Below are 144,179 nucleotides of genomic sequence, written 5' to 3'. Positions count from 1 at the left end.
GATACAAAATAAAATAAGCTATTCATTAGTTAGGTATATCTGTTTTCTAATCTGGTATCTCTTTGAATCAGACATTAAACAAATAACCATGTGCTTAAATTTAAACAGGGAGTGCCTTGTAATTAGTATATGCTGGATTAGGAAGTATTAGCTAATTTAATCTGGACTTTAAATAAAATTTCAATAATTCACAGCAAAATATTCCATTTCTTCACAAAATAAATGACTCTCAAAACCCACTTAAGACTTAAGAGCAAAAGATCACATCGAATCTGCTCCGAACGCAAGACTATTATACGGATGGTAGACATGAATATGAATCCTAAATAATATTTATTCTTTTGTAAGAAATATTTTTTGTCAAAAACCTAGAAATGAAAGCTGCAACGTAAGCAAGCAGCCATCTCATCTTCCACGGAAGCAAATTGTTCAAGGATCGGCACACATGGGAAGATTCAATAACCTCAAACAAAACATAGTAAACATCTTTTTTATAGATACATCTTGCGAGACTTTGAAAATGAAGAATTGCTATCTTCCTTTCATTTCATGAATGATCTTTATATATCGTTAAGTACTTCTGCACTTGTTAAATCTTTGTTGATAGAAATAAGACTCCAAAGAGAAAATAGATGAACGAAGATAAGACAAAAATCACATCTTAAAAACTAGTAAATATAATCTCGAATTTAATATTAGCGAAAACTTTTACAGTTAGACTTTTGAATCTTTAAAAAATTAATACATTATGCTGGATTAGGGGAATTTTCAATGTAGTACTTAGAGTCCCTCTTAAAAGAATAGCTGTCATAAACAAGGATTTATTCTTCTCAAAATAAAATTCAGCTTAATAATTTGTTAAAAAAAAATTAAGTATCGTTTTTTTACAAAATTAGTTTAGTGGCATTTCTAGGCCTTTTTCATAATACGAATGAAATCTATAAATTAAATTAGTTTCATCGCATAAAATAAGAATTCTTTATAAAAAAGTTTTAAATAATCAGGTATATTTTTCACTATTGGTCTTATTATGAATTTCCAGTTTTAAAAATTATTCTCCATTTATAATACTGTTTGCACTTTTTTAATTTGGAAAGTCATTTATTAATTTAATTTAATATTTTCTCAATATTAAGTTAATGTCTTTTTAAAAAAAAAAGCATACTGTTTTCATTTTGAGGAAGAAACCTTAATCACAGACTTTCACGTCAAATCGTGTTTCAGTTTAAGAATTGAAATTAAAAAATCTAGAAAGCAAATAATTTTTTCGTCAGCAGAAAATTGTATAAAATTCCTCACGAACAATCAAAAACTAACTGAGTCTTCAATTCTACATATTTATAATAATATGATAGTTCTAAACTTCTTTAGTTTACTTTTTCTATTTATTATTACTTTTTTATCTTTTAAAAATTAAGAATGAATAATTTAATCAAATTTTTAAGAAAATTTCAAATTTCATCATATATTGTAAGTGTATAGGCACATACATAACAAACGAAATACCAAATTTAATATTTTTATGAATAGCTAATACAGCAATTATAAATTTCTGTAAGAAAGCTTATAATTTTCTATTACTTATTCTTTATCTTAATTATTTACATGAATAAATTAAATCATTTGAATAAAAACATCAGATAGAATCGTATTTCGCAAGAAATGCAAACGATAATTTATTTACTGATAATAAAAAGCAATAAAATTAAAAAAATAATCTCAAGGAGAATTTAATTTTCTATTTCATAATTGAGAATTATATTTATTTTTCGTTGAATAATGTTCCAAATGTATTACTAATTAAAGTAGAATGCATTAATTATGACGAAATCCAAATCTGCAAGACTAAGTAATTTCTCGAAGTTTCTCGAAAGGGAACATCAAAAGCTTATTTCATGTTCTGGGATTAATATTTCGCAAATTTCGAGAATTATAAGTTCAACATTTTCGAAATAGTTAAAAATCAACTGGAAAGTTACGTCAAATCTAAGAAGCTTATTTAATTAGATATATTTTGAATTGTGTAAAACTTTAAGTAAGTTTAATAGTCTCGAAAATTCAGATATATTTCGACATATTCTAGCAACTTACGTAAGTATTAATTCAAATTCTATTATTATTTTTTATTTGTTTTTTCATGCGTAGTGAAATAAATTTATTAAAAAAGCACTTATGAGTGAAATGTTTTGTAACCGTATAAAAAGAAGTTATGATTTTAAAAATTATCAGATTTCAGTTTAAAAAAATCTCTCAAAGCAGTTACAAATGTTATTTTCAATAAATAGATGTCATGTCGGCAATGTATGCCATAACAAAAAACATGAAAGAGATTATAAATAATTTTTAAAAATATGTTTATAGTACTTCTTTTAAGAGTTTTATTTTTAATCAGCCAAAACTAAAGTACTATGAAATTTTCACATGCTTGAAGAAATTAACAAGATTTTAAAATTAAATTCTGTTCGCTATTAAATTTCAAAAATATCGACTAAGATAATTTTAGAGATGAAAAATTCGCGAACTATGAGCTCTTACCCCAGTAACACACATACATTGTGCAATATTGTAAGATATTAAAGATATTCGCAATATTGTATAATATTGTTGAACATTGAATAATAAAATATCTAGTATAATACAATATTGTTCTACATATTGTACGATATGTAGAACAATATTTTGGATCCTGGATACCTCCGAAAAAGTTGTAGCGACATGAAAAGTTTAATAAATCTTTTTCATATATACATAAAGTGAATCAAGAACTCATCTACATTGAAAATATTTAATTGATTTTTTTTAATTTTTCACCTTTATCAATGATCAATTTCATTTCTCTATTTAGTTTTGGGATGCAAACATTCTAAGGATTTCGGGATGAAAAAGAATAATTCCTTCATAGAATACTTATAAAGGGTGTCCCAAAATGAACGCAAGATTTGAATTTGCCACCATCCGTGCAGTAAAGTGTTGGCAACCGCATTAAAAAACCATTTGGCAGCTGATAGTTTATGGTTAGTACAAATAGAGCATTACACAATAGAACAACGTGTTAATGCAAGATATGAATTAAATAAAAAACATTTTTTTTCTTTAAATTGTTATATTTTTATTGAATCATATAGGATAAGGCTATGCATGGAATAACACATAGATCAAATGGCCTCCACGGCTTTGCTGGCACATACGAAATCTTTTGCCGAAATTTTCGATGACACATTTTGCATAAATGTGACTGAATTTCGTTCATACGGCGTTGAATTTCATTCTTCAATGAATGTGCTTGTGGGCTTGTTGGCATAGACCTTTGACTTCACACAGCCCCATAAAAAGAAATCCAATAGTGGTAAATAGCACGATCTAGGGTCCCAAATATCAAATTTTAGAAATATGGCCGCTAGACTTTTATTGTTTTTGAAATATTGTTCAACAATGAAAATACGTCGTTCTATAGCTTAACGTTCTATTTTTACGAATCATAAACTATCAGCTGTTCAAATGTTTTTTTAATACGGTTTCCAACACTTTACTGCATGAATAATGATAAATTCAAATCTTAGGTTAATTTTGGAACACCCTTTACTTTCAATAAAGAGTAATTCTTTGCCATTAGGGAAGTGTAGCATTGCTATGTTTACATAATTATACTCTTAACTCATTATCATAATAGAATTAATTAATAATAAACTACTCCAAACAAATTGACGTTTCTTAGTTTTCTCTGTTTTTTTGAATTCTAAAATTGTCAAAGCTACTATATTATATCATCTTATCTTTCAAAGAACTAAGCCTACTTTTTAAGTAAAAAAAGAAGAATTTAATCTCCAATATTCCAACTCTTTTCACGCCTACTCAAACTTTTTTTTTTCGAAAAAACGTAACTCTCTTTTTACATCTAGTTGACTCGGATCGAAGCAAATAGCATTAATCCGTGACTTGGAAGCTCCCTGAAGAGACCAGGATTGCTTTTCTGTCCGAAATAGGAAGATTTGAAACTAAATTTTCCTTAACGTGGAACCCCACAAAATGATCATTATACAGGCTTCTTTCTTCCAGGCGAAAGTCGATTTATTCTCGAGAAAGAAGCGTCTTAATTTGATCGATCTCAGTCCCTGTCACTGAAAAGGGTCCTCTTATTTTTAATGCTGGCAACAAAGCAAGTAATAGAAGGAAGAAAAAATAGTTTCACTCTTTGCAAATCGGCTCTACTATCAGGAATGTACTAAATATAGTTAATCGAAATCTTAAAAGTACCGATCTAGTTGCTTTTTTTCATCGCTGGTTTTCTATCTTTTTAAATCTCGTAACCCAAGCAAGTGGAATAGTAAACTAATCGTAACAACTTTTCAAACGAATCTTTCCCGGAAAAACTTGAGATGCCGGGACGAGTTAAAAGGAAAAAGATCCCTTTCCTGTTACAAAGAGGATAATTGTAATTCTGTATATTGACTACATTTGCCGTTCTTTTATTCAGATTGTACTTTTATATTCACTGGTGCATGTATTGAATACTCTGAAATGAAAAAAAACTGTCTGCGGGCTCTCCTTTATTTGAGTATCAATTAGGGAAACCATATAAACACTGATTTTCGTTATGGGAAAATAAAAAGTTTTTGATTAACTTCGCTTGTGAAGCAAACCCTATTAGCTCAAGAGATTGGGAAATATTCCCATGATGCTATTCGATATTCTGAATGTCAGCCAAAGTCGTTAAGATATTGTAACAATGTTATTATTCATTTCGTGCTATTAGAGAATTTGGTCAACTGATGATCTTCAATCAACTAATCTCATTTTTTAAAGCACTGGTGGTAATCAAAAATTAGCTTGTGTGATCCTGCACATAAAAAAAAAGAGTGTACAATTCAAAAATCTATAAAAAGCAAATTTCTTTCTTATTAACTTTGGCATCAATTGATTTAACCAGTTAACTTTTTTTACGAATATGCTCGTCATGGAAAAAGAACGTTTTGAGTTATGACGAGTTTATACGTCAGGAGTAATAAGTAGTGACGATTTGCAGTTTGAATTACAATTTTAGTAAAAACTCAAATATATTTGTAAATTTTAAGATTTTTAAAATATTTTGAGGCTAACTCGAAATCAAAGAAACAAATAAAATACTATTATGCTTTGTACCATGCTTTGCTCAGTACCATTTTCTAACAGCAAATTATAATAATAAATAAATTTTTTATGTTTCTTTTCGTTTATATGCAAAAATTAATCATATAATATTATTTATAATGCTATTATTATTATGTTTATTTAAAATTATGCAATTATGTTAGTTTAAGTAAATAAATAAATGTTATTATTTAAATAAAAATAATAAAAGTCATTTCAGTACAACATAATTTTATATGACACAAACTCTGTTTTTGACGAGTATACTCATCATCGCTAAATTTTTGAGACACAATTTAGATACGCATTTTCTGAAACTGGTTAATTAACTGGTTTTATTAACAATTAACTGGTTAATATTTCGTTTTGGTGCATATTATTTTAAAACAATGTACACAACTTGTGTTAAACTAAATAAACAAATAAGGCATTTCAAACTTCCTTTAACTTCTGAAGCATTAAATGTTTTTAATTACAGAAATGAAACCATGAAAAGCTGTCTCAAATAAATTTCCCATCTTTTCTCTATTATAAAAGAGAGGAAACTTATTGAAAAAGAGTTTTTATTCATTTATTTGCTAAGTTATATTTTCATCTTTTATCAAACCATTCATCTTAATAAAAATATATTAAACATATCTTATTGACACCTTTTTCCTTTCTATTTTATTAACTTAAAAATTGAAAGCAATTGATGAAAGGAAAAAATATTCGCTTATCTAAAGAAATAATTACTCTTTTCTCTTTCGTAAATTATTATAAATTTTAAATATATTTAAACGATATATTTTAATTTTTCTTTACTGTTTAGTTTAAATGGCTTTAAAAATAGATACTGTGCATCGAAATGAAAATAATCATTAATTTTTTATTAGCAAGTATAATAAAAGAAAAATTTATTAAGTTAATTTGTATCATCTGGGAAATCAAAGTTTGCAAGAAATGTGGTACATGTTAAATTTTTGTATAGGAAATATATGCATAAGCCTACGGATTTAATGAGAAATTCAGGTAAAGAATTATTCATTTTTCTGGCTAAATGCCATATTAAAAATAAAATAATCAAAAAATTCTTAAGTAAATAACATTTAATATTACAAGAACATGTAATATTATCACTATCAAGTAATTTTTACATTGGAATTATCTCGGTTTTAAATAAGAATCCAACATCAGTTTTAAACAAGAATTTTATCAATGTTTGTTGAGATTTAGTTTTATTAATGCCAAAAAAAAAAACCTTTGACAAATTTCCCAAAACTTGTCTTTAAAATGTTACGCAAAAGGTTTTTAAAAATATTTCGAAAGATTATCCAATAAAATTCAGGATATATTTTTTGTTGTTGTTGTTGGGCAGGGAGGGTTAATGGATGAAAGCATTTTACAGTTATCTTTTGCTTTCAACATTTTCTTCAAAAGGTTTTTATCAGGAAAAAACACATACAAAAAATATTCAGGAGTATAAAGAATGAATGATAATCTTATTAGTGTATATATTTTTAGAAACTAAGAATTTTCTTTTCACGCCTCACAAAAAAAAAAAAAAAATAAGCGAAAACGGTTTGGATTATTTAGCCAAAAAAAATTGTAAAATCTATCTTTAATTCTACATGAATTGAAGCAATCAATGTTATACATAGTAAAATAATACCTGTGCATGAAAATCATAAAATCAAAAACTTTGAATAGTTTATTAGATTAGAGCTCTTCAACATTATCACAGTATATCTTTTTTCTTTTTTTTTTTTATTGACATGATTAGTTCATATTCTTAACATCATCTTTTTCCACTAATACAGTTTTCTTTTTCTAATGACTCCATTTTTTTATAAATTCTTTGACATACAACATGATTCAAATATATTAGAATAGTATATATAATAAAAATTTCCTTTCTCAATCATATTTGTAATAGATAGAATTTCTTTGACTTTATATGTGATACGTTAATGTATAATGTGCTTTATTAACGCTTTATTAACCTCCAACAAGTAGCTCAAAACTGTAATCATTAAGTAAGGAATTTTTAAAATCAAGAAAAGTAAGTCATTTTTTTAAGTAAACAAATTCGAAATGGGGTTAAAAATGTTAATTTTAAATTTAAAAATAAAACTAAAATCTAAAAATTCGAAATGGGGTTAAAATGTTAATTTTAAATTTAAAAATAAAACTAAAGCCTAAAAATTTGAAATGAGGTTAAAAATGTTAATTTTAAGTTTAAAAATAAAACTAAAATTTAAAAATGTTCTATCAAAAAATATTTTATCACGATTCTTACCACAAATGCGTTTAGAAAATATTGTTTTTCGGTTTTTACTTTTGTTTTCGATGTTACAATTGTTTTCGATGTCTCTACAACACAGTCAAGTAACAAACTAAAATCATGTACTTGAAGAAATCATTCAAGAATATTTCCGAATTTTTGCAGAATGTCTTTAAGATTTATAATTTAAAAATTTTATTCGCAGGTAAAAAAGTTCCTTAATATTTTAGAACAAAAAGTTTTCCTACTTTTGTAACAAACCATCTTTTCTTAAATTAGTATTTGTTAATTTAATAACTTAAAAAGTTATCATTACATTTGCACTTTTAATAGCTACACATTTTCAATAATATATTTTTATTTCTTGTAAAATTAGAATGAACGAACATAAACTATAAGTTCTTATTTTTTTTCTTTGGTAAGAATATAAATTCCCTAAGGAATTTTAAGGATAAAAAAAATAAGGCAGTCGTTTCCTAATACTCATATTATTTATTTTTATAGCTATTTTATTTTTTAATTTAAATGTATACACTACAAAGAATATTATATTTAACAACTGCATCCTTTTTATTTTGAAAGGAGTAACGTATAGTACTTCATTGTTCCATTAAAATGTAATTTAATTATAAAAAATTATCGCTAAAATTCTAATTATTTTAAATTGTTGAAATTATAATCAATAATTGCTCAATTTTTTAATTCAAATATAATTAATTTAGAACTAATTCAAATTTTAATACAGAACTAATTTAATCAATAAATTAATTCTAATCATTCTAACTAAAATGCAGATTCAAAGGAACATTATAAAGAGAAATTTTAATTAATTGAAGCGACTATGATTAAAAATCAAAAGGATGAAGAGAAATCTAAAAATATTCTCTTATCGAAAAATTCCACTTTTATTAAAATTAAATTACTGTTAAATTAAATTATAATTAAAATTAAACTCGAATTTTATTAAATTTCTTTTTTTAATCTTAACATTTTATTTATTCTATTCATATTTCAATTTTCCATTCAAAATTAATGCAAATTTTTTGAATATGCTTACAGATCAAAAAGGCAAAGAAAAAATTAGAAAAGCACTTTCATTGAGTTCAAGAAAATTATAGATATTTCAACTTTCGTTTTAAACTAAATCTAATCATTTCGTTAATTCTATTCCGATCTCAACTTTCGATTAAAACTAAATGAAACTTTTCTTAATAATTTTAGTCATTCTAATTAAGATGTTTACGTAAAGAATTCTAACAAAGTGAAATTTTAATTAATTAAAACAAATATGCTTAAAGATCAAAGAGGCAAAGAAAAACTAACAAAAGCACTTCTATTGAATTCAAGAAAATTATCGATATTTCAATTTTTGTTTTAAACTACATCTAATCACTTTATTAATTCTATTCTTATTTCAACTTTACATTCAAACTGAATCCAATTTTTTTAAATAAATTCTAACTATTCTATTTAACTGAATCTAAAAGAATCTGAAAAAAAATCTTAACTAATTAAATCGAATATTCAAAAAAAAATAGAGTGAAGAACATCGATTCAAACTCAGTCCAATTTTTTTTAATAATTCTAACTATTCTGTTAAATTTAGCCTGAAAAAATATCTGAATATAGACAAATCTTTGCTAACTAAAACAAATATTCACAAAATTAGAGCGAAGAACAAAGATTCAAACTCAATCCAACATTTTTTAAATAATTCTAACTATTCTATTAAATTATCTGAAAGAATTTGAAAAATAAAAACAAATCTTAACTAAATAAAACAAATATTTACTAAGCTAAAGCGAAGAACAACTTACAAAGACTCTCATGGTGAGATCGTATCCGGTTTAACTTTCTATTGAGAAAAGGTGGAACAATTTTTTCCTGTGCTTTGCCAGCATTTTATACGTTGTGTCCATCTTATCAAAATCTCTCATCCGCTCTCAAAATATAAAAGCGGATGTACCTACCTCTTGGTATTCTACTATTCGAGGAATAGATACCGCAGACTTCTGTTGTATTCTAGCATATTCGAAGATATTTTAAGCCACAGGTGACAGGAAATCAGTGACAGGACAAAAAACGATAGTAAACAAAGCAGTTAAAACCATTTTCCTGAAAAAAATTTATTTATGTAATGATCAAACGGAAATACAGTCACAGATTTCCTACACAACAACTATACAATTTAATTATTTGATATTTTCAATATCCTTGCTGTTCTTACGTAATGTAATTTGCTTTCAAGTTCAAAAGCACTCTCTTTTAAATAAAATTATGAAACAGCTACTTCAAAGGATGCGAATGGAATCAAGAAATTCGTTTGTTTGGAGTATATATTTAGTTTTGTTAGAGTCAGAAAGATTTGTGTTTGAGAGTTTGGAAAATTTTTGATGTTTCAGATTTTGCTTCATCAGAATAAAAAAATTCCCTTTGAAATCCACCAGGTTTGCACACGTACATATAAGCAAGGTGATTGAAAAATTTAATAACTAGACTATGATATTTGTTCTGTAGTTCACACACTGAAGTCTTAGATATATATAAATATTTAGGGTAAGACTTAATGCAAACAAATACTTAATTAAAAGGAATTATCAATTTTCATCGCTTTGCTATAAATATAGAGAAAAAAATTAGCTATGTATACAAATGATTTTTGCTATTCGTTTTTTCTTTTGATATTGTACAAAATATTTATATGTATTTTCAATTGTTTTATTGATTTTCTTGCGCATTGGCACTAGCTTTTAAACATTATATTATACCCATTCTCGAATTATTATGTATATTCACACTTATGCTATCTATAGAAATATTAAAGACTTCCGTATATGCTTGTTATTTCTACAGTAATTAAAAAAAGTCAATAATAAGAGAGTTAGAGTAAACGAACTCGCCCTTTGAATCAAGTATTAGTTTAGCTTCATTTATAATTAGCGCATCCTATAACTTAATTTCAAAATTCCTGATTAGATCTAAATCGGTGTATTAATCTAATAAAGGCTATTCACCTAAAGATAACAGAATTTTTTTATTCTGATATATTTTACGGCCACCGGGTGGCCACGGTGGCCTGGTGCTAATGTCTCGGCTTCGGACCAGGAGGGTTCCTGGTTCGAGACCCGATTCCACCAAAGCTCCGTCGTGTAAGGGGGTCTGTTGCACGTTAAATCCGTCCTGACCAAACGTCCTCCCGCTGGTGTGGTGTGGTGTGAAGAGGGGGGTGCCAGCTCAGGTGTCGTCCTCGTCATCTGACCGCGGTTCAAAATTACGAGGTCCGTCCCAAAATAGCCCTAGTGTTGCTTCAAACGGGACGTTAATATAACCAAACTAAACTTAAGCCGTCCCAAAATAGCCCTAGTGTTGCTTCAAACGGGACGTTAATATAACTAAACTAAACTTAAGCATTCTGGTACTTCAGAAATAAAAAAACTTAAAATATTATATAACTCATATTCCATCAAAACGGGTTAAATTTAAACACACTTGTGAACGCGTATTATACGTGATTAAATTTATACATAAATTTTATTGCTTTTTTAATATAACGAGTAAAATAATTACACAAGGAGAAACTTGCTTATATAGATCATACGGTTTGAAACAAATTATTCTTATATGAATTCCGTGCGTTTTTACAGTTTATTTATTTAAGGCTTCTTTTATTACTTATGTAATGATATAAATAACAATTATTTTAACTGTAAAATCATATTTGAGCTGCCAAATCCAATCGCTAAATAAAATATCTTCTTTTTTCTCACCCTTACATGCTTTCTAAATAAAATTACTTTGTAAATTACTAAATGCTTAAAGCAATTTTTCCGTGTCGAACTATACGTGTGCACTAGCACAAAATAGCCTACAATGTTGCTATAATATTCTCATGATGTTTAAAGCATTCAGAATATTAGACATCGTGGAAATATTGTATATTATGTAATAATAAAGAGCATATGAATTGCTACCATTTAAAGACTTCATCTAATATATGATATATTAACAGATATCTCCTTTAAAAATCAGTAATTTAGTTTTTGCTTGTTTCAAACATTTGAATTATTTGCATAACAGAGTTTTCAAAAATATTTTTAATTCCATTACGAATTTGAAGCAGCACGGTGGAAGGCACTCATATGATAAATCATTTAAAATTTCAAGAATATTAAAAATTATATCATTTGAAGCTGTTTCCTCTTTCTACAAAGTTGGAAATCCCAGATTTAATAAATCTCACTGACTTCTCAAATTCCAAGTCATTTTAGACGACCGAAAACTAAAACATAGTTTTCAGCAACACGGTGATTGTCAAAATTTATTTATCAGCGGCTCCATTTTATTCAGTATGACGTAGTTTCCCCACCTTCAAAAAAAAAAAAAAAGTAAATTACTCTCTTTTGCTCGGATTCGTTATCGATTTTGTTATTTTGCCGAAACTGCTTCTACATGGTGTTGGGTCGTCGCACCTTTTCATCTTTCGTAAACCAATGGTCGCTCCACCTTTTTGATTTAAGATGGGGATCCTTTGTTTACTTTTGTTAGAGGGCGACAAATATTTCTTTCTGTTGCTAATTAATTAAGCGTTCGAGAATGCATGCTTTGAATAAAAATATTAGCACGCACAGGAAAAGTAATGTCGGATGAATGTTGTGTTAGCAGTTTTGCAGGTAATTGTGTTCAATTTTTCTGTGCCGAAAGACTTTGGTAATTAGTTTCGTAATTAATTTCGCTTAGAAAAATCGAGGAATGAAAGAATATACTATTTTTGCGCTCTATAAAACGAATTGGGAAAACACGAATCACTGGAAAGGCTTTATTTCGTTTATTCAAAGAAAAACCTGTTTGCGAGAGCAATTTAGATTTTCAAAGATAATTCATTATTTCAAAAAGTGTTATGAAATATTAGATATCTCTATATTAGATACTGGATGTATTAAAGGGATTGTTTTCGGTAAAGAAAATAATTCATTGGCAGCTCAGTTTTAAGTTGCAGCAGAATTAGATAGTCCCAATAAAATTTATCTCAGGATAAATGAGATATGGAAGCACGCAGTTAATAAAGAAATTTCAATTAGTAAGGGAAAAATAAAATGGGGAAATGAAGAATTGCTATATATTTCTCAAAACTTTATTTTCTTTGGATTTGATAATTTACAGGAAGAATAAGATTTAGACAAAGTAAATTTATTTCCAAGTAAGAATATAAATGCGCATCATGCATCACAAATAGGCAGCAATCGGCATTTAAAGATTTAGATTTCCTAAATATTACTTTTTTTTTACTATTAGAAATACAAAATGTTAACAAAATTCAATGCATTTAACAAATCATAATAGAAAAACAGAAGCAAGAATTTTCATCGGTATTCAATTAGTGTTGGTGCCCTGAACTAAAAACAATATTGCGTTTTTTAAAAATATTTCTTCAAAAAACTTAGAGAAAACTCTTTATAGGCCCAGACAAAGTGTGTTTTAAAAAACACAATAACTTTAACTTTGCCCCCCCCCATCCTCGAAAAAAGAGGATGAAATGCTTCCGGTATGGTGGTTGGATCTCGCCACCCTGGAGGGTGCACAAAAAAGGAGGGGGGATGTGACTCCCCCCATCGATGACGGGACGCACTTCTTTCGGGAAGGGTTGTACCTTGGCCGGTGATGGCCCTTAGGACTCAACCAGAGTTCCGCCATTGCTGTTGCGGCGGTCCGGTCATTCAGTTTTCTTTATCCGTGTACCAATGGGAGGGGCGGAAAGTCAGTAATATGACTTACCTTTGGTCCACCTCCACCATGAGGATGAGGTTGGGAAGCTGAGGATGGAAAGCTTCCAGTATGGTGGTTGGTTCTCGTCATCCTGATAGATACAGAAATTACAGGGGTCGGCTACCTCCTATAGATGACGCGATATACTTCCCGCCGGAAGAGTTATACGTGTTCGGTGATGGCCCTTAAGACTCAACTTCTTCTTCAGAGTTCCTGTTGTGACGGTCCGGTCAATCAGATTTAATCCAAAGGGATTAATTGAGCGCGGCGTAATAGACATTGTGATTAACTTTGCCACAAATCTTTGCCATCTTATCATCAAAATCAACTATAAAACCATAAATAATTAGCATTACAGAGTTCAATTAAAGAAATGATTTACAGGCTAAATTAAAAACAGAAAGAAATACAATAAATATCATGCGGCTATTTAAATAAAAACATATTTGCCGAAACAAACCTCTATTTACAACTATTCGCAAAAGTAAACAATACTTTGTACACGGACCAGCTTGTATCGTGGAAATGATACAATAAGTATGTCGCATAGAATAAGATTTTCTCTAGTTTTATATTAAAAGAGTAGATGCGGGTGTTAATATTATTATACAAACAGTAATGGAAAACATAGTAATAAAGGTTTGATTTTTAAAAACAAATTCAGCCAATTCTACATATTTTTTCTTTTCCGGAAAATTTTTTTAAAATCTTTTTATCAATGGTAGTAATTATGTTCATTTGTCCCTGAAATGCTCAAATGTGGGGGTTTTTTGCCACCATTTTATTAAATTCAGATTTCTTCCTTTTTTTAATCGAAATAGTCTTTCAAAGAATCCTATTAATTTAAATACTGCAGTTATATGAGGGGCAACATAGAATTTAAATTGTTGATTAAATTAGTTACTTTTTAAGCACTTAAATTTGTTAATAACGCCTTGTTATTGTTTATTCTATTGCTTATTACAACATTGAAAGAAAAAAAACTTCCGTAATGACAATGAAAATATAACGCATCTGAATATTCGACGTGATTACATTTCTAATTAATCGCAAATAAAGCATTTGAACACAAAAAGTGCAATTTTGAAAAGATTTTCAAACTTCTTTAATACCATTAAAGAAAATATTGAAGACGGTAAGACGGGATTTTTTTTATTCGTTCACACGAACGATTCTTTCGAATTTGTTTATAAACATAGTTGATTCATTTTTATTTATTTATTTATTTTTTGTTCCAGTAATTTTCTTAATTCTTTCTAATTGAACACGTTGCCACTCCGTTTGTTTTTATTTTCAAGAAAATAAAATTAGATTAATTAAAGTAACTGTTGAAAACAATCGGCTGTTTGTTACTGTTTTCGTCAGAGTGCGGTAAAATGTATACATATTTACATTTTTTTTTTTAATTGCTCGAATTTGTACTTGTTTTCTGAAGTTTATATTAGTTAATTTTTTTTTTCATTTTATCTTTGTTGTCTCTCGATAATAAATCATTTGAATATATTTAGCAACAAACTGTAAAATTGGAAAAGAAAAACTACAATATGTTAATATTTGTAAAATAAAAAAAAAATCAATAAATATTAAAAAATTCGATCAGGAAAAAAAATCACAAGGGAAAAATTCAATACCAAAAATGAAATGTAGCTGCTCAAAATTTATTTCTGTGTTAAAAATATCCATTAAATTTTAGACAATCATATAAAACATTTATTTGATTAATTTTGATACCATTTTAACAGCCTGATTTCAACCTGTATGGTACTACGTTTGTGTCTGAGGTGAGGGGAGATGAAGATACGATTTTTTTCTTTATTTACAAATCAATCGAGCATTATTTAAATGGTTTGTATACAAAGTAGTGATCCATTTGGTGTATTACTTCTTTTACAATACTGTTACGAACCTGCGATGCTGCTTTCCAGCATAGTCGGTTCCATAGGAGGTCCTAGAGCTTGGCGACAAATTTGGCGACCATTTGGCGACTTGGCAACGAATTTGGCGACTTTGGCGCCAAAATAGATTATACCCGAAGCATCGAGAATTTTCCCGATCCGTCCAGTAGGAACGGAGATACGCCTCGAACGTTCCTGATTGGTTGACAGGCTTCTAGCCCCGCCTCCTGAGACCTATAAAAGGAAGCACCCGCAGCTGCCAGGTAGTCGTGGACCAGTGGAGTCGAAGAGTAGTCGGAATCGACAGAAAGAATTGGCCTTCCAGAGATTAGCGGAGCAGCGACGGAGTCAAGTGAGTGCTGAATTAAGTTGTGCCCTACGGTCTGCATTAGAGTCTGTTGTGTGCTGTTGTCTGCAGGTCTCGTCGGCTGAAGATAATTCTGTGCTGTATATAGTTGTCGTCTTTGTGCTGCCCTGTGTGTCTTCGTGTAAATAAACGTCGTTGTTTTATTTTCTACTGCCGCCTGGTGATTGAGTGTTCTCCACACCATATAACCCCCCCCCCCTATCCAAACGAACCCCGGAAATTTCGTAACAATACATTAACTTTTTTGTGATAATTTATATTTCATCCTAATTTTCTTATCATAATGCATTTAAATTAAGTACTTTTCTAATCAGTTTGGATCATTTGAAAAACTAGTAATTATGACAAGCTCTTTTCAATGCACCATTTTAGTAAATTAGGTTCAATAGTAAAGTCATCTGTGATAAAGTCATCTGTGATACTAGAATTTTCTCTTTTTTTCTTTCTTAGTTTATTATTTTATCAAACGCATATTCTTTCTTTCTCTCTGAAATAATAAGTCAATAAAAGTAAACCTCTATATGATATAACTCTAAGCATACTTTTCACACATAATTGAGGAATATATTGATAAACAAATATCCATAACGAATATAAAAGAGAAAAGAATTGTGACATCAGTTTAAGTTTTTAAAATCATAAGAAAATATGCAAAGTTTCTACAAGAAAAAATGTCTTAATTTTTTATTTAAATTCATCTGCAATAAAAGTTTAAATTGAAAATTTCTCGTATTTTTGAATAAGTAAATACAAAAATTGGGAAAAAATATGTTGAAGGGAAAAGTTAAAGTTTCTGCTAATAATATTACCTACAATTTAACAAAATTACTTTTAAAGAATTCGCAAGCAGTAGATGAAATAAAGCTATATAAATATTTTATTCAGTTCAAAGTTTATTGAATGCTGTTTGAATTACGTTGAAATGATAATCAACTGAAATTTTGATTATAGAGGACACAATAGTCACAAATGATACACTTCTTTAAATGAAAACAGTAATGTTTTTCTTAGAAATATAGTTTAATTTAATAATTCTTTTAACAATTTCAATAAATTACTACTTGAAAATGCATAAATATATAGATAAGAAAAACTATTCAAATAATATATTTTACAATTTATTTAAAACTTGCAGCCCAACTTTATTAAATTCGTTTAAACTGGTAAAATATTTAAATATCTCCAGTTACAAACTACGCAATATTCAAAGTTCTGTTTCATTTTCGAGGATTATATGTGTATTTTCAATTTAATATAATACTAGATATAAAGTAAATACATGCTATATATAAAGGCTTTGAATATTTGATATATGATATATAATGGAATTATTTGAATTATATTCAAATGGGGGTTTTTTTCCCCTTACAAACGTAACAAAATTATTAACAAACTTTTTCTTCGCATAACCATTTATTTACCTCTTTGTTTATGATGGTAATTATACTTTTATATAAAACATAGAAATGACAAAAAAAAGCTCAGATTAAATTTTATGCTATGGCTACTGCATTGTTTATTCCCCTTGCCTTGAATTCCAAATCAAAACAAATCCAAGAGATGGGGGAAAGTGGAAGGGGGGGCAGGAGCTTCTGAGGATAAGGACCCGAGGGCAGAAGTCTGACTTTAATTCATATGAAGTTATCACTCACTTGCTCAACCCCTTTTTACAAGGGGCTCTTTCAGACACCTCACAGATAGAACACAGGGTAAAGAACAACCACGACTCGAACCCGGAAAGCCCAAATCACGGAGAAGACGCTCTACCCCAGGCCAGGAAGCCGACATGGCTTCCGTATTGCAAAGATAACAATAAAGAGTAAAATTCTAGGCAAAAGAAATGATATTGCTGGGATTTAAAAAAACCATCAGAAATGGTCTCCTCTAAACATTCTCGAGTATAAATAAAGATAATAAAAATCTCTCATAAAGATATAAAAAAGCTTCCAATAAAGTCTTAATCTCCCCCCTTTCGCTTAAAATTGTGGACCTTAGGTAAAATAATGAATGCCTTGCTTAACACTCTTGAGAACTAGTTAAAAATATAGATCTTTGATGTTTTGCTGAATCAATTGTGCGAATATGTATTTTGGAAGCCTTTTTTCAAATCCATTGAAACCACAATATGACTGGGAACTACAGTTGTAGTCATAATATCACACATAGAATTTCCTTTATTTAAGTCAATGCATTTATGAATTATCGCACTTGCATTTATGAATTATCGCACTTTTTGCATGCATGCAAAAAGTGACTGATAAACGATCAACTCTTCCACAGATTTCGTTCAAAATTTGATAAGAATATATACTTTAGATGTTACTTTTGTGTACCAAATTTTACGTATATAGCTCTGTACATTCTATAATTATCTAGCTCACTTATACTCGTACAGTAAGAAACAGACTTCATTTTAATGTATTTCGTTCAAAATTTGACAGAAATCTAAAAATTTGGTCCAAAATATATATAAATGCATTTTTCGAATGCGAGAAGTTCTGAAATGTGAAAATTCGTCAAATCTCAAGACTGAATTTTTTAAAGAACACAATATTTTCTCTTTATACATTTCTTATATGAGAAAGTAACAAAGGCTTTATTGAGAAAAATACTTATTTAAAAATATTATAAAAGAGTCGAATACCAGATAGATTATCCTTAATTACGTCCCTCTTCTATAATAATTCTTATTCATCGGTTCAGCATATCAATATAAATTTAGCAAATAGCTCATTGGGTGTACCATTCCTCAATCAGCAGTTTTTTAAATATTGAATGTTCAGTGATTAACGTAAAGGTACAGGCAGGCATTTGATTTCAGTCATGCAAGCCAACTTAATCAAGTGTTGTTCTCATTTTCCAACGACTCATTCAAAATTGAGTTTTCGATGATTTTGCCATGATGACTCACTGCTGCCAACTAAATTAAATAATTTTAACAATTTATTTCTTCAATGTTATAAGCCTTCAGTTAACAACGTTTCGGTATCCTAGTTAAATTATCAGTGCCGGAAAGTGTACAACTAAAATAATTTAAAATTTTTCCTGATTGTAATACAACTATATGTAAAAAGATGGATACTTTTACAAATATATATAGTCTGAACTGATGAATGAGATGTGCCACAAGTGCTTTTCAGAACTGGGAGGTCACTATCTAATTTTTCATCAAACAAAAGTCAATAAAGATATGTTAATTAAAACTCAAGCTAGTTTTTGGTGTTTTTCTATATCTTCTGAATAATTCTTGCCCAAAAATAATTTTTACACTCTTAAAATTAAAAAAATTACCTCTTTAGAGATTCAAATTTAATTTCGATACAGTCTTTCCTTCTAAATTTAATATTTTTTTTTTTTTTTGTTGATACATCAACTGTAACAATCGTTTATATTGTTATGATGAAATTCAAAGCATTTCATTGTTCCATCAAGCCATTCAATTCCAATATTACATTCCCAATATAATGATTAAAAAAATCCCTGTGGGAATGATTTTTCTAAATTTTTCTAGCATACTTTCTAATAAACTTGTCATGCCAGAGAACGCTTTGTATGACACTGGCGTACAATAGTTAAAAAATATTAACTTTTGGCGAGAATTTCCTTTTTTTACTAAATCCACCCTGTTATCTTTAATGGCGAATTTTTTGGCGATTAATCACTGGCATGCAGTTAATATTATCCGAAAATCGAATTTGTGATTTGACACGTTTTTTTTTTCAATCGATTAAAATTGAAATTTGACACTATATTTTTAGTCACAAAATCTCATACCACATTTGATATATTTAAATCACTATATGTGTGAGTTATCGCTTTTTACCTGTTTCTGAAAGTACAAACAGACAAGCAGTCAGCGCGTTTTTATGTTTGAATCAAAATTTTATAGGTCTACACTTTAAATGTTAAATCCATTTATTTCATTTTATCAATCTAGTTCTCTTCGTTTTACAGTTATCATATCACAGTTATCGTTTTACAGTTATCATATCACAGTTATTGTTTTACATTTATCATATTAACAGTTATCATATCACAGTTATCGTTTTACAGTTATCATATCACAGTTATTATATTCAAACAGCCAGACAAACGGACTTCCTCTAAACAGATTTTATTCAAAATTTGATAGATGTGTGCAAATTTGGTGTAAAGACAGTTTACCAAATTTCAACTGTCTAGCTGAAGCGTTTTTGAAATATTTTTGTCACAGTTAGACAGACATACGGACTGAGTTTTTGAGGAAAAACTCTGGAAAAATCTAAAACATCAAGACTCGAATTCGAATTTTTCGACGATTATCATACTTTCTCTATATTACGTATACGAGAAAATAAAAATGTGTTCTCAGAAGATTAACTCTAATATAGGATTTTCATTTCCATGTCTATTTCACATCGTTAATTCACATGCGAAATATTTTGCCGAAGATTGAAACTCTGAAATTCATATTTTTCAGTCTTTACAAATAAGAGCGTGAAATTTTAAATATATCCATTCCATATGAATGCTAGGAATGCAACCATATGAATACTATAATCTAGTAGCTAAAGGGCTAAGGATGTGCTAGGTACAAGAAAAATCAAACATTCAAATGCTTCAGGTTTCAACAGGAAACCATCGCGATCATACTTAAAATAACTGTTTCGAAAGCAACGTTATAAATTTTGAGAAAAGAATTTAAAGGGTCAAACAGAACAGAGAGTGGATGAATTGGAATCTCGAAAACCTTCAAATCTATTCATTTCAAAATATACAGCTTTTAACGGAATCAGTCTTGAATGTACGTCTTTTTATTACTGAAAAGGTTAACTTATAAACTGGAAAGAAAAGATCCAACCTTCGAAGTAAAATATTCTTTGATTTTTTTTACCAAAGCAATCCTTTCATTTCATTTCCTGAAAACTTTTTATAAAAGAAAACACATACTTTTCATATCCTAGAAACACATTCTTTACATTTAGCTAAGAAATAAATCATTCATATTTTAAGAAAATATTTCATTGGAATCCGTTTTACAAAAATTGTCATTCTTTCTACAAAAGAATGGCCATTTCTTTCTTCCATATAAATGTTGTATTTTCCAGACATAACTGCAACTGCGAAAGATCAATAACTGGTCGTTTCAGTAATGGCCTTCCGTTTAGTTGCCACCGTCAGACTTTTATGAATATTAGTCAAAAGAACACCATTTGAGCCATTTGTCTATCAAAAAGGATGGATGAAATTGCTCAACATCGGTAGCATGAAAATTCGAGAATTCACGCTTTGTTTAAGTAATTTACAATTTGTTCTAGCTTTTGTTTTATCACAGTAGCATTTATTCTTTTGAAATATCTGTCACCTTGTAATGAAATGGCTTTTAAGAAAATGAGAAGTTAAAAGATTTTTCAAGTGAAAAAGAAAATTATGAAAAGTGGGGCATACATTTCAAAAAGATAACATTTTATTGTTTTGTTTTGAATCAAAATTTTTAAAACGACTCGACATTTCCTTTAATAAATTGCTATTCTTGTAAATGGTGTTATGTTTGAAATATTTTTAGTTCTTAGCTAACAATCGTGCTGGGTTTAAGTTTTAGGCAAATAGAGTACTTGTCCGAAAGCTTTTTAACAATAAAATGGGCTTAATTATAATTTCAGCCAATTTGCATCACACAGCCCATCAGCGGCCTTCTTCTTCTTGTGTAAAACCGACCACTCCTCGTCCACTGAACCTAACAGTATCGACAGGATTTGTTGTGGCCGACTACTATCTTTAGCATTGTCCATCCTTACATTGACCGATTCATCAAACTGACATGCTCTTCGAGGTAATTGGCTCCAAGCCACAAAGTGGTCAATTACTGACCTTCCTCCTCATCTTCGCATTCGCCTATCTTCCGAATAAACAAGGAACAGGCCATCACTAAAGGAAAATCTCCTCGAAATTCTAAATATTTCTCCAAATTCTCGTTTCACAACAACAGAAATCCGAACACTTTCAAACAGTTGGTAAAAAAACTGATAATTTTTGACACCATGTCCTTCAGAGTTTTAAGATTACCTGGTACCATGAGTACTGTACTTAAGTCATTTTCAACTTTCAGATTCTTCCTTAGTTCTGAAATTTCTATGCATTCCTTTAAATAGTGGTAAACAGTATTGATTCCTCCACAAATGCATTATTTCCCTGCATTCTTCCAAATCTTTGGAAATATGCCGGAAATCTCCCATGCCCTGATATAATTTGGATTACCAGTGGATGGTATCTTCTTATTTTTATTTCTGATTTAGGAATAAAATCGTAAGTTACTCTTCCTTTTTTGGACATATATCAGCTGTCAAACCATTGCAGCTTTATTTGTTCTCTTAATTTCAATTTTAAGACACAATTTGATTTGGTGACAATTATATTAACACTCTCTTTCTGTACCGCCAACTTTGCATATTGATCCGCCTTTTCATTACCATATATCCCAGTATGAGACTTTATCCAACTCAACTCTATCCACTTCTTAATTTTTACACTTTCTATCTTTTTTTTATCTTCCACATTTCCCAATTGCGATTGTGAGATGATTGTATGGCTTGTAGGACTGACAGAGAATCTGAAAAAATTGAGCACTTCTGTCCGTCCTCCACCCTTTCATAATATTCAACGGCCCTCTTTAGAGCTTGCACTTCTTCCTGGAAACTTGTGGCATGGTTCGATAATTTCATAAGACTTTTTCATAAACCTATCTACAATATTGGAAACAAATGAAATATTTTGCTTCTGAAGGTATCTAATCCATCGAAGTCATTATACAAATCAAATTTTTACTTCAATAGTTATCTAATCCACCAAATTCATTATACTAATAGAAGCACTATTTCTCTTTATTCAAGAATCATTGATTCTTGGATTTGCTTAGAAATGCAAACTAGGCGAGATTTGAGCCACCAGGATAATGTAAGTGTTACAAAATTTCTTATGTTTCAAATTTGCTTGTAGCGCATGACAAGTTTCTTAGATAATATGCATGCATTCAATAATAAATAAAAAATGATAAAATCATGATTCCTTTATGATAACATGGTAGAAAATGTGTAAATTATTTTGCATTACTAGACGAAAGTCAAATGTTCTAAGCTAAAAAAATTGTATATATGCCAAAATACTTAAATCTATACAATTTTCTTTATTTTCATTTAAAAATTAATTATTTTCTGCCCATTAAAATTCAGCATTAAAAGCACTTAGATTTCCAAATTTCTCGGAATTCCCATATTTTTCACAATCTAATAGCTATAACTTTAACCGTAACCTAAACAATGCTTTAACTTTAGTTCCAGTTCGGGTAGTCCGATAAGGAAAGTTTCCTTTTTAAGCTGTTAAAAGATTATCCTTTTTAATTCTCTTTTTGTTTTGGTACTTTTATCGACACAAAATCATCGTTTTCTTGCCAATAATCGTGGTTGACTCGGACTCGTTGAAAAATATATTAGAAAATTAAATTTTTCTGTTTAATCCTCTAGATTTAAAATAACTAATATTTTTCATCATGACTGCATTTCCTTCAAGATTTTACAATACAATACTGATTATCTAATATTATGTACTTTATATGTGTTTTGGCTAGCATGTTACTGTAAATCAAAACTCGCAATAATTTAGAAGTGAAAAAAATGGCGCTGTTCAGAAAAATCCAATATATACTTCCAAGAGCGACTTCGACCCATTGCTGAAAAATCTCAGTTTCCTATTTATTTATAGGCACTTAGTTTTTATATAGAAAAAAATCATTGATTTATTTACTCATAGATCCTTTCAAAAAGATTTTTTTTCTTTAAGAGTAGAAAATATCGTCCTTTGAAAATCGAACATTTTTTTTCCCTGTAGTACACCTGTGTATAATAGCTCATTCGGCCATTCATTTTTAATAGTCAGTCTATTTTTATCATTGCCATTCTTCATGAAATTCATAGGGGGAAAAAGCATGAATCAAAAATGACGTTTTAATAGGATTCGGAGATTTTTGTCGTTTTATCTGAGTTAACTGGCATGATTTTTCATTTCATGACGGGCTTCACTTTTTTATCTCCTCGCAAACGAACGAATGAGCATCGATTTCTGCACACAAAACGAAAGTGCTTGGGGGGTTGCGTGTGCGTGCGCGCGTGTGTGTGTGTTTGCGTGCGTGTGTGTACGTGTTTGTGTGTACATGCGTGCGTGTGTGTGAGAGAGAGAGAGAGAATACACTATAACGAAATGAGGTATGTAATAAAATTTAATATAAACTCTCGATATCAAAATTGCTGATAGGTTTCAACAAAATCTATCTAAAAGATTCAAAGCATATATTCGATTCACTTCATTGAGCAATAAAGTCAAATACGAAACACGTCATGGAAAGTAGAGGGTAGATACTCCCGCGGGTCAATTTTTGTATGTTAAAGGAAAAGGCATGCTGTAGATAACTAAATTGCAATTACGTAAATACTGTCATTTTCATTCCGTTAACTAATATAGCATGACTCGATCCCTCAGAAGATTTAGGAATGCGCCTTTATTGTTTCCATTGTATAAGGAAAGAGATGAATTCTTGGAATGCTAAGAATTATCAACATCTGTATTATATGATGACGGTAAAAGCATCTAACAGCTTAACCAAATAATAATTAAAAAGGAGTTAAACTGCAACGATTCTTTACATGGAAATAAATACATGAGTATTTTTAGAACTTTAACATAATATTGCTACGAATCCTTGATGCGGCTTCCCAGCATAGTGGGTTCCATAGGAAATCCCAGAGCTTGGCGACAAATTTGGCGACTTGGCGACGAATTTGGCAACTTTGGCACCAAAATAGATTATACCTGAAACATCGAGAATTTTCCCGATCCGTCCAGTAGGAATGGAGTTACGCCTCGAACGTTCCTGATTGGCTGAGAGGCTTCTAGCCCCGCTTCCTCAGACCTATAAAAGGAAGCACCCGCAGCTGCCGGGCAGCGGTGAATTGAGGAGAGGTCGGAAGTGAAAGAGCAGAGTAGAGTGAACCAGAGTCGTCGTGGTGAATTGAGTAGTCGTGAACCAGATAGGAGTGGTGAATTCAGTAGTCGTGAACAGACGGTGAGTCGAGTCATGAACGGACGGTGAAGGGAGTCGAAGAGTAGTCGGAAGCGACGGTGAAGAACTAGTCTTCCAGGGACTAGCGGAGCACGACGGAGTAAAGCTGCTGTGTATACTGTTGTATGCTGCACGTCTCGGCTGAAGTTAATAGTCTTCTGTGCTGTATATAGTTGTCGTCTTTGTGCTGTCCTGTGTGTCTTCGTGTAAATAAACGTCGTTGTTTCATTTTCTACTGCCGCCTGGTGATTGAGCGTTCTTCACACCATATAACCACCACTATCCAAACGAACCCCGGAAATTTCGTAACAATATTCTCATTGAGCAACAAAATAAATCGGCAACTAGTGTGATTTTTTTTATTGTAGCTTCGTTCTTATACGTCTTTCGAAGTTCCAATAAAGATTAAAATTAATCGACTCCTGGAATATTCAGAGTCGTTAACATCTACATTATTTGGTGACAAGATTTAAGAAATTTTATGTATCCGAATTTTGGTATGTTGAGCAATTTGAAATTCGGGAGGCGGTTTCAGAATTGTGGATATACAATTCGTTCAATTTAATGGACAAATCATGAGACGAAATATTGATAACAATAGCCGTTGTCGGAGATGTAAATTAATAAATTATATCCATGCCTCAGAGTAGCCCTAACACCATGGATCGACACCCATTAAAATTAGTGCTATGGTATTTGTTCCATAATTATCTATCGCTTTAATCCCTTAGCTGTAATATTAGGTTCGTCTGTCTGAGTTCAAAATAATTCTTATACTACTCTTTCAATCATAGTGGTTATTTCCTGAACCACTTATATCTAAGTATTTAATGCATAATGTTTCAGTTCTTAAGCCGTTTATTTTGAATTATTTATTATTGTTATAATTCATTATTTTAAATTTACTCGTTATTTATTTTAATTCTAATAATTAAATTTCCTTTAAAGAATTCAAAATTTGATATTAAAGAAGAAATGTTGATAAATTCTATATGATGAAAAATATTTCATATAATTTATTAAAATACTTTAAAAAAAGTACTAAATATGTACCATCACTCAAAAATTAACAAAAACATTTTTGTCAAATTCTAAATATTATTATGTTGAAGATATTTTTAAGTGTAAAACTAATGATTCCTTCAAATATAAGATAAATATTTAATTTTTGTGCAGCTAGAGAATTCGTATGCATAAAAAAGCATCAAGGAGATTCATCAGGAATTCTTAACATCTAGTTTTATATTTTAGAGATATGTCTGGTTTTGTATTTGTCAAGTTTTTCCTTTTGTACTCTTCAATATATATTGACTAGATGAAGCAAAATCTCGCTGTGTTACATAATGGGAATGTGACACAAGTTTTTAAAGTTGATCCTTGATATGCATAACTATTTATGCATTCATTATTTTAATTCAGTATTAATTTCATTATTTTAATTTATTCTCTTGATAAAGCTTTATTCGAATTTTATTCAAGGATACAGATCTTATTTTAATATTTTCTATACGATATTTTTATGGAATCATAAATATGCATGAATAAATATGCATATATGGAATCATAAAATATGCATGACTTAATATCACATTTCATGTAAAATAATTAGAAAACGATACAAAAAAAAGAAAGATCGCAAGAATAATCTATATTATCTTAATGTATTGATAAAAAAGGACGATATTGAAATAAAATTTTCTCGCTAAAAAAAAAAACTCTAAAATTGAAAGCAAAGATCTATCTCGCAGCATCTTTAATAAATATTATCCGATTAAAATGCTACAACTAACTAAAAGATTGCAATACTAATGTAATGATATCTCTTAATACAATTTAAATCCTAATTTATTTCATTTTTTTCCGCTTAAGTTAGCTTATCCTACATTTTTAAATTTTCTCTTATTTTCTGATCCAAATCTTATTTTTTTATTTAATTAATTCTAATATGTGTTTTGGAAAATTGATAATTATGTAATTCTCACAGTAATAAAAATCCTTAACGCCCATGGTATTTCTTCCAAAGATACCTAAGATTCCCTTTCCTGACTCGATACATGTCAAAGAAATCCCTATACAGATCTCTCAGTTTCTTTCTAACTCTTTTCCACCTGTATCCTCCCATACTTTTTCTCTTGAGAACGGATCCCCGTGTGAAAATCATGCCCTCCCGTGGAAAATAAATTGAAGTTAAATCCAAAATTGTTTTCTTGTTGGCTTGACATTTCGAAAAATATGTTGCATGTATATGTTATTTTTAAAAGTTGTTTTAATTTTATGCTTTTTATTTTTTATACAATAGGTGTTTCGGAAACAGTCACAATCAACAGGTATTTTTCGGGAAAATATATACATATAATTGAGAAGAATTATGGAGGATTCTAATTGATAGTGGTTTCTAGATTTATATAGAGAAATGAGGCAGCTGTTATTTTCGCTCAAGGACGCTTTCATCCTCGAAACAGGATTCATTGCGGTGATTTTTCTTCGAGAATTGTTGCGCAACTTGCATCATTTTTCTCTGATAGGATGATAGAATGCTGAGCATCATATTCCTTGAAACATGGAATCCATTTATATCTCTGTTGCGGTCGACGATTCCAAAGAATCGGCGTTCTTATCTTTCAGGATAAAAACCATAAATTAATGCGTATCAGCAATTTCATAACTTTGAAAAATGATCAATTATCTTTGATTGACACACTGTACCTATATTTACATTTAATGAGTCAAATAAGATTTGTATGGATATTTTTCATTTTATTTTGATTGTAAAAATTTTATGTTTTGACTTTAGAACTCAGGGAACAAATAAGCGAAACCAAACAATGTATATATATATATATATATATATATATATATATATATATATTCCTCTTTATTATTTGCAAAGATAGAAATACGAAACACAATTCTTTTGCATTCATTGCAAAATATAATAAAAATAAATGTGTTAACATAAAAGGTGATTGAATTAATATTATTTGCATTTTGCTTAACTAAGCAATTCAACAAAAGGTTAGATGAATGAAAATGTAACTCTTACATGTACAAAAAAACAGTTAAATAATTACATTTTAATCAATAATGCCTTTATATTAAAAGGAGTAAAGACTGAAACAGAATCAAGAAAAGCATCATAGTTATACAAATATTGCAGTTCGAAGAAGCACAGATCAAATTAATTGAATCTTTTAGAATACCAAATTAGATTGAAGGGAAAAAAATTTGGAAAACTTTTTTAATAAAAGCATCATAGTATCCAAGCATTATTTATTGTTATGGTTCAAGTAGGGCTAGTAAAACAGTAGAGTTATTTGTAAGCTTTTATTATTTGTAATAAAGATGATGATCAAAAAAATGGCGAAGAAAATTACAATGAAACTCAATGGATTTGAATAATGATTTATTCAATAAATCTTTTTTTTTTCGAACACTGATTTCTCGAGTTCAACGAACCTTTAACCTATGACAGCTATGGGCAAATTAATATGAATGAGGCAATATAAGTTTTATTTCTACCCATATAAATTATGTTCATAAGTAGAAAGAGTAATAAAAGTACCCCTATTGCACTTAAAATTATTTTTATAACTATATTTACTTTGCTTGTTTACGTTCTATGCCCAATTTATTAAAGATGGAATAAAATTACATTCAAGTTTGTGCCATCGAAAGTAAACATCGATAAAATTTGTAAACATTTTATCTAAAAAGTTTTAACTAAAATCTTTGCCTGCCATTTTATTACATATCACTAATATCTTTTAAACAAAGTATGCAAAGGTAAAGTATTCAATCGTCGAAAAGCTCTTCTAAAAATTCGGTTGAATTTATTTTTTAAAATTTCCCTGTTAGGAAAGAAAAAATTTCCGCAATTTTTCTTGTTTGTTTGTTATTTGAAATTACACTGTGAATACACTTGTTAGATAACAAAACGAGCTAGATGAATTAAATTTAGTAGAAGTTTTTAAATCGAAATTATAGATTTCTATCAAAGTTCGGGGGAAATGATTCCGAGAGAAGAAGGTCTATTTGTCTATCTACATGCTCATGAATTTTACTCAAAAATACAATGGGTTAGATGGGTGAAATGCGGCGTGTTTTTTCTTATAGACAATGAAATTACTGATCTTTATGAAATTCTCTTACTAATTTATCAATTGGGTATCAATCGATCCCACCATACATATGAGAAAATGATAAATTAAAAGCACAAAAAGCTAGATAACTGAAATGTGTTATATGATCTATAAACCTTTTACAAAAAAAAATTTTACAAATTGTATATAAATCTAAAACAATATATTTTATTCTTGTTTGATACAGTAGGTAATAAAAAAGTACTGTTAAATACATTTGATTATGTTCACTATATACCGAAATTGAATGCAAGACGCACTATTTTGTCCTAAAGTCTTAGAGAAAAAATTCCCGCTGGATGTAACGGAAATAAAAGTCAAATATATATACATCAAGCTGTGAGTATGTGTGTGTGCGTTTGAGTGTAAGCGTTTGTGTGCGTGCGTGCGTGCGTGCGTGCGTGCGTGTGCATATATGTGTATGTCGGCTGTCTGCAGGACAAATGGGAGTAGAGCTGTCAAATTATACATTTAGAATTATACATACACAGATACATTTTAAAAGTTGAGAATTCGTCCTTCGAAATATTTTTTTTTATTTTAATTTATTAAAAACTAAGAGAATTTTTGATAGTTTTTCAAAATTATTATAGCACAAATTAAATTTGTACATCAACAAGCATTGCTTTACCAGATATTTAATCATGAATTATTTTTTTTATTGTTGTAAGGTTTTCCTTGTTATCAGCTCCATTTATATAAGAAATCAGAAAATGAATTTACATTACCACAAAAGACAATGTGAAATTTGAAAAATATTATTTAAACATTTAGGTTTTCAATGACACTATTACGTCATGGGACTCGATTTCATTAAACAAATTCTTTCTTTATTAACGAAATCATAAACAAAAAGTTATGCATATGAGATTTAATGAAATTAAACACATCCAATATTCCCAGCGAACCAGGTGATCGATAACGAATGCTATAAGAAAGTCGATAAAGAATATATTCTTTAATTTTCTAAGCATATTAAAGAACATTGCCTTTCAAGTGAGGTATAAAGTATATCCAGTACTTTTTTTAATATAACTTTAGTCCACCAGATGTTTTTATTACCGATTATTTATTACATTGTTTATGTAATCCAAAAACTTTCTAATCAACTTTATCTTATTCTTATATCCGTATTCATCTCATTCATGTAAACATGATTAAATACAACGCAGCAAAGGATGCCCCCTCCCCAAACCATTTAATCTCATGCATTCTACCTTTTCCATCATTTTTCTCCCGTCTCAGATATTTCCTCCATCAGGGAATTGTTGATGTTTTTTTGCAGATTACGCAAGGGTCAGAGTAGCCTCGAAAAAAACATCAGCAATTCCGGGCGGAAAACATGGAAAGGTAGGGAGATATTAGATAAACATCCATCTCTGTTCATCAAAAAGGCTATGAGGATGCTGATGTTTTCTTGCTGATAATGTTTTCCGATTTCCCGTTAGTCAGCATGGAAGTGGCAACGAGTAAAAGGGCAGGATTTCCGACAGAACGAAGTTTCGAGACGGGCAGCCTTCCGGGATTTCGATGTCGGACCGGCGGAGACAGAACGTGGAGATAAGAGCTAAGATTGTTGGAGAAAATTAAGTGAATTATTTATTTGTCTTCCAATTATTCCATTTTCTATGAAAAGCCATTGTACGAGAACGTGTGTCATACAGGAAAGCAGCAAAAAAGTATTTTAAACACTCCGCTGAACAGCTTGTGAGATTGAAAATATGCTTTTGCCCAGTTTTGGTGTGTTTATGTATGTAAAGGCTGACATTTATATTATTTATCCTTTCAAATGTTCACTCATTTTCTGATGTGCTAGAGTTCAAAAGTTTTGTACAGAATATTTCATTTTTTTAAGGTTGTTCATATTGTTTTTTTTCTGGGGGGGAGGCAGCTGTTTTAAATTGTGTTGTATGTAAAAATTTATAATTTTATATACAATTATGAGTTGATTTTATACCCGAGTCAAATTCGTACGTATATGTGAAAATTGGAAACATTCAACAAAATTAAAGTTTCAATTCAATTTTTTTCCATTTCAAGTTTGACTTTTCAATTTCAACTTTTCCAAAACATTAACCAAGGCTGGAAAAAAAGGTCAGGAGAAACATTAACATTATTCTCTAGGTAAGTATGCGTTTGGGGGGGGGGATAGGTCTGTCCATGTATGCTATCCAATTTAATTTTTGCTTTTAATTTTTTAATTTTTGTTTTTCCGATTTAATTTGTCTTTTTAATTTTTGCTTGCTTAAAAAGAATACATACGACATATGTCAACATGATATTCTATTTTTTTTTTCGATGCTTTTCAGCAAATGTTTATTAATATAGTGCTAGTTTAGTTATATTAACGTCCCGTTGTGAAGCAACACTAGGGCTATTTTGGGACGGACCTCGTACTTTTGAACCGCGGTCACATGACAAGGACGACACCTGAGCTGGCACCCCCCTCTCCACACCGCACCACGCCAGCGGGAAGACGTTTGGTCAGACGTATTTAACGTGCAACAGGCCTCTTACACGACGGTTATTCGATGGAATCTGGTCACGAACGTGAAACCCTACGACTCACAAGCTGAGACCTTACTACCAGGCCACCGCGGCCTTAATACAGTGCCAAAAATAGTACTTGAACTAATACAGAAAATATATGAATATAGTTTACAGGAATGCCAATGGTATGGAAGTGAAACGAATTGAATGATAGGTCCAAATATAGAAAAAGACAATGATTCTCTCAATTATTTTTTATTATAAAAATAGGGGATGTTCATTAAATCATAAAAAAATGCTTTGGTATTTATAATAATTTCCCAAAATTAACAGAACTGATGGATGATCAACTACTAAGAAAAGACTTTTGTTATCCATTTTTAAATTTGTGAAAATTTGGAACATATCATAGTGTACAGCTATCCTGGTGTTTGTCAGCATACAGTGGAGCCTCAGTGAACGAGAATAATTCGCTCTCGAATCTTGCTCTTAATGCCAAATTATTGTTAAATGAAAAAGAATCTCATATTAATCCATATGAAATGTGATAATGCATTCAATTAGAAAAAAAAACTTTAAGAAATTTATAAAAATGTAATTTATTATTTATAATGCATGCTTTTTTAGTCAAGAAAATTGTCTAAAGACATTTGTTTTTGACTACACTTCAAAATTTGATACACAGAATAATCGCTAAATGAATTTGTAGCACGCATAGCTACTCCCTTATTAGGCTGATGCTTCTTAACATAAAATGCAATATTTCCCCACAATCTCGTTTATTTGACTGGAAGGTTGTTGCAATGCCATGCCTATTATTTGTTCCTCTCTTGATCAAATCTTCTCCGCAGCTTTTTATTGTGAAACACAATGGAGCTGTATAAGCTCTTTGGCAGTTCTGACTATATTCTTTAATCCTAGAATCTTACCCAGAGACACTATCTCGTCGATTAAGGCTTCATAGGCACTTGTTCAAACCTCTCGGAGTTTCGTTCGACAACGCGATCCGGCCAAATTTCTTCCATGCAGATATAAAATTTTCGTCGAACAAGCCTTCAACACAAATTTTGTATAAGTCAATCTAGCTTGCAATGCTACTGCATCTCCTCGTCACTAGTTCTGCGAAACATCAGTCATTAAGCGGGTAACTTTTTGGACTGTTTTCCTCATGTGAATCACTTAGTATGCGAAGAACTCGTTAGACGAGAATTTCCTGTATTTGCACGATAATTTTTATTCTAACTGGAGAGAATATTCTCTCATAATTTTCTCAAATATTAATACAACACATTTCGCCCCAAAAAACAATGTGGATTTTGGGTATTTTTATCTCCATGGATTTGGTCTAAAATTTTATTCAGATTTGCAATGCCAGTGACAAAACCTCCTCTTAAATGCAGAATCTTTTTAATGAATGGAATAGTTTATCTATCTTTATTTCGTATAGGAAAAGTATAAAAATACGCAATAAATAAATAATTTTCTTCTTGTATTATAAATGTTTTGTACAAGGTAACGACTTTTGCTAACATTTCTTCAGGTAGAAAGACAAATAAGTGCTAATCCTACTACTTAATTTTCGGACAAAGGAGATTACTTCTATCTTTTTTCATCTTTGTATCGTCTTAATACAAAACAAAATAGAATGCATCTAAGAAATGGCACTTGTTTTCTATGTTGTGAGCGCAAGTGTATATTTAATGCTAAGATAGAAACAAAAAAGTCAGTTCCCAGTTCTAATAAAAGTTTTCGTAGTTTTATATTTCTGAATTGAGATTTCCAGTGCTGTCTATCAAGTATTCCATTTTTGTTTGAAACAAAACCGTAGATATAAGCCGTATAGGTATTTCATTATTAGTACTTTTTTTTTCTGAAATTCAGATACCTAAACTTATTTTGCAAAGGTAAGGATTTATTTTTCCTGCTCTAAGAATATACAAAGAACTATGCCAGCCTTAACAAGCATTTCAAAAACAAAATAAAGAAGAAGATTTTTAGTTATTACGTGAGATATATCAGTTGTTTAAAATAACTTATAAAACTTAAACTTCAAACAAAATTTTTCAGTCCAAGAATACTTCAGTCCAAGAACTTCATATTTAAAAAAAATCAAGCCTCATTATTTAACTGAGACATCGAATATATGAATTCAAAAGTAAGCATTTTTCAAAATGTACGTTAAATCTTCTTTTAGAAACTATATCCTGATACAGAAAAAAATGCACTGAAAAATCTTTATAAAAACATAAAGAAAAATGTATAAATAAGATGTTTATTTTTCTGGATATTTTTTCTACTTTAGATGAAGTTAAGAATTTTACAAAAAGCTTTGTCTATTTTTGAGCACTGAAAAACCATTATATGACTGTGATTAAAATTTTCTTCTATGTTTGTTCGCACTTCATTTGCATGAAGGGTGATTCAATTTCCTGCAAATAATTACCTTAATTAACAAAGGATGAAAAAAAATTTTAGCATCTGGTAATAAAAATAAAAGATAAATCTCATCTTGGTTAGACCTTTTGGCATAAAGAATTACTGAAAACTGCTAGATATTAAATCAATTTTATCCAATTCTTTTGAATATGAAATAAAAATTATATTCATAGTAGTCAATTATTTTAGGTTTTATGAGCCTAGGTACATTATTCTGTTCGTGCTTGAGTTTGCCTTCTCTAAATAAATCGAAATACATTAATACATTAATACTTTAATTAATTAAGTCACCAATAATTAGGCTTTTAATGCCGGCGTCCTGGCATAAGGGTAACGCGTCTCCCCCTTGATCTAGGCGTCTTGGGTTCGAGTCCCGGTTTGGGCATGGTTGTTCTTCCTCTGTTCTATCTGTGAGATGTGTGAATGTGCCCCCTTGTAAAAAGGGGTTGTGTAAGCGAATGTGATGCGTGAGTAGCTAAGTCGTACTCTTGGCCCTACTTGGCGATACTAACAAAACAAGAAACGCTCCCCCACCGACTTAAATAGCTGTCTTCGTAACAACGAGATTGTCCATGACAAGTGCCATAAGAAACAACAACAACAGGCTTTTAATAATTGTATAGCTTCAAATTTTAAAGGGAAATTGTTTTTTTTTTTTTTTCCTTTATATTTCTTAATTTTGTTTTGGAGGTATTTTGATATCATTCTATTCTAATATCATCTAAGGAATGTGTTGCATAGAAGTATTAAAAAAGATTGAATAATATTGTTTTGGCATAGTAAACAATACCTACGATGCATACAAACTTTGTGGATTATTGCAAATCATAAAAAATAACTAAATACTTAGAATTACAAATAAATCACATTTATGTATTTAATTTCAATCCGTAGCACTTTTATAGTATTGCACAATTAATGCAATCCCTAGCAATGTGCATTTAAAATATCTTTGAGAATTTTTACATATGAAAAGATGGTAATGCATTTTATTATATACCTATATAATTAGCTCTAATTTAAACAAGTAATGCGTAAAAACGCATATAACAAACAATGTGAGAGACCTTCCGCATCAGCGGTAAACGTAGTGAATGATTCTGCTCGTTTTCGGACTATAGAAAAAAATTCCATAGTATTAAAGATTATTTTCTTTGAATACACCACATGGAATTTTGATTAAGCATTTAAAACTAGGTTCTGTCAAAATATTTTAATTGCTTTTGAGTGCTTTTAAATTACATGCAGGATTAATTATGCGGAGTAATGCACTGCTTTGCTATAGACTTAAATATTATCTACTATGAGCATTTTTTTCTTTTTTATCATTACACAACTCAATTATAAAAAAAATTAAGAGTTATCAAAAAATTCGTTAAAAATCACATGCTTTACAGTTTGGAACCGATGCCATGCAAACTTTAAACTCATTAATTCATCAACAACATTAACTCATCAGTGAATAGACGCTCTTATAACTATTTAACAAACAAACTCATCATTTATAAATAGACAAACTCATCACCAACAAGCATAGAAACTCATCACCAACAAGCATAGAAACTCATCACTAACAAGCAAACAAATTGTTATAAGAAAACTCAACACTAACTAGCAGATGAACTCGTCACTGACTAATAGAATAACTTCCTCCATCTGAAGTGTGACAGCACTTTTTTTTTTTTTTTTTTGTTTTTTTTTTTTGTTTCGGATGTCCGACCGTTTGCCTTTGCTTTGATGATAACATTTAGCAAATGCATTTTCTTTTAAAATTCTTCTCTCTTCCCTTTAGAACTGATATGCTGAGTCTGGTATATTAAATGTAAGATATTTTTTCGAATCAAAACCAGATTCCTCTGTCACTTATTCAATGCAGAACAAAGATGTTCTGTCTGAAGATAAAGACAATCTATTTCATAGATTTTTGTATTTGAAATTTATAAATTTATATGATGCATAAGAGATTTAAAAAAATTATATTAAAAGAACAATTATGTTTATGATTAAGAATATTTCAAATTAACTTCATAGATTTTATAATAATTCTCAATTCAAATATATTCATCTCATGACTTTTTAATATATTTGCCCAGTATAAAGCATTTCGTTTTTAGCTCATTTGCATTGTAAAATGGAAGATAAAAGCATTTTAAAACTCCCGTTGAATGATTGAATAACAAATTTGACTGAAATCTTTATTTCCCTATCACGACTATGTACTAATTTCATTTATCTAACTTTTTATGTTTTTGTGTCATCACATTCACACGAACAAGAAGACAAATCGACGGTAGACTTTTTTTTTGTTTTTTGGTACTTTTCCGTTAGCCGGGCACTAATGTCGCCAATTGTGAATCGAACGCGAATTTGGCGTAAGAAATTTGGCGGAATTCTACATTATTTGCCGATTTTTCGCTTGTGCCCGGCTAACGGATTGTGAACCAAACTCGAATTTAGCGTAAGAAAGTTGGCAGAATTCTACATTATTATCCACATATCGAATATAACTCAATCCATTTCGAAATTATCGTGTTCAAATGTACGGACAAAGAGACATATACTAAAAGAACTTCGTCCAGCATTGAATAGATATCTGTAATTTTAGTGATAAGATCTTATATCGAATTTTATTGATTTTGGTTTTTTAGCGTCATGTTCACAGACTGACATAATTCCAAAACGTCCTTTTCGCACATAGGATTTCCTTAAAGTAGATATTCATCCATCTGCTTTCTTCACTTATAATGAACTCTTCTCTGAATACTCCGTATACCAAAAAATAGAAATTCAGATTCTCATAAACTGTTGAAAAAAACTGTTGAAGTGTCATGTAATATTTTTCAGTTATAAATAATAACAGTGAGGTATAAAAATTGAATTCTTCATAGAAAATTACAAAATTATGAAAATTTGTTCACATTGTTCGTAATTTTGATGCAACATATTTTTATTTGATTACAAGATATCTAGTTTTACTTAAAATTTAATTTTCGATAATTACAGGGACCTTGCTATTAATTTCCACTGGCTAATTAACTAATTCTTGTTTAAAGTGGTAAAGATTTTTTTCTTCTCTTATATGTAAAAGAAAATAAAAGTCTTATGTTTTTATTTTCGCCATCTATGAACAATAAGCAGAAATAGAGATAATTGCTAATTTGTTTTGAAACAAATAATAACAATTTCAAAAGAATTTTGTAGTATAAATTTGCATATAATATTATAAAAAACATTTTTACATCAAAATATTAATTTAATTTATTAAAAGTATTTAAGATATTAGATAAATGTTTCTTAGGGATACAATGGACATGAAGCCAAAATTTCTCATTTTCTGAAATATTGTTTTGAAATTTTCATATAAATTTTATTACATCAATCTAGTGCTGTAAAAAAACTTTTCACCACAATTCATTGACAATTTTTTTATTCTTTGGTTAAAAGAATGAAAAAAATTATTAAAATATTATATCAACTTACTCCAGGAGTATAAAAACAAAATGAACATAAATCTGTTTTTTTTCCAGATTTTTAAGATACATATTTAAATTCGGCACAATATTTAGCATGCTTAATTTTGTTGAAAACCCAATTTTTACTTCAAAATTTGAATTATTTGATTTGTTGAAAAAAAAATTATTATTGTTTTAATATTTCTCGAGGTCTTCAATAAAAAAATTCTAAAATTAATAAATGATTTATTTATGCAAAATTATGCTATTACATGTTTATACAGTATAAGAGAAAAGTTCTAGGGTTGAAACTTAAAATATGATGCGCATGGAGTATTTTAAAACTCCTGAATTTGGAGGAAAACGAAACTGTGTCATACTGCAGCTGTCTAAATGTAAAGAAGTGGAAGTGGCATGCTTTTCTCATTTAAAAAAAAGCTCTAATACTGAGCAAACGAATAAAGATATCAAAATAATTCTTTCAGCAAACGATTATTCGCAATTTAACTATTCATAAAAGAACAAAATAAAAAAAATCATAATTTTAATCTATTCTTCACATTTTCATCCTCTATTTTACCCCTAATGAATTAATTATTTTTCACTTCTTAATAGAATTGAGTTATTTTTGAATTAAATTAAAATACTGATAATTCTTTCAAAATATTACTGAAACAATTTTATTATTTTAGGCTATATTTGTTTTAAAATATTTTCCTTCTTTTTTTTTATTTCTATCTACAAAACTGGATAAACTTAATTTAAACTTAATTTTTGAGTTCATTAATCAAATACAAACTTTAAATTGTTTATATTTCCCTACCTTATAAACAATATTTTCAAATTTGTGGTAATCAAATAAATATTTAAAATCATTAATAAACTTTCAATAACAGACCAAACATCTTTCCTAATTCAGCATCTCTTATATTGAAATTTAAATAAGGAACTTATTTTTCTTAATGATATCACAGCTTCACAAGAATAAAGTTAAAAATAGCTTGAATTTTGAAAGTAAATATTTGACTTTCATAATATTAAATTATGCTTCTAGTGAAAACCAAAAAGTACTAAGCATCAAATCATTTTAAAACAACTTTCTCTTTATAAAAAAAAACTGTATCTTAAAATTATATTTATGTATAATGATTTAGCATGATTAAAACTGGGGATGATAAGTTATCATCATCATTATCAAATTATTCACGCCTAAAAGTAAAAGAATTGGTGATGATCCATATGTTTATTCTTGATGTTTTAAAATGTCACTTCTGAAACAGAACAAACAGCGCATATCAATATATATGCACTATATATTATATATTGATGACAAAATATTTTTTTCAAGTAAAAACAATTTACAGCAACAAGAGCACATGAAGTTGCTATTATTTTTTTTTTCTTGTCGCTTTTAGAAGTATACCTACGATATAATTAAAAAGTTGTAAAATCAAGTGAGATTTTGCTTTTAAAGTAATTTTTTTTATTATTCTCTGGATAAAAGCTTGATATTAAGAAAAGTATTTAAAGTTAATTTTCAATTAATTTTAATTTTTAATATGATGTTATTGTAGCTGAAAACCAATTTCAAAATACACATTTTGACCTATAGGTAATATCGCATATAAATTATAGAAAACAATTATAAAATGCCTTTTTTGAAGGAAAAAAATATTTTATATATTCTGAAAAACGGTTTATTGAAGTTCTTTCAATTTTAAATAGCAACTTTTCCACACTTAAAAACAATATGTAATAGAGAACATGAGTTATAAATACTATAAAATGAGAGTTAATTATCAGTAATTCAATTTTTACATTCATTCTTTGAGTTGCTCTTTGTACAAATGGAGGCACAATAGCCTAGTGATAAGTTTTTGGTTTCGACACAGAGAGTTCGAAATACGATTCCACAAAGAAACCTTCCATATAGACGGGCATTATCAACCTGTCAAACCTGACGTCAAATGCCAAACTTTCTTCCGTAGGCATGGTTTGGTAAGATAGAGAAGGGAAACTCAACTCCAATATCGTTTTCGTCTGCTGATACCAGATAACCAGAAGATCCAGATCTTGCATAAAAGCACTAGTACTGCTTTAAAATATCTCTATTATAGCTAAACTAAATTTTTGCTTCGATACAGAGAGAAAAAATAAGAAGATTAAGCTAAAATATGTTTTAAATTGATTAATAAATCGTAATATTTTCAAATTTATATTGTTTTGTTAAAACCAATGAAAGAGTTCTCCCCTCGAATTTTTCATGTACTTACTCAATATAACCCGCTTTAAGCTTAGCTTCGCAATATAGTGAACGCAGTCCAATATCCCGTTTGAATATCTTGACAGATATGATCCAAAACTAAACGTTGCAATTTTTTTGTAAAGATCATGCACTAAAATTGATGTGTCGTGTTTATATCTTGTATATTTTTTTGTATACTTTTACGTAATTGTGTTCATATACACATAAATATATAGCCAATAAATCATAACTTTTGGCGGATTTGATTCAAAATTTTAAATAAATCAGAGGTTTTGATTTTAAAACATCATGCCCAATTTCAAACATCTAGCTGATTTAGTTTTTGAATTATCGTGTTCATATTCACTCCGATCAATAGAGGGCACTTCTACAAATTTTCTCTCCAAAATGTAACATATATCTACAATCTTTATATACAAATCGCATGTCAAAATTCATCCATCTAGTTTGTTCGTTTTTAATTTAAGATGCATTCATATAAGGCCAATCACTGCGGTACTGTAGAAAGTCACGCTTATCTGAGGAAGATCACGTGATCCTAATGAGACAGTGGCAAATAGTTAACTCACTTTTGTCCCATTAGGATCACGTGCTCTTCCGGAGGTTTGCTATTGTCTCGACAACGTAGATTTTTTCTTTAGATTGTAGAAAATTTTTCCATTTTTTTCATCCATTTGTGTTTTTATGTTTTTTAACCGCATATTAAAACAACACAGGCACAATAGTCAAAAAACAACTGTTGCTCGCAATATTTCGCCTCGTATGAATACATCTTTATCATATTCACGTAAAAGCAGATAGATAAATATAACCCGACCAATTTTTTTTCTCAGATTCAAGAAGACATGGAGATATGTCTAAAGTTTAAAGGTTTTTTTTTTTTTTTTTTTTTTTTTTTTGAAAATTGTAAATTTTTTCTTTAGATTGTAGATCTTTTTTTCACCCATTATGTTTTTATGTTTTATAAACAGGAAAATTAAAACATACAAATACAGCATTATATCAAATTCTTATAAACAAGCACATTTTTATTCCAAATTTTATGAAAATCTTCAAAATGTTTCGGTAACAGCATATATGTTTATATATATATGTAGAGATTTAAGTAGTGGCCATTACCATTCCATTGTTATACCGAACGCATCCATATTTCAATTTAGTTTTATTGTATTGTAATAGATGGCACTATGGGTTCTACTAATCCAAAGTGCTAAGTCACATGACCATAAGTTTTAGTTAAAAGCAAGCTATTGGCATTGGCTCGAAGAGAAAAAAGGAAAGGATCTCCGGTAACGATGAGTGTTTAATAATCTTATGCTACGGCGGCAGTTAGTTTTGCTATGTGGAGACTTCTTGTTAGGCTTCTCCCTTTGGTGCCATCTAAATATTTTAACTTCTAACTTTAATGTAATTAACCTTTCCTGTCTTAATTGTTAATGTCCTGTTAATTTTGTTTACTTTAAATAAAGTAACTGTTTTTCTTTATACGTTACTTCTTTTACTTAATCAGTACCCTAGACACTGATCCAAAAGGGATTGAATGGGCATTTTGTCCCAGCCAGTCCTATATATATATGTGTGTGTGTGTGTGTGTGTGTGTGTGTGTGTGTGTGTGTGTGTGTGTGTGTGTGTGTGTGTGTGTGTGTGTGTGTGTGTGTGTGTGTGTAATGTGAAAAACTATAACTAACTATAATTGAAACTATTAAATTATATTAAACTATAACTAAACTATAATTGAAATCTCTTAATTAATTCAATATTTATTCTTGTGTTTTGATATTTATATTTCATTATTTTTCAGTTTCCTGTTACCTTATCGACGACCTCCTTCTTTCGCCATGGTAATTTATGCCTCTAGTCATAATTATTTTACAGGATGACATGAACTTCCTATAAATTAAGTACAAATATTACGTCTCGAGCCTTTATGTAAACATTAAAAATGCGCCATTTCCATCGTCGTGAAATTATCTTTCGCATACCTTTATTAAAAAAAAATCTGTTTGGTTGGCTGAATCAATTTTTCAGTTATGCCGAAACTGCATTAGTGAGATTGAAAATATTTTCTTATATCAAGTTATGAGAAATGGGATCAATAAAATTTGCTTGTTGGAGAGCATACTTTTTACTCCGAAATATTCAACGCACGTTTGTGAGTTTTTTTCTTCTTCTTTTACCTCGCATTCTTTTAAATTGAAGAGATTGCTACATAATTCAATTCTCAGGATTTCTGAGCATTTTCTTCTTTTTTCGTCGATCCCTTCTTTTAATTAAGTCAGCTGGATCATTGTTTTCTCGGACAGAAGTTATCGTATACATGCATTTCTTTTTTTAAATTACTTTCCTTACCTTTGAGCTCATTATACAAAATCTTGAAAACAAAAGTTTTGAGTTTCCTTTTCTCATATTCATTAGAATATTTTTCTTTCAGTATTAACATTTAAAAAATGCTATGTTGTGAGCCTGTCTACCAGTCATTTCGTTTATGCGATGCCAAAATATTAAAAAATAAAAAAAGTAATTATCGTTTGCAGTTAATATTATGTTATTATAAAAACTAATCTTTTTTTTCGTTCACTTTATTCATATGTTTATTATTATCGCTCAATTAGAAAGGTTGTTCTAGAGCCATAACTACAGCACAGTGCCAGAGTACTGCCCCAGGTTCCTTAGATTATTATTAGAAGAAAAATTTTTCGTCAAATTTTGAAACATAGGTAAAAATAAATGCGTCTACCTAACTTCCTGGTAAAAAAAAAAGCATTTATTATAAATGATAAATCATATTATTATAAATTTGTTTGAGGATTATTTTTTTTCGGAATGGAATGCATTATCCTATTTTACATTGAATGTATGCCGGCGTTCTTGCCTAGGAGTAGCGTGTCTTCCCGTCATTCGGGCATCCTGGTTCGGTCTTGGTTGTGTTCTGTCTGTGAGGTGCATGAAAGAGCCTCTCCCCCTCCTGTAAAAAGCAATTGTGCGAGCGAGTGTGTAAGTGTCATCTTCATACGAGCTAGAAGTCAGACTTCTGCCCTCGGTTGCTCAAGGTCATTTACACTCAGAAGTTACTGCTCAAACTCGGCTTAAAATCGCTGACTTCGTCAGTGGGCTTGTCTATGGCAAGTGCAGTAAGTAACAACACCGTTGAATCTATGGAAAAAAATTATTTCGTTGAACGAAGGTTTCGTATTACAAGAAAAATTTGGAAATGCATTATGCTCGGTAAGCGAGGTTACATATATGTCCCTCTTTTTGTAGAATGCATCGCTCTATAAGGATACAGAATATAAGAAGAAAGTTATCAAGTATGATGTTTCCTCTGAAATTACCAGAAGAATTAATTTATTAAAAATTTTATTCGAATAATACTATAAAACCTAAGCGATACTTTTGTTTCAACAAATTCAAGCGTACAATCTTTACAATTTAAATGAAAACGAAAAATTCAATTTGAAAAAACATCGCAAACTATCACAAGCTTCTAGGCCTTTGCCTATTTAGCTTATTTATTAATCCAGCCCTAACTGCATACATTCGGAGCAAATATTTCAACAAATACATCATGAAAGTTAATTTCCAAATTGAAATAATAATTTATTATAGATTAATCAAATTTGAATTCTAAAAGCAAAAAATATTCAAATACCAATTCAGTGTATGTATATTTGAAAATATTTATAAACCTTAAAACGAAAGAAATTTTCGAGAGAAACGAAACAATATTATTTACAAATACAAATTCAAATCATAAAAATCCTATAAAATAATTAGAATAGTTAAGCTTTTATATTTATATAACTGCAAAGCTTAGAATAGACTGATATTGCTTACAGTGACCCGTACTGACATTTGCTCCACGCTCAGATGGATAATTGCATAGATGTATATTGCATTCCAATAAATAATGAACCAGCCTACAAATGCTATTTCTGACATTTTGAATTTGATATCACTACTCATGATTTCCACTAAATAGAATTTGCTTTCCATTCTAAAAGCTTTTCGTAAACGATCGCGAGAATATTGTTTTACGCATGATTTCAGCTGCACAATAGGGCTTGTAGTATTAGGAATATCGAAGGAAACGTTTTAAGATGTCGTTCAATGACGAAGTACTGCCTTCGAAATCGAATACTGTTTAATATAGTGAAAGTAATGGGAATTTATGGCTCGGTTGTAGAAAAGGCTTTAAAACGCATATATGATAGATTTAAGACTAGAAATTGAACCAAAAGACTTTGAGTATTTGGAAAGGGGTCACATTATTAGCATTTGACATGATATTGAGCTGCAATTCTGGCATTTTATAAATCGTACTTCGCTGTAAATAGATAAGGGATAGAAAATTCCATAAAGTTGGAATTTCGGAGCATTTTAGAGAGAAATTTCTCTAAAGCTATGTATTCCGATTTCGAATTCAAATAGCCAGATTCATACGGTTGGAAAGATAGTTTTTTCTATTAAATTCAAATATTATAATAAATTTGAAGAAGTAAATCACTGGTTAAAATTTTCAGTAAGTAAAACTATCTTCAAATAAAAACTTTTTTTAAGAAATAGCTAAAGATATAAGTCGGTGCAATAACGGTCCCCTAATAGAAAGGTTCAGATTTCGGAGACGGAAAATTCTATCTGACTGTAATTCAAAATCTCTAGGTCCATCCCAAAATAGCCATTGTGTTGCTTCCAAATGGGACGCTGATTTAACTGAGCTGAACTGAACAAATTTAATTTTATAATCCATTGCACAGTATATAAAAATGTAACACATAGCATAACATAAAACAAAGAACAATTCATCAAGAGACAGTGAGGTTACAAGAATCAATTCTATTGAAAGAATGGTAACAGATAATTAATGCAATGATCAACAACTGTCAAATTAACTAACCTTATTCCCAAAAATATTGCTTTTATTTTTAAAAAAAATGTATCTTAGGAACCACATTCTTCAGTTTGTACTTATTCATAAAAAATTAGAAATGAAATATTTTGAAAAAACATTGAACTAAAATTAATAAGAATAATACTTTAAATATCATTATTTTAGAAAATCAATCTTGGGAAAACTTCGGGCGTTTATTGAAGCATCTTCTTGAAAAACTGTCAATGGAGTGGTCTAAAAAATAGAAGATACTGAAGAAAGATTTTTAGAATATATTTTAGAAGAAGATTTTTAGAAAATATTGATAGTAAAATTTTCATAAGTTAATCAGTTTCAGTCTCAAAAGAGTGAAGAGTCTTTTTTTTTTTAATTTAAAATACTCACCTTTTGCGACTGACTTTATCTCAAGAATACTTTATTAATTATGTCTCATAACAACAAGAAACTGTATAAAAATTTAAAATTCGTAATTAATCAAAACATTTATTGACACAAACCACTTAAGTTTTAACTTTATTTCATTTGAATCATTTTTCTTATTAGAATTATTATTACTATTCTTGGGTCCCACTTAAAGTGGATATCCTGAAGAGGCGAACTAGAGTAGATATTTGCCTTAAGCAATACAGAAATAATAAAATAATGTTAGAGATGTTCTAAAAAGTCACAACAAAATCTTTTTACTTTTGCTTTTATAGGAAATATTATGTTTCTTATTTATTTTGTTTCATGTAGACATGTGCTACAAATTATTTTTTTCTAGATTTAGTTTTATTAGTTTAGTTTTATTCTTAATTAGTTAGTTATTTTCTACTATAGATGCTCATATCAACAGCAATAGCAGTCAGATTTTGATAGTGGAAAATTTATTTAAAATACTTTTATACGTATCTAAAATGACGCTAAGCATTTTCATTTAGCTTTCAGTTTATGATTTATCTTTACTTGCATCAGATAAGCCTTCGTTTTCTTTCATAAATTCCATCGCTTTTTTTGGCATTAGTCTTTCAAACATATTTGAAATTCCCTAGAGTCAGTCAAAAAAAAAAAACACGATATTTTTTTCACTCTAAAACTTGCATCATTATTCTGCCGTCAAAAATTTACAGAGAGACAGCTAACTTTTTTTTAAAGTAATGTGACGCTTGCAATTATAGTTTTGAAAACTTGTGAGGTTATGAATTTTAAATGAAAATGCAACCATCTTTTATTAGCGCTTTTTTTTAAGAAGACGATATTTTTTTCTCTCCTGTTGCTGAAAAAGAGCTTAAGAATACATTTTTGATGGTATTTTTGTTTATTCTATACTTTTTAGATATAAAAATCCCAAAAATTCCTGCATTCATTGCTTAAACAAAAATTAGTAAATGATACATCTTAAGAACACATTTTATCATGTGAGAACATGATGTTGTTTTCGTTAGGGGGATTTAAAGCTTGAAATAGCGTAGGCAATGAATAAAATATAAGCGGCAATTTTCATCATCATCCTTTAATCACATATAATTTTTACCTCTTTTACCAGCATTGCTTTATATTATGTATGCTTCTTTAACAGCAGATGCGTGTTTAAAAAGTTGACTTGCTTTTTCCAGTATTGCCTTATTATTACGTATGCTTCTTTGACAACAGATGCGTTTTTAAAAGGCCGATAGAGAAATCTCGTGATTGTTTCAAACCGGTTTAAACTGGTTAATGACTTAAATTAATTAATACAGATGTTTCATTACTTGTATGTTATGGGCAAAAATAATAATTATAAATGCAAAATTAAAATTTGAAGGCAGTATTTTCATACAACCTCAAAATAAAGTGTTTGAAGGAAATTAAATACTCCTTTTAAATGTATATTAAATCTTCCGATGCCAAATGAACAAAAAGAAAAGTAACACTTCACTTGTACTTAGCCTTCCAGAAAATACTTTTTTTTTTTTTTTTTTTGCAAAAACCAGTTGTAAATTGCTTAAATTGCATTTCACAATGAAAACTCAAATAACTCATTAAAGCATGTCTGTTTTCAGCAACCTTAACAAGAACTATAATAGTCTTAATTTAAAAATTACAACGGCTTAAATTCATGTTCTTTTTACGGCCGTATTAATTTTGAAAAGAGGGCGAATCATAAAACGAATTATATTAAATTTTTTCTTCTAAAATAGACTATGTTCTTGAAAACATTGACAGTTTGGAAGTTTGTCTGTAATGAAACCTTTTAGTTTTGCATTTCTACATTCTAAGCACTAAAACAGTAATCCTCACAAACAATATTTATTACAAACTTATTTCTTCAAAAAATTTGTTCCGGCCTGCTGATCAATTTCATGCAGACTATCTGAAGTTTGTATTACTTTCATGGAATAATGAAATTACAATAAAAAAATTTTGACAACTTTTTAATATCTCCAGTAAAATATTCTGAACAGAATTTTCTATATTACATCACTGAAAGATCACATTACCATATTCTTCCTCCTCTGTTTTGCTCCAGTTGTTCGTTCAGTGAGCTTATTAAAATACTTCTTTAAACTTCAAGAAAAGGTCAAATAACTTTTAGAATAGGGAACTAATGAACCCTCAACAATGGCGAAGGAATTTTTTTCCGTTAAAATAAAAAAGAATACTTTTTACTTTCAAAAAATCAAAGCTTAATAAAGTATTTTATATCCCTTTCCAAAATGTTGTTTCGTTAAACTAGAAACTTTCTTAACTTTTAAGCAAGAATATATATTCTACATAACTTCTTTTCTTCCACTTAAAAAAAAAAAATAGCTTTTTTTTTATTATTCGCTGGTTTATGCGAAGAAGAATTCTTTTATGAACCAACAATGTAGCTTCGAAACTTTATCCACAGAGCAAGTTTTGATAACCTTATCATTATATGTTCTCTGAATATGCATCGTGAACGCTTTACGATCTCAGTGTTTAAATATCTACAGAATTCTCTCATGAATATTCATCTCTGTGGGAAGGGCTGAGGCTTTCCATCTATTACATGAAACCAAACTTTTGTGGGAGACTTGAACAAGCACGAAAACAGTTTTAGTAATGAACCTTCTCACCCTCTCACCGTTGCTTGTGAATACATTGTTCGAAACAATAAATAGCGTGTGACATATCAATTTTCTTTGTATTCTTTCTCAGATTCTGCGTGCAGCTGGTTTATTAGAACTTCAATAAGTTATTCTCATTATTTGAAGAGTTTCTCATATTTGCGTATGAACTCTAATGCAAAAATGAGAAATATGAAAATTTTATATGTAAAATAATTTATTGGAAATAGTATATTATTCATATGTATGGTATATTGTTCTATAAGATGCTTAGTCATTGTTGTATAGTAATTATTTCAAGGCAGATAAAACGTAAATAAAAGTTAAAATCTTTCACTAAAACTGATTTTCTTCCTTTATGAGTCCATTGCATGTTTACTAACTAGTCTTAGATCAATTATTTTTGGTCTTCTAAAACTATTCTGATTTTTTCAGCATTACTTTTCAGGAATTAAAATATCCGAATCTCCAAATTATATAACAACTTTTTTATTATTTCTTTTTTCACGCAGTCTCTTTTTTATTATGGTTTGTTATTGTTAAGCAACTAGAGTTTATTTTGCTTAGTGTTATCTCGTGTCATTACTGGATTATATAATGTTTTATATAATACTACGGATTTCAATAATTTCTGTCCTTGAAAAACTTTGTTCATAAAAATTTTTATTTGGCATAAATAAAAATCTTACCATTAATTTATTTCAACTTTTTGTTTGGATCAATTTTTTTCCCTTATCTTTAAAACATTTTTATTAAAGTCTTCCAACACTTTCATGAACTCTTGGAATTACCTTTTCAAAATAATGAAAACTCAGTTATGTGTTTAGAGGCTGCAATAAAATTTTTAAAGTTTCATTAATTCAGAAGTTAAAATATATTCCCTTTTTAAAATAAATAAATAAACTGGAAAATCTTTGAAAGAACTAATAAAATATTATATTTATTCTGACAATAGAACTGAAATACTCTCCGACAATTCAACGACAGCAGTTTCGTAAATGAAATTTCTTCTATCTGTTAATATTTTGGCTCTAATATCTACTGAGAATTTGAATTTTTTAATCGCTAATTCAATAAATTTTGTGAAATAACAAAACTATAAACATTGCAAAGTTCCGCAGTGAACTACTTTTAAATAGTTCAAACCGGGTGATAAATTTAAATTTACTGACTATTACTACTTATTTAATTTCAAGCGAAATAGTTTGGTTTATATCTTCGATTTAAATTTCATTTTATAAAAATTTATTCACTTTTTAGATATTATATAATTTTTATGACTCGTCAGTCTTCTATCTGATGTACTACTATAGTAAAAATTTAAAAAAAAACAGAATTTAGCCTAACTTAAAAAAAAGGGTAACATTATTTTGCTATAATAATCTCAACCATCTGAATTCTTCATTGCGTTATCACAATAACAAAATTGCAATTTTTTTTAATACAAATAACAGTCACTTCAATAAGATAATTTTTCTCATGTTGCTGCATTTTACTTTATTGTCAATCTTTTTTTTTATTTATTAGAATTGCAAATCTAATGGGAGAATTGCTTATCTTAATACTTTATCCTTTTTTTTTTTTTCTTTTTGTTGAACCGGATCATTTTTGTACAATTATGACCGATTCCTCTTTCTGAATTGCCTACGTTCTCCAAATATATAAACTGCAATTTTTTTCTTCCTATTCACGTATTAAATAACATATTTAAAATATTAGATAATTTTTCACCTCTCGAAATTAGATAAAAACCAGATTCCAGCCAATTTTTCTCTTCTCCTTATCACAAAAACATGTTTACAATTTCAAAACATCAAATAATGATAATAAACATTTTTTAGTATATTTGTGATGCCTCAAACAGAAATATGACTCAGAAATGAATTAGAAATGTTTTTTTTTTTAAATTTTACATTCAAAACATTTCAAAATATTTTATTTCATTACTTTCTACTACTTTACCATTTCAATCTTTTCTTTTTCATTATTTTCCTTTTCATTCATAACTAAAATTCTACTTAAGAATTTAATTGCACTTTTTATTTCAAAATTTTAAACAATCTTTTATCATGTGAGAACATGATGTTGTTTTGGCTTGAGGTTTTTGAAGCCTCAAAATGCATAGGCAACCAATTGTTGAAACCTCAAAATACGTAATCAACAAATTGGCGATTTATTTATTGGCGAAAATATTGCAGCACACAATTGATTTTGACATCCTACTGAAGTTCAAAAAAAATCGTTTTAATGACACTAATGTTTTGATCTATAGATTAAATTTCTATTTTTAATGAATTTTTTAAAGAAATATATAATTAAAGTATATTTTTCAACAATTAATTTCGCAAAAAATAAAAATAAAATTTAATCTGCATGAGCATCGCAAAAAATTAAAACTTGTTGCCATCACCATAAAAATTTATTAACTTGTTGCCATCACCATAAAAATTTATTAACTTGTTGCCATCACATTTACTAAAGCTCTGATTAAAAAATAAGTTAATTATTACTGCAAATTAAATCAAGAAAAATGTAATTTTCAGCACGTGATTGTATGAAATGAAATAAATAGAAAATGTGATATCTGATAGAAATGCGATGACAAATTGGCGATTTAGAGACATCAGTTTTTCGTTTTTAGGGTTATTAGAAAATAATGCAGAAGGTTGTCACATTTGATGATTTATTGCCAACTGAAGTTACAGCTTGATTTCCAAATTATTCATTCTCTGAATTCTTACAAATTGTCTTAATTAATTTAAGTCATTTACCAGTTTAAACCAGTTTGATACGATAACGAGACTGTCAGATTGATAATGCGTCAATATTTAAAAAAATGATAAATTTTTTTTCATCTCAAATTCGGTCGAGCTCAAATTTTGTTTGCCAGCTAAAAAAATTGAAAATAAAAGTTTAAAAAAAATTATCATTATATATATATAGAGAGAGAAGGATAGAGACCGATAGAGAAGTCTCGTGATTGTTTCAAACCTGTTTAAACTGGTTAATGACTTAAATTAATTAAGACAAATAATGACTTAAAAAATAATAATGTCCTCACATGATAACTTGAAATTTACGATAGTAGATTTCATTTTTTTATTTTTTATTTATGCATCGACTAGTTTTTTTTTTTTTTTTAATATATATAGAAAAGTTTTTAAACCATTCATTTTGCACACATTAATGAATCCTTGAAATATGCAGATGATCTTAATAAAAGATTAAGCTGATTTTTCAGTTTAGCATAATCCATACAATGGATAATTAAGGTTAATGAAATTTCCAATAATTTCCAGCTGCCGAAGATAGTACAACGCATGACACAATTCATTCACAATTCAATTATCTTAAAACACAATGTGCAAATGAGTAATTAATCACTTAATTAAATTTAAACAATAAAACGGTATTTCGCTCTAGCATATTTAGTTGAATTTTGCTCGATCTCATCCGAGTCATCGGAATTTTCGATCAAAAGCTAAGTCTTTCTTCTTTTCGTTTCCGTACTTTGAACCACTTAATGTGAGTCCAACAATTATTAGGGTTCCATTTTTACTCCATCCTTAACTCCGATGGCATTAGAAATCCTTTTCATAGCAAGACCCAAAATACCATTCCCACCTTTTCTGAATCTGAATGCCTGACTGGAGAACAAATTCCAAATGCCTACTGCTCCTTCAAATTCCTTCCGCTCCTCCAAATTCGATAAGAACGGGATCCAGTAGTTTCGAATAATTCTATACATTCATTAGAGCCATTTAAAAATTAAGGAAAATTAAACTAAATATCCCACCTTCGATGTATGCAGATTGAGATGTGTATATGCTACAAAATAAAAGTAGAATTTCTGTTTTTCTATAGTTGTCCCACGATAGCAATGAACTTGAAACTTTTAAGAAATTTAAAAATCAGAATAGTTTAACAGAGGATTTGATGTAACAATTAAATGTGCTTGATATTTAAATGACAGCAATAAGAACCATTATTACGCATTGTATTTAAAATTAATTTTGAAAAACTTGTAAGGTAATTAAATAACAGTCGCTAAAAAATAATTATTTGAACGATGAAATGGTATTTAAATCGTTGCTATAGTCATGAAAGACTGAACAAAACATAATTTTTGCTATTTAATAAAATATCTTAATTTTGAATTAATTCATTTTGAAACTTTAAAATAGCTCAGCAAGAAATAATTCCCAAAGTGGGAATTATTATACCATTATTTATATTATTTTTATATCATAATTTATTATACCATGCCACTAATATTAGTTGTTTAGAAAAAATGCTTGAAACATAGAATGCTTGAAATGATTGAAACATAGATACATGTATTTTCTACCTTACATTATAGATTTATATTATAGACATGTATTTTCTACCTTATATTATAGATTAACTTATAAAACAATTCTCTTATAAATAATACAGTTTAATTTCAAACAAAATTACCACATTCAGATTTGATTACTATAAAATATTAATTTACTGAAATTTTAGTACAGTTAATATTTACATTAATGATTTGCATTCATTTGAAAGATTTCCTAGGCAAATACCAAGTTATAAGCCATGTGGTTATTTTGGAATTGATCTCACAATTTCAAACCGTGGATAGATTATGAGCTATACCTAATATATCAATCTTAAAACTTTAATATTCAACCAACAAAAGCACATTTGGTAGATTTAATGGTTCATTAGGACTACATAATAAATGTTAGTGGAATGGAATCTCCACTTGTCTTCCAAAACTAAGTCTTCGTTCTTCTTAAAATAGCTACATTTTGCCAAATTTTTGCCTGAAAATTATTATCCCTGAATTGGCATAGTAAATTATGTTCTTATCAAAATAAATTTCTTCTCAGAACATTAAAAAAAAATTATTCTTCGAATGATATTATGTTATTATTTATTTATTTTATTATAATAATATGTTGTTATTATTAGGGTTTTTTTTTTATTATTACTTTTAGTTCCCGGAATATTTTATTTTCTTTTTTCAGCGACTTCCAACTATGATAATCAGAAGGAAGTTCAAGGTGATAGTTTAAATTATTTTAGCTGAAACTGTGTTCAAAACGTAAAACCTATCAAATTTTATTCTCTTAAGGCAAATTTTATTGCTTATATTATCTGCAAAAGCTTATTGTATCATTTAAGCTTTCACTGATTTTAAAATCAAATGTTCAGCAAGGAGATTAGTTTGTTTGTGTTTGTTTAAAAATTAAGGATAAAGTGAAGAATAGTGTGCCCCCGAGTAGTGTGCCAATATGACAACCCATCTGAACGCTTTTCTAGCAACATTAATGCTGTTTTGTTTACTACTTTTTGTATTGGTTGAGTTGTACATGAACTACAACTATATTATTAAAAATGTTAAATTAAAAATTTTTTTAAACAATATCGATTAAAGATTTTAATTTTGTTCTTTATTATAATTAAAAGTTTATTAAATAAAGAAAGTTAAGCTTATAATTAAAAGCTATTTTCTTCTTTCTTTTTTTTAATGTGAATGCGAACAGAAAATATTTATTCTTTTGCAGTTTTTAATTGTCAGTATGCGCTTTAAAAAATCGTCTGCATTCTCACTTTAAAAGACAGCTGCAATGGAATTCTTCGTAGTCCTCGTATTTCTTTTCATGTTCTAACGGTTGGTTCCCTTCTTAAGTTGTTATGTCGGCAGTATTTCGAACCTGTAGAATGAATGAAGGGTGAGTTAAATATGTATATATACGTATATATATATTTTTTACGAGTTGATGAAGTTAGGAAAGGATGCTTGTTTTAAATTTTGTATTGAGAATGGTTTGATATCGAACCGGCAGAATGGATGAAGGGTGAGTGGAATATATTTTTTTACAAGTTGATGAAATTGGGAAACGGATGTTTGTTTGAAATTTTGTATGGAGAATGCCCCGATTGCTTCTTTCTCCGTTCTTTCTTTTCTTTTGGTTATGTACTGTTTCTGTTATCCACACAGTCCTTATGTTCAATGTGCTACCGAAGCTACTAGGTTCCCGCTCCCGCTGCTAGCGAAGCCGTAGGATATTTTTTTAAGTTAAAAAATTCTGCCCGGTGCCGAAGGCATCTGTAGAAGGCACCGGGCAGTCTGAAAAAAAAAATACTTATCAGTAAAAAGTTCTAACTATATGGTAAAATGGTAACCGTAACTGTTCCGCTGAAATATTTGTTTATTTTCTCCGCCATCTTTATTGGCGACCAAAATTAATTCTTGATTGAATTCCTTGAAACTAAAATTTCAATTTCTGCACTTTCTCATAAGGTAAGTATGAAAACACAAGTTACTTGTAAATGCATGATATAAAATACGTGTAAGTATATAAAGTTTCTAATAAATTATAATCCTAAATAATACCACCAAACTTAGACAGCAATTTTCTTCTATGCATAAACAGCATATTGTTTGCATTTTAAAAATTGACTTGAATGTAGTAAACCATATCAATCTGAAATATTCCGTTAAAACTTTTTGAGAAACTATATTTCATAAAATTCTGTATTATTTATCAAAATACATTTAATTATTATATATTTAATTTTATTATACATTTAATTATTATATATTTAATTTTATTATACATTTAATTATTATATATTTAATTTTATTATACATTTAATTATTATATATTTAATTTTATTATAAGGTCTTATATTTTAATTCATTATGTATTAATATGGTTTCGGTATTTTTTTAAGCTGAAAAAATTAATTTCTAACCAACGAATTCTTCTATTGTGTGGAAATTGAGATTTTACGTTTCATATAAACCAGAGCACTTTTTTGCAGGATTATAATAAATTGTTTCTGATTGTCTCGCCCAAATGAATCTAATATTTAACATATGCTTTCACTAATATTTGAGGACATTTTATTTTCTCGTATGCGTAGATAGAGGAATTATTGTAATCGCCAAAATATTCGAATTCGAGATTTTGACGAATCTCCCTGTTTTAGAGCTCCCTGAGTTGGAAAATATCCATCTGCGTATCTGTGACAAAGATAAATCAAAATCGCTTTGAGCTAGACGGATAAAATTCGGCGTATGGTCTTTACACCAAATTTGTAGATTTCTTTCAAATATTGAGCAAAATCCATTCAGAGGAAGTTTGTCTGTCTGGCTATTCGAATATAAGTTAATACGATAATTACAAAACGAATTGAGCTAAATAGATAAAATTAGTTACACAGATCTAGCATCTATAGTATAGACACTTATCAAAGTTTGGACCAAATACAAGGGAGTGACAATCTATCGGTCTGTACTTACAGAAATATATAATCGAGATAATTCAAAAACGCAATGACTTAAATATATCAAATTTGGTATAGTATTTTTTTAATTAAAAATGTTGTTTTATGTCAAATTTTTGTTTAAATCGGTGGAAAAACCGCATCTAAAACAGAAATTCGATTTTCGGATAGTATTAACTGCATTCCAAGAATTAATCGCCAAGGATGATACGGTAGACTCAGTAAAAATGTTATTTCACTCCAAAGGTTAATATTTCGCAATTATTTTACGCCAAAGCTATGCAAGGAATTCTCTGGGAAAATGACTTCATTTAAGAGTATGCTAAAAAGTCTTACGGAGGCCACTCTTTTTGGCTTAAGATTTTGTGGTCGGTAAATGGTCTTTAGAATATAATTCTGCAAAAGATCCGCCAAAAAAAAAAAAAATTGTAATCTAAAAGACTGGGAGATTGATGACATCTAACTCTGCTTACGCAACCCAAATCTTACGTATTCACATAGAAAAGGAGTCATAAAGTCTTCCGTTAAAAATATAAAAAGACACGAATGATTATAACGTTAAAGTTCTCTATAACATATATTTCTGAAAAATAGATTCATTTTTTTGTCTAGGGGCCTTTCAAGTAGCTTCAAATATCAAGTCGTTTGCGTAACTCATTAAATACCCAGTTATCAGTTTTTAGGTATATATTATAAGTAAATAAAACTCCCACTCCGTCATTCAAACTTTGAATCCTGATTGGCAGTTTAAGCAGATATCGCCTACGAGTGCAGTTTATATAGACTAAGGTTTGAATTCCGCTGCTTTGAAGGTACAGCTCATTCTACTCGAAAAGTAAATTTTTATTTTATTGATTGTTCGGGGTATATTCTTAGACCTCTTGGCAATCTTTTTTGAAATTTATTTATGTCGCAATAAATAAATACTATAATCCAAATTTTTACACCGCCGGAAAACATATTTAATATTATTCTTAACATATTTTTATTCTGTTATTTTTTCATTAATTGGTTGGATACAATTTCTTTAACATCCTAATTAGATGGCATGGTCTATTTAGGACATTTGCTTTCATTTTAATCCTATAAGAAAGTTCAGGAGGTGAAAGATATTTATGAATGAACGTTATTTTCTTCGTGTAAATTAACTGCTTCCTTGATGTAATTACAGATTTAATATCGAAATTTCTATAATTCGAAACAGAAAATCATGTAAGTTATGTTTTCTGGCGATTTTATGTTGATCTATTTGAAATGATATATCGTAGATTTTGCTTTGCATAAATTTCATTTGAAGTCTTGTTTACTGATTCTGTAAACACAACAGAAAAATCAATTTTGATGCAAACATTAAAAAAAAAAATCCACGGAAAGACTAATTTTGTTATTCGAATAAGTTTCTTCCTGAGCTCTCAGGAAGGCGGAGAACAGCATAACATCTTCACAAAACTTTGAACTTTAAAGTATAGACATTCATAAATGAATTCAGTGTACAAATATTTGAGAAAAGAAAAGTAAAAACTATATTATGTGAATAAGATATTCAAGATTTCGTAGAAATATGTCACGATGTTCAATACATCAAAATCAAAATTCTTGCTTTTAAAACAGCAACAAAACCAGTCAGAAACTGCCTTTATAATGCTTTCTGACTCTTGACAACCTAATATGTTAAAACATAGTTAGCAATCTTTATTCTAGATTCAAGAATAATAGCTTTAGATTCAAAATATTAAAATAAGAGAAAAGCACAGATTCAACGATGTTCTGTTAAAAATTATTTACAAGGACATCAGTATAATTACTTTTACTATCCTAATTTTTTTCGCTGATTTTATATTACGAACAGAAAATATATTCCTTGATTTTTTATTGTTATCTACAGGAACCTTATTACATAATTCAATTAATTTGTATGATCTTTGTGTATTATCTAGATGAAAATTCTATTAATATGAAACACTTCAGTTTCAGAAGTATCAAAAATCTAGCTGCAGCAGACAGTTTGACAGAACACGTCATAAAATATAACTGATAGCATGTCAAAGTCATAACAGTTTATGCAGAATGATGGATTGCCTCAGATTCTAATATAAAATTCAAATGTGAATGCTAAAAAAAAGAATCTTTCTAGCCTTTATTTTTATTTTCCAAAAGAGGTAAATAAACAAAGTTTTTCAACTATTAAGCGTTATTTTTTTACTGGAATCTTCTTTTACTAAAAAAAAAAATCAAAACTTTTCTGAATATCCCGTTAAACATTAAATTTGCAAAGAAAAAAAAAAGGATTTACAAACTATACAGTTATTTTAAGACTGAACTCAAATATTAATTATTATTTGTTGTTACACTATATATATAGTAATTAATTATAATTATCAATATTAAAAATGAGGCTAAATTAACAACTGAACTCAGTCAAATTCTGGATATTTTTGAAGGAAGATGATGAGTTACAACTGCTCTCCCATGAACGTTCTAGACATATTTAATAAGATTTGCGTCTGGAGATTTGGCTGATCAATCCATACTGTGAATAGCCTCATTTTCAAGATAATATTTAATGATGAACCTTATATAAACGAGCGCTATCATCTATAAATTTGTACCGAGAGATAACTACGCTCCTGAAATAAGATCTCACCCTTATATATCAGGGTATTTAAAGCGTCCGTCAAAGGCAATGTAATGCCTAAGCATTACATTGCCTTTGACGGACGCTTAAACCTACTATATATATATATATATATATATATATATATATATATATATATATATATATATATATATATATATATATATATATATATATATATATTCAGCTGAATAGCTATTGTGGTCATAGATCTCAAGAAGCTCTATATATTCGGCAGATATTTAATATCTGCAGAAGTATACGGAGGAGTATCTTACAGACCTATGAAGAAGAAAAAAATGCAAATCTAACATAAGAACTACAATAATTCGATAGTGTACGCTTCCGTGCGCTTGATAGAAAATCCAAAAACTTTCCAAAACTTTCGCATGCTCTCTAATATAGAGGTGTTATCCTTGAGAATGTCTTGCATGGCATTGGTGTAGAATGGTTATGAAATATTAAACCTTGTTAAATTAGTCTGGCCAAAACAATGTCTTTCCGACGATCCTTGGCGAAATTTCGGCGAATAATTCCTGGCATGCTGTTAATGATATCCAAAAATCAAATTTGGGTTTTAGACATGTTTTTCCCAACCGATTAAACAAAAATGTGATTCAGAGCTACACTTATAGTTACAAAATCACATACCAGATTTGATATATTTAAGTCATTATGGTTTTGAGTTATTCCATCTACATGCTTCTGAATTACAGACCACCAGACAGTCAACCCCCTCATTAGATTTGGCTCACAATGTGGTAGGTGTCCATACTATAGATGTTAAATATGTGTACTGAATTTTATTTATCTAGCTCTCTTCGTTTTGTAATTATCGAGTTCACTTATATTCTAACAGTCGGTCAAACAGACTTTCTCTTATTGGAATTTAGTCGAAATTTGACAGAAATCCACAAATTAGGTGTGAAGATTGTTTACCCAATTTCATCTGTCTAGCTCAAAGCATTTTTGAGTCATCTTTATCGCAAGCAGACGGACATTTTCCAAAAATATGTTTTCCGAACTCTTAACTAACGTGGAGGTTTAAAACATGGAGATTCGTCAAAATTTCGAGTTTTTTAATGATTACAATACTTTCTCTGTACTTCGTATACGAGAAAGTAAAAATCAAATTTCCGAAACAGTGTCATTTGGATTATGAATCTATCAATATTAAATATTTTTCTACTTAATTTTTTTTATATAAAATCTGACCTATTTATTTTCTGCTTCCAACAGCCATGATTTTAAAGGTAGGCGTTTGATTTTTTTTATCAAAATTTATTTTTTGTTTAATTAATTTAGGAAAAGATTAACATTTTATTTAAATTCCTTATAGAAAATCCGCCTATTGAAATGGCCTGATGACAGGACTTATAAACAGCATTAGGAAGAAATGTTTCCCACATCGGGGGATCTAGAATGCGTTGTATTGATTCAAACGATATAAAACTCGAAATACGGATCATTCAAACAATGCGCTTGAATAAAACGATTGAATAAAAACAATATCTAAACGATTGAAAAATTGAATACAAATTTTAGTACCAAAATTCACCAATAGATGTCGCTTACTTTGCCCATATTCGCCAAATATCATCACCTACGATTTTCAGGATTTTCTGAAGGACAATATCTACTATCAAAGGCCAGTATCTGTATAAAGTATCTGTGGATGCCAGTATCCGTGTATCTGATTTAAAAGACAGCATTCAACGTCGTATAATTGATATTCCGGCAGACGTATATGGTGAGAAATACGATTCTGCACATCGGTAATACGGTACGTTAACAGCACATCGGTGAACGCGAAAGGACATATGTTGCGCAATTTTAATGCTTCTTTATTATATTATTTAGTATCTATAAATTATATTAAATGTTTTATGCATATTACAGCGTTTCTTATTAGCAGACATTTGTGCTAATTTTTTTATTTAATAAATATCAAACAAATCATTTGAATTATATGTAGTTCAAATTTTATCTCATCAGAACGCTGTCTTAAGAAAGTTAAGCATGAAACTGTTTTTTATAGAGGCCAAAATGTAAAATATATTGTTTCTCTGATTATTTTGAATTATATTTTGTGATATTATTACGTACTGAATAATTTTATATATAATCATATATTTTATGCAATAAAGATAAATTTTGTTACTTTTTTAATCAACTCCTTGATCCCTAGATTTTTTTAAACCTGATTTTTGTGTTAAGAAGAAAAATTGGTGATATATTCCTTTTTATTCCAATTAATAGCTATAATTGAAATATTAAAAAGTGCAACAACTAATATCATAATTCCGATATTAAATAAGAAAAGTAGATAATACCCCTCCCCCTCATATAGCTGAAAAATCAAAGGATATATATATATTTTTAATTTTATCATCAAGCATTAAACAGCGCCAACCATCGTGGCGTAATAGAACGACTCGCCTACCTTAGGAAGATTCATTGTCCCTGCAACGATGTTCACTTTGGAACAGTATCTGAGACAATGGCAGAAAGATAAATATCGCAAGCAATATTTGAGCTTGTGAATGTAACTTTATTTTCTGCAATCAACGGAAAGAAAAATAATTACAAAGAACTATTTTCTTCAAATATTTTTCAAATGCAGGTTATTATTAGTTCTTGCTGGCTAATACGATCTTTTCGATTTGCTTATAAACTTCAACACTTTTTAATAATATATTTTAACATTTTAAATAAGCCTTTTTGCATTTTATTTTTTAAATATTTGTTAAAATTATTAATTTTGTAATAATACTGAATTATGTAATATCAACAGAATCATTATCTGTGATTACTGCAATATGTTTTTGCCCAAGGTTTGAAATAAATTTGAAAACTTTAACTGAGATTATAAAGAATCTACCTTTGCCTACCAACTTGCTGAGAGGAATTTTTTCAATTTATGTGATTCTTTGATAATAAAAGTTCAGTTAGACAATGGCTACTAAAAATGTTCATACTTTTAAAATGCAAAAAAAGTGCCTGAAATTGCCTGGAATAAATTCAAACATGGATTCCAGTATTTTTTTTTTTTTTTTAACCGTATCTCTAGAGAGAAAAAAAAAAATCAATTCTTAAAAAATAATAATGAAAACTCAGAAAGGCGGAGATGAACTGTTTCACAAAAACGTTCGTATGTTAGAAATTTTTTAGCTAAATTCATAGCTAAAATTATCGTTTGACACTTTTTTATTTTTGCTTTTTGATGACTTTTTAAAAATCGTTTGGCTTTAATCTTTGCTTTTTATTTCCCTACATTTTATTCTCCTTCTTGGTTCCATTTATTATTTTAAAATGTCTCTTAGTCGTAAGGAAACTACAAACAACATTCGAAAGGTAATTTTTTTTTTTTTTTTTTTTTCATCATAGTAGTAACGGTGCAAATTTATTTGGCATATCGCTAAATTAGTAAATTTATCCTATTCTACGATGTAGGATGTGATAGAACGCTTTAAAAAAGAAATTCGAATCGAAAACAAGGTAAGAAAAGATCATAATTTAGAAATTACAATTCTCTATTATTCTTAATTTAATGTACTAATTTAAATTCTCCTTATTTTTAGTAATAATTCGCACAAATCAAATGAGATAAGCATATAATAATATTAAAAAATATATCGTTACTTCTCTATTTCACATTTCAAGAAATCAAAAGAATAAAACAGCCATAGATATAGACAGCCATAGATAATTGCAAGAAACCATTTCAGTAATTAGCATATGCAATCAGCAAAACATGTTATAAATGCCATTCAATAGGAGCATTGAATACGGGAATTTAAATGTAGAATACTACTATATTTCTAAATATTATTCAGAATGATTTTCTTTATTTGTATTTCGATAAATTGCAACTTCATACAGTATATACATTTATTTTAATAAAAATTTTTATTTGCTTTTACATTAAAAAAACTTTTTTTTAATAAATATTTGAGATTGAGTTTTTTCATCGTATTTCGAAAATATTAGTCAAAATAGAAACTAACTTTGAGAAATAATTCCTTTCTTTATTGAAGAAAAGAAATTCTTTTTCTCAGAAGAAAAATTGTCCGAACAATGTTTTCCTGAAAGTTGTAGAAGTTCTTGTAAATAATTTATTTCTTCTTTTAAGAATTCTCAGAAAGGCTGTAGAAACTTTATCAATAAAACTAGCTGTACTATTATTAGATATGAACATAATTCTAGATTAAATGATCAATTAATCTATTATTCTATAACAAATCATAAATTAAATTATAGAAAGTTTAATATCAATTATCACATTTATTCATTTTTCAAGTTTTAACTTCATTGCAATAGCTTTTTATAATAATACTGAGTGTTCTAATATCTTATATATCTTGGACGTCATAGAATTCATGTGCTTCATTCATTTGAGAAGTACATTTAAATAATAGTAGTTCTATTATTACTGATATTTTAATACTAAGTCCCTAATTTTCCTCCTACTGATTAGGTTAAGAATTTCTATAGCTTTAAACATTTACAGGGCAGTGCCGATCATCTTACGAAAAAAAATTGCACATAAATCGATCCATTTATTTTTAAATCTATAAAAAACATACGAACAATGCCTTTTATATACAGAGAAAGGAAAATTTCGTTCTTTTAAGAATTCTCAGAAACACATAAATTATTAATGCCTAATTAAGGCAGAAAAATACATATTACTTTTATAAAAATTTCGAGAATATAAATCAGCAGTAAAATAGCAAGAAAATCAATTTCGCTTTCTGTATTTTTTTATTTCAAAGGCTTTGGAACAAAAAATTTTGTTTTCTTTTTAAAGATAATTTATTTTTCCTACCTTGTTTTAAAATGTTTTTCTTAAGTGAAACTTATCTACAGAAAATTGCACATAGTGGAATTATTGTTTTGCAGTCAATCAGATTAAACGGGACTTTTCAATTTGAGGATTAATTTCAAAAAGTTGGCAGTTTTCTTTTATTTCGTTAAAGAAAACAGAAAAGAAAAAAATAGTTTTCAGCAGCAAATTATTTCTTTTTTAACTTTTTAGTCAGCTATAACAAATTTCTATGATGAATTTATTGAATACTAAATTTTTTTGTTTGCTCTGATGAAAGGGGAAAAAAAGAAAAAGAAATATTTTTACTAACAGTACAAATTTTTCAAAAAAAAATTTATTCTTTTATGTTAATTAAAACAGAAAAACGCAGGAAATATTTTATAAGCCGCTTCAAGCGCTTAATATTATTATAGTAGCGCCCTATATTTCTTTGAATCTATATTCAAAACTAAAATATAATTACATTTTAAAAATATTTGTTATTATAAACAGGTAGATTCAAATTATTTTCATTCTTCTTATCAATCACATATTTTGGACATTGTCATTCTTTTAAAAACTAAAGTATGAAAATGCATTCTTTTTATCATGTGAGAGAGAACATGTTGTTTTGGTTTGAGATTTTTTTTAAAGCCTCTAAATTCAAGGGCAGAAAATTGGCGATTTATCGCTTTTGATCAATCAATCTTTCTTTGAAGGCATCAATCTTTCACTGTTAGTTAATGAAAGTTATTAGAAAATTATAAAGAAGGTTGTCACATTTGGCGACTTATCGCCAGCAAAAAGTTAAGACTTGGCGCGAATATCCGCCATGTGTTAGAACGAATTAATATGTTATCGAAATTTATTTCAACAAAAAGTATATCAAAAGAACAAACTTAATTGTAAAGAAATTACAATATAACATTATAGAGTCAGAAAGCATTAATTTTACAAATGGCAAGCTATATTTTACACTACACATAACTGTCATGAGAAAGACGAAAGAACATTAATAACGTCTGAAAGTCAGAAGTACTGGTGTGAATTTATGAATTGTTACAATAGTTGTTCAGAACTTAGTCGATGTTTATCCACTTAGAAAATATACAGTGAAGTAGTTCATATTTTATATATCAATAATGCCACATCTAGAAGTTGAGCTTTCATCTGAAATTAAAAATTTTGAAACCGATCTAGCGATTGGGCTTTCGAATTATGTCTTGGATTTCATTAAAAAACAATATAAAGCAGGTAGCGTTTTAGTCATAGATCATGTGCAAAACCGTGCAGGTACTATTTGTATAGAATAACATTAAAGATCATGAAAATTTTGGAAGTGCTTGTTTTTGTTTCTTTAATATTTATAAAAAAAAGTTATTGAAAAAATTATTTTGACTAAAAAAAAAAAGTTTTCTAATTTAAATTTATTGAACAAAAAAAAATTTTTTTTCAAATTTTAATGTTATGAAATTATTTTCAGTAGACTAAAAACATCAATTTATATTTTCTAACAATTCTGGGATTGTGCTGTTCATCTGAAATTCATAATGGAAATGAAGGGGATAGGAGGCTAAAATTGCACATTTTTATAGAAAGTAGCCAGCAGCAAATAATCGGAAGTAGGGAATAAACAATCCCTCAAGGTTTTCTTTCTCTCAGTTAAAACATGTGCTTTTCAAGTGAGGGAAGGTGGGTGATTCTCTTTTTAAGTTATTTCCTCTGACGACAAAAAAAAAACTGTCAGTTTCTTGAAGGATTCAAAATTAAAGAAATTAAGAATTAAAATGCACATAAAACAAGTGCAAAAATGTTAAACTTATACATATATATATAACCTAAAAAAGATACTAAACAATAAGCTGTAGAAAATTTATTTTAAAATTAATAGTTGAATCATTGAAAAAAATCATGGTGTTGTAATTCTGCAATGCCTAATATATATGATCCAACCCAATTTATTACTTATGCTTGATACTGTATGTATAAAGTACTGTAAATGCAACATAAATATGTTTATGCAATTTATATGTTCATAACATATGCTTAGATATAACAGTGACAAATTATATTGGAGATTTAAATTATAATGATATAACTTGTATTGTTTAGGAGAAACTGTCTTTCTCTTAAAAATATCCGATTCTAATGAGTATTTCCAATTAATGTGACAACATCACAGTAAAAAATTACTTTGAACATTAAAAAAGCTCCGAGACAAAACTTAAAAGTAGCTGATGTGGAATTGAAGATCAGAATGCTTATCTGTAGGTAAACTGTCCATAACAAAATAAGTTCCACCTAATCTCATTCCCCATATGCCCCCCCCCCAAAAAAGGTAGTTTTACCATTGCAGAAAATTCAATTGTCCGTTTGCAAACTGTTAAAAAATCTTTAAAGAATTACTAATTAATAAATTATAGAAGAATTATAAAGTAGGAACATTTTTATTACATTAGAACATGATTTTGAAAGTAAAATTTATTTTTCCAAAAATATCATAAGTGTTTCAAATGGGTATGATAGCACAATGATTTTCATATTTTATATTTTTTCTTTGGAATGTTTAAGTTTTCAAATTCAACTTAATACACGAGTTTATATTATATATATTAGTATTAATAATTAACTTTAGAAAATCTATTTTAATATTTTTTAATTTGATTTTTCCCCATCAAAAAGATTTCCCTTGTATATAATGAGAAAAAAAAAGTGTAAGGAATGGGATTTATAATAATCTATGAACTACCTCAAAAGTTATAATATTTGATCTAACTGCCATATTCAAAGAAAATGAAAGGATAGCAATTGTTTAAAGTAAAATAACTTGATTCATTTCTTTTAACTTATTTTAACAATACAGATTTCATGGAAATTCCTATAACAAGAAATAGAATTTCTTCATTTTGTTTTCAATAAATGATTACACAATTTGTTTCAATAATGATCACAAAACAAACTAGAGGTAATTAAAAACTAGTAATATTTCATAAATAAATTAAACGTTAAAATTTCCTTTACTATTAAAAAAAAAGGAACAGACTGATATGAAATATATTCAGGTAAACTTAACTTGATAATAATTGCAAATAATGATTTGATACTAACACATTAAAACAATAAAAATAGTTATAAAAAATTATCCCACATCACCCGATTTTTCTAGTAATTTTTTTTTATTCCTTGTTATATTCTGTAACTAGCCGCCTTTGGCGACCAGCCGGTTCGCCAATCGTTTCTCGTTAAAATTTTAATAATTAACTATTTTATGTAATTCCTACTTTAATAACTTCTACATTAAAATATTTTAAAACTTCAAATTTCAATTACTCAGAATATTATAGAGGCCTTCAATCATAACGTAATCTGTATCTCTCCAATTTTCTGTTAGCTCCCGTAGAATTTATGCTTTAAATTAAAGTGGAAATGATTAATCTGCAATTAATATAATAATATTTTTTACTGAAACAAAGCATTTTTTTTTTAATATGATTACTGAAAACAGAGTCACTCAGCATTTAAACCTTATGGGCACTAAAAAATATCTTTCTTAATTTATGTAATATCTCAAGAATTTGTCTACAAAATTTTTTCAGATTCATCTTGAGCAGGTATAATTAACAATGTTTAATTTTAAATGCATCAAACACTAAGAAAATAAACAGAATCGTTTAAAATAATCGGTCGAAAACAGGTTAAAAAAACTACTTAAAAAACGATGAACTTAAACTAACAAAAATACGATTTAATTACAAAAGCATACAACTAACCTAAAAATAATTTAAATCGAGTCCGCTTCCATTGAAATGTAAACAATCAGAATACAATGCGCATGCGTGAATTTTCAACGCCAGTTACGGTAATGCAAATGCGTGAATTTTTCTACGCCAGTAGCGGTAACGCTATGTAGATTAGAAATTTTTAATTTCCTTTAATCTGTTTTATTTTAATTCAAAAGTACTTCAGAATGAATCTGAAAGATCGAATCGATTAATTAACAATGTTTAATTTTAAATGCATAAAACATTAAGGAAATAGAATCGTTTGAAATAATAGGCCGAAAAATGTTAGCCCTAGCCTCATTGCTGTTGGAAAAAAAAAAGGAAAAAAAGGGGGAAAAAAACTGAAGCCTTATTCATTTAGCAGTGGGGAAAATGAAAGGATTTTTTTAGCGGGAAAGTTAGTTTTTAATTAATAATTAAAATTTCAAAAAAGGGGACCCCAGGTGTACATTCCCGACCTCCAAGGTATACACTTACCAAATTTGGTAGCTGTAGGTCAAATGGTCTTTTCTGTAGAGCGCCAACACACACACACACATTGAGCTTTATATATAAGTATAGATAATCTTACACATCATAGGCTTTTTCCTCTTACACCTGATTCATTAATGAAAAATTGGACAATCATAATAATCATTTGTGACAGCAATGTGTGAATCTCGTATCACAAATTTTAAAAGAAAATACAATTCTATAAATATTGATGAATGATATTTATTGACGAAATGGTGTGAAATAGTTTACATATATAATACAAAAATATATAAGAATTATAATTTCGATTGATCTTGATTCAATTATCACTGATTGCTTCTCATGATTTTGAACCTAAAGTTAAAAATAAATTCAATGGCAAAGTCCTAAAATTTCGAGTAACAATTTTTTTAATTGAAATTAAAACTGTTTTTGGAGTATTAAATGAAAATACCATTCAACAAATGACGTTTTTTTATTGGTGAAGTTTCAGTTGTTGAAGCAGCATTCGCCTACGGTGTTCCAACTCTTCTTCGCTGGCATCACTTTCAGAATATCTCTGAAATAAAAAAACAAATATTTAAATAAACAGAAAGACATTTCTTACATTTTACAATCAGAGGTTTGTAAATAGATAGATAATTCATTTAGCTCTTTTAGAAACAAATTCTTTTTTAATAGAAAAACAAAATTTTTATTCAATTATGTTTCACTTTTTTTTATTAGTAATTAATTAACAGGTAAATCGCACAGAAAAAAATTAATTTTGTGCAATTTTCTCCACAATATTTTTATACTTTTTTCATCAAAAATCATCTTAATTAAAAGAAAAATTAATCAAAATATAGGTGATATCATTTTTAAAAAGGTTAAAGGAAAAAATTAAATATGAAACATATTAATAACTTGTACATTAACCTGTTACATTAAAAGACAAATAAAACAAAAAAAAAGTAATCATGTATTAGCAAAAAAAAAAAAAAATGAATATCTACATCTAAAGCGGAAATAATCATAAAAAAAAGAATGAAAAGCAAAAATCTTTCTGCACTTTTCATAACAAAAAATTGAATATGCATATATCAACCAAAATTTAATAAGCACATGCATATTATAAAAATGCATGAACTTATAATTCATAAACAACAAATATAAATAATTCAAAACTTAAATCTGAAATTTTTAAAAAAATTATATAAACTTTAACAAAATTTTACATAGTCCTTTATTTTAATACTATTGAATACGGCTATGAAAGTACTAAATACTTATTGAAAACTGAGACTTGATAAAATTCATTGTAATAGAGAAAATAATACAAACATTCTGCCTTACCCTTTCTTTTTTTTAAGATGAAAGAATTTATGCAAAATTAATGTATAGAAGAAAATATTTATAAAGTAATTAAAATGAGAAATCTTTAACATTAACTCACCACTTTGGACTTATGGATATCAACCAAAACTCCAGTCTGTAGTTAGCATGAAGAAAAGATAAAGCAAATGCAAGTGTTTGCACTAAGTTTCTTTTTGTTAAATAAATTTAATATATCAAAAAAGCATTAACCAAGCAAAACATTAAAATTATGAGTGAATTGATTTAACTTCATTAAATAACTACTATTACTATGATTTAATATAAGTTCAACTCTTAAAGTATATTGTTGTATAGTCTCAACTATAGAACAATATACAACTTTTTGGTTCAATATGATTTTGAAGGAAAATATCTTAGCACAACCTGTGGGCTGATCAACTCTAGTTCTCAAAACATCATATTTAGTTTTTAAAAAGCACAGACTTTTTAATATCAAAACCTGGTATTACTTGATGTATGAAATCTTTAGTTACTTCATACTTTGAAACAATTATATGTTGGAAGAAGTGAATAATTTTACACTTGAAAATATAATTTTCCCCAGTAACTAAAAATTTTCAACATTTTCTAAAATATAGGCCTTTAATTTACTGAAATCAGCAAAAATAAAAAACAATACATAATCAACATTTAATATACGCTTGGAAAAAGTATACCAAAACTAAAGCTATACAGACCAAAATTCATTAATTTACAGTATATTTGATGCTTGGGAAAACAATTTTTTTTCATTATAAATGCTTAATTTCTTTCTTCCTTTATTTTGATTTCTTAAATGTTGGTAGATAAATAAATATGAAACAATTAAAAAAAATCAAAATAAGACAGGAAATTAGTTGGTGTTAATAATATAGTTTTGTTATTAATTTTCAAAAATTAATAAAAAAATTTTATTAGTTTAAATTAAATTGGTTAATAACAAATTTTTATTAGTTTTGTTATTAATTTTCATTTACTTTTTGATTTTTATTTAATCCCTACAGAAAAAGATGGCCAGTTACAATTTTTCTGTAATTCAATCATTGAAAAAAAAAAGCTGCATAAAATAGATTGTACAAAAAAAGGAAAAGATTACTTGTACCACTTTTTTTTATCATTTAAAACAGCAGAAATAAGAATATATAAATCAATAATTACATGCATTAGATCAGAAAGATGTTAATGGAAATTAAAATAATTGTAGCAGAAAGGGATCAGAAAAAATATTATGGGATGATAAGAGGTCATGTAAAGTAAGAATTTCAAATCCTATAGACATGACTTTAAAATATAATCATAGACAGTTCTCAAAATGTTTTCTTCAAATCTAATGTAAAACTAAGTTTTATTAATACTAATCTGTACATATGTAGGACTTTGTCACCACAATATAGTGGCAAACATCAGATGCCTTTAGTTCCAAAATCAAATGCATTAATGAGGAAAGTATTCAGTAAGAAAAAATCAAATGAACAACTTTTAAACCAACTACATTCTATTTATTATTACATTATTATTATCCTATTTATCTGACATTAGTATTCAGGTTCCAAGTTCTTAATGATGCATGTAATTTCTACAACTGATAAAGGCTTTGTCTCCAGACACATATTTTTCAACTGTAAAAATGGCTTTATTATTATTATTTTAAAGGGGAATTTTCTATTTCAAGTTTTGCAGCATAAAAAAACAGATAGTTTCCTTAGGTGATGTGATTGAAGTAAAAAATTTGTCTTTGTTTTGGATAAAAATATTTGATTAACATTTGTATTTCAATAACGATAAATGTAGGCTGATTATTCAGCACTTTGTGCACAAACGCTCACTCCAGTTAGTTTAAAAATCAGTAGCAGAAAGTAATGCAACATCAATTTGGCTTTTGTTGTTATGTGGATTGTTCATGGATTTTATTTTTTCTTTTGTACATAATGAAATTTGTTTTATTATAGTATTACAGCATGTAATTCATGACATTACTATCATACAGTGAATGTAACTGAGCATGTTTTTAAGATGCACTCATGTTCACTGCAGATAAGTTAGTCACTAAAATTTGATACTTTGCTCCTATTTTACATGATCTTTTTAAGTAGAAAAAGAGAGTTTTAACTTTTTGAATTTTTATTGTAGTTAAACTAAAAAAGAACAATTACCTTTTGAAAACTGTCCACATTTTCATAACAATTCAGAGTTAAAATGGAATATGAAAATCCAAAGATAATTTTTTTTACACTTCAGAATGTGTACTATACTCTTTTAGATCCAACTCTCGCGATACTAATGCACTGGCATATATAGTTAGTAACTAATTTGTAAAAATAAAATTGAATTTTCTAAAAAATGTAATACTAAATAAAAGAATTCTAAATTACAAGCAAATAAGATTTTCTCTATTGTTAAAGAAACAAGCAATTCTGGCATAAAACAGAAAATATTAAATCATTTAAGTGAAGCTTGAGAAGAAGTGAAGTATCAAAGTTAAAAATCCAATATCCAAATGAAATTAACTAGTCACTTTAATATGAAGCAAAAAACAAATGAAATATTTTATTACTGATGTAAAATAAAATCAGTACAATGAAAATTGGAATCAAAATTTGAATCACCGTCATTTTTTATGTTTCTCAAATAAACATGAATTGACACCTTTATATTTACCTAAAAGAAAAAATAATATAGAAATTCATCCTTTCAGATGTCAGCTGCAAACTGTGCTTTATATTACCCTAAAAGCAAACTTTCTTCCTCTTTTCATTTATTTTTTACTTTAAATTTTAAAAATGTCAAGCCTTAGAAATTTCTTAAGAGCAATGCAAGTCCAACCAAAAATCTTCAAGACCACTGTTTACTGTTTCCAGTTTTTGAAATACTTCTATATCTACTTTCATAAATGATTCTTAACATTTTTTATAGAGTATAATTCAGTTAATTTCAAAGATACAATTTTGCAAAATAATTTTTTTTAAAAAATAGAAATCTAGATGTAGCAAAAAAAAAAAAACTGATTGATTAATTTTTGTCTGAGAAATAGTATAGAAATGCAACAAGAGTAACTTTGGGAACATTAATAACAAAATAACAAATTTTCAATAACAATTTTCAAACAACCTTATTTTGAACACTTTTGTAATTTTCAGTGACTGCTATTTCTTATCTGTAGTAGATAAAAAGTTAATTCAACCTTTTTGGAACCCTTCTTATATATTGTAAATAAATGAAAAACTTAGAATGTTTTGTTACTGGCAGAGCCTAAATGAAGGAAATATTTATCTTGTTTTTATTTGAAAATATTCCATGATTTAATAAACCCAGTCAAGAGAAGATTATAAGTATATAAATTAAAATGTGTAATATAATTTGTAGAATAATTAAAAGCACTTGAACTGATAATTTTAAATCAGTGTCATTTAAGTATGGTTTGCCTCTAATTTATCATTAAAGATTCTACTGTTCCCACACTGAGAACTTTTATAGATAGTAAATGTAAATACTTTTTACAATATATGCAAAAATGCAATTGTAAAATAAAATTCATAACAATATTTCAAAAAAGATACATTTAACATTATAACCTTTTTTCATTCTGTGCAATTTTTAAGAGCATATATAATGAAAAAGCTTCAAATCTAACTGTAATTGGATATCAGTTTGATTGGAACTAGGTGCAATAAATATCATTTATTGAAATGTTAACTAGCATTAACAGATCAAATGAATAAATTTAATTAGTATTTAAACAAGACAAAATTAAATTGGTAAACATCTGCATAAATATGATTTAACTAAACTTTAATTTCATATTTTTACTAAAATATATATTCAAAATTAATTCACAATTTAAAAAAGGAACAAATATATAAAGAAATTTTTCTGGGATAAAATAGGTAAGAATTTTATTATATTTGTAAAATGAACTCCCATAGTAAAAATTTTGATTCAATAGAGTTAAAGCAACAGAGTGTTAAGTACTTTGAACTTTCTTCTTTCATTACCAAATAGAAAAAAAAAATGGTATCAATAACCACTAATTTTTTTTTAAATATTTGTCTCTCCTTACACTGATAGCTTAATGACACAGAAGTTACAGAAATTTTTATGGTCACTGTTATTTCTCCAAAAAGAAAACAGGTATATCAAAATGGTTCATCAGAAATTTAACTCTCAAACATAGTTTACATGTATTTTGCAACATTTGGAGAATCTGTTTCTAGAATGAAGGGGATTTTGTTTGTTTTTTACACTAAATATCAAATTTATTGGATTAATGTAAAAATTCACTTTTTAAAATATTTTTTAAGAAAGTGTCCAGAATTAATTGCAAAAGTTTAACTTCATATGTAAAATAAAGTCTAGCAGTCTTTGTGTAACAGAAAGGCAGCTAAAAATGAAAATTTAAAATTGGATTCAACATACAAAAAATTGAAAAACGGATGTTGCATGAGAACTGAAAAAATGTTGAAATAAATAGTTTAGACATTTGTAGCTCACCGCAAACAAACAATAAATGGCAATGAAATTTAGAAATGCTGTACACAAAATGTTAAATCAGGGGCAATAAAATGAAAGGTAATCGAAATTTGTGTTTTGAAATATACTTTCATCGAAGTTGAAAGAAAAAATTAAAATTTCCTCACAATAGCTTCAGTTAAGCTAACATTTAAAAATAACAGAGTATAGTTTTTCTATAAAAAATAACAATTTTCAGCAATATTGATTTTTTAATAGATTATCACTCTTGATAGGTTATCTTTCATATGTATATAAAGTTGTGGAAATTTTCAGTCTTTTTCTCTGCAGTTTGCTCAACAGAATCATACATTATATATTACCCAAATTTATTTATTGGGCAATAAGCATTCATATTTTATTACAATTTTTTCTCTGCCTTCAAATATTTGAAGTGAATTATAAAATTGTCTAATGAAACTAAAACAGGGTTTTAATAATTAAAATACATGATGAATTATTAATGATACACATTAGCTTTAACTATAGGCTGTTTTTAAATTATGCTGTACATCATGTTTATGCATCAAAATTAGAACTAGCTTTTCGTAATTCCTATACATTTGTGAGAATAAATTTTACTCAAGATTTCTTTTCTTCATTGCACATTTATATACAACATTGAAATTTAGATCAAAATTTTGTAGGAAAATCAATTAAATGCAAAACTTGATTTCAATTAAATTTATTAGCATAAGAATGATTTTTTATCATTATGATGAAATATGTATAAGATCAAATATTTCCCAAAATATTAGTAGTTTTCAAGCAAAGACATGATATTAATGAGCTAGATTTTTTTTTTAATGAACTGAAGAAAGGATATTAAAAAGTACTTTAGATAAATAACCATTAAGAAACAATCAGGAATAGAAGTATTTTTAATTAACAGTTAATTTTTAGAAGTAGATATCTTGTATCAAACGAAAGCTAGGATTTGCAGGACAGAATTAATACATTTTTACAGTTAGTAAAGTAAATATTTTTGTGTAATATTGATTAAGATGCATAAAAATATTAGTATAAAAATGAAATTCTCTAATAATCTCATAAATAAAATGAATATTCAAGAAACCTATACATTAACATTTATATTTCTTTGATGATATGAACTTTTTATTTTATATTTTGGCATTACTGAAGCATTCATGCCATTTTCAGAAAGTTCGTAGATTTCTCAAATATTTAATCAACATTCAGAATAATTTCCAACTTTTGGTGTACATATAAATTTCAGAAATGTTATTTCCTCAAAATGAAATTTCATTAATCCATTATTTTTTTAAAAAAAGCATCCAAATGTTTGTTTTCTTATATGAAATATACAGGGTATTCACTTTAATCATTTGCAAATACATAACCAATTTCTAAGCATTAGAGAAAGGATTAGACTTTAGGGATTTTTTAGACTAATAGGAAAAATATTTTAAATGAGGAAAAGAATTATTTTTATATTGAGTTAAGAAACACATTTTTGAAAAAATAGTTTTAAAAAATCCTTATATCCGAGCATCCACAATTTTAAAGAAAGATCTGCGATTTTGCAACTAAAACAATAGTAAAAGTTACTTAAAATGAATATGGATCATAGATATATTTATTTCAGGAAACAATAAAAAGTTTTTTTATAAAGTAGCAGTTAGGCAAATTAAAAATGTTTGCACTTTATTCTAGATATTGAATAGTAAAAAATAAAACATTTTTTTACTTGTTCTCCAATATTATTATAAAGTAATACAGATAAATAATATGATGAAAAGGACAAATTTATGTCACTACAAAATCATCATTCAAAATATGATTGTGATCTAGAGTTTTAAAAATTTATATTTTTATCATATTTGTCTACAATGACTTCCTTTGTTTAAAAGACGGAAATGCATCAATTATAAAATTTATCTTATTCGCAGATTTTATTTTTTAACCATCCAAATACAGGATCTAACTTTTTCCATATTCAGTTCAAAAACAGCTAATTCAAATATATCTGTCTCTATTTTCTTAATTTCAGAGGCATCATTAAATGCAAAGCAATGCTTTCATTCATTCAATAATCATTTAATGCTTTCATTCTTCTCACTAGAAAGCTGCTAATTTAAAATAATTGGCATCAAAATAATATGCATTTCAGAAGCAAGCATGTGCTTAAAAAGATTTGTGCATGTGCACACTTATCATACTAAAATGGCATTCTGGGCAAATTCCAATGGAAGATAAAATATCTTAAAACAATTGCAGGATGGTCCAGTATAAAATAGCTGCAAATTTAATAGAAGATGAAACAGCATTTAAGAAGAAAATCCAAAATAACCAAATTCAAGCCATCTGCATTCTATCCAAAACATTTACTGATGAACATATTTGATCAAATATTATGAGAATTTACCAGCAATTGCAAGGGACTAGAAAACATTTTTTGGGTTTATAAGCTTATACTCATAGTTCCAGAATGCTTCATTCAATAAAGATGAATTGCAATCTGATTTCTTTCAATTAAAATCATAAAAGTTCCTCTCCCCTGGAACAGTAGCTCTAGTTCCACTACTGGATGCTGTATATATGCCCATATTTTCATTCAAAATTTTCCAATTCCAGATTCTGAATAAGAATGGGAATTTGAAGCTATAAATATTTTAGAGCACCTATTTTAATATGTATATACAAGGTTGATTCAGTGAAAATTCTCAAAAGAAAATTTTCTTCACAATGTTAATTTCTCTAGAATATAATATTTGCATATGTCTTTCAACTTTTGCTTGTTTAATTGCATTGTTCCTAAAGCAACAAAATTGCAATGATATGTGCTCAACACAACACACAAATAAATATATTCTTACTCACAAATAAGTAGGTATTAAAAGTCTTTTCAAAAAGTTCTAACACTTATTTATGCCATGTAATCAAAAGAAATCTAAAATCTAATAATTCATCATGTATGCATAATTTCAATTTGATATATCTCCTTAAAATGAAAAGATGACAAAGTTCAACCTCAGAACATTAATGAATGGAAATATTAAGATTATAACTTGGTCAATTTTAAAAGAAGAAATGTAACTTTTTTAAAATTTTAAACTGCATTGTATCAAGAATATTTTATGAAATACACCTATCATGAAGAGGAAAATTGCAATTTTTTTAATAATATATTTAAAAACTCAAAAAGTATAAAGTGAAATTCTTATAATTGTAAGTACATTACCATTTCGATTAGTTTAGAAATTAGTTATTGATACATGAATTGAGTGGACTGATTGTATAAAGTATACAAGCTGTATCTTGTATTATTTAAGGTTTTTTTTTTCTTTCATATATTTATAAACTAATGAATAATTAAACCTATTCCCTTTGTTTTTACCAAATTTTTCCCTTTATATTTATTTTTAAAAATGATGACAATGCAAGTAATAGTTTGTTAATTATAATACTCATAAAAATAAATCATCTATTTATATTGCACTGTTTACAGATCAATTAGTATTGAAACTCATAGAAATAAATCATCTATTAACATTTATCACACTGTTTATCGGCCAATTAGTATAGAAATAAATTATGATTCATAAATTTTAGAATAAAAAAGAAATGTTTAAAAATTTTATTTTTTAAGAAATATAGTTTTTAAGTTCCTATCTAAGTTTTAATCATACAGATATTTTTTTAACTAAATAACAGTTGCCATCATTTAGGAAACCAATAAATGGAACAAAAATGTAGGTAAACAAAACTGACATATATGAGAAACTTTTCTTTAAAACAATAGACATTCCTTTAAAAAATGTTTCCTCATAGGATATTAGTAAAATAAATTGAATGGGGAACGAAAACAAAAATCGCTAGTATAAAAAAAATCTTAATTAAATAAACTTTAAATTCACGAGATGAATATGATTCAGGTTCAAGCTGACACACAAACGTGCACTTATTTTACTACTAATATTCAACAAAACATACAAAAACCAGCATTTCTAATTTCAAAATGAACTATACTATTATTCAAACAGCAAATTAAAAATTATTATTTGTAGTTCACTAGAAATCAAAATACTTCTACATGAAAGGAAAATAAAAAGGTACAGGGAAAAAAAATGGGATAAATTTTTTGAGAATGATGGAAATAACTGACGGAAAAGAATGAAAGCAAAAATTAATCAAAAGGCACAGAAAGTAAAATAAGGCTAAAAAAATATAACTAGCAAAAGTTTAATTGAAAGGAAAGTTTTTTGTGTTATTTCACGAAATCAGATAAATAGTTTGTTAGAAAAAAAATTATTTTTGATACATTTTGCTAGATTAAAAATCATATCAATAATAATTTAATAAGTTATGATTCGAAATATGAACTCAATATCTCAAAACAGTCACTTTTCAATCACAAAAATAGGTTTACTCATAAGAAAATTAAATGTATAATTTTCAATGGACAGTTAAATTGATCTGTATTAAATGGAGTGATAAATAATTTTCCTCTATACATATGAAATATATAAATCCCTTAAAAAAAAAACATTTTTGTATTTTTATTTTCATGCATCTAAGTTGCAAAAATATGTTTTGCAAGACTTCAGATTTCTATTGCACAAAACATCATTATATGATGAGATGAATTCTAAAACATCATAAATGAGTAATACTTTGCACATATTAAAAGTCACAAAATAGTTTTAAGACTTATTTCAAACAGGTGTCTTTACACAAGATGTGGGCTTGTGTCAGCAGTGAAAATAAATTGCAGACAACATTAAATTTTTGCCTTAGATAGAGACAATCATTATATCATTTATTCCTCTGACAATTATTTTGTATATCACCTAGAATAAACAATTTTTATAATAAAATAAGACTATACCTTTTAGTCTTATGTTACAGAAGATTAAAAAAAATAATTAATGATTTTTTTTAAATTTCTTTTATTTATAATATAATCTCAGAATTATGGAAAATAAAATATGGATGCAAAAACAGCACAAAACTTTTATTTTATTTTAAAGAAATATCTATTAGAAATTATGGAAATTTCATTTTTAAAAACATTAGCACATCTACTAACCAGCATCTTTCAAATCACAATAAGCAGGAAAAGACAATGAAAGATTACAAAGAAAATCAATAACAAAAACATAACCTTTTACATTTTAAAACCATTTAGCCGCATTTAAACAAAAATATATATACTTATCTATCAAAACAATTATTTTATCTGAGCTACACCAGATGAATCTTCTATTTGATAAACAATAAAGTATATCTTAAAAGTCAACAATGTAATTTAGACAGCTTTATCTTTATAAAGATCAAATTATTTCTGAATAAAATTGGTTTTATTTACATTTTACTACATAAATGCTAAAGAAAGCCCTTTCAAAAAAATGGAAAGAACACATAAGAAATATTTAACCAGAAGTCAAAAATTCATTTTAAAAATCAAACTTTTTTTTTTTTTTCATTTTGGAGGCAAGAGATGTAAATGTAAAGAATAATTAAAATAAATAATAACCAACTCTCTAGTTCAACAACATAATTACAAAATAAAAGGAATCACAAAGTATAATATATATACTTGACAATTCAAAATTACAGCTTCAGAACAATGGATTGCTACTTTACTAATGAAAATATAAAAGGAATATGGAAAAGCAACATTTATTAGAAAGATAGTGATGATACAATTGTACCACATATGATATATACAAGAATAGAAATTGAACTGCTGTAGCCTTTACACCACAAAGAAAAGGCAGAAATAATGAGGGGGATAAAGACATGTTAGCGACTTATTCGACAAACCTTGTCACTTGCTTGGTCCACTTCACCTTCCTCTCTTGAAACACTGCTACTGTGGCTAGGGCTATGATTTCGATGACGGTTATCTTTCTTTTTCTTCTTTTTATCCCTCCCTCTTCGGTCAGCCTCACTATCAGCTTCAGTTGAAGATGCCTTTAAATTAAAAAAAGTAGTAATTAATTATCATTATTAGAAACTACTTAATACAGCCAGAAAACTAAATGCAATAATTACTTACAGTAGGAGACCTTCTTTTATCTTTCCTCCTAGACTTCTTTCTGTGACGTCTCATGTGATCATCTTAAAATAAAATAAAAAGGCAAATGTAAGTACATCAGATTTTTAAATCAAAACTTTTACATTGATTAAAACAATCATTTTAGAATATATTTGATAACAAAAGGAGGGGGGAATGGCTTTAGATCACTTTAAAAAATTACAACTCAGCAAAAAGAAATTTATCAGCCATATGATGTGTTGATTGATTTATCAACCAATGTATTAAAGAAGAAGAAAAATTCACTAATTATAAATAATGAGAAAATTAGATACTGAGAATCTTTTTGTATTTAGATGTAACCGTTTTATTACTGGCCATGAAAATTTTACCAAGTAGGTTGGTTCTTGCTTCAAATGAGTTACACAGGGATAAAGCAAGGCCATCCTTGATGATAACCTGTTTTACATCCTGCATATTTTGTTTGAAACAGAAATAAGCCTGCCAGGATAAATTTGCATAGCTAGTTCAGCCGGGTCAGTAGTGAAAGGGTTAAATATAGAAAGAGAAAAAGAAACAAGAATAAAGTTTAAATCTGATTTTAAAAATTATAAAATAATTTAATTCCTAAAAGTTTCACCCAGTTTCTTATTCTCACTAATTTACAATTAACAGTATTAAAAAAATTTAGATAATTTATACAGTAATTTGTGGATTTTTTTTCTGTTAATAAACTGCATTCTATTCTAAACAAAACAAGACATTATGCTTATATACATTTAATATAAAATACTGTAAAAAAAAGACTTAAGCCTCTTTAACTGAAGCAATAAAATTAAATCTTAAAATGTAGGTATCAGGACAATAAGATTATAATATTTGGTAAAAAACTTCCCATTTGTGCGATATATTGAAACATGCTGTAATATCAAAATGTTCATTTCCACAAAACGTATATATACATAATAAAATTAAAAAAAACCTAGACTTACAAATGTGAATTCATTCAGTTTAAGTACAAGAGATAAAAGGAAACTTTTTAACACAACTGACAGGATCCAAATGGTCATGCAAATTGTATACTGGCAGGCTGATTTCTGTTTCAAAAGAGGAGTGCAAGATGTAAAGCAAGGACTTCCTTGGTAATAATTCATTTTAGATCCTATACCCTTTGTTTGAAACAAAAACCAGCTTGCTAGGATAGAATTTGCATGGTCGTTAGGGCTGAGTCTCTAGTAAAAAGGTTAATGAATCAAACATTGCATTTTTTTTCTTTCCAAAAATTGCATGTTGAGAAAATAAATGCAAACTGTGCACAAATTAATATAGTTTCTAATGTTTGTTCCTAAAATCAGGCCTAATTTGCTGGTCATGACAACAAATACAAAGTATGAACAGTTTATTTTAAAATAATAAAATATTCTTCAGAGATATATTAAACAACAACTAAGCATGATACATTAATTTAAATTTTGTAATAAAATTGTATTTTAAGGCTACACTATATTATAGATGCATTTAAACCTTATCAACAGCCCTCACTTTTTTCATAGCCTTAAAATTGAATATAACATCTTTTTCTGAGTTACACAATTTTTTTTTTACTTTATTTTCCTTTTATGTTTAATATGAAAAGAAAAAAGAAAGAAAGGAGCAAATAAAATTTTCTATTGCATAAAATTCAAGTAAATATTTTTAGCAATAGATTATTATTTTAGTTTTGAAGCTTTAGAATTCAAACGCTTATGCTAAAAATGTCTTGTAAATTTCTTTCTTGACAAAGACAGTATCTTTTTAAAATAAAACTTTGATCTCATAATTTGGCTTAAAACAATTGCATCTGCAAATGCCAAATCCTGTTCAAATGAATACAAAGACAGGATAAAAAATAACCAGAATAGCTAATGAAACTTTTATGAGTTGAGAAAGACAAGGGTGAGGAGGTGAAAAATTTGCTGCAATTTTTCTAGATATCTTTCATTACATAAAAGCAGAACTTGGAAAGTCTCAATAAAAAGAATTAATCACTGTAAACATTTTTAAAAAATTTGGTACCAATCCCACTCTTATAGAGACAGTTCTTTACAGCATGTTAAAAGAATTCTGTACTAAACAAGAATATTAATAAAAACATTTATATTCTTAATTTAGAGAAACTAAAGCTAAATCAAAAGTTATATTATTTATAAATACAATAAACAAGGAAATAAAAATCCTTTAAAAAAGTTCCACCACTAAAGATGAAGTAAAATTAACAAAACTATAATACTGTATTATTTCAAATACATTACTTCTGAATGCAAAACTGGTCAAATGCTAGTGTTTCATCAAAATATGCTTGAATAAAATATTGGTACATTAAGCATTCAATTCAGAAACAGTAAAAGTAAAATTTTCCTACCTTCATCTGATCGACCTCTAGATTCTCCAGAAGATCTACTCTTTGATCTTGATCTCGATCTAGACCTAGATTTGTGTTTCTTTTTTCGAGAATTTTTATGCCTATAATCTTCTTCTGACTCAGATCTCTGCAAAAGTTTGTTTTTGTTATTTTCTATAGACCAGCACTAAAAATTCAATTTAATTGTCAGCAAAAATGATCAAAACTGTAAATACTTCAGGAAAAAGTTCAAAATAAAATAAAATGATCAGTTAATCATTGGTTGCCCAAAATTGCTTGTTTGTACACAAATAACAATACTTTGATGAAAGAAAATAAAAACTTAAATATTATACAATCTAAGTTCATTTTAAGATTATAAAATATTTATTCTTAAAAGCAAAAATTTATACCAAATATATTTTTACATTCTCATGCTAAATGCGTATTTAAATACAGAAGGTATTTTGCAATAAGAAATATATGGATCTACAATTAGTGACATGTTTTGTAATGGTGAAAGTGGGAAAACATGAAACTAAATTTTTGAACAATGTTTAATGTGTGTTAAACTTGTATTAATCTCATGAGACACAAAGTCATTCATCTTTGGAGTTTCATAATGATGATAAATGGGTTGGTTCTTGACAAGCAAATAAAAAGCATAACATTTTTTGAAATCATAACTGACAATGAATTGAAAAATATCTGTTTCTGAAACACTCTGAACAACTTCAGGATGCTTCTTTCATTAATCTTTTTCATTTCATATAGCCATAAGCCAAGTAATATGTAAAATGATTTTCATTATCTGTTAATAGATGCTTTTAAATCAAAACTTGTTTTATTTATTCATTATGAGCAAAGCAAATATTACCACATCTAATGAAAGGGATTACTTTCACTAAAATGATTATAATACATAATTTTGATATTTTCAAATCGTGAACTATCAATTGAATTTCAAATACATTTCATGTCATTAAGCAGTAAATGCTAAATGCGTAGAATGAGCAGATTTCTGCATTTTGTTGAAATCAAAATAACTTTTAACCTCTTTTTTCTATGAAATTGCAACAAATGGTCACTTTTTAACAGCCCATAAAAGGCTGATATTTAGTTACAGTCAGAATTATAGAAAATACTATTGGCTGCATTTAATAACAAAGATTAACATAAATATTTCTTTTAAAATACAAAGGGGGAAAAGATTTAATAAGATTACGTTACATATAGCCATTTCATATGATCACAGAGAACAGCTGAAAGTTGCATATCAAAATAATTGGCCATTTAAGGAGACAGTAAAGAACTGTATCACTGTATTTATTTCAAGAAAAAGAAACAATACATTCATCATTGGATACTAATACATTTTATTTAAAAATTAAAATCACATTAAGCAAAAGAATTTATAAAAATATAAATACTTACGGATCTGGATTGAGATCGAGAACGGTGTTTCTGTTTCTTTGCTTTTTTGGAATGCTTTTTTGGCTTACTATGATGATGACTACATGCTTCCTAAAAACAATAATTACAGCAATTTCATTTATAATTAATCCATAAAATAAAAATGAAACAGAAATAAATCATCTGTTACAATAGGAAAAAAAATCCAAAGATATGGAAAAATATTTTTATATGGAAAAATTCACATTAGGTAAATTCTTATAAAAACGCATCACAGTTAAAAACATTTTAAGCTCATTAGCAACTATTTTAAAATATTTAGGTGATGCAACAAAAGTTGTTTCAACAAAATCACATACTTACAAACTTCATACAATGACTATATGCCATGCCATATCTTTATTGACAAGACAAAACATTTGGGCAAATCTCAGAGTAATTATGTCCTGAATAATTGGAGAAATTTTATGAGATTTTTGATTCCTTCATTAACTTCTATTTAAAAAGCATTAAATAAAAATGGCATGAATGAGCTCAAATATCTGAATTATTTAATAACTAATTTTCTGCAGAATACAACAGCAGTTGGAAATTTACTTAACAGTTCAATATAACACTTTGCAATAATGTCTTAGATCACTTGTAATGTTATAAAAGATCTTTTCAATTATTTCAGGAAGGAACATTATTAGAATTGTTTTCAAAATGAAGATGAGTATTTAGAATTCTACAATTGAAATCCAAATTTATAATTTTTTCTAAACAACAGCCCAAAGAATTACTTTTATATTAATTATAGAAAATATGAATACAATAGCACTTACAATGACTAGCTTTCTAACAAAAATGTAAGAAGTAGCTATTAATTACTAAATAAATATAGCACATCCTGGTTATAAGAAAATAATGCTAAAATGCAACAGTTTCAAATGAAATATAAAATTTAATAAAATATTTTTAAATAATTTTATTATTAATCTTAGCAATTAATGGTTAATGCAGTACATATATAACATATATGATAAAAATTTCAAAATGTTAGCCAGATATTGAACTTTAAGTCTTTGATAATCTATTCATTCTAACAGAAACGTTTAAAAAATTATACATTAAATTTAATTAAAAATGCCATAAGTGATACAAAAAATTCTTAAAATTATAACTAAAAAAAACTCTCATGAAAAAAAAAATCATTATTTTACACTAACATTTTCCTAAGATGAAATTAAGATTTAATACATGATGAACAAAATAGATGAAAGATAGTTAGATTATGGAATGCTTGAATGAGTTAAAAAAATTAATAAAAAGACATCATATACATATAAAAAGAAAACTCACTTCAAGTGTTTGCTGATATTCTTTAAATAACCGAATTCTTTCAGATTCAACTGTTATATTTTCAAATGGAGCTTCATTTTCAAATTGTTTTCGAATCTTAAAAATAAAGTAAAGCAGTTATCAGATTCAAATAGCTTATAAAAATCATTAAATAGAAAAAACTATTTATATAATATATATGTTTCAGAAAGTTAAATTTTTAATAAAACATCCGAATTGAAGTGTTCATAAATGTTTAATAAATAATGATCAAAAATTTATAAATTTGATTAATTTATTCAGAGAATTTTTTTTTCAATGCAACACATTAAAAATATATCGAATTTCTTTTATCAAATTACATTAAGAAAACCTTAATATCAGAAATTTTTGATATCTTTCTTTTTCAACAACCTATAAAGTTGTAAGCAACAGAACAAAAAAATGCGAACAAGAAACTTGCAAAATGCCAAAAGATCTTTTAAATGTACCAATATATCTAGAATATATCAAGATGTTAAAGCATGTACATTTTTTAAAAAAAACATTGGATGAGACAGAAAAAATAATAGGAAAAGTTTGAAAATTTTAAAATATCAGTAACAAATCTGTTTCCCTTACAACATTTGTAAACAACTGACAATAAAGAAAGCAAACAATACTTAATTAAGCATTATCAAGCTTACAGGATAATAATTTAGTTACATTCAGTGCATTTAGAAAATGGTTACATTCATATTATAAAAATAGTTTAATTAGCTTATATACAATACAAAAAAAGAATGAGTAAAATGTGAACTCTTTGGAGAATTATGATTAAATTTCAGAAATTGGAATTGATAAGAAAAAATAGATTTCCTTCATATTCAATATATAAAGGAAAATTAATGCTTACATTAAGATACTTTGTATTAAATTTAATGCTTACATTTGTAGGCATGCTTGCATTTAAATCTTTTTTAACAAGGATAAAAAATATATATATTTCAAGTGTAGGATCTTTACTTGCTATAATAATCCACACAGAAATTTTAAAATTTTTAATATAAAAGTTAATTAAAAAAAAATTCAATAAATTTGTTCTCACATTTAATCTTATTACTTAATGCCTTAAATAATATTTTTTTCTGTTATTAATTTAGCTTGAAATTTTATAAGTTAACTTTTACAAACCAATGAAAAATTACATATTATAAATCTTTTCTTTTCTCAAACCAATGAAAGGCTACATATACTTTACAAATATTGAAAATATACTTATCTTTTCACGCAACAATAAAAAAAGCTGATGCCGTACTAAAACATAATAATTTATTATAGCAGATAAAATACAAATTTTCCTATATCACTCTAAAACACTTACGTGACTCCATTCCGCATTTGTATCCACTGAAGGTACAGCATTTTTTAGCATACTTCGGAATGCATTTTCTAAACGTCTTTGCTATAACAAAATGATGAGAAATAGATCAGTACAATAATATACAATACAAAAACTGTCTTCAATAATCAAAAGCTAGAGGTTTGCCTCCCTTGCATTGCTAGACAAGACCAAACTTTGGGACAGAGAGAGATAACAACAATGGTGTACATATGAATATTCATAGATCTAGGATATACACAAGGATTTTTCTTTTTAATTAACTAAATACTAAAGAAAATTTGAGCAGATTTTACCTATAATTCTTGAAAGATAGTTTTTCATTCTTTTATACGAAAGCTTTACATTATTTTATGACTTTTATCAAACTACCTTGGTATTATAAATTTTTATTATATCCAATGATATAAGTGAATTCAGATTTTAACAATGACTCACCATTGAAAACTATGAAATTTTAACCCTTTTTTTATTATTTATTTATAACAATGAACACTTTATCCTTTAAATATATCAATCAATAAATACTATTTGATCAAATATTTATCTTAAAAATATATAGTGATGGATATATCAAGCTGATATTAATATTATCAGCATTATTTAGTTTTTTTAATTGATTTTTTGTAATCGATCTGGCTTGTCAGATTACAATAAATCTGACAAGCCAGATGATTGACAATTATGTCAATATTATTTATTTTCAATACCAATTGAGAATTATTTACTGAATATTTTTATTTAAAAAAATATATTAAAAAATATTTCTAATGGCTTGAAAGTCTTGCAATCAATTCAGCCCAATATTTTACAACTATTAACTATTTATTTTACTACTACTTGTGAATGCCATATAGAACAACAATTGAACATTTAATTTTTTTATAGCAATGCAGTTTAACTTTTCTGAATTTGGACTCTGATACTGAGTTTATGCTGTTTATTTAATTATAAATATTTATATATTTTGTATAAGTTATACTTGGTAACAAGAACTTATGTGGAACAGAAATGTCATAGAAAGATGTACTAATATGTTAACATATATTTGATATAAAACATATAAATAACTATACACGCATCAAAAACTGTAGCCTCAACTGCCTAATTTTACCCGAAAAATTAATATTTATGAGGATTTACTTTTTTATTTTATTTTAATAATGTATCTGCAAAACCAATGAGAAAATACTCAGTTGTGCATATTAGTCATCATAACACAAAAACTTTCATTAACATTATTGGATTCCAAATTTTGAAACTTAAATATTTACTTTTCTTGCTTCTTCTTTCAATCTTTCTTTTTCTCGAGCTTCTGCTTTTTCTAAAAGCTACAATAAATAAATAAATAACAAAAAGTATAAGTATAAAGAAATACTTTTAAAGGTATTAATATGTTAAATAAAAATACTTAAATACAAAAATATTAATGCCCTTACATTTAATTTCAATAAAAAAAATCTTATAATTCAATATTAATATAGCAAAGAGTTTGGCAAAATAATCTCCCTTACTTCATGAACTTATATAACAGTAAGTAATAATGAAATTATTTTTGTTTAAACAAAACATGATGACTGATCCAATAAATTGAGAATTTTGTAAACAGTATTTCATTTAAAATTGAAATCAATCTCAAAATTTTATTTTATATTGATGTATTCAAATTTAAATCCAATAAAATATTCTACATATGATGTCTTCTTGTGAGCAGTTTAATATCATTAAATAAATAAAAAAAATATCATGCATAATTTCATCATAATTTCTATAATTTAAGTATACATATAGAATTTTAAATCCCTTTAAATCCATTTCTAAATAAAAGAAACAGTTTTCAATGAGAAAATAAATAAATACTTGTAAATAAAAACTTATCAGCATTTATCAAATTTCACAGACTATTTAAAAAAAGCTTACACTATTATATGTTAGTTTGACATTTCCAGCATCTAGAGTAGCAGATCTTTTGTCTTCACTAACAATTGTTGCGAATTCTTCAAAAGTTGTAGAAACTTCCACAGTAAAACCTTTTTCCTGAAATATATATATAAAATAGTATAAACTCAAAATTCAACTATTAAAACTTAAAAATGTCAATGCATTCATATTTATATTTATGAAGATAATAAAATTAAACTTTCTAAACGATAATTTAAACTAGCCTACTTTTAGTATTTCCTTGATGATCTTTTTCTCATCATGAAAGCGTGCTTTTAATTCTTCCACATAGAATTTGAAAAGATCAAGTGGAGTAGATCCTGTTAATATTTAAAAAGCATAAGTAATCATGTAAATACTTCAAAGCCTTATCTTACTCAAATATAATAACTCTAATGTTTTGACTTGGATATTACCTGGCTGTGTTAACATATTAGTGAAACGAACATCTGCACTGATAGTGGGATACAATTCCACCCACAGAGACATGGAAGTTAGTTTACCAGCTTCATGAAGTTGATTAAGAAGTCGCTATATAGTAGAAACAAATTATTTTTCACTGATTTTCAAATTTATTTTAAAATTACAATGGAAAAGTAATGCAAAAAACATTTACCACAAAAGCCTCACGATTTTTACGTTGCTGCCTTTGAACTCGCTTTCGTTCACGCTCCTTTTCCTCTTCTTCTTCTTGTTCAAGCTGTCTTATATGTTCTTCAAAGACTATCAAAGCATCGTCTTTATCCATATCTGAATAAAAAAATTAGAATAAATAAACATATTACATAAAATATCAATGATTTCAAAATCAAAATTGATTCATGATGTTGAACCTTAAAGGGGAAAAAAAAGGCTACGGTTTAATTTTAAATAAAAATTATTCCTTTTTAGAATTATTTAAATTATTAAATTAAATATTAAAATAAAATTAAAATAATATTTTATTATATATCTAGGATTTTTTATTTCCTCTTGACTTTTTAAAGTCTTTTGTAAAATAAAATGCGCATCAGTAGAAGACAATAAGCCTAAAGACAGGGGCTAGATAATAACTAAATCAAAGTATCTAATTAGTCTCTCTGAGATTAATTCAGATTGCTCAAGCAGTATTAATTTTTTTCTCTCAACTACCTACTATAACTTTATTTAGAATCATTATTATAAATTAAAATCTGAATTTGAAGCAGCACCTCATCATGAAAAATAAATGAAATTTCATTAAGTGCCACAATATAAACACTTCTCTCTCTCCTTGCTGTCTATTTCTACCTACCATAATTTGTGATATGTCTCTCTGCTTTAGGATACTTTTGTTCATGCAATCAATTTTCTGTTGCACACACAATTAGCCATTTTAAACATAGAATTACTTCATTATTACTAACAAAAATATGATTAAAACTTTCTACAACTGAATAACAAAGAATTCAAACATGAAACGTCCTTTTGTATCCCTACTCCTTTAAATTATTTCAAATTGCTTTTCGGTCAATATTCAGCTACTGATTTCACATCCTAATAATTTTCTTTAAGATTTCACTGCATTTTCCAAACAGAATTGCATTTGATTATTATCTGCTGAAACAAGAATCATCTTGAAATATTTATTGACACAATACAAATAATCTTTTTATTTCAACCAACAATATGTAATAAAAAGAAATATTCTGTAGTCTTACTGAGCAATTCTGCATCCTCGGCAAATTGTGGATTATCAAGCAATAGCTGCTGTGCTTCTGCCCAAGTTGTTCGATAAGTTACACTTGTCATGGCATCCAAAATACTGCTTAAAACTTTCATATTCCTTTTCCTTAAAGCCTTGGCTTCTTCCTAAAAAAGCATATTAAAGTTATATATCACTAAGCAACAAATGGAAAAGCAAAGAATTGCAAGTAAAGAGAACAAAAGAACACTAGCTGATATAGGGAAACTATATGTAACGATATGAAAAAAAGAATTTAAATACCTTTTCTCGTTTTGCAACAAAGAAAACAACATCATCATAAACCTCTTTTCTGTCTCGATCTGGGACAGCTCTCCAAACTTCTAAATCGCCAAATATTTCTTGAGCTTTCCTATAAAATATAAACAAATACATTCCTAAAATATAAAAACTTTCATTTTCAACAAATTCTAACATCTACTGAAAAATTTAATGACATTAGTTGCACATTTCATTCATTATGTGAAATCTAAAATTAACATTCATATATTTTCAACATATTTTCAGAAATGACAAGACCATAACTTCAACTGTTTATTTACACATGTAATTCATTATTTCATCTTCATAAAACAGAATAGTAGAATTTGTTTAAGAATTTATATTATTGAAAAATTCTTGATTCTGTTTAACATATCACTGCAAAAATTAAAGATGGAAGAGTACAAGTTCACAGATTTTCAGTGTTGATTGAGAGCATGTGTGATGATAAATTTAGAAATTTCTGCAACAAGTGAAGTAATTAAATGTTTTAAAATTTAAAAATGGATGAATTTACATTGACAGAAAGTATCAAAATAAGACTGAATCAGGAATTCTAATGTTCTAATGGAGAGATATTATTAAAAACTCTTATTTAGAGTGACAAAGGCTAAGTTAATAGAAAAAAAAAAATTTAAGCCATTTAAGATAATATCAAGAATAAAGTATTATCAGTGTGTTAGCTAAAAATATACTTCCATGAAGATTACAAAAGGAAAAAGAAAACTGCAGATTAAAATATTATTCATTAGAGGTGAATACATTGAAAAGATTAGTTATGGAAAGGAGAACCACATATTATGTAAATAATTATAACTCTGATTAACAAAATTGGATGATTAGGAACGATTATTCATTAGGAATAAAAAGCTAACCAATTAAATTAACTTAGAAAAAAATTACTTTAAATGAATAATCAAAAATTTTAAACTTTAACATATTCCAGAATTTGCAACAACCTATCTATATATAACGTGAAATATTTTTTATTATTTGCTAAATTATGATAAAACTTTTATATTTTTACAGCTCTTCTGGGTTGTCTGAGTAAAGATAATTTATCATTCTCATAATACTGCATTTTCAACTTTTCAAAAAATGAGCTGCTTTCAGCAAAAAAATATTTGATTTGAACTATAAGAATGTGGACCAAGCATTAATACTTTATTAATGCTTGGTTAGTTAAGATTTTAGTTAGTTTGCAGAATCTTTTAAATCAATTATGTACTGTTGTAATATGAGATGCACTCAAAGAAATATACTGTTTGGCATTTGATAGAGTTATAAATATTTAATAAAAATCAAATATGTCTTTTTGCAATAAACATATTTAAGAACAATAAAACAATGGAATGTTGTTGTTTTTTTAATCAACAGCCCAAATTGCACTCACATTTTATAATTATTTATTTTTATTTATAATTATTATTCTCTACATTTAATATTACCAATGTAGTCAAATATAACAAGAGATGATTCTAAAAATAATTTATATTTGTAATCTGAGAATGATTGAGGATATTTTTTAATAGTTATAGATCTTTTTTAAGAATCTATAAAATGATTATGTAAATATATAAAGGATATTTATAAAAAAATATTTTTCTGAAGTTCAAAATGGCCATGTTAATTTGCATCTGAATACAGAAGTTTCAGTATATTGAAATGATCAATTACGATACATAGTCACTTAAAAAGAAAGAAAAAAATTTTGTTTTTCAAACTATACTTCCATTTGCATTTATTCAAAGAAATTTATATATGTATTTATGCAATAAAAATATTTTTTAAGAACATCAAATAATGCAATATTTTTTTTAATCAGAGTCCAAATTGCACTCGCATTTTCAGAGGATTGAGAAACTTATTAAAATAATTCTTTTAAAAGATTGACTTTTTCTTCTATTATAGTTTTAGAATATTTCAAAATAATATTACTTACAATATAAGGGTAAAAATATTTTTAAAAAAACAAGCTTTTCGCCTGTGTTTAATGCAATGAAATATTCGCTACCAAATCACAAAAACCTAAGTTTTCAAAATACCTTCTCCATAGAGAGCCTATCATTTTTTATTTTTTTTTAAATCTTATGCTTTTAAAATATCTTGGTAACTACAGATATATTTACTAGAAAAAGTTATTTTTTAAATACCTTAATATCCAAACAATTATCTGTTTCATGATATCAATACGATGACATGCTATTTTAAGTTTCAATATTTTAAAAATGATTTTAATTTATAAATTATAACTTACATAATAAACACTTGCTTTTTATTTTTATAAAACAAGTGCCAAAGTCAAGAAATAAATGCTATTAAAAATTTTCAGAATCATCACTCTAATTATGAATTAATAATTAATTTCAAAAACAAGCATATATTTACAAATGGAAAAAAAATACTCAAAATGATGTAAAGAATTATATTTCATGTTGTTGGAGTCAATAAATGTATTGCAAAAAAATTATGAAATCTAAATTTTTATACAGTCCCTGGCCGGACAGGATTATTAAATTATCATGTTTACATGTAAATATAAATCTAAAAATTATCTTTTCATGTTCAGAGAGGAAAATCAAGGAAATTTGTCATAATTTTAAGATCAATAATAATATAATTCTCACCTGTATATTTCATATACAAGAAACCAAAACAAACAGTAAAGAATAAAAACACAAACCTGTATCTCAGGGAAGAATGCATTTTATCACAGTTCTGTAAAAACACTTCCAGTTCCTCTTTAGCCTTTTTTGCCCTTAGACGTTGCTCTTCCTAAATAAAATGGGATTGAAATTTTTTATAAAATTATCTATAAATAATTGAAAATTTTAAAATAAATAAGGTCATTTCTGTTTTCTAAATAAGAAAATTTGAGCCACTTAAATTACTAACTGACTAATGCAAATACTAAAATGCAATATTTAGTAAAAATGAAGTTACATAACATTAATGTAAATTTTCAAACTTAAATTCTGCAGTGACCTTTCTTTATTTAGCAAAAAATAAATGAATGGATAAATAATGAAAGGAAAATATTTAAAAAAAAAAAAATACTCACAAGCGATTTAAAAAAATAATTATTAAAAGATCAATAATTAAATAGTAATAATAAAAATTTTAAGTATCATTTTCTCAGCCATTCAAGCAAACAGACAAAATAACAAACCTTTTCTTCCTTTGACCGTTGAGTCTTATAAGCATTAAATGCTTGCTTTTTCTCATTCAGCTTTTTTAATGTTCCATAGCGGGGATCATTCACAATAAGTTTTAATGCTTGTTCCCAAGTAGCATTACTTGGAACATTCTGAAATAAAAATAAATGTTAGCAGATTTAATTGTTTTAAAAAAATCATCAACACAGCAAATGTTAAAAAATGATAAAACTAATTACAAATTTTAATAAGATGAAATACATGAATAAGATGTGAAATTATACAGCATTATCTATATAACATTAAAACAAAATTAAATTTAATTATATATTAAAAATGTTACCAATAAAATATCGAATAACAGAGCAAAGTAAAACTCACTTTTAAACTTTTTTCAATCAATCAATCAATTTTATGCATTTAAGAGTGAAGGAGAAAGTCAATTAAAGAAACAATATGGTATATTATGATATAGAAAATTAGCAAAAGATTTAAACTGATCATTTCCAAAGCCTTTACACACTAAAAATATTCTTCTTAAATGTGTTCTGACAAAAAGTAAATTAGATATGTATGCATGTCATATTTACTTCAATAATTCATTAAGCATTTTCAAATTGGTAATGTGAAGATAGTATTTCTAGTCAATAGATTTTCAACAATAAATTTATTTACAAATCTGCAGAAACTAAGCTTCAGAATTCAGCAAATTTATAAGTCAAGAGTTTAAGGAAAGTTGAGATTTTTAATTCTCAAATTATATTTCATTATAATTCATTAAAAATTAACTTATATGTAATATCTATGCTGTACATCCAATGAAGGGGGGGGGGGACATTATATACAGGGGTCACAGTTGGATAATTTTTTTATATAACATATACAAGAGGCTTTTAACTGAATTAAAATGTTATTCCTCCATTATAATAATATATCATTTCAACAACAAACATAATATATTAATTTTTTATTATTATAAAATCAATGAATATATAGAGAAAATTATAGTTGTTTAAAGAAAATACACTTCCCAATAACAAAATTAATGATTTGCTTATTTATTATAACAATTAACATTTGCTGGTAACTTAAACAACTACTATAATTAACTAAAACTTATTTCACTCTAAAAACAATGCAAAACAAGGAGGATCCAGGTTTTTAATACAAATATTTCTTAATTATTGCCAAGGTGATGCTGTTAACAAATTTCAGATCTTCAAAATTTAAATATTCAAAATATAATTGGATTTGAATATTTAAATATCAAAGCTTTAAAATTGGATTCAGTAAATCATTTTGCTTCCATATAATAGCCCTTACATGCCATTATTATCAAAACATGTTGATTCTATGATTTGTAAATTTGCAGTTTTTGTTTTGAAAGTTTCAGTGCTATTTTGTGAATTTGACATTTATGTTTTCAACATTTGACATATAATTGGTGAAACTTTATTTGGGAGAAAAAAAAAATAGTGCAAACAGATAAAACTCTTATTTTAAAATCTTTAAATAAAATATTGAAACTAAGAAATAAAAAGAAAACATTTATTTTCTCTTACTCATAAAATTGGTTTCAATATTTTTAAAAAGGAAATGAATGTTTAAAATAAGAGTTTCTTTGGCTGATATATTATGGACACATATAATCCTAAGAGAAGAAATCAGTAAATGTCATATATGCTAAATTACATAATTCACTATAAATTAAGATATTAAATCTAGACATATAATCAAATAAGCTTGTTTTCCAAAAATATATATTACTTTATCTCTGAGCAAATCTTTAAATGCTTCAATGGCTTCTTTTTTATCTCTGAATGTAACTTTGGATGGGTCTTCTTCTTCAACTGCATCATCCCTGTAATTTAAAAACCAATTCCAATCAAATAATAATTAAAAATTTCAAATATTTTTAAGATTTTTTTTTATTAAAACTGGCCAGTCTTTACTTAAATATTCTAATTAAAAGAGTTAAAGAACAAACAAATTAAATTGTAAATGGCTATTTAGCTTTGATATTTTAAAACTACAAATCACAATCCTAATAATGCAGATTTTTCATGCATTATTGAAATACATTTTATAGTATATCTAATACAATGAAAATATTACTCAAGTATTTTATTTTTTTTAAAAAAAATTATATTGCTTGCAATAAAAATCTATAACATAAATTTAAAAAAACTTTAAAAAAATTCATATCAAAATCTTTTTTCTACATCATATCACCATGACCTAAATTTTATGTTTTGAAATAGTATAATTCATAAGAAAAATCTTAAAAAACAGTTGTGAAGATTAAAACAGTAAAACTTCTTTTAAATATCATTCACCTTCTGAAATTGAGAAGAATTCAAAATATAACTGACTAAACAGAATCAATAATATTAATGATAATATACTTTATATTCAAAATTCTTTTCTTTAAATGTTAAAATGTTCTTAATACTCACTATAAAATTAATTTTTATTATCAGATTTCTAACAATATCTATGAATAAATGAGCTAATAATGACTAAAGAAATGAGTTGTGAAATCTTAACATAGAGGAATAAATATATTTAAGCTACAATAACTTTACCAATTATAATATTTCATTCTTGAATCATTAGAAATAATATTATAAAAATAAAACAAGGAATATTTTAAATACCTACCTATCATCAGCATCACCTTGATCAGAAGGTGTACCAATATTTTCAGAAGCAGACAGAGGTGCCATTGTAGGCAACTGAATATTAGCAATTGAATTTTGGCCATCAGACATAGGTGATGCAACTACAGGAGAGTTGGCCCCAGCAGAATTAACTTTTGAAGGTGAAGCAACACCTGCAGCTGAAGTAGGAGTAGGAGTAGGAACAGGAGAAGAAATTTTGGGCACACTGAAAAATATTATTGAGAAAATTTCATACATTTTAAGAATCAAAAGAACAAATTATGCATAGATATTCCACATTAAAATTGAAATGTCACATAGTATACATAATTCAAAATTCTGAAAATAGTTTTTTTCAAATTTCTTTTATCTTAAATTTACATTTAAAATAAAAGAATTCTAAAGGCTAGGATGGCAAAAACTACACAGTATGGAATCTGAATTTTCGTTATTTAAATGCTGGATCAATGCGGGCAATAGAAATGATAAAAATTAAAAATAAAGTCTAACCAAATAGATAGCTCAAAACTGATTTAGAAAGTGAAGTAAATGTCAATCAAGTTTTAAATTTTGATATGGATTTCCTTCTCTTACAACAACTCTCTTACTTAAATACATCAAAAGATAAATTTTTTAAATAAATATTTTACATTAAAATTTTGAAATTTTTCTCATATAATGCATAATTTGAATTCTATAAATTGTATATTAATTTAATGTTTCAATCATCAATTTATTTTTATATTAACAAATTCTTAATAATTTAGTTACATCTTTCATAATTTTTTTTAATTTGTGAATCACTGTCCACACAATCTTAGAAGTATTGAAGATAAGAATAAATATTTTTACTTAATGCTCCTTTTTATGAATTTTCAATTCCAGATGAAAGATATGATCAGTATCATAAAATAATATCAATAATGCAATTTCTACCAATAAAAAAATTATTTGGTTTCAAACCATGAATAACAGTACAATAAACAAATTTTAAAAACATATTAGTGTGATACTCTTTATTTTAGATGAAATATGACTCAATAGATAATGTTTTACAATTGCATGAAAAACTACTATTTTTACAGACCACTTTACAGAGAGAAGTTTCGAAAAAAATTCCTAGTCTCATTATAAATAGCATATTTTATACAAATAAATATAAGAGAAAGCATTGTGATTTAATTTAGATATTGGTAAAATTAATCCTTGCAAATTAAGAGCTTTCAAGAACATATTTGTAAATATTTTTAATATCTTAGATACAAAGAATTGTATAATCTATTTTATTAAAATCTTTGATAATTCACTAATAGCAAAAATTTTATAAAGCAAATATTCAGTTCACATATTTGAAATTTTCTTGCTTTCTTAGTTATCATTATAAAGCCCAGACTGCATCATAATCATTTCTTGACAAATTTTTTTTTAACTTAACATTTAAATTTTGTTTTAATTAAGCAAAATTATATCTAATAAACTTAATAGACATAATTCTTTACAAAATTAAAAAGAAAAATCTATCAGTGTCTTTATTCACAATAAACTATAAACTGATACAAAAAAGGAACTTTTAGTTGTGATTATAATAAATACATTTTGAAACTAATAAAATAAATTCAAATAAACTGAAATATTATTCATGCACAATGCAATCCATCACAAGAGTAATTTTTTTTTTAAAGTCTAATCGCACATATAACTCTTAATACATCACAACAGCCTGTCAATTTTCAAAAAAAAAAAAAAAAAAAAAAAAACTGCATTTTAGCATGTACATAAAGAATTATAATAAAACTGAAGTGGAGATTTTTCCTTTTATTTTTTTTTTAACACAAATATAATGTATCTTTAAGTACCCTTTCATAATGAAATATTAGCAATAAGAAGAGATAACAGGGAGCAAAATGACAACATAAATGAAAAAGAAAACGTTTTGATCGAATTCCAATGATAACTGATAAAAATCACCTACCTGCCATCTTCCTTGGCAGCAACCATATCTGAAATTAAATATATGTTCTTAAAAAGAGTCAAATAACATAAGCAAGCAAATTAAAAATTTTGCTAAAAAAAAAATTTACAACATTTTTCTTTTCCTAAATGCATTTTGTAATACAAACAGCATTTGTTAAATAAACTTTAACTGGGATTGCTTCATTTTAAAAAAAAATTACGTGATGTCACTTTTTCTTAAGTGTTTCATGTTTAGTTTAGCCTTTGTCACTTCTATTTAGTATGAAATCAATTAAATTTGCAAAATACCATCAAAGATATCAAAGTGAGTGATATTATTTACAAAGAGGTCTCAAGAAATGATCTAGTAAAGAAAGAAAACCCTCATCAATTGAACCAAATGGTTACAGATTTAGATTTGGTTAGAGTATTTCTGATAATGAACAACTGTGAGATTAAAAGGAATTAAAGATTATTTTGAAAACAGAAATTAAATATTAATTGGAAGATCATGTAATAAATCCATTCTGTATGAACAATGATTATCTCAGTTAATAAGTATTTACATAATTAAGTCAGTTTCATTTTTTCTATAAACAATCACAAGCAGGCAATTAATTCTGTATGAAAGTAACAAGGTATAAATGAGTTTATTGTAAGACACTAAAGAACACCGACTCTAATAGGATGGAGTGCTAGTTTCCAATAAATAAATATAATTTTAAAAAATCTCCCCCCCCCTTTTAAATTTTGTATTGAACATTCCCCCCCCCTATTGGCAATTTGGATTTGAATTCAATCAGATACATTTATTCCACCCGAGTATCAACTAATGGAAGAAATGTTAATCTTTCCTAATCATATCTTCGATACATCATTTATACAAGCATTCACCAGTTTTAAATGACATTTCATTAAGTAATTTTTCAATCCTACCCTCAAAGGCGATTTATGATTTCATGCCCTTGTTTGATAAGTGAATAACAAAATTTATCTTCATAACTTTTTAATTTTTACATAATGAGCAATTTTCTTACAATGTAAAAAAAAATCGATTAAACACTGAAAGATTTATTTCATAAATTAGAAAATATTTAATACTTTTTAACAGCATAAATAAAGCACATTTTAATCTTCTAAAAAAATACAAATATATATATATATATATATTAAATTCAAGTAAAATATTTCAGATAACACTTCTCATTATACCAAGAAATTTCAATTTTAATTAACATCTTATTCACTTAGTATTCTGATTATCTTTCTTATATTTTAGCATATCTGTAAAAAAAAATTACAATACTAATAAAACAAATATTTTAAATTGGAAAATCAACTATAGGCAGTTTTTTTTAAATCATCTGATATTTTAATAATATAAATAAAAGCTATATATTTACATTCCACATCACATATTTATTTTATTAGAACAAGAGAAAGAATATTGAAAACTTTCCAAACAGCAAAAGTCAATTATATTCAATTAATCAGAAATTAGCCAAAATTTTGCCATTTTATGAAATATTTTAATTTTTCTTAATTTATAATTTTACTACTTCATTTATATCAATTTCATTTATGCCCAATATTTCTTTCAACTAATATTTTTTTTTTATATTTTTTTAACCCATTCAAATTGATGTTAACTTTAAACTATTGCCATTTTTTAAACAAACAAATGAAACAGATGCATATAGATAGTAACCACATCAGAATGCCAGAATTTAATTAATAATTTGTCTACCTTCAACAAAAACTTTGGAGGGAATTAATTTGAAATAAATTTGCATCATCATAAAATAAAAATTGAAATCATCAAGCATGAAAAGACTTTAATCACAAGTAATGTCAGATATATAAGCTAATAATAAATATTCTTCTCAATCAAAAAAAAACTCTTAAAATGCAAAATGATTTCCAAAAACATTAGTAAAATATTCTTGTTTCTATATACATATCCACACATTCTAACATTTTAAATAAATATACTTTTTCCCCAATTTCTATATTAAAAATACATTTTGAAAAAATTATAGAACCTGCACAGGAAACTTACTTTTCAGATCCTCCAATTCTTTTGGTATAGTCCATCTAGATTCTTTAGTTTGAATATTGTGATAATATGTTCGACCAGTTTCAGATTTGTATTCTTTCCAAGGGCATTGTGATAATAGAAGCTGTTGGTAAAAAAAAAAAAAAAAATGCAGTATTAATATTCTGCTACAACAGTATTTTATTATATTATTATTAACAGTATATTATTATTTTTAAAAAGTTTTTAGAAAAAAAAAAACATATTTGACTTTATCAGACTACAAAAACAAAGTAAACAGAATGAACATAAAAAAATATTTTAGTTAATTTGGTAATTTTCAAAAAAAATTATGAAAATTTTAGGAAAACTAAAACAATTTCACACTTTATAATTCACTTATAAGATTTTATAAGAGTCCACTAGTGATTGATTACCAATCCATAAGTACTCCAAAAACAAATCTTTTGGCTCTTCCAATGAATTTTAAATCTTTAAATTGGCATGAACTGCCAAAAAAGTTTAATGTCATCATTCTTCCTTTAATACATTTAAAATTATATTAAAAAGATTCACTATCTCATAAAACAGTTAAACAATAATTGATAACAGAAAATTAGAATACAGCATTCATACCTCTGATTCAGTTTTTAACTCATCAGGCTTTTCCCAGCTAGATTGTTTAGTCACATGATTGTAGAAATATGTTCTTCCATCTGGTGCTTTGTGTTCAGTCCAATTACTTTTCTACATAAAGAGAAGTTTAAAGCTAAATGACTCAACAGTAGTACAAAAAAAATAGCATTTTATGAAACTGTATAGATGAAAAATGAAATCATCTTATTGACAATAATAAGAAAAATATCAATTTTAAAGATACCAAAATTGCTCAGCTATGTAATAATAATTGCCCAGTTATAATAGCAACAATGAGGGATTTTATTTCAATTATTTAATTATTACCTAAAAATTTGAAAATCAATTTAGAAAACATACAAAAATTTCTAACACTTATTGGGGTTATGGAATTAAACAAATCATTAGCCATCTTTCATCATGACAAAAAGCAATTCAAAATTTAGCACAGTGATATATGGCTTAATTATTAATAAAAAAAACTTTACAAAAATGGAAAATAAGCAAAAAAATACATCTCAATTTGAAAATATTATATAAATTTTAACACTGTATTATTAAAATCATCATTATATCATAAGTCATATTCAGAATACAAAAGAAATTATACAGATTTAAAATAAATAAAAGATGATTATACTATACATTAGGAAAAACATTTAGGAATTTTTGCATAATTTAAGAAAAAGCTGAAAAGCTAACATTTTATTGAATGATTTCTTTCCCCCATTTCTTTTTTTTATATACATAGAAAATTGAAAAGAGATTGATAATTTTTCACCGATTATTTAATAACTGACTGAAAGAAACTTATTAAACATTCTTTTAGTGTAGTAGTAATTGTGTGTATGAATGCGAGTTCTTTTTTTAAATTAATAATATTCACTAATAAATACTCACTTTTTCAGATTGTTTAGCAGTAGATTCATTCTAGAAATATAAAACAGAAATTAAGCCTAATTTTTTTGATAAATGTCACAAATATGATATCACAAATTTTAAAAAAATTAACTGCCATTAAAAATTAATATTTACATAAAGGAATGGATCACTAAAACATAACATTTCAGCATATTGTGTATGCACATAGAAATGTTTCTATTATTAAAAAAGATTAAGATCTAGTATATTCAAATAAATGTTGTACTTGAAAATCTTCCAACTTAGATATGAAAACTTTTCTAAAAAAAATTGCCATAACTAATTTTTTACTCCAAAATAAAGCTAATTTGCTTCAAAAATAAGAAATGTTAGAACCAATAAAAATTTAGTATGCTTATATTCTGTTATTGATATTATAGATTTTTAATAAAAATCAATGTTTTGTTTAACAGTTCCTTTATTACTTTCATGTCAATATTAATTTATATTCTTTCTTCTATGTAAATAAAATAATTATAAATACATTTTAGTCAAATTCTGATTATATGATTTCTTTCAGCAGCTTCCCAGGCAAAGAAATTTTTAAAAAATCAACATTTAGAAAAGATTGGTCCCTTTTTTCTACAATAAATATTTTAATAATGAGTAATGCTAAAACTCTCATTAAAATTCCAATTGGAGGAACTGCCACTAGAAGAATAGCTATTGAAATTAAATGGAAGATAAAACTACATAGAATTTAAATGTTAAGCACAATTTTTATTCAGATATGATGTATATTGTTAACAAACATTTAAACTTTTCATATCAAAAGGAAAATATTCTACATTCTATTCTTTAAAAAATGTTGAATCTATTTGTTATTTTAATTATTTGATCAATCTGTTTGTTTTTCAAATGCAATATAAATTCATATTTCCACACCAATTGAATATCTAAATTTAGTTAGTTGTGACTTTAACAGAATTACACAAACAAGCAACCCTGTGTTACATAACTTAAGAACCCAGTAAAAATAAAAATTGTTTACTTAAGGAATTGTCTCAAAAATGCTCAATATCAAGATAGCATTATTAAAAACAAAAGTAGAAGCAAAACTATCATAAACATCTAGATTAAATAGAAACATAACAAAAGAATATGTAAATGCATAAATATTACCTGAGGTTCTTTTGCTATACCATTTATAGATGGAGAAGATGGAGCAGTAACAACAGTGGTATTTGATGGTGGTGCTGATATAACAGAAGGTGTAGGAATGGTCGTACCAGTACCTGTAAAAAATTGAGAGAAGAAATTATCAAAAATCTGAGGAAATTTATAGGTGCCATCCCCTGCCATTAAAAAGCATTATTTTAAGAGTATAAACTTCAAATTGTGTCAGACATGTTTAATTAACAATATATTGTTCTTTCAAAGAATATAATTACAGACAATTATAATTATATAAAATTAATTTTACAAGTTTTTAATAATTTATATTTTATTTTCATACAAATTCAAAATACTCTCTCTTGACAATTTTCTTTTTGATTAAACATAAAAGCAATTTTATTATTCCATTTCCTATTTGCAATTTCAAACATACAAATATTACAAAAATATTTTTAATTAAACTAAATTAAATTATGCCTAATAATTTTTAAAAATTAAGCTATGTCAGATTTTTTAAAAAATGTTAAATCTTCTGAATATTATGCTTGTTTAATTAAATCTGTTAAATTTTAAAGTTTAATATAAATCTATATTTTCAGCACAGCTTCATATAAATTGGTTACATCTTAACTAAATTTCATACACAAGTAGATATTTGTTATGCAATTTAAGAATATACTAATTAAAAAAAAGAAGAGAACTATTTTAAGAACTTTTTTCAAAAATATTCAATAATCAAGTAACTCGTTGAAAACAGAGGTAAAAGCAAAATTATGACAAAAATCTACATAAAATATGCACTGAAGTTTGATAAAATGACATATGCATCTTGAAAACAAAAAATTAAGACACATAAGAAATTGAGTTCCTTTAATAAAATATTTTTTAATTCTAATAATTTCAGCAGAAGAAAACAGAAATCCAATTTAAAAAGAACAGTGATACATTATTTTAGAGATATTTAGAAAATGAAACATATTGCAAAGTAAAAAAAGGCATTTATTAGAATATTCAAATTATTTTTTGCAGTTAATCCATAATCCTCAAATATTATGTTGGTCATAAATAGGAATTACTTTATTGTTACATTTCATTGTGTTCAAAATTTCATTTTTCAATTATAGAAAGTTCATAAAAAAAATACAATAAGTCAACTATTTAAAAACAAGGAGTCAATCTACAAACATTTTCTTAAAAATTTAATGATAAACATTGAAATTGGTAACTAATATTTACAGAATTTCATTACATACCGGGAGGTGCCATTCCAGGAACTGGGGCCATACTTCTTGGAAATGCTGGCATAGGAAATCCTGGTCCAGGCATTCCTGGAGCAGGGAATGGTCCAGGAACAGGCATTCCAGGAGTGCCAGTTGGAGGCATCATCATTGGGGGCCGCATACCCTCCCCTCCTGGTCCAGGTCTCATTGGACTGCCCATAAAGTTTGGTGGTATTGGTGGAGGTGTCATCTGTAACAATAAAATTATCTTAGCATCAATATCTAATAAATTGAAATTTTTAGCATGCCTTCTGTTTTTATATTAGCTGATAATTTTATTTCTTTTATTTTTGATAAGGGAGAAATGATTAATAAATAAGTAACCTAAATCCCCCCCCAGTCCTTTTTAAATTGTTAACACATAATTTTGTATCCAATAACAAATGTATATTCAATAGAAAATTCCAATAAAAATTAACATATCTAATGAAAATTATCCACCTCATAAAACAAAATCTTATGGATTAAAAAACAATTACATTATTGAAAGAGAATATCAAATTTGTTTGTCCTCAAAAGATAAAAAACAATCAATGGCATTAAACTCTTTTTAAAAGAAGGTAAATCCCACTTCTCAAAGAAAAACAAAAATTTAATTAGTATAGTTAAATACATTTGTTTATATAGTTGACACAACAGTGGTTTTCAGTTAAATATGACAAGAATTCTAAATTCTGTCAGTTTTTAAATTTTGTTTTATAATAAATTTTCCAATTCAGATATTAATTATAAAGTTGTATTAAAACAAACTATAGAACACCTTTGGATACAAGTCCTAATAACATGCATACACAGAATATGAAATATTATTTTTCCTTTTCAACTAAAATACAAGTAAATTTTTTGGTTTAAGTGATAAAAATTCATCACAAAGATCTTACTGGAAGAATTTAGAAAAAATTTGTCATATGATTAAATCAGCCCTGCAATATTCCTGGCATGAACTATTTTAAAGATTTTTCGTTTTCAGCAAATGTTAATATTCATACTTCACATTCTAATTCAAAGAGAGGAAAATTCAATTAAAAGTTATATTAAAATGCCATACATACTTAAATGACATCCAAATAATATAGTCATCTAAAACAAAAACTTTATCTATTTATATTGGATAGAGGTTAAGTTTTCAATTTTGGATGAGTTTTATTTTAATATATTCAGTATAATTTGGAAATTCCACTTTCTCCAGTCTTTTGAAATAAGATTGTAATGAACTTGAAAGTAAATGCAATAAGTGTCAGAAAATGTAGATGAATTTGATATCAAATTACTGAAAACATATGTATAAAAATACTATGATTTTGTAGTATTAAATGTAAGTAAACAAAATTTAACTTCACAGAATACTAATCAAAGGCAAAATGAGTAATAAGGCTCAAGAACTTCATTTGGAAAAGAACTTTTACACAACAAAAATGAATTGTTTAAAGCATGGTTCATGAGTAAAATGAAAAAAAGCCAACTATTAGAAATTTAAACTGTTTGTTCAAAAATCTACTATTTATATTATTGCATTTTTCAATTTTAAAGTATATAGAAATTTTACAAATATCCATTTTTGATTCAACAAACTTTCATACAAATAAAAAAGAACCATACCAGGGATATTAACTAAAATCATAGAACTTTATATAAAAAGAAAAAGTTAAAAGCTACTTACTCCAAATGGAGGTGGAGGAGGCATCATTAATGGCCGAGTGCCTGGAGGTCCATTTGAAAGATGCTTTGGACTATTTGATGCCTATAAATATAAATTAGAATATTTATCACAAAAATTAATGCAATATTAGGAACAATATATATATATATATATATATATAATAACAATATGATGACAGACGACAAATAATATTTTTAAGATATGAAACAATAAATGCTGCAAGTAACAATTTTAAATAAAGCTCTTCATTCAGACATTTTAAAGCTGACAATTATTCTTAAAAAGTAAAATGAATCATCTTGAAGATCATTTTGTTATTTTGCTCTCTAACCAGATATATTTATGCAGTAAAAGAAAGAGTTTCAGCATGCATATTAGTGCTCTAAAAAATAGATCGTTAGAACTATGAGCTATCAAATAGGCATAGATAACTTTAAAAGGTAAGAATGAACTTTTAAAGTGATTTTTAAAAATTTTTCATTAATTAAAAATTAAGCAAATGACATTTTACTCAAATAACTTTTAAAAATACAATTAAATCTTGCTTAATAAGCATTTTTCAGAATGGTTCACAAAGTGAGCACAAGAACATGACTATTTTTATATGACTAAAAAATAAATAAAAAAGACTATGTTAACTAGCATTGTTTCACAAAACAATTAATAAAGAGACGTTGTGAAGTCATTTGTTAGATTAGCCTGTATCTCAGGTATCAATCTTTTTTAAGTCTCTGTTTGAAGAGAATCCTTATATCTGTATGGAAGAAACATGGCTCGATAATGTGATCGAGCACGACTCTGAACAAAAGCCTGTGGAACCTAAATGGATGAAATTATGTCTGGCCAAGATTATGAGACTTAAAATTGATGAGCTAGTGAAGGAAGAAAGTCAAAAATAATAAAGAACTTATAAATTTTCACCCTGTCTCACAACAAAAAGCTGCGCTGATCACAACAAAGATCTGGCCAAGAGAGGAGGAAATAAAAGCCTGAGCAGAACAACTTCAGTCAATCTTAATTAGAACATCTTATGTTAAGAAAAATCATCTTAAATAGGCAGTAGTTATGAATGCAATGAATATATTTTAACAATAATGCTGTGTCTCATTTGTGCCAAATTTTGAAGCATACCCAAAGATAATATTCTCTTATAATAAAGTAAATTATAATTAATTTTTTGAAAAAATTTTCAAAATGGAGCACATTGTTCTAATTTACATTTATTTTATGGAAAATTGTTTCTTTTGATGAGTATTTTACATAATGAGGAAGATTCAGAAGCAAATTATGCTCATTAAGCTTTCACTATATTGTAGAACAAGTTTTAATTTTTAAACTATTTTAAAATTTAAAAATCTGATTTTTTTTAATGGTGCCAGTTTGGATGCTGTGCAATTTTTTTACTGAATTTTTAAGATTTTATAAACTTTTTTTAAAGATTTTCAGCAAATAGATTCATAGTGGCAATGAAATTTCTACCTTTTTCATTATTTCATTAGATAATTAATCATATTATTTTCTTCAAATGTTAGAAACAAAGGAAAAAAGATTCTACTAATTATCTTATTAGTTTACATGCAGAATCAGAAAATGGAATTACCTTACCACAAAAGAGAAATATCCAGAAAATTTGAAATAGATGATCAGACACTTTTAGTTAAGTTTTTGATGGTACTATTATATCATGCAACTCGACTTCATTAGGTAAATTCTCCCTTTGTTGAGAGAATCATGAGCATCTAATTATGCCTTAAAAATTAATTGAAAGTAAACACAACCAATATCCATGATGAAGCTATTTACTAGGGGCAGTTAATAAAATAGACAAACAAAAAAAAAACATTAAGTCATCAAAAATCAACTTTATAAAATTAATATCTATGTAATTCAATCTGTTCATTTTTAAATCCTAAACATATTTTCTTCCCTGGCACACAGAAAAAAAAATAATATTTTTATAGTAGAAGAGATCTCGATATCACTAATAATTTTAAATATGAAAAAAAAAATTGATACATATTTTAACTTTTAATACTTAAAAAGAGAATTTTCCACAATTAAAGACATTTTTTTTTTTTTTTTCATAACAGGCACAAATTTTGGCATCTCAAGATTTGAAATCTGTCTAATAAGGGTTGGATAAAAATTATCTGTCATGTTTTTATGATTGTTTATAATTTTCAATCTCAAAGGTCATGTATTTCATTCTATTTAATCTTTATTTAAACATATACAATTTTTTTTCTTTTTGGTTTAAACTATTTGATCATTTGCTGTTATGTACTAAGCTTAAATATTTTCCAAATTTCATTTATAGAAACTTTATTATGATTTTTTTTTTAATAAGCAAAGATTTTTATTTTATAACAGAAAATAAAAAAAATTTCCTTTTCCTAATTTTCTTGATAAAATAACAAAATCAAATCAGCATTTTTATTAATTACTAATAAGTCTAACAAAGGATAGTCATAATTATTTTTTTTTTTCTTTTTTTTTTAATCCTAGCTATTTTAACAACATAGCACATGTTTTATCCAATAGATATTAAATGAGTCCATCAAATATGTTTGAATTCCTTTTGATCCAAAAGAAAGTAAAGAACCAAAGTCTACATCCAAAGTAAATAATAATAATAATAATTTTCATGTTCAAACAATCTTATTACAGATAAAAGAAACTATTATAATAAATTGATTTTTTTTTTCAAAACAATAGAATAAGAAGTATTTTTTTAAATCAATTATTTATTTGTATGATCTACCCAACTCAAAATATAATTAATTTATTTTAAAGGATAAAGGAGATTAAAACTATGAGTGATGAATTTCCTTGATGTAGAGATTTGTGTTTTGAAGTTCACCTGTACTTTTACTTCCTGTATAAGTTTAAGTTTAATATCTAAAAATTTGTTATCTAAGGCAAATTTAAATGTATATAGAATAATAAATATGAAAAAAAAGCTGGTACTTTATAACAACTAACTTCATTAATATATTTAAGTAAACATTTCTTTAATGCTCAGTGGACCATTACAGCAAATCTTGGGATGCATTACTGGATTCTGTTTTTTCTGACAAGTTTTTCATTCACATGACTCAATAGGCATTTCATAGTTTGCTTTTGAACATCAGTCATGTTGGTAAAACAAGTAGCTTCAACCTGTGCACAAGATTCAGAAGTGAAAGAAATTCCCGAGACATAGGACCTTGATTTTTTTTAGATGATTATTTCTCTGTAATTTGGTAGCTTTTTCTTTGAAGTTTAATTTGATACTAATTTTTTCCTTGCATTTACAGATTTCTGCCCAATGTAACATAGTTCTTTCTTATATATATATAATTAAACTGCAGATTTTTTTGGAGATAGCTTATACTTCACAGTTTGAATGGCATCAAATGACTCTACACTTTGTCTATTTGTTTCAGAAGAGAGATTAAGTTCATGACACTAAACTCAATTTTAGGCACATGAGGAAAGGTGAGCATGGTATGTACCCTTTTTGACACTAAAGAAAAATGCCTGTAATTTTCAACTTCCAATTATTAACTAGCTCCTTCTGCTATGGTTGCCATAAACTAAACAGCAGGATACTTGAGCATTTTCAAATCATAAGTACCTCTTTCTCCAACACTAATGGCATTAATCAGATCTGGAAGATCTTTCATTAATATTAAAGAAAGAGAATGCTTTCCACAAACTCAATGAATTACTAATATAGATTGCAGCAGCAAATTATCCAAGAATATTGTAATGTGAAATACTATCTAAATTACAATTTGTAAATATTCAATATATGTTCAATACTTTGTTGGCATTGTAGGGAATTTTTTCACTATATCTGACTTTGATTTTAGCGCTGAAGTAAAAAAACCTATTATACCCTCACAAAAATCGAGATATTATGGGAAGATAGAATTTTTTCTTAGGATAAATTCCTTTTTTTTTGTCTTATTAAAGAATAGAAGTAAACAAGGAAATCAGAAGAGAAAAAAAAAAGCTGAAAACTACAAACCCGCAAAAGAATCACAATTCTGCTTTATTTCACCACAATTATATATACAAAACAAAAAACGTTTGATAGAAGCAATTGCATATTAAATTTTTCTTCAAAAAATAACAACAAAGGGAGAAAACTACGACTATGTGTATATATGCACTATTCAAAATAATCTTGTGTCTTCATTCTAGGTTTTTATCTTGAGTAATCAAAATACAAATACTAATACACTCAAATAATATATGACAAGAATAAATATCTAACAGACTTTTTTTACAATAATAATGAATATTCGGGTGCATTCAAAGCACAATTAATTATAAAACTATAATAATCATTAGCAGAACGAAATACTATCTAAATGTTTTAAATTCTAATATCACAGATACCTCCAAAATTGTGAGATTTATTGATTCTTTTTTTTTTTCATACCATAAAATAAATGCTTCAATTCCGAAAAATGTTTCCGGTATAAATGAATAATGTATGTTTTGCCATTAGACAAAATTACTTGTAAAACGAGATAGAGTTTTGAAGATTTCACAAATTATCAAACAAAATTGTAAATTTAAAAGAGCTCTAACAAATGAAATAAAAGTAATCAACGTGCTTGCGCTTTAAAAAAGATATTTTCAGTTTAACAATACATCTTTTGATATGGAATTATAGAATACCGTAAACGAAATGCCGGTTGTATTTCATGTTAGCATAAGCATAATATTCTTTCACATCCTAACAAAGAACGAAATCGCCAATAAATGTTTAAAAAAATAAAAGAGTGATCCTTTTACCAAAGATAATTAGATTATTTTTTATTATAAAATGATCATCATAAACATCAAACATCATATACACAATGAATTAAGATTTACATACCATTATGCAGATAAACTAATTAAGATGATGAATCGCTAAAACAGATATTGACCAAGAGAATCACATTTTATATTGTAATAAATGTGAAGAAGCGTAGAAATCTCACAAATGTGCGCTATTGACTTGATTTTACATGAACAAATTGAAAATATACCAACGATATTAAGAGTGTTGCCAATATTACATATAAAAAATAGAAGGATTTTAGCTTTTTCTAAATAAGCTACCATAGAAGAATAGCAAGTAGAACAGTCTAGAAGATTATAAAGAATCTTCATTTAAGAAATCGGAATATAGGACTATCAAGTTTAATGAAAAGTATTTATTTTTTGAAAAATAGTGTTTTTATTCGATTAGTTGAGTATTTATTTGTAAAACGTATATATAAATACTAAATACAATGAAACCCAAATACAATGAATTTTCAACAATTAAGAACGCAGTTTGCATAGCAGATCTGTAGAAATTCCATTGATTACTTTTTTATTGGGAGGGGAGATAGTACTTTGCGATCTGATAATGGAAAAATCATTTTATATTCAAATTATATGATTCTTAAAAATCCTTCTTATGTTCCGTATTGTTAATAAAAATTAGACAAGACACCTGTATATTTTCTATCAATGCTGTTGAAACAGAAATAATTTTTCAAATTTATCATGGAAAAAATATTTAAAAAATATGTTGGTTAAAGGAAATTCTAATGCAAGCCATGAATTTTCAAATATTTTACTTCAAGTTCACCGCACTAATTCAGTTTTTGAATCCACTGCATATTTTCTCATTTTATTAAAAAAAAAAAAAATTCAATATCACCAGTGACACTACTGCGAATTAGAACCCATCATTACAACATACAATATTTATTATTCATTTTTATCTGAATGTTCTATTTGAACTGAACAACCGTATTTATTTGTAAATATCTTGGTTTCGATTTTTTTGTCCTTTCTGCTTTTAAAAAGCATTCGTTTTGCAATAAAATGTCTTATCTTTTTATATGTTTTACATAAAATAAATTAATTTAAAAAATAAAAAAGAACGTAAAAAAGACGAATTAAATGAAGTTAAAGAAAAATTACTACTTATAGATATTAAAAATTTTACTTAAAAAAATTATCCATCTTACTTTCACTGTATTTAAAAAATGAAAAAAAAATATTATATGCAGTCAATTATTAAGAACGCTAATGAGAAACACTTCTTGCATAGAGAATTTTACCATTTTCTTTATATTAATATTTTCATTTTCATTAACTATGTCAAGACTAAAAAACGTTAAATGGCTTTGAAAAGATTGTAATTTTCTTAGTATTCCATATAAATATTTAAACTGTCACCTCTAAATATTAATTTTTTTTTCTTATTACATTTCAATAATAAATCTTATTTACACTGAAATTACCTCGTCTTTGACTTCGAATTACATTATTAATCCAGAAAAGTCATTAAACTAAAAGAACAACCCGGAATTAGATGTAGAAGTTCACTCTACTTGCTAGGGAGAAAGTATCATAATTTATAAGTGAGTTTCAAATCTAGCCGAAGTCTAGTGCTATGATACTGTCAGATAACTCAAACGTCTTAGATTTGAATTTCAAAGTAAGGTGAAAGAAAAAAAGTGTGTCACATGTCGATTAAAAACAGTCAAGAAATTCAGAAAGAACTTTTTAACTCAACTCTTCTTTCACACTTTAACAGGCAATTAAAACTAACGAGAATAACTATAAATGTACTTGAGAACATTTATAGTATTGGAGCAAATTCGAACACCAAAATATTTACAGTATTGGAATTTTGGAACCCAATATTGCGATATATAACGGAAGTCTTTTATTTCGTATTCTTTTAAAACATTATTACACACCACTGCTTTTCCAAATTTTACAATATAGAAGGCTTCTGGCGAATGCTTTTTCTTTACAAAGTCACTCTCAAGTCTCTTTCAAACGACTTTCGAAACAGAAGATGAAAATCAAACAAACTTTTTTTTAAAGAAAAATCACATATATTGCCAATTATTGACAAATATAATAACTTTTCTCTTATTTTTGTATTTTTTTTAATTTGCTTTTTTCTAAATATAGTTAAGGAGAAACCCTCACAGTCCATTTGTGTAAATTAACACAAATGGACTGTGTTAATGGATTGGTACACAGTTTGCATAAAAATCTCGAGAAAGCTACAAAAAAAAATCTAGAAATGGACATTTTGGAGCGATTTATTTAAAACTCTTTTCAAAACAAATGCAATTAAGTAGATGCTATTTTACATAATATTGAAAAATTTGGGAAACAATCTTGGTAAATTATTGTTTTACAGTATTGAAACCATGACAATATAAGACGTTTCGAGTAATATTGAATTCTAGTGAAAAAGAAAAGTATCCTTCAAAAAAATATTCGGACATTTCTACTTGCACAAAATCTATAAAAGTAAAATTCGAAGAAAATTTGTCACTTAATTTGGAAATATGTATTGTTTAAAAATATGTTAATTGAATTCATATGGGTGGCTATCTATATACAGTGGCTCAAAAAATTGAGAGTACACCTTGTTACGTAAGCATGTTGCCCCGCCTCTCACTTGTAACGCCCTCTAGCGGTATATGTAAAAAACGATCAGTCTTTGTAACATCATTGACCAAGCAGCAACGCCGAAAGGCAAGGCTCAATCCAACTCCCGAAAGCGGAGAAACAATAAAAATCTTAAAAATACAAAAAAGGTCCGTCATCATTATCGAACCTCTCCATTCTGGTCCTAGCGATCCGGAGACGAATTAGCGAAACTATGGAGAAAAATACAACTCAAAAAGCCAAAGAGTTAAATAGAATCCGTGGAAGGATAAAGGCGAAATTAACAAGTGTTAAAAAGTTTGTTGAAAGTAGTTCAACGGTTGAAGAAGAAAATAAATTTATATTCACCTGTCAACAAAAGCTTGGAATTGTGGAAGAAATAAAAAATGAATTAGAAATTTTATTCAAGGATTATTTAGAAATCGACGAAGATGAAACGTTAAGCCAGAAGTGCGATCAAGAAATGTTGGATATCGAAGAAGAAAGAAACGAATTAGAGGTAAGTTTGAAATACTTACTCTCTAATTATAATGTTAAGGAAAATGTAATGCATAATATAAATGATCAAAATTCAAATTTGAACGCTTATATCAATCATATTCAATTAAAAACGAAACTTCCGGAAATTCCCTTACCGTTATTTTACGGAAAAATGGAAGAATTCAGTAATTTCAAAAATCAATTTATGTGTCTAATAAACGATAATACTGAATTAACGAATGATCAAAAGTTATTTTATTTAAAAGCTGCCCTCCGTGGTGAAGCTAAATATATAGAAACAAGTGATGATACATTTGAGTCACTGTTTGCTGCTCTCGAAGAACGCTTTGAAAATAAGCGAGCAATTGTTGATATTCACATTCGAAATATGCTAAAACTAGAAAAATTAAATTTTGAGTCTGCAAAGGGCTTACGAAATATCACAGACACAATAGATAAAAGTCTGAGAGGTTTAAAAAGTTTGAATTTAGAAAGTAATGATTTAACAAATGCTATATTAGTAAATATAATATTAGAAAGACTTGACAAAGAGAGTAGAAAGGCATATGAAATGTCCATACAATCAAAACAAATACCTTCATTGAAGGAGCTCTTGCAATTTTTAGAATCAAGAGCGATGGTACTCGATCAATTAGGGAAATACCCCACAAGTAACAATTTCCACAAGGAATTTCAAGGCTCAATAAATAAGCCGAAAAACTTTCTTCATGATGCGAATAAACTAAGTAATGTAAAGCCATGTATTTTATGTAAATTTGAACATCCTTTACAAAGATGCTCTGAATTTTTAAAATTGAGTGTTACTAAAAGAATCGAGCTTTTAGAAAAATATAACATTTGCAAGAACTGTTTGAAATTGCATAAGCCACCCTGCAAATCCACATTCCTCTGCCGAAGCTGTCAAAAATCAGGCCATAATTCTTTGATACATCTGGATCCTAAACTCTTAAGTACGCGCCTAGCAGAGGTAACGCCCCCAGACGCGGGGGAGCAACTTTATGTAAACAATGAACCGTCTGGCTCGTCGAGGTTCCCCCAAAAACTGACCCCTGAGGCTGAGTCAGCGCTTGCAAGTAACTCGAAACTATCTTCAAACCTTCTATGCACCGCGCAGTTATTTATTGAAGACGCATTTGGTCAGAAAATAAAAATAAAAGCCCTGTTGGATTCAGGGAGTTCGGTAAACATAATAACTGCAGATTTGGCCAATTCTTTAGATTTGAAGCGGGAAAAGGTTAATGCATCCATCTCTGGTATTAACGGAGGAGAATTCTTCGTTAAAAATAAATTAACCACTACCATTTTTAATGAAGACAATGATTTTTCCAGAACTGTATCATTTTTAATTATGCCTAAAATTACGCATTTAACTCCTTCTAAAGAAATTGATATCTCAAAAGTTAACTTCCCAAGTGAGATAAAACTTGCGGATGATACTTTTCATATTCCTAGTAAAATTAATGCATTACTCGGATGTGAGTTGTTCTTTGATTTATTGAAGGCAGAAAAATTTAGATCATATGATAATTCACTCTTCTTACAAAATAGTGTGTTTGGATATTTAGTAACGGGAACAATCAACAGCAGAAATTCTCATTTCTTTTCTGGATTAATTTTTAAAAATGATAATCTGGAGAATTCTGTTAAAAATTTCTTTAACTTAGAATCTTTTCCTGGTGATAATACAGATGATTCAGTCGAATCAAAAACATATGAACAAACTTACTGTGAGGAACATTTTCTTTCCACCCATAAGAGGGATAGTACCGGAAGGTATGTTGTTAAATTACCAATAGGTGAAGAAAAACGTTCTACACTAGGCGATTCAAGGGAAATGGCGGAAAGACGTTTAAATTTACTTTGGAAAAGATTAGATAAAAATAAAACAATGGCAATGCAATACAAGGCTTTTAAGGATGAATATTTCCAGTTGAATCATATGGAACGAATTTTAGATTCTCCTGAGATTGCCAATAGTGAATATTATATTCCTCATCATGCTGTGTTTCGCCCAGAAAGCACATCAACACCCCTGCGTGTCGTTTTTGATGCATCTGCAAATTCTAGCAGTGGAGTTTCACTTAATTCCATTTTATTGAACGGCGGAACAATTCAACAGGAGCTATTTTGCATCATCTTGAGATTCCGAACATATCAATTTGCATTTAGTGCAGATATAAAGAAAATGTATAGCCAAATTTTGGTCGCAGAAGCAGATAGAGGCCTGCAAAAAATTCTGTGGAAACCTAATAAATTTGCTCCTGTGGAAACATACAGACTACGGACTGTGACATATGGAACAAAATGTGCTCCATTTTTAGCCACCAGAACACTCAAGGCATTAGCTGAGAAAGAAAAAAGTGAATTTCCTCAAGCATCTGCAGCACTTCTTACTGATGTTTATGTTGACGACATTTTAACTGGTTCAAATAACTTATCAGAAACCAAGGCTTTACAACAGCAGTTAATAGAACTTTTAAGTAAAGGAGGCATGCAACTTCACAAATGGGTTTCAAACCATCCTGAATTATTAGGGAACAATCAAAACTTAAATTTTGAATTTCCAGACTTAACAGTTAAAACGCTCGGAATGCAGTGGCGTCCCACATCAGACATTTTCACGTTTGAAGTGACTGTCAGTTTGAACAACAATTACTCAAAGCGGGAAGTCCTTTCAGTCATAGCAAGACTGTTTGATCCTTTGGGTCTTATCAGCCCAATTATAACCAGCGCCAAGATATTTCTTCAGAGACTTTGGCAACAAAAGCTAAATTGGAATGACACAATTCCACAAAACGATTTGAATGACTGGTTAAAATTCTTAAAAGACTTACCGGCAGTGAACCAGTTAAAATTTCAAAGATGTGTTATAATCGAGAATCCCACCACCATAGACCTACATTGCTTCTGTGATGCCTCAAATAAGGCCTACGGTGCAGTCATCTATGTGTGCTCAAAAAATAAATCCGGTGAAGTAAAAACAAGTCTTTTGTGCTGCAAATCGCGAGTGTGTCCAATCAAGGAATCAACAATACCTCGTCTGGAGCTGTCAGCAGCACTATTTTTGGCACGACTTGCATCAAAGGTGATTTCGATCTTACCAGTGACATTAAATCACCTCTATATGTGGTCAGATTCCACAATCACCTTAGCCTGGATAAAAACTCCCCCAGAAAAATTGAAACCATTTGTTTCCAATCGTGTTAGAAAAATTAACAGTTTGTGTCCAAATTATGACTGGAGACATATTAAATCTATAGACAATCCAGCAGACTTAATCTCCAGGGGAACGTCTGCAACAAATTTGATAAACAGTTAAATTTGGTTCAATGGACCCCAATTTCTACAGTCTGAAATTCCCCATAAAAAGGATGCTGTAAATTGTAATGCAAATAATGATTTTCTGAAAGAAGTTAAAACTCATTGTGAATTGATTTTACTAACTAATATTTCTAATGATTTCATTTGTGATATTTTAAATTTAAGTAACAACTATACTAAAATTTGCCGAATTTTAAGTTATCTTTTCAGATTTATTAATAATTTGAAGTGTTCTGCTGAACGCAAAAAGGGTAAGATAACAATAAAGGAAATTCAAGCAGCATCCAACTTCATGGTAAGCAAGGTGCAATCTTCGGAATTTTCAGAGGAAATTAAAGATTTGTCAAAAGGTATTCATATTAAACAAAGTAAGATTAAAAATTTAGCACCATTTCTAGATGAGGATAATATTCTTCGTGTAGGTGGTCGTTTGCAAAAATCTACATTAACTCAAAATGAAAAGCATCCTAAGCTTCTTCCTGCTCATCACAGACTTACAAAAATAATTATGGAATCTTTTCACAAACGGTATTTACATGTAGGTCCCCAAACCTTACTCCATCTTGTCAGACAGGAATTTTGGCCAGTTGGAGGAAGAAATTTGGCTAGAAAAATAGTTAATGAATGCATTGTTTGCTTCAAAAATAAACCAGTAAGTTGCAATAAATTATTAGGAAATCTGCCAGCGGAAAGAGTAACTCCTAGCCCACCATTTTTAAATTGTGGTATCGATTTTTGTGGACCATTCTTAATTAAATATAAAGGCCAACGAAAAGGTATTTTTCAAAAGATTGATATTGCAGTTTTCATTTGTTTCTCAACTAAAGCCATACATTTGGAATTAGTTACCGATCTAACGTCTAATGCTTTAATTGCAACTTTAAAACGCTTCTTTGCCCGACGCGGTAAATGTGCATGTATATTTTCGGATAACGCAGGAAATTTTGTTGGAACAAATTCAGAATTAAAAAGATTGAAAAAATTAATGAGTAATCCTGATGATACTTTAAATAATTATCTAACTACAGAAAGTATTGATTGGAAATTTATTCCTCAAGGTCTCCTAATTTTGGAGGCTTGTGGGAATCAGGTGTCAAATCTTTTAAATTTCATTTAAAGAGAGCAGTAGGTTCTATAAAACTGACATTTGAAGAATTTTTAACATTAACTGCAGAAATCGAAGGTATTCTAAATAGTAGACCTATTGTACCTTTATCTACGGATCCTAATGATTATACTGCTTTGACTCCGGGGCATTTCTTAATTGGCCGTCCAATAACTTCAATTACTGAACCACAATTAATTGAAAAATCAGATAATTATTTGTCAAAATGGCAAAAATTAACTAAATTAGTACAACAAGTTTGGAAAAATTGGAAACGTGATTATTTGAATAATTTACATCTTAGAAACAAATGGCAGTTTGCTAAGAATAATGTAAATCTTAATGATATGGTTGTAATCAAAGATCCAGATTTGCCTCCATATAAATGGAGACTGGGTAGAATTCAAGAATTAATAAAAGGTTCTGATGGTTTAGTCAGAGTTGTTGTAATAAGAGTTTCGAATGGTGTTATTAAAAGAGGTATTAGTCAAATATGTTTACTTCCAAAAAATTAATTGGATTTATATGTGTATATGATTGTAAATAATATATAGACTTTAACTCATTTGTATAAATGTGTATATATATGAATTATTTCAGTACTATTTTGTGTAAATTTATATTTAAGAATTATTTCAGTATTTTTTTTAATTTGTTTTTACATTTATTCATTTTTTGTAATAATTCTGTCGAATTTATTGCTATGTGTGAAATTCATATAGTGTCTGAATATTGAAATTGTGCAATTTCAAGGCGGGAGTATGTTACGTAAGCATGTTGACCCGCCTCTCACTTGTAACGCCCTCTAGCGGTATATGTAAAAAACGATCAGTCTTTGTAACATCATTGACCAAGCAGCAACGCCGAAAGGCAAGGCTCAATCCAACTCCCGAAAGCGGAGAAACAATAAAAATCTTAAAAATACAAAAAAGGTCCGTCATCATTATCGAACCTCTCCACACCTTACGTTTACTTGATAAATGCGACTTTCAATATAAATAAAGCATTCCCGGGAAGTGCAAACATGTTTTTATTTTTACACATAACAAATGGGTTAATTTAGAGTAAAAATAAAGAAAAATCAACAAAAAACTTCTAAATGGAAAATTTTCAGAAGCATTTTAAATAAACATACGCAGAATTTTGCCTCAAAAAATTGAGAATACACCAATGAAAGTTTTGCAATATCACGCATAGAAACAAAGTGTCACTATTAAATTGCATGTCTTTTGGCTCTTATAATAGTCTCTAAACGTCATGATACCGATTCGACCCATTTTTGGTGGTATCTGAAGATATTTTACCCCATTCTTCTTGCACCACTTGTTTTAAATGGGTTTGGTTTCTAATTTTGTACTTTTGAACCACTTTTTCGAGTATGACTCACGAATATTCAATGGCATTGATGTCAGGGTACTGTGGTGGTGTGTGTAACTGTTGTTTACAATGAAAAAGACATCATATTTTGACGTTACGTGTATTCTGTTTGGGGTCGTTGTACTGCTGGAAAATGGAATTTCCATCTAAACCCACATTTTTAACATTTTTCTTTAGATTGCTGCTACCATATGGTTCATCCAACTTGTAGCAAACACTTTCCAAATCATAGGCAGAAGTGTAAGTGCTGAAACTGTGCGAAATGCCATTAGACAAGCTGGATATAAAAGTCGCATTGTTAGATAGAAACAGTTCATCAGCTTGTAAATCCAGAAAAAGTATTTGAAGTTTGCAAAAACTCATCAATTGAAGACTAATAACCTTTAGAAGAAATCTATATTTAATAATGAAAGAAACCTTAGCATTTTTGGCAGTGACAACCATCTTACTGTATGGAGAAAGCCTAATACTGCTTTGTATCCAAAAAATGTACGTCCTACTGTTAAACATGATGGTGACTCCGTGATGATTTGAGGTTACATGGCTTCATCCGAGGTAAGAAATTTAATTTTTATAGATGGCATTATAAATGATACGGTTTACTTGGATATACTTCGCAGCAATCTAAAGAAAAGTGTTAAAAATTTGGATTTAGATGGAAATTTCATTTTTCAGTAAGACAACGACCCCAAACAGAATGCACGTAACTTCAAAATATGGTGTCTTTTTCATTGTAAATAGCAGTTACACACACCACCACAGTACCCCGACATCAATGCCATTGAATATTCGTGGGCCATACTCGAAAAAGTGGTTCAAAAACACAAAATTAGAAACAAAACCCATTTAAAACAAGTGGTGCAAGAAGAATGGGGTAAACTATCTTGAGATACCACCAAAAATGGGTCAAATCGGTAGCATGACGTTTAGAGGCCATTATAAGAGCCAAAAGACATGCAATTTAATAGTGACACTTTATTTCTATGCGTGATATTGCAAAAATTTCATTGGTGTATTCTCAATTTTTTGAGGCAAAATTCTGCGTATGTTTATTTAAAATGCTTCTGAAAATTTTCAATTTAGAAATTTTTCTTTGATTTTTCTTTATTTTTACTCTAAATTAAACCTTTTGTTATGTGTAAAAATAAAAACACGTTTGCACTTCCCAGTAATGTGTTATTTATATTGAAAGTCGCATTTATCAAGTAAACGTAAGGTGTACTCTCAATTTTTTGAGCCACTGTATTTATACTTGCATAATCTTGAAGTTTTTCAGTTACAATCTTCAAATTTTAGTCTTTTAAATAATTCTGAGTAATAAGAAATTCTCGGATATAAAATTTTAAAAAATTGGTTCAAAATAACTGAAATTATTCAAGAAAAAGATTTAAGTCCTGTTTCAATATATACAAACGTAGCAAACAGATCACTCACTCTTTTAGTAGTTTCCTACATTCGAGTTTCTTTTTTATTTCAATCGTTAACATGGTAAATCTGCTTTAAGAAAGATTTTGATTTTAAAATACCTTTAGAAGCGATGAAATATGACCAAATGAGAATTCGAAATTTATATGTTTGTTTGCACGATTAAAAGATAAAGAACGATAGTTAAATTGTATTCTCAAGACAAACAGTTTAAATTAATAAAAAATTCTGCAGAAGTTTAAAAATTAATATTAATAAAATAAGCTTAAATCAAATTTTTTTGGAACAGTTGAAAAATAAGAGAGTTGTTTATTTTGCAACACTTTCCTTTATTATTGGAACACAAATAGCTTGACGCTTTTGATTTATTTTCAAATTTCCACCAAATGATACTTTAAACCTTTTCTAAGAATTATTTTTATATTTATTATCATATTATCAAAAAGTGTGAAGAGAAAATGCATTTATTAAAACGTTTCTAAGCTTTTCATTCATTTTTTAAAAAAGGTATTTTATTATAGTCAAGTGCATTGCATTATCCATACAGTAGGAGTATCTTTTGTATTTGCTTATTCATTCGTTCATTATGTTTTATTCATTCGTACATTTAACTTTGTCCAAATTCGAATTTTGCACAAAGTTTTGCTTTGTATTTTCTTACTTTTTCTTAACTCAAACATTTACTTTTTTTAATTTATTACTGGAGGTGAGTGAAATGTTAAATGATTGACATTTTAACAGGGGATTAAAATTAGGTCCTTGCTTTCCTTTAATACTGAGAAGAAACGCATAAGATATTGAAAAAAAAATTATTTTCAGAGAGAAACCTATTCTTAAGAAATTTTACTGTTTAAAAATATACAGAATAATCATTTTGCAAGATTAATCTGAAATAATCTTTTTGTAAATGCTTTGACATTCAAGATTTTAACATAACTTTTCATCAGTTGTAAGTAATTAGCATTAGGTTTTTGATGAAGCAGTATATAGATAGTAGCCTTCTGCGAAATCATTGCTATCAAATATTGCTAAATCATAGCTATTTGAAGTTACTTTAGCATATAACTTTTAGCATTTTATGGGGAAGATTATGGACTTCCACAGTCAAGTTTTGCGATATATTTTCATCAAATTTCATACTCCATTTACAGTCATTATAATTTTTGCTGTTACTTTGTGCGGGCTTACTGAAAATACAATGGTGTACATGTGATCCTCTCCTTTGACATTTGAAAAGTAAATCTATCAAGCTGTGCTTAATATCAAGAATATAAATTCAGAAAGTATAAGATTCTTTGAATATCGGCAAAAAAGCTAAAAGATCAGTCATAGAAATTTGAATTATCTCATGGATACGTGGATGAAAAGTTACCAAATTGATAAATAAACATCTTGCTTCTTTTCTGATAGTTATAATAATAATAAAATTGGGTTATCCCCCCCCCCCTCGCCCTTCAAATGACAGGATATTCCTTCCATGAGAAAGGTAATGTTGTGGCTGATGATGGAAATTAAGATAAAAACTCTATTTCTCGCTTTCCGCTATTGCGACAGTTGTTATTCAGATTTATTCGGATGCCAAAGCACCGAGAAGGAGATTTCAGTGTCTTGCACTCTGTGGCATATAGTGGTTTATACTGAAATTAATGTTGGAACAAATATGAAAGGAAAAGTACTAAGATAATAAATTCTTTAAAAATACATATAATATATGTGGATATTTATGAGACAAATTTTTAAAAATAAGACAAAAAAATCACAAAATTTCTTTTTATTCAATTAAAAAAATATTTTATTATTTTACAAATATACCCGTTATTTTCTTCTTTCCCAGCATCATTTTTGTGTACAGATAACTTTGAATGCAATATGTCAAGATTATACAGCAAACTGTAACTTCATGGTGAAGTACTCAGTCGGTGCTTCAGTTTAAATTAATGCAGATATGCTTTTCTTCTCCCTTAAGAAAGAAGGTAAATACAAATATAAAGAACAGGATTATGCATCAGCTGGTGGAGTCACGACGATGCTTCCCTTCTTGCATCGAATGCATAAATGCAAGATGAGGCTTAACGCAGTTCCACACCCGGAAAAGATGCTCACCCAAAGAAAAGTTTTGTGACCACCCAAAATGTCGAAACCGATTCCAGCCAGCACGCACCCAATTCCAGCACCTGAAAAAAAAACATTGTAACTAACAATAAACAAGAAAAAAAAAGCGAAAAAGCATATCAAAAATTGAACCACATATTTAATAATAGAAAAAAAAACATATGGTTCAAAGAAGAAGTTAAATATGCAATCCTAAATTTTTGAGTTCATGATCTTACCATTAGAAACCAATCTCTCTGTAAGCAGTGCTTACTTTCTGTTATATATAAGTGTGCTTTTGTATAAAAGAAACAAAACAATAAAACGCAGTGGGTATGATGTCGCATGTTGTCATTTCCGAATTCTAATAATTAAATTGGTTTCTGTGTGTGGTGCGCTTGGAACGTATCTTACTTGCTACATTATATACGTTAAAACTTTGCCAGACCTTTGCAACGGTTGCTTTGTTAAATCAAGTGAATTTTGTTATTATTATCTATTTATTCTTAAAATCATTGATATTTATTTTTTAACAACAAAAAAATCTCAGCTTTTTTTCCCAGAATTCAAAGTTTGTTTCTAAAACTTTATATTTCTAATAAACTGCATTATTTGATATTAAAGTTTCTCTCAACAAAGCGTGAGTTTGCCTAATAAAATGGAGTGCTATTAAAGTCTTGTTTTAATTTATGTTGTCTTTGGTGAGATATCATTTCATTTTCTACTCACTAATTCACAGAATCACTTTTTCTTAACTTTCAGCCTTGGAAGAAAATCCCGCGATTGAATATTTGCTGAAACAATGGGAACGGTTGGAATTTTATTCTGATAATTAAATTTCTAAATGAAATGCATACAGAAAAAAAAATTTAATTGACAAAAGATAGAGAAAAAAAATAGAATGGTAATTAAATTAGTATTATTAATTTTTTTAAATTTCAAAATGATGTAAAAACTAACTTCTTGCTGTTACATTTTAGTAAGTTATAGCAGAAAACCGTCAAAATTTTACTCTTCCCAACAAAATAAAATTTCTAAAAATCACTTCGAGAAGCATATTTATTTCTTCGTAGATACATCTGTACCTAATTTAGAAGCTCTAAATATCGATGTCTTTTCTACTGAGCACAGATACGCAGCACACTAAAGCACTTCCTTTTATGAGAACAGAATTATCTTGATAATCACAACAGATTTATCATGAAAATCTCAAAATTCCAGCCCGTGGTGTCATGCCAACAAAACCACAGTCCACTTTATTTTGTACTTTTTTGGAAGACTGATCAAGATTTTTAAAACTTTATAATTAGAAGTTTTAAAACTTCATAATTGTTTTTTGAGCTTTCAAGAGCTAAATTGTCTTATGAAAATTAGGATTTATATAATTAAAAATAAATCGCAAAATAGATTAGTCATTTCCACTGATATTTGTTTCATACATTATAAAGTTCCAGCTGTTTAGAACATCAAATCATATCTTAAAAAAATTATTAATGCATAATGAAAATTTTAAATGTTTGTTCTGTTCAGGCATCTTGATTACAAATTGGAATTTATAACTTAGTACCTGAAAGTTTACCTATTCGTGATATTAATTTTCCTATCGTTTTAATGTGCTTTTGCAATTATTAAAATTTAAAATAACAAAAAAAAAGCATTTACCGTTAATGTAAAATCATCTCTAGCATTAATATTTTAAAACTCAATGCTATCGAAATAGTTTGAACTCTGCATCCGATGGAACATGCAGTATTTCGAATGTTGCATAAGATAAATATATATATTTTTTTAAATAAGAGTGCTTCTTAATTATTACATGAAATTTAAATAGATGACCGAGATATGATCAAGTCTTACTAGAATTTTTTCAAAGCTCTACTAATCGTAAATTTTTCGACAAGATTCTCTAAAAAGTGGACAATTATATTACTTTCTCTTTATCTCTATCTAACGGAAATTTATCTCGCTTTCTCTTGCTGTTAATTAATTTACAATTCTTTAAACTCAGCCAAAGAATTTTTTCTTATAATATTCAGGAGATTGAGTCATAGAAATAAATAAAAATAAGGCAATATATCAAAAATAGTGTTGAAGTGAATACGTTTTTTAATTATGTTGTAATAAATGTTCTTTTCTATTATATATTATATTTCATAATTTCATAAGAAAAATTTCATTATGTGTCTGCATAAAATTTCAAGTACATTCATTGTTTTCCTTTAAATAATTATTCGTAATTGAAAATCTATTACTCTTCACCTCCTATACAAAATTCCTCGATTTTTGCTTTATTTAAGTCACACTGCTCTTTTGAAAAATAAAGTTTTAAAATGCTGAAAGCTTTCACATATAATGAGAGTACACATCAACTATATCTTATGCTTCAAAATTATTATTCTTCAAATTATTCTTTTGCTTCAAAAATGTTGAGAAAATAATAATTTATATGATTTTTTATTAACTTTACATAAAAAGATGAAATTTAAGCATAAGATCAATTAAAATATTTTTTTAAAACTTATTAAAATATTTTAGTTTTGAAATTAAAATATTTTTAATGAGAAAAATTATTATTAATTAGTTGTAATAATAATAATAATTATTAATTATATTAATAATTATTAATATTATTATTATTATATCATTAATTATAATTAGTTGCTGCTGCAGAATAAATAATTCTGGAAACATCGTTTGAAATTTGAAATAGCTATCTTGTTTAATTAGGAATGATGGAAAGAATGATATTTATTTTCTTGTCGACAATGAATACATACATTAAAATTGAATGTTATATAAAGGAGAAATATAAAGACTTTTTATTCAATTTTTTTTTCCTCTTTTACTTTAAATATAATAATTGCCATGCTTATACGCTTATAAATTTCGTGCAGGTGCAAGCAGTTAGTTGGTAAAATTTTATCGCAATCGGACGAAAGGTATGGCAGAGCAAAAAATACGAGTAAACAAACATTCATTTTTATATATTAAGTACTGAAATTTTTCTTTTAATCGTTTTGTCTAGCACACAGTAATTATTTCTATTAAATATTATGCTCAAATAATGAATTTTTTTAATACATACCAATTCCTTCGTGAGTTGTGAATAATAAAGACTGAGTAGTTGCTTCTGTTCCAGGCTTAGCACTCTTTTTGGCATATGAAGCAACTGCTGTATAGTACACTCCATATGTGATGCCATGAAGGCATTCAACAGGTAGTACAAACCAGGGATTCTGCAAGAGACTGTACCACAGGAATCTGATAGCATAGGACAGAAGAGATGCAGTCATGATGTTGAAATGTCCCATTTTATCTATCATCCATCCCGAGAAGAACATGCAAGGAATTTCGCCCAAAAAACATTGCACCGCTTGTGTCACACCAAGAAGAAAACGGCTGCCACCAATTGCTGACAAAAACCACATCAGATAGAACCACACGAAGCCCGTGGCCATTCCATTCAACAAAACGCTTGTTTCGAAAGAGAGGAATTCTTTAGACTTTAGAACTGATCCAACATCTTTTAAAATGTCCTGTGAGAAATGTGGCTTCACCATGTCCAACTTCTGAATATTCCAAATAGCCAGAGCGGAAAAAAACGCCATCAAAATCCAAGAAACTAAATAATCATCAGTAATGTCATTGATAAAACCACCAATGGGACATATGATTCCCCAACTTATTGCGCCCCATAATCGTTGACGGCCAAATTCTGCACCAGATTTTTGTACGCTTTCGCAGCATGCGGTGTCTGAGAGCGTAAACAGGGCGCTAGTACACGTCATAGCTGTTGTAGTAAACAATGCAAAGAGCCAGAACTGAGAAGTCAAAAAATCGTTTGTATTCATTGATTCAGAAGATTCTGCCGAATGATTTTTAATTGCTTCACAGGGGACGAGGTAGCAATATCCTTCAGAATTCCAATAAATTCTACAAAAAGAAGATGATAAAGAAGTTGATGAGTTTATTTGCAAATCAAGAACATTACTTTGATCGACCACGAAAGTCAGTGAAGTATTTGTAGAGTTCATTTCAAAATGTTGCCATTTATTTTTATTGGATGTTATTTCACTAGTATATATCATGCATTCATTAAGAGACTTTGATAAATAGTCAACAGAAATTAAACTCGATAAACCTTTGTAGTTGATATCTTCTTCGGAGATACTATTTGTTTGATGATTAAACATTTTATTTGAAGTCAGATCAGAAAAATTGAAGTGTTCTAATGGAAATACAAATGAGCTGTGATTAGTTAAGCTGTCTGTGCTTTTGTCAATTTTGGGTATAGTTAACAGAAGAAAAAAGAATATTGTCTGACCGATTGTTAAAGCACAGATGATAGCCTTGAGTTTGTTGAAATAATCAGCCAAATACCCCAGGATAGGTTTGCTCACCACAAACATGAATTGCTCTACCATCAATACAGCAGCTAAAGAAGAAGCAGATAGTCCAATTCTGTTCCTCGCAAATACGGATATGTAAGGTAAAACCATACTTAATCCTGCAGAAAAAAACAAAAATTATGCTTTATTTGCCAAAATATAAATTTCTAAGACTTACAAAAAAAAGTTTTATCTTTTTTTTTTTTTTTTTTTTTTTTTTTTTGCAACAATGTGAAAAGTGTATGATTTTTAGTGGGATTTAATATGATGGTAGATACACACTCGGCGAATTATAAGACGGCCAGTTGGCAGCGCATGCGTAGAAAGGCACAAAAATCCTGTTCGGTCCATGGCAAGTAATGTCCCGATGAGACAACAACATGCCGCTGTATTGTATTTTTTTTTTTTTTTCTTTTCTTTTTCTTACTGAGCATGTGTTTGTAGAATTTGGCGTGTATTTTTTTTTTTTTTGGCCCCAAAATAATTGATCACTTTTCATAATTAATTCCGCCATTTTTTGCTCTCTGTTCTATCCGATGCGAGGTTGTGTGTGTGTGTTTCCATTTTATTTGTCATTTTCTTTTCTATAATTTTTCCAAATTTAGGTATGTTGATCTTTTTTTTTTTATTTTACCATGTTTCTTTGTGTAAATATCCATCATTTTAATTCGATGCAACTGAAAAAGAAAATTTCAGAAAAGCCAAAACGGTACTTTATAGCCAAGCATGGAATGCCTGAATCTATCTTATGAAATTGTACCAAACATAAATCAGTCCCTTTATAGACAGTCCCTTTCTTTCCCTTTCCCTGCGCTGCCTACTGTCCGTTTTATAACTGACAGAGCGTAAACCCGGCATGATATTTCAAAACATTATGAAAATTCATTTTTATTTAAATTATCATGACCAAAGTAAAGTGTTGCTTTAGAAAGTTAAGATTTCAATAATTGTTTTGTTGCTTTACATGCATAGAATTTAATTGTATATTCATTTAATATAAAGCACTTTTTATTTGCAAAAAATCACTTCATTTACTTTTAAGCGATTTTGAACTTATTTCTGTAGGTAGTCTTTCAAAATTATCAAATTTTAAAAGCGTTGATAAATATGTCGAAAAATAATTCAAAGATTATTAAACAGTATAATTTATAAGATATTATTTTTAATGTTTTAAAATTTATTAAATATTTATTGTTGATACTTGTAATAGGCGCTCATTCTGTATGAATAAAACTCTAAAAATCAAAGTGTTATTTCATTAGATTATTTTTTTTCCTACCTTTTTATATTTAGTATCCGATTTTTCACATCAGTTTTAAATATGTGTTTTATCATTGAATTTTATGAATTTTTCGCTCTCTTCCAAATAAAAATTTTGAATTCATTTACCTACATATCTTACAAGAATATTTTGTTATTTATTTATATGTAAAATATTTTCAGAAAGAAATTCATTAATTTGAAAAATTAATTAATCTGATGAATTATCCCGAGTGGATTGCAGTTAATTTACAAACTATCGGGAGAAACACGGACAAAACAAATCAATCAGATACGGTAGAGGCTTTCAGATTCGCCATAACTTATAACTTCTAGCAGTATCAATATATTATAAAATAATTTTCATGCTACAAATGAAAAGTTTAATATAAAATTTGCAGTTATAGTAGAATTAAGAAAATATAATGAATTTTGATGGTAATTGTAAGGCCTAAATAGTGAAAAAAGGAAAATAACAATTAAAAAAAATCAAAATAGCACACAAGATTTAAAATAATAAAAATATAGATTAAAAAAATAAGAAAAACATAAATACATATAAAATAGATCATTCAATAAACGCAATAAAACACTAATGTAAATAAAAAAACGATGAAAAATACTTTTAAAAATAATAAAATTATGTGAGATAAAGTGAATGATAAGGTGAATGTGTAAATAAAAAAATGAAAATTAAATCTGCTTTCGATTACAAAACATATCTGCCCCCCCACACACAGAAATTAGTCGAAATATCAAATATGAACGATTCAGAATATAAAAACTGAATTTATTTGCTTAGATTGGAAACAAAATAAAACATATATTTATTACTTTTAAGAATGACATGACAGTTTTTCAGTTGCTTCAATTAAGACTCTTCTTTCACTCTGCATTTATGAATATGATGGATTTGTAAATTTTCAGCACTGTCATTGTATCCAGAAAAGTTGATTGCATTATCATATTATCACATCAGTTTATAAGCAGCTATTGCAAGCACTATTGTTTCTCTCTTTGCTTTCAAGAAATTGTGGCAATTTCATTATAAAACTCGTCCTCTGAGCAATATCCTCCGAATTTATGAGAAACTTCTACAATTTCGACATTGGTTCTTTTATCAGGGTCCAAAACTTTATGTGGAGGGCGGGGGGGGGGGGGGCGTTTATGCATTAATGCATTTATTAGGCAAGGAGTATTTAAATTTTGAGGAACGCCGAGATATCTATAAGCTAGTGGTTTAATAAATTTGGAGAAAGAAAGAAAATCCACTGAAATCTCTACAAAATAATGTCAACTTCTAGGAATAAGATCAAGAAGTCCAATATCACTGCTCTTTTTCGCAGAGAAATAATATATTGAATTTCTTCCTCTGTGAGCAAAGCAGTCAATATCTGATCGTATCTCTGAGAATCACAAAAAAGAGTTTGCCACTTTTTATTATAAAAATAACAAATCCTAGTTTCCGAATTGTTGTATTAATTTTTTTTCCTTCTTGATTTTATGATAAACAGACAGTTCTTTTTTATTTCTTTGTTTTATTATGATATAAGGGGAAATGTTGTGTCAGTCAGCTATCTAAAATAAAAAAATGAAAACTTGAAATAAATTCTATAAAAATATTACGACATTTAAACAAATGTAGACTTTAATTAGAACATGATCACAGAGTCCTTATATTGTTGTTGCTTATGGCACTTGTCATAGAGAAGCACGATGGCAATGTCAACGATTTTAAGCCGAGTTTCAGCCTCTCTTTTTCAGTAGCGCCATCTAAGGTCAACAGTACGTCTTAGCTACTCATGCTTGCATGGTGGGGACTTCATTCATACGTTTCATTCATCCATCCACAGATTGTGATCAGAAGCAGACAACGATAACCTTTGATTCAGCACCCACAATAGTATGGTCTCGACTTGGAGGGCTTTGTGCCTATAACAGAATTATACGTGCACCAGCCACCATGTTCACGGAGAGTCTTCGGTTGACTGGATTAGATCTCACAACCCAAGGGATGCGAATAAAACACCCTACTAATCAAGTATCCCGGACACACGAAGTCCTTATTAGAATATGAATTATTAGAATACGAAATCCTTATTAGAATATGAATTATTAGAATACGAAGTCCTTATTAGAATAATTCTCATTAAAATATCAAAAAAAAAGGTTCCAGTACCACAACATTTTTTTCTCGGAGGATTCCCAAAGTTCCCAGGCAGTTGCCTAGTCTGCCTGTTTCTTAATTTTACTCTGTCCAAGATAGGATGCCCGTAACAATTCGATTCAAGAAAAATAGTCCTCTTGTAGTCCTTATTAGAATATGAATTATTAGAATACGAAATCCTTATTAGAATATGAATTATTAGAATACGAAGTCCTTATTAGAATAATTCTCATTAAAATATCAAAAAAAAAAAGGTTCCAGTACCACAACATTTTTTTCTCGGAGGATTCCCAAAGTTCCCAGGCAGTTGCCTAGTCTGCCTGTTTCTTAATTTTACTCTGTCCAAGATAGGATGCCCGTAACAATTCGATTCAAGAAAAATAGTCCTCTTGTAGTTATTTGATATGTATATATTTAAGTTGTTGTTGTTTCCTCTGGCACTTGCCATAGACAAGCCCGCTGACGAGGTCAGCAATTTTAAGCCGAGAGAGCGTCTCTTGTTCTCAGTAGAGCCATCTAGGGCCTAGGGTACGTCTTAGCTACCCATGCAGCATAACCCTTTCTACGGAGCTGACTTCATTCAGTCACCCACATGAAAATGATAAACACACATTCTCTTGCACAACCCCTTTCTATAGGAGGGCTCTTTCACAGATAGAAATCAGGGGAAGAACAATCATGCCCGAGCCAGGACTCGAACCCGGGATGCCCAGATCACGGGGACGACGCGCTGCCCCTAAGTCAGGGGCAGTTTCCCGGTTTCATGGTCGTTTTCGTCAGGGGCAGATCCCCGTGCATGTTTTTTAAGTAAAAATAATATATGATAGAATATCGGAAAGGAAACTTAAAAATTTGGATTCTTACTTTTTAATATCTTCTCTTCATTATTATTCTGTCAATTGTAAAATATATATTTTAAAAAAAATGGGGATCTGATTCAGGCATTCTCCTCTTCATCTAACTGCATTTCAAAATTTATTCCCGGTTACCTTTGCGTTGATTCAAAACTGGCACCAATCTTCGAAAACAAATCTTTATATCATATGAATATTGTCTTAGATGCAAAAATTTTAGAAACATTTCAAGATCAAACATTTTAAGATCTCCGACAAACATTAAAACATCTATTTAACAATGTAAATGATCTTCAAAAATCTGATATTTGTGGATAAAATTACTATTTCTACATTTTGATAAGATAATTGATACTCTTTCAAGAAATCAATATTTATTGTACTCATTTTATTTCATATTTAAGAATGATTCTAATGATTATACTTTTAAAAAAAATAAGGACTCTAACCTCCCATGAATAGGAAATAATGCAATTTAAAGCGAACCATTTCTTTGTCAATGTGCCACAATTTCTTCCGGACTTCTTCCTCTTTTTTCATGGTCGTCTCCGATGAAATGGAATAAACTTCCATGGTTTTTCCATTTTTCTGAGAAGTCATTGTGAGCTGTTCTGATTATAGATCTGAAATACAATATAGAGATGCTTACAAAAGCATTGTATATGAGTCAAAGATTTTTTTTTCTTTCTATAAATAAATTTTGATTTTTTAAAATAAGAAGCTTATGATTTAAATAAAGTTCAAAATTAGAGTAATAAAACTAATTTTTCTAATTTTGTTTAAGTTTTCGACAGCAAAAATCACCGAAGTTTGAATTGTAAACAACGAGTATTTTTTACAATAAATATTATATATGATTTAATATATATAATATTTCGAAAGAATGGACTGTTTTTATTTTAAAACACCGTAAAAATATTTGTTTCTAAAATATTTATCTCATGATAATAAATCAAATTATGTGTTATGATGCTGTAATCTTCCAGCTCATAATCACAAATCGATATGCTCAGCAAAAAAAGAATTCAAAATAAAATCATTCCAATATTAATGTATCACAATATTGGAGTGATTCGATAATTCGATAATAATAATTATGAGTATTATTATGATAATTCGATAATAATTATGAGTTTATTTTCACTCTAATTTTCACTCAACACAAAAAATTAGAAAAATAATAAATATCATATTGCTTGAAAAATCTTTAAAAAATACATAACATTTCTATTAGCCTCTTAAAAATATACTACCAGAATAAATAAAAATAGGTTTAACAGATAGCATAATGTTTGTAAATATTATAATATGAGAATTCGTTTGATTGCAATGTAACAAATGTTTCGAGAAAAAAAGAGGAGAAAGATGTAATTATTTTTTTATCTTAGGGTGTTTCTGTTAGTTACAATTTTAAAAGTTAGTTTATCAGCTTTCAGTTTTTCAAATATATATATATATATTTCTTTAATCAATGGTATATCCCCTATTTTTTTGGATCAAAATTGAAACACTGATTTTTTTTTCAAGATACAAATCGTAATAGCTCCCCTAATTGAGAGTTTTGGACGGTCATATTGAGTGCTTTAAATGAGCTCCAGTGGTCTCCAGAAATCTTTCTCACTCTTTCTTTTAAAAATTTATTATCCACCGCCTCCAGCTTAGAATTGGGGCCTTCGGGTAGTGCCGCGAATCTCTTGCAAACCATTAAAAAACAATAGTTACGGAATATAGATATTTGATGAGAATCTAGCATTTTTGCTCAATCTATCGTGTGATTTTTGACGATTAATTCCTGGTATGTAGTTAATAACAAGTGTCCGAAAGTCTGATGTTTTTTATAAACCGATTAAAACCCAAATTTTATGTGTAATTACAACTGTAGTCAGATGATTCTACAACAAATTTCATTTATTTAAGCCATTGTATTTTTGAGTAATTTTTTTACGTACATTCGAAGTGCTGACGAGGGTCAATCTTTCAAGAGATTAAATTCAAAATTTGACAAAAATTTACATTTTAGATGCCAAACCTAATTATCTGCCTCATTATGTTTTGCCATTATTATATGCGGACAGCCAGACAGAACAGGCTTCCTCTGAATAAATTTTGTTCAAAATGTAACAGAAATCTACAAATTTGGTGTAAAGTCCATATATCTAATTCCTTCCATCCAATTCAAAGTGTTTTTGAACTATCATGCTCACAGATAAACCGACATGATTCCAAAAAGTGTTTTATGGATTCAGGGAGATCTAAAATATGGAGATTCGTCAAAATCTATCATGTTCACAGATAAACTGACATGATTCCAAAAAAATGTTTTTTGGATTCAGGGAGATCTAAAATATGGAAATTTGTCAAAAATTCGAAGCATATATATTTTTTTATAATTATTATATTTTCGCTTTGTATTTAGTATGTGCGAGAAAGTAAAAAAAAAAAAAACTTTTTGATTACAGATAAAAATGATATCATTCGCTTATTATTAAGTATCAATATTTGATAATTGATTTATAGATGAGAAATTTCCATTTCATTATGAATTATATATAAATATATAAAATGGAATAGCCTGGTTGGTAGGGCGTTGCATTCGCATCCCTTGGGATGTGAGCCGAAGCCTTTCCATGCAGATGGTGGCTGCTGCTCGCATAAATCTGTACTAGCCGTTCTTCTATATTCGCAGCTGGAGAAGAATACACAGAAATTAGAGTTAAAAGCTTATCTTTGCTGGGAATATTGACTATTACTGTGTTTTCACCTGAAGCAAGGAATATTGGAGAACTGCAGGAGATAAGAAGATAATTCTTGCCTTTCCATTTCCTGATAACCGGCTTCTCCACTGGCGTGGAAGACCTCCCGTTTCTGACATACGCTTCTTTTACTAGGAAGATATTCGGGGTGATCCTTTGAGCTATTTGTACGAGAGAGTTTGTTGCTAATTTAGATTTGGCGAGATTAATCTGAATAATTTTTAGAGAATTTGATACGTTTTGAAGAAGCGGCCAAAAATGAGTCTGATCAAAGAAAAGTATCTTATTATGCGAATTTAGTAAATCGAGAGTCATTGCTTAAATAAATATTAACTTTGTAACTTACCGTTTTCTGGTATAAATGTGTGTCTCTTATATAGCAAGAATAGAAATGGACAGCAGAAGAGTGTCGGATGTTATAATCAGTGCCATTTTTATAGTTTGATTCATCACAGTTTATGCAAACTGGATGTTTGGCCATATAAGTACGAGTGTCATGATTTTTGAACAAATCGCGTAGTATTTCTTTTTTGCTCCACACTCTTTTTAGTTATATCTGAAACTTTGACAGGAAAAACAGCGACGGACATTATAAAATTCTTTAATTTTACAGAAGCTGCAATTCATTGTCAGTTATCCAATTGCTTCCAGAGTGAAAAAGGCAGAAGTTGGAAGCTGAACTATTTAATGTTGGTATCTTTCCTCGAGTCCTTTCAGTTTAAATGAGAATTCTAGTAAATTTTTGCCGCATTCAGTGGCTAACTCAACTGTATTTGATACCTGCTCGATTGTATCCTTTGGTATATTATAAATAATGAATTTCGGAAGTCTTTTCCTTAGTGCTTTTGAACGATGTTTTTCTTTAATTCATCGGTTTCTACATTTTTTTATGAGATTTTCTATATTTTCTTAATTTTCACAGTCTATACACACATTTACACTTACTTATCTAGTGTATCACAGTTATACACTAGAGTTGAGTAGTAATAAGAATGTCGTATATATAAATAACAAATGTAACAAATTTTTCTCCTTGATTATTAAATACAAAAAGAAATTTTGACCTTAAACATGGTAATGTTTTTCCACTCGTAGAGACTGTCTTGCAAAGACTATTTTCTAATAGAAGAAGCAGAAATGTTGTATTTAGTGGAAGTTAAACAACAGTTCTCAATATTCAAAAGTTCCAGCAGTAATGCTCCTGATAAGGATGTGTTAATCCAAAAGAAAGCAAAAGGTGATCCTACCATGGCAGATTTCAGTCCACGTGATACCGCAATCGAGCTCAGTCCAGAGAAAGTTCAGTCGTTTTCCTTTGTGATAGCTATGAACAATTGTTGACTCGGGATGCTTCGTTCGCCAGCAGTTAACTTTATATTCACTGCGGTGGGGAAAAAACAACGAAGTCGAATGTTACCGGCTTGTTTATTTCCTTCCAAGGGAATGGGTCCGGTTGGATGGGGGGGGGGGGGGGACAGAGTATGTACTGTCGATAGATAATGGAAATGACGTTTACTGTTGAAGGTAAGCCTAGCGTCTGCCAGGAAGAATTTCGTGCTGCCTTTCCCAAAAGAAAGGAAACAGCTATTTGAGTACTATCCATTGGAAATTCACAGATATGTTTTGCCGGATTAATGAATTCCAGATGAGAAAAAGAAGTTCCAAACCTTTGATGATTGAGGAGCAAAATGTTTGCCGTCCTTTCTTTTCCCCTATAGATGGCGCAATCCAATAACTACATATTAGTGATTAATCGGTAAATATCGCATGATAGAATTAATAAAAACGTTAAATTTACACCAAAGATCGATATTTTTAAATTACTGTTCGCCAGTGCCATGCAATTAATATACAAATGCAGTATTGTTGTTTTTTTCACTCTACTGAAAAGCACACAGTTCTCATGCGTGAAAATAATAATCTGAGCACTTATGACATTTATACTCCTTCCCAAGGTCTACAAGGTTTTATGCGGAAGCGAATTGATAACATAACCTGTTATTTATTTATTTTGTGGAATCTATTGACAAAGCCCTCTAAAATTTTAAAAATTTTATGTCAGGCACTCTGAAAAATTATATTAGTTATTCTTAAAATATTTTTATCGGCATAATTTATTCCAAATGACATGCGAGCTTATTCATATAATAAAAGCAAAATGCGTCGCATTATTTTAACGGTATCAACTGCATATTTTACCAGAGTGATAAATAAAGAACGATGTTTGCGCATCCTGCAAAACAACGTTTAAGGTCATGGGAGATACCATTAAGAATGTTCATGTGTTTAACAAACAGTACAGTACAAGCGTAAAATATCATAGAGTAAATATCTATCTTAATTTGATTTTTAAAAATATGTTGTTGAGGGAGCAAACAATATTGTGTCATGAATGAAGGATTTAATTGAAATTAAACTCAGCTAAGTAGTAAATAAGCACTTTTATAATTTTCTCATTGGTTAGCTTTAAGGAAATGAAACAAGTAATGAAGTCAGATTTATTTTACACATCAATATGATAATGCTTTAACTTTCTTTAAATAATTATATCGAGAGTTTTCTGGCTGAAATCTGATTCAAATATTTGGAAATGAGGCATTTCACTTGCCTTTTCTCCTTATATTTCGCAGAAGATTAAAAAACTTATATCTCTAAATCTATGGATTGCAATAGAACTTGAAATTTTATGAATGTCTCGGAGAATGTGTGAACTTTTACCCTTTCATATATTAAAAATACAAAAAAAGTAATGTAATAGTCAAAAAATCAAAATTCGAGCTTTTGATCAATATTTTTGTCTTAGATCTCCTTGAATAAACACCCCATTTTTCGGTATTATAGCTGCCTGTGAATACAATAATTTATAGAGACATACAACAATCTATACAGATGAAATTTGGTATGTACCTTGTATGTCAAAATCGTAGATTTGTGTCAAATTTTGTCGAAATTCTTCTACGAGAATGTTTTATCTCTCCGCCTGTGTGTATGTGGGCACGATAATTCCACCAAGCAACGAAATAGATTATTTTAATTTGGCATATTGCAATATCGCGAGATTTTTTTATAGAATTTAGAATTAAATTTTCAAAGAGGTTGATTCTCTGCCTGTTTGTCTAATCATTTAAATGCAAACATGATAGTTCAAAAACACAATTTAGATAAATGAAATTTAATATGTGTTTGAAATATAAGACAAACAGATGATAGATTTATATCGAATTACAGATCTAATAGGTGCAAATAAAATCCCAAATACGAATTAGATTTTTTCCCCTCTATATTAGAATCTAAATACAATATCCCTAATGCATGAAAGAGTACGTCATATCTCTGACTCTCCGACCCTCCTCCATGGCAAACGGATAAAAAAAAAAACTGAATGACAGGAACACGCTACAGCAACGCTGGCGGGAACTGTGATTGAGTCCTAAGGGCCATCACCGACTACGGTACAACTCTTTTCTAAGGAAGTACTTCCCATCATCGAAGGAAGGAGCCAGACCCCACCTTTTCGTGTAACCTCCAGGGTGGTGAGAACCAACCACCGTGCAGATAGCTTCTTCTCCTCATTTCGAGGTCTCCTCCCCGAAGGGATACACGAAATAGTAAATACATGAAAAAAAAGCGAAGAGCAAACATTTTTCTCTAGTTTTCATAAATTGCAACTTTTTAAATGGGTTGGATTGAACTATAGCAAGCAGCTGAACAGAATTCTCACTATAAAATACTTTAAAACATTGAATTTAAACTTGAGACTATATCAAAAAGCGCAGTAGCAGTGGCATATTTAAACATCTTGCGGCTCTAATCAATACACATTATGAAGCCCCTCGTATAATAAACTGGAGAATTAATTTTCTCATTTTAATACATTTTACACTTAATCAGCATGTTAACTTTAGGATTTATATATTTAACATGAATCATGACTGCGCACCTTTTTCGTTTATGCACAATATTATTTAAATAAATTTTCAGTGTTATAAATATTGCAATATCAATGTGAACGCAATGAAATCGATACGAACGTGATTTGCTATGCTAAATAAAATGTTAATATTATAATACTTAAAAATTTTTAGAATTAAAAATTTTTACAGATTTATTTATTTGATAATATGACCAACAATCGATAAGTTTAATCGTTAACTTTGCTGCTCTCCAGGTCAACAATGTTTGGTAGCTATCCATCTGCCTATTCTTGCTACTTCTACAAAGTGATAGTTTTTGAATGAATATAAAGGTATATAGAAAATAGATAATTTAGTAATACCTACCTATTTAGATATCTTCTCAGAATTCAATGCACGGGGAAACATTCAAACTTGGAGAAACAGAAAAACTTACAAAACGTTTTGATATACATGGATAAAAAGACAAGAGACAGTGATTTTTTTTTTCTTTCCTAGAAGGAAAGAGAATAGTCTGATTTGACTTTATCTAAGGTCACTCATTCCCCATATCTAAGCAGCTGTAAATGAAGTGTCTCCAAGTTGAGTACTTGAATGCAGCCCTAATCCTGGGTAATAAATGGATCGTACTATAAACTTAGCTATAAATTATGGTTACGTAATTCAGCAACAATTCAGTAAATCTATTTATACTTATATAAAGCTCAATGTGTGTGTGTGTGTGTGTTGACACTCTACAGGCCAGACCATTTGTACATGTATACCTTGAAGGTCGGGAATGTGCATCTGGAGTCTCTTTTTTTTTGAATTTTTAATTAGAATTTTAATTATTAATTAAAAACTAACTTTCCCGCCAAAAAAATCTTTTAATTTTTCCCACCGCCAAATGAGTAAAGCTTCAGTTTTTTTTTTTCCACGCTAATGAGGCTAGGATTAAGATTTTTTCGGCCGATTATTTAAAACGATTCTGGTTATTTTCTTAATGTTTGGTGCATTTAAAATTAAACATTGTTAATTAATTGATCTTTCAGATTCATTCTGAAGTACTTTTGAATTAAAATAAAACAGAAAAAAGGAAACTAAAAATTTCTAATCTGCTTAGCGTTACCCCAACTGGCGTAGAAAAATTCACGTATTTGCGTTACCGTAACTGACGTTGAAAATTCACGCATGCGCATTGTGTTCAAATTGTTGACAACGATTATCAACGGATGCGGACTTGATTTAAATTATTTTTAGGTTAGTTGCATGCTTTTGTAATTAAATTGTATTTATGTTAGTTATATATTTTTTGTACATGCTTATAGTTTTAAGTACATCGTTTTTTAAGTAGTTTTTTTAACTTGTTTTCAACCGATTATTTTAAACGATTCGTTTTATTTTCTGACAATTTGATGCATTTAAAATTAAACATTGTTAATTAATCGATCTGGTCATGACGAATCTGAGAAAATTTTGTTGACAAATTCTTGAAATATTATATAAATTAAGAAAGATATTCTTTAGTGCCCATAAAGTTTAAACGCTCAGTGACTGTTTTCAGTAATCATATTACAAAAAAATACTTTGTTTCAATAAAAAATATTAATATATTAATTGCAGATTAATCCTTTTCACTTTAATTTAAAGTATAAATTTTACGGGAGCTAACAGGAAATTAGAGAAATACATAATACATTATGACTAAAGGCCTTTATAATATTATGAGTGAATTATATGACTATCAAAATTTGAAGTTTTAAAATATTTTGATGAAGAAGCTATTAAAGTAGGAATTGCATAAAATATTTAATTATTAAAATTTTAACGAACATTAAGATTGGCGAACCGGCTGGTCGCCAAAGGCAGCTAGTATATTATAAAAACTATTTCTCTGGAGTGTTAAGCATATATGAATGTTTAATAAGAATTTTAAATTTAAAATAATTTGAACCTTGCACCAAATATTGTTGTGAAAAATCTATTTTTAGAAATACATTAACTTTATGGGGCAGATGTTCAACAAACATGATTAACAATAAAATTTCCTGCCAAATATTTGTTAAAATTTAAAACACCTTGAGTATTATGAAATTGTACCAGAAAAACTTAACAAAATCAGGAAGAGCTTTCTTCCCTCGATTTTGAAACATATTTACACAGGTGTTTATTTTCTCAGTATGATGCAGAGGACAGAATACTTGTTTTAGAGAATGATAAGGAGATAAAACACTTAAAATCCATCTATAATTATTTTATAATGATCATATAAATGAATTTATCCATCTAGAGTGAGATATCGCGCTTAATTAATGATGTATAGATAAACCAAGTGACATCCGGATTCAATTCAAAATTTCATGAAGATCAAAATTCTAGTTATGCAACCACAAAAAGGAATAATTATAAATTTCATCTATCTAGCTAATTTTTTTTTTTAGTTATCATGATTACTATAGGTGAGTAGACATTCTTCCTGTGTCCAGATTTTGTTCAAAATTTGGCCAACAAGTCATTTTCTCAGTCAATTTTTTTAATGTACATTTAGTTCCATTGCAATTGGGTAAAATAGAAGGAAAACCATGTTAAGTTTTTAAATTTCAAAAATGAATTCCAGAAATGAAATGCGAAATAATCCCAGGGGAGGAGGAGACAACCTACTGTTTTCTTATACGAAATTTAAAAAAAAAAATATCAACTGTTGAAAATATGATATATTGTTTATTAAATAATATATAACTATGAGTTTTCTTAAAAATAGTAACCTTAAAATGGCTACTCCGACCCGTCGGAAGCTACACGGAAAAATCTGAATGACCAGACCACCTCAATAGCAACATTGGCAGGAACTGTGGTTGAGTCCTAAAGGCCATCACCGGCCATGGTACAACCTTTCCCTTGGGAAGTACGCCCCGTCACCGATGGGAGGATCCACATCACCACCTTTTTGTGTACCCATCAGGGTGGAGAGAACCAATCACAATGATGGAAGCTTCTCATCCTCAACTATGAGTTGCCTCTCTCCTTTGGGACACTTAAATATAGTAAATTAAATTTTCTAGAAATTATTAAAGGAGAATTTATTTGGCATAGTTTCCTATATATATATATATATATATATATATATATATATATATATATATATATATATATATATATATACAATTATTTTATCATTTGAAGTGCCATGCTATTGTATATTTCGTTTCGCCAATGCTGTTCTTTAAAGCTCCATGTAATGGAACATACTCTTAATTTTACTTTCTCATGTACGAGATATAGAGGAAGTATTGTAATCGTCAAAAAATTTTGAGCTCGAGATTTTTGACAAATCTCCAGGCTTCATATCTCTCGGAGTTTATTTGCCATCTCATAGATACAATGTCCCACTTTTGGCATTGTATCTATTTGCCTCCCTGTGTACACGATATCTGTAAAAATACTTGGATAAATTTGGTATATGAACTTTAAACCTAGATTTGTAGATTTCTATCAAGTTTTGAACGAAATCCATTCCTAGGATATAATATTTTTTATTTTCCTCTTCTTCAACGATATATACCCCTAAATTATTAGTACAGTTTTGGCCTTGGCAGGTCTTGTATTCATTTTTACACATTTGCATTTATTTCCAGTTGCGAATTTTGAAACTAGGTAGCTGCCTTAGAGCCGTTAAATTAGGCCTTAGAGCCGCAGGCAAGTCGATTTAAAAACTTTATTTTCATGATTATCAAGTAAATAAATTTGTAAAAATGCAAATTCTATGTAAATAAAATTATAAGTATAATTGATCAAACTCCTGCATACTGCATTTCTCTCTCTTGGTTATTAGAATATTTATAAACACAGAACATCTTCAATAATATTCGACAGAGACTTGAATACTAAGAAGTCTGAAATTATAAGATATAAAGACATATATTTTCACAAAATTCATTAAGTAAAAAAAGCGATTGAATTAAAATAAATTATTAACAATGTACTGAAATACGAAACTAAATTGCTAATCTCACTAAAAGAAGGGGATTCATAATGTACAGTGCCTAAGGCCACAAAACAATTACTTCGTTCCACAAACTTTATTGCATTCACAAGTAATTACAGACTCTTTTGACTAATTGAATTGATTTATTAATGCATAAAGGCGTAAACGATTTATTGATAATATATGCATGTCTCTTGATGGTAGTTGTCACTTTCATCTCATAGATGTCATAAATGCCAAAGCAAAGAATAGTTGGTCTCTTGCTTTGGCCTTCACTTGTAATATTATCAACTATACATCTACACATTTCGCATCAAGAAGCATCATCAAGAAGCATATTTAGATATATAAACCAAAAAGTAGATCAGCAATAAAGTTGTTGAATATCAAAAGTGATTGATGTTGTTCCTTTTTAAACAGAGAACATATCTCATAGACTCTCGGTGAGAATTATTAAACAATCTTGCTATAAGAAGTGTCCTATTTTGCAGCTTGCTAGCCATCTCAGGAGCATAGTCATACGCAAGTAAGAGATGATGTTATACACACTGTGCGTACCATAATAGGAATATAGAAGAAGAATAACAAATAAATTGTTGTAGCTACCCAAGTTGTTGATGTTGCTTTATATATTGCACCTATTCTGGACGATAAGGGCATGTTCTTGCTGAAAAAATATAGTGGGAAGGTCATTAATAGATTCTGCAACTTTAATGATCTGAAAAACTTTAATTTTGTGCACAATGTAAAAATTCTATTTTCTACTTTTAATCGGAAGTGGCTATAGCCTCAGGATTGATTTACAATGGGGAAAATTAACTGCAGGCAGGTCACCGAGCCTCAGTGAAAGTCTGAAAATATCCCTCAGGTCTTCCATAACACTAATTTTTTTCTTATAATGACATCAGTTAAACAGGAGAGAAGTGCAACTTTCATTGCACAACAGCGGGAAAGCATATATAATCGTTTTAATAAATTAATAGGTCAAGCGAATGGTATTTTTATCTCTAAGTTACCGCCAACCACATAAGCCATATATCAACTCTCTGGTAGTCTAATCCATTAAAAATAAACATGGTAAATATATGGTTTGAGGGCACAAAGCTGGGAATGGAGGACAGTGAATAAATCAAGTGCAAGGAGGCAAAATATGATTTTTAATTACTTGTAAATGTAATAAAGGTTGCAGAAAGAAATATATGTGAAAGCGAGCTTTATTAAATGTGCAAAGAGGGTGGGAAATGATGTTATGCTGTAAAGCTAGAACTGTTATATTATTTTTCATTATTCAGGTAAAAATGATTTTCATGGTTATAGTATTGTAAAATAAAATATTTTGCATTCAAATATGACATAAATAATTTTGTCATACTAAGAATTTTTTAAAATTCTTAACACGGTTTGTTGATGTTGTTTGTAATGGCACTTGCCATGGACAAGCTCGCTGATGAAGTCAGCGATTTTAAACCAAGGGAGCGTCTTTTGTTTTAGTAGCGCCAAAAGTACGTCTTAGCTACTCACGCTTCACATTCGCTTTCACAAACCCTTTTTATAGGGGGGCACATTCACACATCTCACAGATAAAACAGATGAATAACAGCCATGCCAGAACTGGGACTCGAACCCAGGACGCCCAGATCACGGGGAAGGCGCGCTACCCCTATGCCAGGACGCTGGCATTCTTAATGCTAAGTTACTATATTATAAATTCTCAGTTTATAGAAGCACACACAAGCACAAGTTTAGAGAAGAATTAAAAACACGACTTAAAAAATGAAATTTGCTATGTAATTTTGAAGTTACCATTGTAGTCATACGTCAAATTTTGGTGTGTAAGATGTTGGAAAGGAGGCATTGAAAATACAAATTATGTTTGTTTGTTTTTTTGGCATTTATGTATGAACCACATCGCAAAGGTTAGTTGCCCCCCCCCCAAAAAAAAAGAATGAATTGCCAAAGGTCCTCCTCTAATAGGCTCTTTCATTACCTATTATTCGCTTATAGTATATGATTAATAATAATACACAAATATAGTTATTGTAGAGTATGGAAGAGAGTTTAGAAAAGATCACACCCAATGATTCTCTTGTTCAATTTCATGCATTATAATAATGTTTTAAATTAGATAAAATAATAATGAATATTTTTAAAAAATTAAGGTTTCTAGTAAAGTATTTTGATATGCCTTATGTAATTGAAAATTACAAAATAGGTGGGATGATTTAGAAATAGTATGAAATTATTCTTTGAATTGGTAAATTGTTTCTTTTGGTAATGAGGAAAAAAATTAACTTTATAAGTTCCTTCAAGAAATATATGCAGCATTTTGTATATAAACGAACCGATTTTTTTTAAACACTAACATGAAAATACAGCAAAAGATCTTACCTCCGTTCGCAGAATTCCGCGTTCTACTGCCTGTATAACTTACAATGAAAATTGTTTTAATAAAATACCAGTTACATTAACTTACATTTTCTAAAGCGTAGAATAATTTAAAGATATATTTCTATCAGCACCGACAGAAAGGGCTCATAATTAAGAGAAGATCACTCTCATATGTTAAGTAATTGTGAATCATGCCATGATGAGGACTGACGAGTAGTGAAGAAACTAAGATAAATGGACAATTTGTTGAGTCATGATCTTTATAATCAAGATTGTTTTCTGAGAACGATTTCAATTACAAGTTGATGCCCTTTCTTAATGAAAAGTACTGCTTAACGTTTTCTTTTTCAAAATAATTGTCAGTGGCTCGCGTACTTTGAAGCAAAGCCATCTTTCCATCTAATAACGGAATAGATGTGCTGTTCAACTCAACAGTTAACGATAGAGTCTGCATCAAAGTTTAGATTTTTTTTAAAATTTAAAAACAGATTCAAAAATTAGGCCACTTAGATCGGTTTTGCAAGTAAATTCAAAATTATAATTAGTTTCGTTGCTAGTATCATCACATTTCTGTACAGTTTGGAAGTAACGGGCTGTACCTTTGATACATAGAAATCAACTTTATTGCATCTTGTTAAGACAGATTTTCTTAAATTTTCAAAATATGCTTTTACAAAGTAAGGCTCCACATCACATAATCTAGACATCACCACCAAGACTAATCCGGCCAAACTGAGTAACCGTCGTCACGTCGTCAATTAAAGTTGAATTCTAAATGGCCATTACGGTTATTATACAGCTTCTTCTGTAAAAGATACTCCCCGTCATGGAAGTGAAGTGACTCGATCTCACAGCCTTAATGTAGTCACCATGTAAGTGAGAACCATCTTTATCATTAGTACTTCTTCATCTTCATATGGGAAGTGCTTTCAGGTAGGATCATCATCTATAGTAAATTATTCTCCAAATAATTGCTTGATCGTCAGAGGAGCCACATATCGCATGGAATCAAACCTGCAATAAAAAACGATCCTTGAGGTGATACTAACAACAATAGAGAATCTCATCTGCAAAATAAATTTGCGGAATCAAATTTTTGCTGGGGTTTTTTTTTTCCAAAATTTTTTGTATCATCTTTCTATTGTGAATTAATGAGTTAAGCTGCAAACCCAGTCTTCAGTAACATTATTTGGAAATAAAGAGCAAATGGCAGTTATTTTGAGCTGATGTTTTAAAATAAATTTGAGTGCCATTTTTTTCTTGTCATTGTCTCAATCTTTCAATAAAAATTATTTTTTGATAATGGTATCCTTTATAA

The 144,179-nt window shown here is 28.0% G+C and overlaps 4 protein-coding genes across 6 annotated transcripts in view; 1 reads left to right on the top strand and 3 right to left on the bottom strand.

Annotated features, from left to right (window-relative positions):
* Positions 1–9,342, bottom strand: part of LOC129981042 (acanthoscurrin-2-like) — an 11,870-nt gene extending 2,528 nt beyond the window's left edge. The window contains exon 1 of the mRNA XM_056091651.1: positions 9,208–9,342. Coding sequence (XP_055947626.1) covers positions 9,208–9,219 — 12 coding nt within the window. The 5' untranslated portion in view covers positions 9,220–9,342. The remainder of the gene's footprint in view (positions 1–9,207) is intronic.
* A 57,088-nt stretch (positions 9,343–66,430) lies between these two features.
* Positions 66,431–108,939, bottom strand: LOC129971549 (pre-mRNA-processing factor 40 homolog B-like). Its single transcript, XM_056085425.1, has 27 exons — positions 108,778–108,939; positions 103,905–103,985; positions 102,218–102,434; positions 100,971–101,083; positions 99,828–99,857; positions 98,928–99,038; positions 98,316–98,436; positions 96,276–96,303; positions 94,305–94,529; positions 93,411–93,504; positions 91,658–91,795; positions 91,172–91,263; positions 88,471–88,579; positions 88,184–88,334; positions 87,121–87,254; positions 86,921–87,035; positions 86,733–86,824; positions 86,484–86,600; positions 85,838–85,894; positions 84,546–84,626; positions 83,204–83,299; positions 81,884–81,973; positions 80,471–80,597; positions 78,091–78,152; positions 77,856–78,005; positions 67,642–67,677; positions 66,431–66,765 (listed from the first exon to the last, which is right to left on the bottom strand). The coding sequence occupies exons 1-27, from the start codon at positions 108,778–108,780 to the stop codon at positions 66,682–66,684; spliced, it is 2,754 nt and encodes a 917-aa protein (XP_055941400.1). The 5' UTR covers positions 108,781–108,939; the 3' UTR covers positions 66,431–66,681.
* A 5,406-nt stretch (positions 108,940–114,345) lies between these two features.
* Positions 114,346–115,173, top strand: LOC129972463 (uncharacterized). The gene has a single exon (XM_056086610.1). It carries the CDS (start codon positions 114,346–114,348, stop codon positions 115,171–115,173), a length of 828 nt encoding a protein of 275 aa, XP_055942585.1.
* A 5,702-nt stretch (positions 115,174–120,875) lies between these two features.
* LOC129981416 (major facilitator superfamily domain-containing protein 6-like protein B) lies at positions 120,876–137,046 on the bottom strand. 3 transcript variants are annotated; one of them, XM_056092258.1, is made up of 4 exons: positions 136,876–137,046; positions 130,292–130,465; positions 124,259–125,680; positions 120,876–121,256 (listed from the first exon to the last, which is right to left on the bottom strand). In XM_056092258.1, the coding sequence occupies exons 2-4, from the start codon at positions 130,440–130,442 to the stop codon at positions 121,081–121,083; spliced, it is 1,749 nt and encodes a 582-aa protein (XP_055948233.1). In that variant the 5' UTR covers positions 130,443–130,465; positions 136,876–137,046; the 3' UTR covers positions 120,876–121,080. The 3 variants fall into 3 exon arrangements, with proteins under 3 accessions (XP_055948233.1, XP_055948245.1, XP_055948240.1); XM_056092270.1 differs by lacking the exon at positions 136,876–137,046 and having other exon boundaries at positions 130,329–130,467; XM_056092265.1 differs by lacking the exons at positions 130,292–130,465; positions 136,876–137,046 and adding an exon at positions 127,656–127,730.
* Between the last annotated feature and the right edge of the window lie 7,133 nt (positions 137,047–144,179).

This window comes from Argiope bruennichi, chromosome 1 (assembly GCF_947563725.1).
Source record: "Argiope bruennichi chromosome 1, qqArgBrue1.1, whole genome shotgun sequence".
Lineage (NCBI taxonomy): Eukaryota > Metazoa > Arthropoda > Arachnida > Araneae > Araneidae > Argiope > Argiope bruennichi.
This window is presented reverse-complemented; position numbering and strand designations above follow the sequence as displayed.

Excerpts from the sequence above, each read along its gene's own strand:
- LOC129971549 (XM_056085425.1), bottom strand. Across the intron at positions 86,825-86,920 it reads TAATATGTTAACACAGCCAG|GATCTACTCCACTTGATCTT; the intron begins GTAATATCCAAG and ends AAATATTAACAG. Across the intron at positions 81,974-83,203 it reads AATATCAGCAAACACTTGAA|GAAGCATGTAGTCATCATCA; the intron begins GTGAGTTTTCTT and ends TATTGTTTTTAG.
- LOC129972463 (XM_056086610.1), top strand. The coding sequence starts at position 114,346 with ATGCAACTTCACAAATGGGTTTCAAACCATCCTGAATTATTAGGGAAC.
- LOC129981416 (XM_056092258.1), bottom strand. The coding sequence starts at position 130,442 with ATGACTTCTCAGAAAAATGGAAAAACCATGGAAGTTTATTCCATTTCA. Across the intron at positions 125,681-130,291 it reads TTATTTCCTATTCATGGGAG|GATTAAGTATGGTTTTACCT; the intron begins GTTAGAGTCCTT and ends TTTTTTCTGCAG. Across the intron at positions 121,257-124,258 it reads CACAACTCACGAAGGAATTG|GTGCTGGAATTGGGTGCGTG; the intron begins GTATGTATTAAA and ends TTTTTTTTTCAG.